At 44.2% G+C, this 131648-nt stretch overlaps 37 protein-coding genes and 1 non-coding gene across 38 annotated transcripts in view; 14 read left to right on the top strand and 24 right to left on the bottom strand.

Annotated features, from left to right (window-relative positions):
- F5B22DRAFT_624015 (amino acid transporter-like protein) overlaps positions 1-2156 on the bottom strand; it is a 2893-nt gene extending 737 nt beyond the window's left edge. Inside the window, exons 1-5 of the mRNA XM_047976097.1 lie at positions 1291-2156; positions 1209-1232; positions 752-1152; positions 513-688; positions 1-454 (exon numbers count right to left, since the gene is read on the bottom strand). The exon at positions 1-454 is cut by the window's left edge and continues 737 nt beyond it. Coding sequence (XP_047826616.1) covers positions 1-454; positions 513-688; positions 752-1152; positions 1209-1232; positions 1291-1490 — 1255 coding nt within the window. The 5' untranslated portion in view covers positions 1491-2156. The remainder of the gene's footprint in view (positions 455-512; positions 689-751; positions 1153-1208; positions 1233-1290) is intronic.
- A 583-nt stretch (positions 2157-2739) lies between these two features.
- On the bottom strand, positions 2740-4279 carry F5B22DRAFT_451557 (uncharacterized protein). Its single transcript, XM_047971968.1, has 5 exons — positions 3793-4279; positions 3633-3737; positions 3344-3571; positions 3147-3289; positions 2740-3092 (listed from the first exon to the last, which is right to left on the bottom strand). Exons 1-5 carry the CDS (start codon positions 3955-3957, stop codon positions 2792-2794), a joined length of 942 nt encoding a protein of 313 aa, XP_047826617.1. The 5' UTR covers positions 3958-4279; the 3' UTR covers positions 2740-2791.
- Positions 4280-5045: 766 nt separating this feature from the next.
- F5B22DRAFT_451630 (acyl-CoA N-acyltransferase) lies at positions 5046-6211 on the top strand. Its single transcript, XM_047971969.1, has 2 exons — positions 5046-5544; positions 5597-6211. The coding sequence occupies exons 1-2, from the start codon at positions 5139-5141 to the stop codon at positions 5893-5895; spliced, it is 705 nt and encodes a 234-aa protein (XP_047826618.1). The 5' UTR covers positions 5046-5138; the 3' UTR covers positions 5896-6211.
- F5B22DRAFT_660309 (uncharacterized protein) lies at positions 5774-6938 on the bottom strand (the record flags this gene model as incomplete). The annotated part of the gene is made up of 2 exons (XM_047980267.1): positions 5774-6428; positions 6537-6938. 2 exons carry the CDS (start codon positions 6936-6938, stop codon positions 6240-6242), a joined length of 591 nt encoding a protein of 196 aa, XP_047826619.1. The 3' UTR covers positions 5774-6239.
- A 385-nt stretch (positions 6939-7323) lies between these two features.
- Positions 7324-9017, top strand: F5B22DRAFT_451839 (uncharacterized protein). The gene is made up of 5 exons (XM_047971970.1): positions 7324-7621; positions 7694-8112; positions 8177-8358; positions 8429-8664; positions 8718-9017. Exons 2-5 carry the CDS (start codon positions 7780-7782, stop codon positions 8837-8839), a joined length of 873 nt encoding a protein of 290 aa, XP_047826620.1. The 5' UTR covers positions 7324-7621; positions 7694-7779; the 3' UTR covers positions 8840-9017.
- Positions 9018-9717: 700 nt separating this feature from the next.
- On the top strand, positions 9718-12339 carry F5B22DRAFT_452242 (MFS multidrug transporter). The gene is made up of 4 exons (XM_047971971.1): positions 9718-10489; positions 10567-10904; positions 11050-12176; positions 12323-12339. Exons 1-3 carry the CDS (start codon positions 10379-10381, stop codon positions 12101-12103), a joined length of 1503 nt encoding a protein of 500 aa, XP_047826621.1. The 5' UTR covers positions 9718-10378; the 3' UTR covers positions 12104-12176; positions 12323-12339.
- A 14-nt stretch (positions 12340-12353) lies between these two features.
- Positions 12354-13598, bottom strand: F5B22DRAFT_650774 (uncharacterized protein; the record flags this gene model as incomplete). Its single annotated transcript, XM_047979363.1, has 1 exon — positions 12354-13598. The coding sequence occupies one exon, from the start codon at positions 13596-13598 to the stop codon at positions 12354-12356; it is 1245 nt and encodes a 414-aa protein (XP_047826622.1).
- Positions 13599-15115: 1517 nt separating this feature from the next.
- F5B22DRAFT_650775 (cytochrome P450) lies at positions 15116-17458 on the top strand (the record flags this gene model as incomplete). The annotated part of the gene is made up of 11 exons (XM_047979364.1): positions 15116-15199; positions 15257-15398; positions 15457-15485; positions 15615-15968; positions 16020-16108; positions 16212-16324; positions 16382-16453; positions 16538-16568; positions 16671-16983; positions 17133-17208; positions 17280-17458. 11 exons carry the CDS (start codon positions 15116-15118, stop codon positions 17456-17458), a joined length of 1482 nt encoding a protein of 493 aa, XP_047826623.1.
- Positions 17459-17988: 530 nt separating this feature from the next.
- Positions 17989-20000, bottom strand: F5B22DRAFT_639255 (general substrate transporter; the record flags this gene model as incomplete). The annotated part of the gene is made up of 6 exons (XM_047977689.1): positions 17989-18035; positions 18116-18199; positions 18266-18422; positions 18492-19349; positions 19480-19649; positions 19694-20000. 6 exons carry the CDS (start codon positions 19998-20000, stop codon positions 17989-17991), a joined length of 1623 nt encoding a protein of 540 aa, XP_047826624.1.
- A 990-nt stretch (positions 20001-20990) lies between these two features.
- F5B22DRAFT_650777 (uncharacterized protein) lies at positions 20991-24332 on the top strand (the record flags this gene model as incomplete). The annotated part of the gene is made up of 11 exons (XM_047979365.1): positions 20991-21706; positions 21761-21782; positions 21893-22117; positions 22222-22389; positions 22445-22549; positions 22605-22686; positions 22754-23013; positions 23104-23250; positions 23415-23429; positions 23515-23710; positions 23827-24332. 11 exons carry the CDS (start codon positions 20991-20993, stop codon positions 24330-24332), a joined length of 2442 nt encoding a protein of 813 aa, XP_047826625.1.
- Positions 24333-25413: 1081 nt separating this feature from the next.
- Positions 25414-27362, top strand: F5B22DRAFT_452345 (uncharacterized protein). Its single transcript, XM_047971972.1, has 3 exons — positions 25414-25650; positions 25730-26217; positions 26310-27362. Exons 1-3 carry the CDS (start codon positions 25548-25550, stop codon positions 26970-26972), a joined length of 1254 nt encoding a protein of 417 aa, XP_047826626.1. The 5' UTR covers positions 25414-25547; the 3' UTR covers positions 26973-27362.
- Positions 27363-27454: 92 nt separating this feature from the next.
- On the bottom strand, positions 27455-29579 carry F5B22DRAFT_453009 (uncharacterized protein). The gene is made up of 4 exons (XM_047971976.1): positions 29298-29579; positions 28996-29150; positions 28460-28922; positions 27455-28405 (listed from the first exon to the last, which is right to left on the bottom strand). Exons 2-4 carry the CDS (start codon positions 29103-29105, stop codon positions 27716-27718), a joined length of 1263 nt encoding a protein of 420 aa, XP_047826627.1. The 5' UTR covers positions 29106-29150; positions 29298-29579; the 3' UTR covers positions 27455-27715.
- Positions 29580-31355: 1776 nt separating this feature from the next.
- F5B22DRAFT_453012 (uncharacterized protein) lies at positions 31356-36384 on the bottom strand. The gene is made up of 2 exons (XM_047971977.1): positions 33513-36384; positions 31356-33458 (listed from the first exon to the last, which is right to left on the bottom strand). The coding sequence occupies exons 1-2, from the start codon at positions 36049-36051 to the stop codon at positions 31477-31479; spliced, it is 4521 nt and encodes a 1506-aa protein (XP_047826628.1). The 5' UTR covers positions 36052-36384; the 3' UTR covers positions 31356-31476.
- A 3995-nt stretch (positions 36385-40379) lies between these two features.
- F5B22DRAFT_624133 (uncharacterized protein) lies at positions 40380-41477 on the bottom strand. The gene is made up of 3 exons (XM_047976098.1): positions 41347-41477; positions 41092-41273; positions 40380-40962 (listed from the first exon to the last, which is right to left on the bottom strand). Exons 1-3 carry the CDS (start codon positions 41366-41368, stop codon positions 40744-40746), a joined length of 423 nt encoding a protein of 140 aa, XP_047826629.1. The 5' UTR covers positions 41369-41477; the 3' UTR covers positions 40380-40743.
- A 332-nt stretch (positions 41478-41809) lies between these two features.
- On the bottom strand, positions 41810-42841 carry F5B22DRAFT_624135 (uncharacterized protein). Its single transcript, XM_047976099.1, has one exon. It carries the CDS (start codon positions 42774-42776, stop codon positions 42474-42476), a length of 303 nt encoding a protein of 100 aa, XP_047826630.1. The 5' UTR covers positions 42777-42841; the 3' UTR covers positions 41810-42473.
- Positions 42842-43302: 461 nt separating this feature from the next.
- On the top strand, positions 43303-45006 carry F5B22DRAFT_624137 (uncharacterized protein). Its single transcript, XM_047976100.1, has 2 exons — positions 43303-43944; positions 44033-45006. Exons 1-2 carry the CDS (start codon positions 43738-43740, stop codon positions 44831-44833), a joined length of 1008 nt encoding a protein of 335 aa, XP_047826631.1. The 5' UTR covers positions 43303-43737; the 3' UTR covers positions 44834-45006.
- Positions 45007-45459: 453 nt separating this feature from the next.
- Positions 45460-48063, top strand: F5B22DRAFT_453122 (serine carboxypeptidase S28-domain-containing protein). Its single transcript, XM_047971978.1, has 4 exons — positions 45460-46963; positions 47015-47114; positions 47183-47547; positions 47631-48063. The coding sequence occupies exons 1-4, from the start codon at positions 46131-46133 to the stop codon at positions 47944-47946; spliced, it is 1614 nt and encodes a 537-aa protein (XP_047826632.1). The 5' UTR covers positions 45460-46130; the 3' UTR covers positions 47947-48063.
- A 1-nt stretch (position 48064) lies between these two features.
- Positions 48065-50529, bottom strand: F5B22DRAFT_453132 (uncharacterized protein). Its single transcript, XM_047971980.1, has 2 exons — positions 49973-50529; positions 48065-49920 (listed from the first exon to the last, which is right to left on the bottom strand). The coding sequence occupies exons 1-2, from the start codon at positions 50430-50432 to the stop codon at positions 48323-48325; spliced, it is 2058 nt and encodes a 685-aa protein (XP_047826633.1). The 5' UTR covers positions 50433-50529; the 3' UTR covers positions 48065-48322.
- A 618-nt stretch (positions 50530-51147) lies between these two features.
- Positions 51148-53004, top strand: F5B22DRAFT_453125 (ClpP/crotonase). The gene is made up of 2 exons (XM_047971979.1): positions 51148-52062; positions 52149-53004. The coding sequence occupies exons 1-2, from the start codon at positions 51677-51679 to the stop codon at positions 52744-52746; spliced, it is 984 nt and encodes a 327-aa protein (XP_047826634.1). The 5' UTR covers positions 51148-51676; the 3' UTR covers positions 52747-53004.
- Positions 53005-53028: 24 nt separating this feature from the next.
- F5B22DRAFT_453154 (uncharacterized protein) lies at positions 53029-54166 on the bottom strand. The gene is made up of 2 exons (XM_047971981.1): positions 53943-54166; positions 53029-53849 (listed from the first exon to the last, which is right to left on the bottom strand). Exons 1-2 carry the CDS (start codon positions 53974-53976, stop codon positions 53107-53109), a joined length of 777 nt encoding a protein of 258 aa, XP_047826635.1. The 5' UTR covers positions 53977-54166; the 3' UTR covers positions 53029-53106.
- A 2546-nt stretch (positions 54167-56712) lies between these two features.
- F5B22DRAFT_453168 (uncharacterized protein) lies at positions 56713-58494 on the top strand. The gene is made up of 6 exons (XM_047971982.1): positions 56713-56998; positions 57062-57343; positions 57391-57466; positions 57567-57630; positions 57716-57879; positions 57991-58494. Exons 1-6 carry the CDS (start codon positions 56928-56930, stop codon positions 58435-58437), a joined length of 1104 nt encoding a protein of 367 aa, XP_047826636.1. The 5' UTR covers positions 56713-56927; the 3' UTR covers positions 58438-58494.
- Positions 58495-58650: 156 nt separating this feature from the next.
- On the bottom strand, positions 58651-60694 carry F5B22DRAFT_660321 (monocarboxylate permease-like protein). The gene is made up of 3 exons (XM_047980268.1): positions 60225-60694; positions 59353-60101; positions 58651-59294 (listed from the first exon to the last, which is right to left on the bottom strand). Exons 1-3 carry the CDS (start codon positions 60477-60479, stop codon positions 58868-58870), a joined length of 1431 nt encoding a protein of 476 aa, XP_047826637.1. The 5' UTR covers positions 60480-60694; the 3' UTR covers positions 58651-58867.
- Positions 60695-62859: 2165 nt separating this feature from the next.
- Positions 62860-64134, bottom strand: F5B22DRAFT_639263 (mitochondrial biogenesis AIM24-domain-containing protein; the record flags this gene model as incomplete). Its single annotated transcript, XM_047977690.1, has 3 exons — positions 62860-63687; positions 63762-63880; positions 63951-64134. 3 exons carry the CDS (start codon positions 64132-64134, stop codon positions 62860-62862), a joined length of 1131 nt encoding a protein of 376 aa, XP_047826638.1.
- Positions 64135-66247: 2113 nt separating this feature from the next.
- On the bottom strand, positions 66248-68305 carry F5B22DRAFT_624152 (uncharacterized protein; the record flags this gene model as incomplete). The annotated part of the gene is made up of 1 exon (XM_047976101.1): positions 66248-68305. A coding segment is annotated over exon 1 (1799 nt), but the record flags the coding sequence as incomplete, so codon positions are not given.
- Positions 68306-69142: 837 nt separating this feature from the next.
- Positions 69143-70133, bottom strand: F5B22DRAFT_650791 (uncharacterized protein; the record flags this gene model as incomplete). Its single annotated transcript, XM_047979366.1, has 3 exons — positions 69143-69754; positions 69806-69972; positions 70031-70133. 3 exons carry the CDS (start codon positions 70131-70133, stop codon positions 69143-69145), a joined length of 882 nt encoding a protein of 293 aa, XP_047826640.1.
- A 1375-nt stretch (positions 70134-71508) lies between these two features.
- On the top strand, positions 71509-78214 carry F5B22DRAFT_660324 (uncharacterized protein; the record flags this gene model as incomplete). Its single annotated transcript, XM_047980269.1, has 9 exons — positions 71509-71804; positions 71862-72138; positions 72189-72812; positions 72869-73266; positions 73317-73752; positions 73805-73915; positions 73967-74167; positions 74228-74317; positions 74351-78214. The coding sequence occupies 9 exons, from the start codon at positions 71509-71511 to the stop codon at positions 77939-77941; spliced, it is 6024 nt and encodes a 2007-aa protein (XP_047826641.1). The 3' UTR covers positions 77942-78214.
- Positions 78215-78245: 31 nt separating this feature from the next.
- F5B22DRAFT_624157 (pyruvate kinase-like protein) lies at positions 78246-80410 on the bottom strand. Its single transcript, XM_047976102.1, has one exon. The coding sequence runs from the start codon at positions 79995-79997 to the stop codon at positions 78312-78314; it is 1686 nt and encodes a 561-aa protein (XP_047826642.1). The 5' UTR covers positions 79998-80410; the 3' UTR covers positions 78246-78311.
- Positions 80411-80536: 126 nt separating this feature from the next.
- Positions 80537-83288, bottom strand: F5B22DRAFT_453241 (n-acetylglucosaminyl transferase component GPI1). Its single transcript, XM_047971983.1, has 4 exons — positions 83062-83288; positions 81389-82979; positions 81226-81329; positions 80537-81171 (listed from the first exon to the last, which is right to left on the bottom strand). Exons 1-4 carry the CDS (start codon positions 83194-83196, stop codon positions 80848-80850), a joined length of 2154 nt encoding a protein of 717 aa, XP_047826643.1. The 5' UTR covers positions 83197-83288; the 3' UTR covers positions 80537-80847.
- A 1574-nt stretch (positions 83289-84862) lies between these two features.
- Positions 84863-86057, bottom strand: F5B22DRAFT_624160 (mitochondrial distribution/morphology family 35/apoptosis). The gene is made up of 4 exons (XM_047976103.1): positions 85751-86057; positions 85650-85687; positions 85511-85587; positions 84863-85446 (listed from the first exon to the last, which is right to left on the bottom strand). Exons 1-4 carry the CDS (start codon positions 85789-85791, stop codon positions 85354-85356), a joined length of 249 nt encoding a protein of 82 aa, XP_047826644.1. The 5' UTR covers positions 85792-86057; the 3' UTR covers positions 84863-85353.
- Positions 86058-86155: 98 nt separating this feature from the next.
- On the top strand, positions 86156-89342 carry F5B22DRAFT_453275 (ribonuclease H-like domain-containing protein). The gene is made up of 4 exons (XM_047971984.1): positions 86156-86894; positions 87053-87386; positions 87437-87627; positions 87683-89342. The coding sequence occupies exons 1-4, from the start codon at positions 86323-86325 to the stop codon at positions 89058-89060; spliced, it is 2475 nt and encodes an 824-aa protein (XP_047826645.1). The 5' UTR covers positions 86156-86322; the 3' UTR covers positions 89061-89342.
- Positions 89343-89368: 26 nt separating this feature from the next.
- Positions 89369-91240, bottom strand: F5B22DRAFT_624166 (uncharacterized protein). Its single transcript, XM_047976104.1, has one exon. The coding sequence runs from the start codon at positions 91020-91022 to the stop codon at positions 89745-89747; it is 1278 nt and encodes a 425-aa protein (XP_047826646.1). The 5' UTR covers positions 91023-91240; the 3' UTR covers positions 89369-89744.
- A 1502-nt stretch (positions 91241-92742) lies between these two features.
- F5B22DRAFT_624170 (uncharacterized protein) lies at positions 92743-96612 on the bottom strand. Its single transcript, XM_047976105.1, has 3 exons — positions 96409-96612; positions 93357-96344; positions 92743-93293 (listed from the first exon to the last, which is right to left on the bottom strand). Exons 2-3 carry the CDS (start codon positions 96090-96092, stop codon positions 92928-92930), a joined length of 3102 nt encoding a protein of 1033 aa, XP_047826647.1. The 5' UTR covers positions 96093-96344; positions 96409-96612; the 3' UTR covers positions 92743-92927.
- Positions 96613-98342: 1730 nt separating this feature from the next.
- Positions 98343-98823, bottom strand: F5B22DRAFT_660329 (uncharacterized protein; the record flags this gene model as incomplete). Its single annotated transcript, XM_047980270.1, has 2 exons — positions 98444-98823; positions 98343-98359 (listed from the first exon to the last, which is right to left on the bottom strand). The coding sequence occupies exons 1-2, from the start codon at positions 98766-98768 to the stop codon at positions 98343-98345; spliced, it is 342 nt and encodes a 113-aa protein (XP_047826648.1). The 5' UTR covers positions 98769-98823.
- Positions 98824-100681: 1858 nt separating this feature from the next.
- On the top strand, positions 100682-103500 carry F5B22DRAFT_660332 (POT family protein; the record flags this gene model as incomplete). The annotated part of the gene is made up of 8 exons (XM_047980271.1): positions 100682-100688; positions 100994-101377; positions 101435-101633; positions 101689-101702; positions 101757-102037; positions 102137-102209; positions 102328-102838; positions 102900-103500. The coding sequence occupies 8 exons, from the start codon at positions 100682-100684 to the stop codon at positions 103327-103329; spliced, it is 1899 nt and encodes a 632-aa protein (XP_047826649.1). The 3' UTR covers positions 103330-103500.
- A 171-nt stretch (positions 103501-103671) lies between these two features.
- F5B22DRAFT_639273 (heterokaryon incompatibility protein-domain-containing protein) lies at positions 103672-105487 on the bottom strand (the record flags this gene model as incomplete). Its single annotated transcript, XM_047977691.1, has 3 exons — positions 103672-103811; positions 103842-104958; positions 105059-105487. The coding sequence occupies 3 exons, from the start codon at positions 105485-105487 to the stop codon at positions 103672-103674; spliced, it is 1686 nt and encodes a 561-aa protein (XP_047826650.1).
- Positions 105488-106006: 519 nt separating this feature from the next.
- F5B22DRAFT_650802 (uncharacterized protein) lies at positions 106007-106930 on the top strand (the record flags this gene model as incomplete). Its single annotated transcript, XM_047979367.1, has 1 exon — positions 106007-106930. The coding sequence occupies one exon, from the start codon at positions 106007-106009 to the stop codon at positions 106928-106930; it is 924 nt and encodes a 307-aa protein (XP_047826651.1).
- Positions 106931-107150: 220 nt separating this feature from the next.
- On the bottom strand, positions 107151-108719 carry F5B22DRAFT_453430 (uncharacterized protein). Its single transcript, XM_047971985.1, has 5 exons — positions 108372-108719; positions 108212-108314; positions 108075-108162; positions 107786-107991; positions 107151-107715 (listed from the first exon to the last, which is right to left on the bottom strand). The coding sequence occupies exons 1-5, from the start codon at positions 108560-108562 to the stop codon at positions 107371-107373; spliced, it is 933 nt and encodes a 310-aa protein (XP_047826652.1). The 5' UTR covers positions 108563-108719; the 3' UTR covers positions 107151-107370.
- Positions 108720-110501: 1782 nt separating this feature from the next.
- On the bottom strand, positions 110502-110575 carry F5B22DRAFT_t172. Its single transcript has one exon. It is a non-coding gene; the product is annotated as a tRNA-Asn (tRNA).
- Between the last annotated feature and the right edge of the window lie 21073 nt (positions 110576-131648).

Here is a 131648-nt window from a genome sequence, read left to right on the forward strand (position 1 = left end):
CAATAGAGATGGAAATCACCCCGTTGAACGCTGTCGAGTCACCAATGTTGACTAGCGACAGAAGAATCGCAATGACTGTCGTAACAAGAACAGCGTATTTGGGAATTCCAGTGCGAGAACTAACTTGCTTCAAGTATGTGTATCCAGGTAATGCCCGATCACGCGAGAAGGCCCAGTACAATCGCGAAGTCGACGCTATACAGTTAGTTGTAGCACTGAATGACATCACCACGATGATGGCAGCCATTACCGCCGCGCCGGCCGTAGATCCTACAGCGTGCTTGAAGATGGCCATATAAGGGTATTGAGGGTTCTCGGCCAGGGCTTGGTCGATATCGCCGATTGAGAACAAGGTAGCGATCAACATGGCAAAGCCTAATGTCCCGTTGATTGCGAGACCTGTGAGAAGGGAGCGAGGTATAACCACAGCAGCGTTACGAATCTCTTCTGACATCTGGCGATAATTAGTACACATCATCGGGCCTGAGAACCAACGACAAATGAGTACTTACATGGATAGCGCCATCACCTCCAAGGAATGCGAACACATTGCCCATAATGCCAATGCTGAAAGACAAGCCTTGTGTTTGCCAGCCACCAAGATTCAGAAATGTATCGAACACATCAGCAGGCGTATTATGCTGGCTCAGAAGGGCTAATGGGAAAATAACAGCAAAAAATCCAAGAACTAAGCACTCGTGTCAGTCGCATGCTATCCTTTCATTAAAGTTCGACCCGGAATATTACTTACTATGAAGAATCAATACAAAACCCTCGAACCTAGCGAGAAGAACACCGATAGCTGCATTGATTGCGTAACCAGCGAGCATGACACCCCAAAATAGGAGCGTCCCATGCCAATTCTGATAGTTCTCTGCGTATTCTGGATGAGTGAGTAGGATGAGGCCTTGGATCATGGTGCCCGTAACGAAGCCACCAGACGCCACTAGTGACTGCCAGCCTGTAAGTGTCAACCATCCCGTCAGGTACCCAAGGATCTTCCTATAGCTAGGTGGTGCAAGCATGGAGACCCAGTGGTACTGGGCGCCAGAGGTCGGTGCCATCGAAGCCAGTTCTGACAACGTGATGAAGGTGGAAAGCGTCCCGACCCAGACAACGAGAAAGCCGTATATGATTCCAGATGGCCCGCCACTGATATAACACGATTAGTAAATGATGCGTTGCGAGTAAGACCAGTGCGCGCATACTTCTGTAACCCTGCCAGGAACGTACTACTTGAAGTCAGCAATGTAATTGATTATTAGAGGTTGTGCTCGAATCCCAACTCACATCAACGAACCCTCCCAAGTGATGAGCACCGTGCAACTGAACCCCAGGATCGTCAAGAAGCCAAAGTTCCTCTTCAACACAGGTTTCTTCCCCAAACGCGCGAGAGCAGCATCATCTCTAGAGTCACGTGCCGAAGTGACGGAAGAAACGACTCCGGGCTGCGCGTGCATGGCCACCTTCGACTCGCTATCAGAATCCATGGTCGTAGAACAGAGGCTGTGCCAGATGTATTGAGTGTATAGTGTTATTACTAAGGAACGAATGAAGAGATGGGAGGTCGCACGAAGAGCGAGGAAACCACGTGGTAAAAATGCTTCGAAGAATCAGGGAGAATGAGGATGGAATAGGGGGGGCTGGCTCTCAGATGAAGCCACCTCTTGAAACTACCCCATGGATGGCCGACGAGTAGCAGAGCCGGAGAGCGAATCTGGATCTGAGGAGTGCGATGTTGAGAATATCGATCGAGCCACAATTGACAACCTTAACCTTGGCCCAGGATTCCTCTCTCCCCCCCCTGGCCAATTTTTGTGGGCGGTTAGTTCAGCTCGATTAACTCAATACCACCCACCCACTTCGTCGATACTTGTCATGCAGATTCGGACCATTTTTCTTCATACCTACTTATGCATGCTTTTGAGATGCATGGGCGCTGAAGACCTCGATGCTACCTTGTTTCTTACTCCTCGCGCCCCCCCCTCACCACCTTGGAAATCTCCGACTCTAACCTACCTACCTGTCCGCGATGCTGTGTTTGACCCGTCTACCCCCTAATAATACTACGCACACCGGAACGCAATATTGGACTTTTTTTTTCCCTTGTTACGGAGATCAACGTGTCCGGTGTCGCGTGTCTTGCTTGGTGTCTCGTGAGTACTCCTAGTCGCTTAGATTCGCAGTATCTTGTTACGTTACCTAGTTGGAAGGCCTTGGTGTCTTAGTGTACACTAAGGGTACGCAGCTACACCACACTAATCTCCAATTACCTGCATGAACAGCGCCGCGTGTCGGCAAAAAGAAAAGGTTGGAGCTGTGGGCTAATATTTGCCCTGAAGACGTTAGGTCTACTGCAATGCGTGTCGTGTGGTGCATACCTGCTGCACATGATTTGGTTTTTGACGTTGGGGGCCCTCTAAGATGCTGCTTTCGAGCCGACTCGTTGGGGTTATCAGTTGTAGGCTATGTGGCATAGGTACCTATATACGGTTGGTGTTGTTTATTTTGTCCTCTCAAATAGAGTAAATGGGGTATCTACAGCGCTAAATCATATGAATCTAAGTGGTATACTTATACATCTGCTCAGAAACGAAATCAACGTATTCATAGCCAGTTTATCATCGGAGTATGTTGCACAGCATATTCGTGTACAACCAACCAATATCTCAGCCATGCGAGTATGACATATACCCCTCTCCATCGGTGGTAATTGCTTTTGTCGTTTAGGAAATCCAGCTAGGTATCGTAAAAGTTCATTCGTAGTATCGTAAATAAGTATCGGCGGTATTCATCTACTCGCGCGATAAGAACAGGCCACCGAACTGACCGTATTCTCTAGTCCATATGTGCCAGCTTCGTTTCTGTCTCTCGACAGCTCCTCTTCGGATCCGTGTATGCTTTCAACCCGGTTGACGTTTGATTCAAGACTTTCCATGAAAGGCCTCAGATAAGGTGCGCATGCTGTGATGGTACTTATAACCAATGTTGTCTGATTCAGTATTATCGGTATCCATAGGCTACCAGTCGGGTCTGAATATGAGAATAGTTCCAAGAACACCGCGAGTTGTGCCGCGGAAATTCCGACAACTCTGTCATTTAGTTAGGAGATAGCTTTCAATTAGCTCCAATGAACAGGTACTTACAGAAGTCGTACAAAGAATATCGACAATACTATGATTTTCTTGGAGCGTGGTATTTGCAAGCGTCCGATGATGAAAGCATAGAGTGCGACAGTGAAAATGTCAGTCAAAATGTTCAAAATCGCGACATATGTCCACCAAGCTCGCTATTAGCGGTTAGCATTTCCATATAGGGTCGGTCCAACGACGTGAAAGCATACCCGATCAACACATCCAACCCCGTGGAAATAGTCCCATGGTGTTGGAAGTGCACATTGAAACAGAGAGACAAGCACAGATGTGAGTACCCAAAGACCAATGGTGCCTTGAAGCGCCCAGTCGAGGTTCCTATGTGTTGTGCTGCGACTGAGTTGCCGGATGAAAGCAGAGATTGAGCATTTGATCAGGGCCAAGCTAATAATGTAGAACACGATGCTCGCGTATTCTGCCTATTCGACGCCACGTATTAGTTTTCGTGTACCTGAGACTTGAATTGGAAAATCAAAATACCTTCAAGAAAGTGTCGATGGCCGCGTCACTTATCTCCCGCGCAGGCACACCCAAGTCATCGGCAACGCCTATAGATATCGAGATACATTGAGCAAGATATGCAACCTGTTTAGAGTTAGATGTTTATTCCCGGGTGTGTGTCATAAGCTTTTGGACTCACCTGTGCAGTGAGCATGATGTAATCATCCCATCCTAGTCTACGTGTTAGGGCATATTTCGTCCCAAGGCGCGCCGCCACAGTTAACACGGACACGACGAAGATGAACCATAGAAGAAGTTGTACCGTGCTGCTTTGGCTCATAGCGGCATGGTGTTCTTGATCCATCGTGAGCGTGTCCTTCACAGACGAGTGGTTTCGAGATCAATTCCTGAAAGCTTAGTTGACGCAAAGATAATAGATTGTTAATTGCGAAAATCCCTCGAATGAATTGTTATTACTAACATAGGCCTACAAGAGGCCTACCAAGCCGGCTCCAGGAACGCCGACTCCAATGTGATTTTCTACATTGGAATACGTAGTAGGTATAGCCCGCGGTGAGCGGCGCCGTCTAAGGCATGCTCTCTGCTTGTGCCTATAGTACCCGGAATCCGTGGGGCGTCTCGGCGCGCCAGGAAGTGTTACATCAATAACAGATGAGAGTAGGGTGGGACTATCTGTAGGTCGAATGCGACACAATGACAAAAATAAAGCAAATGCATCAATCGGTGCAGCTTAGAGTCTGGGCAGGGCAGACTGGGCCGTCATTGACGCCTCGCTATAGTTTACCTAATATGGACATGATGCTGCATGAGACTTATTGGTCCCTTGTAGGGCCAATCGTCACGCGGAGAGCGACTCCAAGTGACTCTGGGTTACTTGGTCGAGAAAAGGATATCAAGCAAATTCCTCAAAGAAGCTTGGTATGACCCCAATTGCCGAGATCTCGGTGTCCGAGATGGCCTCATCGTCCTCGATCTAGTAAGCTGTGAATGTGGCGTGATATATTGCCCGTTGTTAATGTAACCCGCATAGTACCATGCATGTGGGTGGCTTTTACACGATCCGGGTTAGATTGTGTGCGATGCTTCTGTGCTGCTTTCTGTGAGACTTTTCTGCTCAACAGACCAACAGTATTTTCAGGCGGCCCCCATTGTCTCATTCGATGGCGTCTGTCTTGTAACGTGACTACCCCGCCTCTCTTCTTCTTTCGCATCCAGGGTCCTTCCAGGGATTCCTGTTTGGATGATTCCCTGATAAGCTGTTGGCTAGGATCCGGCTCCTCTCATCTAAGCCAATCGCTCAGCTCGAACCGACCAGCCGTTAGTTACCCTGGTTCGTAGCGCCACTGTTATACAGGCCTAATTGGCCCATATAGCAAATTGTATGTGATTGTCAGTACAAGTTGCAGCGGCGACAGGCCAACATGCTTGAAACATTTTGTGTTTAATAAGGTCTCAATGCCTTAGCTATTTCGTCGCCAGGAATCTAGTCTCCCACATAATCCCTACCCGTCGTAATCCTCAGTCATGGCGTTGAAGCTTCAAGAAATTGACCCCGAAAAAGATTTCCCGGCACTAGCCAGATGCCTGTTTGAATCTTACGAGGATCCTCCACAAAAATTTTTCCATGTCTTTTTCCCGATCCATGGTACTGGATCCGAGGCCCGTGAGGAGGCCATCAAGGAGGCGGCCGATCGTTTGAAATTATGGCATACCCATGACCCTTCGAGTTATTGGCAGAAGGTTGTCGATGAAAGCACTGGGAAGATCGCAGGGGGCTCTCTTTGGAACATCCACGAGCAAAATCCATTCGCCAACCCCCCTGCCTCGGCACCAACTTGGTTTCCAGACGATGGATCCCGCAGATTCGTCGAGAAAGCGCTTGAGAATCATAGTCGGCCGCGGGCCACGGTAGCGCAGAAGCCCCATCTCTGTAGGTCAACCTCTCCCTGCTCGAGATTGGACAGTTACTAACCCAAGCCAAGACCTCTTCATCATCTTCACACATCCAGATTACCGCCGCAAGGGAGTTGGACAACAATTCATGGACTGGGGTATGAAGAAGGCTGATGAGAAAGGATTCGACTTCTACTTAGACTCTACCCCATATGGAAGGCCATTATATGAGGCAAATGGGTTCACCTACCTCGAAGAGAATGTAAACATCCCAAAAACTGAGAATCCGGATGAGAAATGGAAGGAAGTGGAAGACAAAGTCGGTCCTTTCACGTTCTGGCTCATGGTGCGGCCTTTTGGCGGCAGCAAATCTTCATCCGCCGATTAAGGATGATGTCGAGATAAAGTTCTGAAACGTTCCGATGAGTTGCGGACGACATTAGTCATCAATACGATGTTTTCCACGCGCTTGGGCCTTCCTAAAATGGCATGTGATAATGATCGTGGTATTGAAAAAGCAACGATTTTTCAGTCACTTTCGTTTATAGGTAGGACTTTATCTCAGGCCATTCACACTGTCAACGGTGAGTCAACTATTCAAGTTGAATTCTTTACATGCAAATAAAATCACCATAACGCTCCAGTTTGACATACTCCCACGCCGCATAACAGGTGGCTACAGTGGAACCTGATATCTTCAGATAAGCAAAGTTTACACAGTATAATTAGACTTCATACGCCAAAGAGATATAACATAGTGCTCAATCTTGATGTCCAGAAATTGTCATATTTAGAAGCTGCTATATCGGAAACGAATTTGCTACCCAAAAAGGGGTCCAGGGCCACATGCTGTGGCGTTATCTCCAGCGTAATCCCATACTGATCTACGTCCCTAGGCTTCGACGACTGACCCTTAAGCACCTGTTGTTGCCGTTAGCCACGTTCAAACAATAATGAAATCAAAACTAGCATGATGACTTACAAATTCTCGACCGGCATGGATAGAGGGTCTTGTGGAGATTAACCAACAGGGAGGATTCCGATGGGGAAAGCGTTGGTACGGACGTCAACACCCCCGACGGGAAGTATTCCAACAGGGAATGCGTTAGTTCGAACATCGACCCCTCCAACTGGGAGGATGCCAACCGGGAACGCGTTTGTGCGGACATCGACACCTCCAACTGGAAGAATGCCAACCGGGAACGCATTCGTGCGGACATCAACGCCTCCGACGGGGAGGACGCCCACCGGGAACAGGTTGGCGCGAGCGTCTACTGTAGACTCTGTCGCTCGTGTAGGGTTAACTTTGACCCATTCCTCAGAGGGAACGGCTGCTTGGATGTTGACGCTGAGCTTCCACGGCTGGATCCTTTTATCTTGGGTTGCTTCATCAAGCTTGGCTTGGACGAGAGCCTCATACTGGTTTGGCATATTGAATAGTATTGATAGTGATCGATGAAGGATGAGACTAGATCAAGGGCTTGTGAGATTAGACGGTTTCACCTGAGCGGATAGATCTTCCGATACCCTGTACTTATATATGTCTATCGTGCCTAGGCAGAGAATGATACAACTGTGAGTCTATCCAACCTCCATTCTCCACTCCGTCTCAATGTTCAAGGCATGCCTTGGACCTTTGCACTGCGACGTCACGGTCTCCGTGTGATGAGTGGCAGGATGGGCGATGTCACTCGAGGTATAATCCCTGTTCACTTGACATGAAGCCTCCCCCTATCATGAATGGAGGTCATGTGTGCCGCGATTTCATTCTGACGATCCTATCGAAACATCTCGATCGTATGATGACCCGATACCAAGGATAGGCTGATATGCATCGTGATAGGGGGTTAGTAGCTTTGTTCCGGGTAGTTGGATAATTCATACATCTAGTTTTTGTAAGTCGTGAGCTAGTTCAAAACCATAGGCTCTGGGTTACCCGGGCAATCTCACATCCGTCTAGACAGGTCTATTTTCTTTTTTGTGAAAAGATGATCCTTTGCAAGCCAAGAAAGTCGGAGTAATCAATGGATAGCATCGGCATGATTTAGGATCAGGCCTTCAAACAGGAATTCGGAATCAGCCAATCCGAATAAGCAAAACACCATAGTTCATTGGTACAGTAATCCTGGGTTGTACCATCTTCGATATCGCGTTGTTCTTTCTTTTTCCAACTGATGCTCTATTAGGTTCAATCTCAATAGTTTTGATTGAGCTCCACGAGTTATCTATTTTGACAAGATACCGGTTCAGATTCAAGCAGACCTTATGTGCCATGTCTGAGACTGCCTATGTTCGTTTTCTCCAGTGGAGCTCCCTGTATGAGAAGGAACGTCCCTTTCAAATATTCACGGAGCTTCTACCTGAGTCCAACGATCAAAGAAAGACGAATCTCGTCTGGGATGAGAGACAGATCGAGGTCAAAAATTTCAGGGCCAACGCCGAGCGATACCAGCTTGACACTCATGGCTTTTCTACACGTCATCTTCCAGGATTCCGCGACCTCATGGACAAGGAAACCATCATAGAGAAGTACTTGCCTGCAGTTCAGGAAATGCTTCAGTCCCAACTTCAAGATGTTGGCACTGTATTTGTTTACGATTGGCGAGTAAAGACAACCCAAACTAGCCTCACAATCTGGATTCTGTTGACCATTCTATTATTTCTCACAGATTCGAAACAGTCGTCCTGAGACAACTGACGAGATCATCAACTTCAGTGATCAGACTCAGCCGCTACTTCCGAGTAACTATGCGCATATTGATGCAGGTCCTGTTTCAATCTTTCAGCGTATTCAAAATAGCTTTCCAGCCAATACAGACAAGATCATACGCCAACGTATCAGAGCTGTCAAGTAGGTACCTCCCGCGTCTGATCTGTGTCAGCCGACTCTTGCTAACTCGGTATTACTTTTCTTTCTTCAGTGTGTGGAAACCACTCTGCAATCCCGTTGAAGAATGGGCATTAGCAGTTTGTGACGGAACCACTGTCAAGCCTGATGATCTGGTAGAGACAGACTCGGTCCGACAAGGGAGTGTCAGCACAAACTACTATGCTAAATATGCGCCAGATCAGCAATGGTACTACTTGAAACATCAATCGCCAGATGAGGCGTTAATTTTCAAGCATTTTGACTCTGAACCCGGTGTCCGGGCACCATGTACGAAGGCGCTCACAATTCTACACCAGGGGGATGCTAACCAGGTGGCTTAGATGCTTTGCATGCTAGTATCCGACAGGACGTGCCGATAGGCGTAAAGCCAAGGCAGAGTATCGAAGTCCGTACACTACTATTTTCTGAAAAGTTCGAGTCTGAGGGGGAGATCTGCGTGTAGATCCAAAAAGGGAAGATGCGTGTCGCTGGCCGTACATAGGCGTTAGCTTGGGACGCCTTCTGTATCCAAAAAGATTAACGTCTTAGATAGCAAGTGAAACTAGGCACCCGGATCGGGCCGTTATCCGATCATGATTAAGAGCCCCATCAGAGAAGCTTTAATCGAATGGAGAGACGTGAGGGATAAAAAGCAACAAACTGCAGACCGCTACAACTGTTCGGTCCATGTAGTCCTAGTTTATCGTAACCCTATAAGTCCTACCTGAAGATAGCCTCAAAACTTCTTGTCTTGTGATGTACAGGTAGCTGTGCCACATCCACATTCAGGGCTGTGAGGGGAAGCCCAAGCGGTGACGGTCATATTACCCTTTCCTCCATGTCGGTAGAGGTTCGATCCCGTCCGCCACATGAGCCACACCCGATGCTTAGACGCTTGGCAGGCTGCTTGCCAAGCGGCCGTATTGACCTACATATGTACCTACTTACTTGGGTTGGTAGGTAAATAGCATCAATACGACTCAGAGTGAAAGGACCTCTGCAGTACTTTACAGCTAACGCGCCGATGGATGCTGCCTACGTAATGTGCGGGTAGCATTGTTGCTACTATCTAAGCGATCACCCATAAGACGCTCTGAATATTCAGCCGGCGGCCACTGAGATATCGAGGTGTGATCATGCTGAAGGATGATACAACCAAGCTATACCAGCTATGTGTACAGACCTAACCCAGAGTCCAGACCCGACCACGCATCTGCGTTGCTGCGCCATCCGTGAGCCAACAGTGTAACGTTGAGACCCCGCGATGTTGCTAGAAGATTGCGGGTGCATGATAAGGGCTAACCCAGAAATCCAGCTCGATGACATTCAACAGGTCGTATTGCATAAAGCCTAAGTAGCATTTAATCAAAAATACCTACGGTGCCCTGATGACACCTACCCTACATGCCTGTGGCTTACGGCGACGAGCCGATACGATGTGGAATAGGTAGTAGAAATACCTTGCAGGAGACACACGGCACATTTGCGACATAGCTATTTGATTCGTAACTAGTTTGCCTAACAAACCTTCCACAGGAGGGTGTACGGCCAATCATCCCACCAAAGCCGCATAGTTATGTCTTAGCAGAGGACCATGCATACATGGTACCGTACCTTAGTGTGTGCGCCATCTTTTGGGCACATCAGGCATTCACAAATAGGCGCCAGCAGCAGGTGGTGTTACTTCGGAGGGCCTGTTCATGTTGCCGAAAAAGAAACGTAGGTTGGGAAGCCCATACTGTCGGAGTAACGTAATCTTCCATAGAAATTGCAGTGTTACAAGGGAGTGCGCTGTTTGGTATTCCAGACACTACGCTATGATCATGACCTTTGCTGAGCCAGGTTGGGTCCAAGCACTACTCTCTATCACTTACACCTTTATCCCGCCCACTGTATCCCCCACGTCGTTTTGTTTCCACTTCCTAGTGATTTTCGTACAGCATTTCATCGAGGGCTCGCGATAAGTTGTTGGCTTCCAGCTATTCTTCAACGCCAAGGCGCGATGACGGTGTCACAAGCCGAAAATGAGGTGCTGCCTCCTTCGAGTCTCGAGAAGGGCTCGATATCAGCAGGTGTAGAATGCACGGATTCAGATACAATACCGGCAGACAAAGTACGTAACTCTAGGCCTAGGAACAAACCCAGAACCGCAAACTGCTGAGCATCGTTGACACTGACCGACGTGTCCAGAGCGTCTGGACGGCGGTCGACGACCCCGAACGCCCTTTGTATTGGCCTCGGCTCAGAAAATGGACAGCGACAATGATCATGTCTGCCTTTTCGTTCCTGCAGCCGTTATCAGAAACGATGCTCGCGCCAGCTGAGAAAACGATCTCGGACGAGCTACACATCAAACAGGAGTACCAGTGGTATCTGGTGAACTCGTTGATTCTAGTCGGGGTCGGATTGTCACCGTTGCTGCTAGCACCACTATCCGAAGTGTACGGCCGTAAGCCTGTCCTTATTGTAGCTAGCACGATCTTCGTCATTTGGAACGTGGCATGCGGAGCGTCTTCTACTCTCGGCCAGTGAGTATTATCCCTTGTCACCTTCTCCCCTGGACTTGAAAGCGATGGAGTATCGGGTCTTTCTAGACTCAGTCATATACTAGAGGCACTTGTGAATGCTCGGATCACGTCGATAGTCGCTACTGCTGACCCCGACTGTTATTAGAATATTGGCTTTCCGACTTTTATCCGGGTTTGGCGCCAGCGTTGCAGACGCACTTGCTGGCGGACTTATGAGCGACCTTTGGAGTCCAGAGGAGAGAGGGAAGGCATTCGCGTTCTATATGGCCGCACCCCTTTTAGGGCCAGCTCTAGGTCCCATCTTAGGAGCATTTATCTCTGAGGGCACAAATTGGCGATGGATCTTCTATGTTACGTCTATCGCGTCAGGAGCAGTGATAATTCTTGCGATTACCTGCCTCCACGAGACCTACGAACCTAGACTGGAGCAACGACGAAGGCGGGCAGCTGATAAAAGCTCGTTGAAACCAACGATCTCATCCCAGAGCACGAAAGCCTTTCTTGAGCTTATGAGGGAGAACTTGCAACGACCCTTTCGTATGCTGGGTACGCAGATTATCATCCAGCTCCTCGCTACCTACATGGCCCTGCTATACGGAACTATGTTTCTGTTTCTGTTCGTGTACCCCCTTCTTTGGACCGAGCAGTACGGCGAGAGTGTCAGCATTGGGAGCTTGAACTACATATCATTTGCTTTAGGGCTGATCCTTGGTGTGAACATCGCCGGTCACCTTAACGATTACATATACCTTAAGCTCAAGGCGCGCAATAATGGAATCGGCCGTCCCGAGTTCCGTGTTCCTCCAATGATTATTGGAACTGCACTCGTACCAATAGGCCTGTTATGGTGGGGATGGACTGGGCAAGCAAAGTTGCACTGGATATTGCCAAATATTGGGAGTCTTATACTGGGTACGGGCGTATATTGTTGCTCCGGATGTGTGTCAGTCTATACCATCGACGCATACAGCCGGTATGCGGCATCGGCTGTTTCTACCAACCTGGTAGCACGAAGCCTAACAGCTGCCTTCTTCCCGCTGTTCGCGCCATACCTGTTCGATGCTTTGGGTTTTGGCCTCGGCAGTACGGTTCTCGCTGGAGCGTTCGCGGTCCTCGGATCCGTTGTTGTATTCATCTTATGGTTCTTTGGAGAAAACCTCCGCGCTCGCAGTCCTTATTGCGCGGCCACTGGTAATTGAGGCTGGCCGCAATTGGGGAGCCAACGTTCTATATTACATTGACCCTTTCGACAACGAAAAAGTGCTATTAGAGGTAGATTTCCTATCCTATTACTGGTCTGCTTGTACTTGAATTTTATGCAGCTGATATGCGCTCAAATACATTATGATCTCAAAATCTAGCCGCATTAGCTTAACAAACCACCTTTCGTGGCTCGATCTTAGGCTCATATACGATAGTAACTCGCTCGACCACCTATTCTATTGCTGATCAATAGTCATCAAACTTGTCGGTCGTTGGAAACGAGACCTTTGTGGTTATTCGATCTTTGAACCATTCTAACTCGTCAATCGTCAGCCAGTTCGGCGAATACTCTCGTCTCTTTTCGGTTGGTTCTCCCTTGTTAACGACATAATTAGAGTGTTGAAAAACTGGAGTGGGCGATTCACCATTCACGTCTACCTCGTAGATGTCGATCGTGATAAATATAGTCACATCTACCAAATTGATTTGGTCTATATCCAAGCTGACCCAAAGTTCGAGATTTCGGTACACAGACGGCTTTATGCGCCATACACACAGAAGCTGATTAAACTGGCGACTCCTAGCTTGGAACCCTCCCGTGTCTTTTCGCACAAACTTGTCTTTCAGCTGGCGTTTCGTCATACAAAAGCGAGCTAGCCCTGTGGCATGTTGCAAAACTTCATGAAAGTCTGTGTCTGCCTGGGCATCACGTAAAATAGGAACAAACACCATCCATGGGTATTTCGAGGTACCCAAGACAATTGCGAAGCAACGTATGGGGAATATACCATCAACAGACTGGCTCTTTTTGTCGAAAGCGGCGCTAAATGTGAAGAATAGTGCCGCATGTGTTCCCCTGTGCCCAGGTGGGATTGAAATTGAATGTTCAATAGGATGATAGGTGGCATGGGGTAGACAAAGCACATCATCTAGCACATATTGGTCTTCTATCCTTGTTCGCGACTTATTAGGCGCGCGTAAGATCTGGAAGCTTGCTGGAAGTGGTGGTACGGTTTCGATAGGGGGGTCTTTTACGACTAACGCCTTGGGGCCTGCCTTTGTCCAATGCTCTGGAAAGACGAGGACTAGCGGTCCGATGCGTGTATAATAGAAATAGTCTCCCTTTTCCACCGGGACACCTATATAAGCTCGAGCTGTATTGCGAGTGGTGCAAGCTAGGATGATGAAAGAACGAGACCCCCTTTCCACTACAGGATACTGAACTCGCACGCCGTTGCCGTGTATGACGGGGGGATGACTAACCACTTCGCTTATAGTCTGCATTATGTCGTGTTTGGTCATAAAGTCCATTGGGGAATCCGCGAAAAGCCCATGCCTGTTAGACACCTGGAACTCACGTAGAAAGACCTGGATGTCGGTGAAGACTTCTGGCGCACCCCACGCAAAAAGAGATTGGTCGTCAGACACCCTCAGGATCTCCTGCTGTAGTCGCAAAAAAGCTTTAGTGCCTTCGCCGTATATTAGAGGCATATTTCGTTTCCTTGAGACTCTTCCATATGCAATATTCAAGTTCGCCGGGGGTGCTGTCTTTCAGCCTTGGCAGGCTAGTCAAACATACACACGGTTAACACCTAGTCGATATCTACTTAGCCGATCTTTACGGTTGCATCCATTCCCTTAGAACTTATCTTGGTCCCTCAAGCCATGGTGGCAGGATTCAGTACAGTCCATTACAAATACTCAACTATTTCGCTATTTGATAGGTTACGACTGTTGTTATTGCGAAATGCGCTCGGAACTATATTTCCTGATAGGTAGCTAGCCCCAAATGAGAGCAAAGCTACCTAGGTGCTTACATGCTGCATGCGAGCACGGCATACTAGTAATCAAAGTCCCGCTTGATGATATGCTGTCTTGATTCCCTATCTTGATATTTGATTGAATCAAACGAGCAACAACCTGAGCTTAGCGCTGTTAATGGAGTCCAAGGGGCGTCTACCAACCGATTTCATTGTCATACACAATGATCCGCCGAGCAAGAGGTTACTAACAAATCTGATCAGTGGAAAAGTGTATGATATTGAATAAGACCTTACGCCGCAAATGATGACAACCGAAGAGCGGCGTCCAAGTAAAACACAAGATCGTGTACGCTAGAGCTAATCGGTCCCGAACCCGCCAGGCAACTCAACAAGGACATTCACATGATCGACATACGTACATGTAAGCAGTCGGCAGATGTAACAGGAAAGCGGGGAGATACCCATTATATCAGTTGATGCGATATCTACCTATCTTCTGCATTCTCTCAGTGGCTATGGCCCCTTATCCCATTATGCTTCAACTTGGGATCGTCCGGTACGTTCAACAAGGACTCCAAGGCAATTAGAACAGACTACTTGACCTGTTTGCAAGGAAGAGCTGTTTATAACGATATTTGCAGATTCTGAATTGAAGCCGGGCTCAAAGGGATGGTCCGTCCAGGGGCCATCTCGACAAGGGGTGCATCATCCTTGCTGACTTAGCGGAAGGGACTTGATAAGACCCCGCCTACGCAAACCCCTTCCCCGCAGGCCGCTATTTAGACTTCCGCCTTCTTCTTCATCGATATACTCAGTCTACCCTCTGCCCGCCCTTGGTCCACTTTACCACTAATATAGTGGCTCTTATTCGTGATTCAGTGAAGGTAAGATAGTATAGTTGGCCAACCTACTTTTGAATATTCCAGGGTAGCTCCATTACTCCCTTAAACAGTTAGTTGCCGAGTGCTGAAAGGTCGGGACGAGACTGCACACAATGGATGTCATGCTTGGGGTCTGTCCGACTTCCGCCTATGCTCCATCCATGCGTCCTAGCAATTACATATAGGTAGAGCTCAGTGGGTTTCGGAACGGCTACGACCCTGACATGCTAGCGTCTCCGGGGATAATCCTTCGGGAGGGATATAATAGATCAAGAGCTGGTATTTAATGGAACACTAAAGAAAATCCCGTAGTGTGACAATTTTCTATTCAATTGCAGAAACCTGAAAACAATCTGCAGCCACTATGAACATTCTACATGCCTTTAGCATCAACAATGTTGGACTGCTTCACTACGTTGGTACTGCCTTGATAGTGACAGTCCTCGTGGTAATGATCTTTCCTAGGCTTGCCTATTTGCTTCACATGTTGACTAGCTATTCATAGGTTACAATTCGACGCCTCTTCTTTGATCCCCTTGCCAAAATACCTGGACCATGGTACGCTAAATGGACGGACGTGGTGCTGAAGATCAAATCGCTCTCGGCCACTGGCCCCATATACGTAGACAAACTACATGAGAAGTATGGTAGGTACAAGCGGCAACAAGCGTTGAAGTTACAGTTATCACCGTTAACATACCATAGGTCCGATGGTGCGACTAGGGCCGAGCCAGGTTAGTTGCTCGGAGTCTTTACCCTCCCATTTAGGCAGGCTTTGGGGCCTCTTTGCTCCCGCGTGCTGTCAAACCATGAGCTAAATCCTTTCCATAAGTGATAATTACTGACTTCAACGTGTGTGGTAGGTCGGTGTGACCGATATTTCAGCCGCTAAGAAGATTCATACTGTCAAAGGCGACTACGTGAAGACCGACTACTACCTAGGACTCGGATATCGAAAGGAGAACGTAATCAACACCCAAGATCCGGAAACTCATCGTCGGCATCGAAAATTGCTGAGTCAGCCCATATCTGAGAGGAGCTTGAAGGCAATGGAGCCGCAGATTGAAGAGAAGATACGGCTAACCATCAAGAGAATGGGCGAAGAAATGAAAACACGAGGGGCTGCTGATGTTTATAAATGGTGGATGTTTATGGCCACGGACACCATTGGCCAGTTGACATTTGGGGAGTCGTTTCATATGCTTGAAAGAGGAGAGGTAGGAGAAACGTTCGACAATCACTGTTATATCATACTAAAGTAACAGTAGGTCAATACTGAAATCAAAGATATTCAGTTGATTGGGGCTGTCTCAAGTATTGGGACCCAGCTAAAGGCTGTGATGCCAATTCTGTACCAGTAAGTACTAGTCGAAGCCAGATTTCCTGACCAGAAGCGAAAGAGGGAAAAATGAATACATCAAGGTAATATCATCAATTAAATTATTAACGTTGTTTTCCAGTATCCGGCTTCCCGGCTTTACTGACTCGCTGAAAACAATGTCCGACAGGCAGTCAACAAGCGCGATCGCAAAGCTACAGAAGCTAGGCGAGGAGATGGAGAGCAAGGACCAGTGTCAGTTCATTAGAGAGATAAGACGACAGATCTAGTACCGCTAACATCTGGCTATAGTACTGTTTACCAAATTGGTGAAAGGACTTACAATGGAGGGTGAATCATTGACTGGAACTGAACTAGTCTATAGTAAGTCGCATATCTGTGCTTATCATATCCTTCATGACTGTAAGTGATTTTGAAAGAGAATATTCCTGACCAATATACTTGCAGATGCCGAAGGTTATATTGCTGCTGGCAGCGAGTAAGCACTACGAGTCTTCTTTTCTTCAAAGTCATTAACTGCCAAGCTCAATCCGACCGGCCTTCAACCTATAGTTCCCACGCTGACCTACGAACACTTCAGCACGACGTCAAACACGCTTACATACTCAACTTGGGCCCTATGTAGAAACCCGGAACTCAGAGATCAGCTTGTCAAAGAACTAGAAAATTTACCAGCAGACTTTACCGATGAGCACTTGAAGGCTCTGCCGTACCTGAATCACGTTATCCAAGAAGCGCTCCGCCGCTTCCCTGTTATCCCTAATGGCCTTCCACGATACGTTCCGAAAGAAGGCGCTGAGTTAGGTGGATATTGGCTCCCAGGTCGCACGACCGTCATGACGCAGGCGTGGAGTATGCACAGAAACCCAGAAGTGTTTCCCAACCCGGATGAGGTCAGTGTTGTGTCCCTTTCAAAATATCTCGAGAACATTGGCGATCGAATCAAGGATGTTTTACTATTTCGTGCTGCCTCTCACTGCCTCACAAGTTATTAGTAGCATTCACTATAGTCTGCAGTTACTAATACTATATGTCTACCTAGTTTAATCCTGCAAGATGGGAGAACCCGACAAAGGAGATGAAGGATTCCATGATGGCATTCGGTGGCGGCACAAGAAGTTCGTTTTTTTTTCATATTCGATTCATCTTGTCTTTCTTTTTTCCTGTTTACTAATACCAGCCTTTCTAGTATGCCTCGGTATGCATCTAGCATATATCGAGCTTCGTCTAGGGCTCGCACATTTCTTTCGAACTTTCCCCCGCGCACGCGTGTCTACTCTTGAGGGTATGAAAGACGATGACATGATACAAGCCTTGCATGTCGTTGCAAGCCCGCAAAGCCACCGTTGTCTTATCGAAGTTTTATAAACCTATGGGAATATGTTGCGTCAGAAGTGATGAGCGTTGCTATTGAGGACGGAAGTCTACTTTGGTGGCAACATCAGACGCGCCCGGTCCGTCGCCAACACCGACTATAGACTCGTTCCGAGCAGCTATGCAAGACGCTTCTCGATTTTAAGTATTGGGCTAGAAGATCTTCACTGTTCGAGTGGCAATAGAGTAGATATACATTTCACCTTCCAAGCAGATACTGTCACTTGCTGTTGTAAACCTGATATTGACGTGTTTGAGGCCGATCGCGCAATGATCTATAGACAATGATCTATAGGATACTAGGCGTAGTAGGCCCATAGTGGGAATCCCTATCCTCGGACGTTGATATAAGGTACTCGGCGTGCAATCTCTAACAGATACTACTAAGCACCATCGTTATATCAATTAACTGTAATTCATCAATGCCTTGGCATTAGATATGTGCCGATATACGACGGTTGTTAACCAAAATAGGCTTCGCTCTACCTACATACAGTATACACGAGGAAGCTATGTGAAGCTTTTCAATCATCTACCATGTCGTCGTCTGCCGCTGTCGTCTGAAGCAGTGCTGTAGAGGATTTGTTAGTAAAATAGTTTCATTTGAGTGTTTGATAGCAAAATTATCAACGTTACCTTGTCTCAATGTACCCCTCTCCTCTCCGTCTTTAATACCAACATCATCAATTCCGAACACCTCCGCCATTTCTTCCAGGGACCGGCCCTTCGTCTCAACTAGAATTCAGTCAGCATAAACTACGCCCTACCATATCGCAAGAACCTGAAAGGCTAGAATCTTACCCAAAGCGAAGTGAACGAATAAAAATGCAATAATGCAGATTATAATAAACAGTATATATAGGCCATACCCTGTTGCGCTTTCGATAGGTGGCGAAACTTGAGCAACAACAAAGTTGGATACCCAAAGAGAAGCAGTGCATAGAGCATTCCCTTTCGCCTGTACGAGGACCAAGACCAATTTTGATTAGTGCCGACAAGGAGATGTGAAGGGAGGGTACAAACTCACACGTAATGGAAGGGGGAAGATCTCTGCGGCATATGTCCATGAACCGGAACTCCAGCTCATATTGAAGAATGTATAGAACAGGTATGGAAATATTACGATACCATATCTAGCCGGGCTGTGCGGATAATCAGCAGCATGCTGCTGGAATATGCAAATTCCTGTCAGGGCAACAACCATGCCCACGAGGCCAACCTGTAACCAAGTCTTGCGGCCAAACCGATCAAAGTAGAAGACCGGAATCCATGAACTAAGAAAAACAGTCACGCCAATACCTCCAGTAGCTAAGTTCGCAAGCTTCGGGTCCGTAATGCCGCCCTTTTTAAAGAGTTCTGGTGCGTAGTAGAAGATGCCATTTGTCCCCGTGGTTTGCTGAAACATCTGAATTCCAGTGCCGAGCAGCGTAACGCGGAGAACAGGTCCGCGAAACATATCAACCCAAGAGGTGCCGGAACGGTCTTTGACACTGGCCTCTCCTTCGACGGTTTCGCGGATGGCGCAAATCTCCTCTTCCGCTACCTTGGAGCCGTGTAGGCGCGTCAGAACCTCAAGAGCACAGTCATAACGCTCCTGGGACACAAGCCAACGTGGAGATGGCGGAACCCATACCCAGCAGCCAATAGCGAGTATCAGCGCAGGCACCACTTGAATGGCAAGGGGGAGACGCCACCAGTCGTCAGAGTCGAGGAAAAAGAAGCCGTAGTCGACGAAGACAACGACCATCTCCGCAAAACACAATATCATCATCATGATGCCGCCAATTCGGCCACGCAACTGCGCTGGCGCAATCTCAGATGTGTATAATGGGACGCCAGCAGAATAAGCACCAACGCCAACACCCAACACGAAGCGACCAAAACTCTACCAAAAGACATTGTCAGCGAACCGTGTGAGGCAGGATAACTACTTCACTTGAACACCACTTTATACATCGAATGGAAACCGGGCCATGAATAATCCAGCACAAGCCCGAAAAGGCTACCACACCTACAATTTGAGCGATGGTATAAGACGCAGCCTGTAGCAACGCGCCAATGATAAAGACGGTACTAAACAGAGAGATAGTGCGCTCGCGACCGCATGCATCCGCGAAATAGCCGATGGCCAGCGCTCCGATTACACAACCTATGTTGTAGATACTAACAACGAAGCCCACGCTCCCTATGCATGAAGATAGATCGGTTAGTCAACCCGTCATACAACACCTTCAAAATGCAAGCCAGTTCTTGTGTCACATAAGAAGAGCAGCTCACAATCATTAGCGGGCTGCATCAACTCTAACCAGCGCTCATCGGCGATGATCATGGCCATAACGCCCTGATCCCAGCCGAACAAGAAGGCGCCTAGGGAGACGAAGCACGTCAGCCCATAGACATATTTCATATTCGGCGGGCGAGACGGCGTTGGCAGCGAAGCGTCGCCATCTCCATCACTCGTCGATACAGCACTGTAGCCAAGTGTAGCTGATATTGGGGGCCGTATAAGGGCCGTCTGCTTGATGAAGTTCTTCATGCTAGTGCAGCAGAAGATGGCAGCCAAAGAGCGCCGCTACAGGTGACGTCACGGAAAGAGGGAACGGAGGGCGAAGAACGAGACGCATAATATTCTGACTGAATAATAGCAGTACAGACTAGAAGGACCTTTCGATCTCATCCCGACTCGTTGACAAGGTGCAGAAGATGCTTTGAAGCTTCTGTTCACCCGCTTCACTTACTGAAGGGTGTCTTAGCACGTGACTACATCTAACATGTACTGTAAGTAACATGTACCTACCCCCTGTAAGTTCAGACTACAGTGCCTACCCACCTAGAACAGATACCTAAAACAGCACCTAAACAAGAGCCTACATGGGCGCTTGCCTTCTAAAACCGTGACGATTCTAGGGGACATCAGTCAACTCCTCCTGTCGCTTCCATAGGTCGTGTCCATCGTGTCCACATTCTCCGGCTCATAGAATGGTGAAGAAGTTGAAGACTTGAATTTCCGGGCGGTTATTTTATTTTGTTTTCTCTCTCGTTCTTCGTCCCAACTCACAAGATACGACCTTCTTAAGATACCTGACCTGTGAAGAATGGTACGCACTCATCAAGATAGGCTATGGCCAGACCACCTAGGCATACATACATACATATTCCGTGACGCTATTCAACCCATCCAAGGCGAATCAAATACTTTCGTAGCTGCATCCAATGTAACATACTCCTTTATTTAGGATACGATGAGTCTATTTTCTATGGCTTTGTTGCTGGCATTGTTCAGACCCTACAGCTTTAGTGGTTCTCGCTTTGTTCAAAGCCGTGCGATGAATGCGGTCGCGCTCCTGATTTACCTAATGTTTACACGAGGGCCTATCCAACCCCAAGCGGCGCCTCGTTCATGTGACGATGCATGCATGAGGTTGCTAGACCCTGCTGTTCCGTGCTTGTTTCTTCCATCGTCTCGACGTCATCGTTCTGCTTAATCAAATGACCATTCAGCAATAGCACTTGGGTCGATAACATCATGGCCGAGAACGAACCACTCCAGAATATGGGTGATGATCCAAAGGACTACTCACCATCTCCCCCGAAAGAGGCTTCACCAGAAGATCCGTCAGAGCCGGAGTCACAACAACCAGAGGAGACTGAAAGGCCGCTTGCATATTCTCCCTGGACGGCGCGCTGGGACGCCCAGAAAGGACCACGCTTCACGTGGAAGAACACCATCCATACTGGACTTGCACCTGAGGTCCCCCGGATTGATGATCCAGTCCACTATCTCGATACCGGCTTTACAGCAGACCCGTCCTATGCCAGCAAGCCCCTGCCAAACAGCGAGGATCTAGACATCCTTTTTCGCACAGAGAATTATCAGATATCGAAACTTTTCGGGCTGCGCACATGGCAAGCTGCAGGGTTATTTCGCTGGGTTAATTTCGATCCAGATCGGTTTGGACCCATGTCGGGGGGACATTTACCGTCCGACGTAGGCGCCAATGCCGACGCAATCGCCCAGGTATACGATCGGGCCAAAATTCGAGTCGATGAGTCGCAATGGTTTGGCTTTTTGCAAAAACGGAGATGGTACGACTGGGTTGAGACTATCCCCCCTGGGAAAGTTCAAGGTTCAAGAATTTGGAGCGTGAATGACCCAAAGGTATGGAAAGAATTAAGTATATGCTTTGAACTCGTAAACAGAATGTTCAATGCACTTATCGAAGATAGAAGTGAAGCTGGTATGTGAGTGTCTGCGCTCCAGAAAGCGAGATCAATTCTGTCTCAAACAATTCACAGGCTGGATTCTGACGTATCTGCAGTGAGTCGAAACTTAATACACTATCGGTCCCTGTTGTTAAGCCATGCTAGACGACTCCACGGCATCCCGGCATCCTCACTGTTTGCTGATGGGATGATGGAATATTTTAGCTTGAAACGATCCTATTTGGTCGAATAGACACCTGGGGAAACGCGATACCCCCGGAATATCCTCATCAATGCACATACGATGATGCCCGGGTCCTTTTAAGCTACCGAATGGAACAACACCTGGCGGCGGTCACCGGTAAACCTTGCCAGTACGACGACATGCGTCAGATGTCCAAGTCTCAATGGAGAAAAAGGCTGGAAGAAATTCTTGGTACACATCTGTGGGTATGTTTGCCTTTTTTTCCTATCTGTTCATTCAAGTTAGGCAGGTTCCTCTTTACGAGTTGAAACGTTATCAATCATTACACTCGGCGACTAATTCGGTGAAGAGTTTTATAATGGATACCAGAGATGATGCCGACGCTTGGGATCACTGTCTCAAAGGTTCAAATTTCACATCCATAACCTTAATTAACTGTGACACGCTAGATCATCTAATGAACACGCCATTAACCATTGCGGAACGATGCGCGATACAGGTCCATCTATCATCCACAGTAAGTGGCTAGGCTTCGTCATGATAGACATTGCTTCGTTACTTATCAACTTTAGATCGTGCATGAGCTTTGCCATGCGATCTTTGCCGGGAGGTTTCAAAACTATCTTCCTTTCCCCAAATACAAAGGCAAAAAAAACGTCCTATTGCCTCCAGAGCCGGTTAGTCTTGATATCAACAAAATCAAGTGTGCAGGCGCCAATAACGAGGTTATAGTATTTAGACTGTCAAGGCATAAGTGAACTCGGCCATACTATGGAACAGCAGTTCTTCGGTGGCACCTCAAACCTTGCCCGCCGTAAGTCTCACCTTTAACTCAAGTTCCATCGGGTCGTTCTAACCAGCTTATCTACCCCTTTATCCAGCACCTATGACGACCGTCTGTCTGGGCTCAGTTACCTTCCGCGTACCCAACTTAAGTCTCAAAGACTATAGGGGACTTCCTGGGGCTTGGTCGCGACCAAACGCTCCAATTATTGGACATCAGATACCGGCATCTTGGACGTCAAAATTGTTAGCTGAGGCCTTCTGGAGTGATAATAGCATACCGCAAAAGAGTGCATCTTTCTTCCACAGACCGTTTACATTCACAAATCAGACCTTCGTCTCAACGTCAGCTGTAGAGGTGAGTTAGTTTAGTGCTTGCACCGTACCCTTTCGCTTCTTAATGACTCTTCTATCAAGCTGAAGTGCTAACCCCGCGATCGATATACAGCTTGGAGAGGTAATTGTCGACGAAGAAAAACTTGAACCCCCTTCCACCACCTCTCGTACAGATATGATGATAGTGAAGACCTGGTGGGAGAGAGAAGAGATCTATTATAATATTCGAGGAGAATGGTGGCAAGATGAGCACTCCAAGGTGGGTTGAAACACTACGGCTTTACTATATCAGGACTACTAGGAGGATGAAAACCATCATGTTCAATCCTGCCGTCGCGCAGTAATTGCCTGCCTAAACACAATCACCATATGCCCTTTTCCCTTATTACACTGAGCATAAATCACTAATATGTCTTGTTATAGTGGAAACAATCCCCGGTATGTCATGATATCTCTGGACTGCGCTATCCTCGCTCTGTCGTATTCTACCGTGTTCTAGGACAGCTAATTCAACTCACCAAAGTGGGGGTGCGAGAAATACATGGTCGGACTGTATGACTTCGCTGATGCCTTCGCCAAGAAAGACGTCATTCGCTGTGGTCAAATATCCATACTATTGACTCATATCGCCAACTGGAGTGTCGACCAGGGAACATTCCAGGAATGCATGCCATCGGACAATCGTGATTTAAGCCCGGTGTGGGTATTTCACTGTATCGGTATGTAAAGCCCTAGTGATAGTCAGGCATTTACTCTTTATTTTGATCTTGGATCAGGGATACTTTAACTGCATGTCATACATGTAATCGTGAAGTTACTGAGTACATGGTGTTAGGGCTACTCATGATGGCAGCGATTCCTATACGATTTGCCCCCGTGCGCATTACGCGCAAGAAACGGGAGGATTTTGTGTATTCGACCTATCCTAGCCGAGAGGCAATGGCCGCTGGGCACGAGAATACCATTAAGATACCATTTAATTCAATAAATGAGGGTGACGATGTCCCCTCCAGTACGTTCTACAATCAGATTCGCGGTACAGGCGAGAAGCACGATTTTACACAGATGGATTATCTCGAATTAGCAGTCCAGACTCTATCTGACGTATTGAGCTATGCCCCTGCATACTGGAGTTGGGCGAATGCGCTGATGCAAGCATACCATAGCCTCAAAGCAGATCGAGAAGAAATGCAGGAACTACTTCGTGAAGCGCACCCGTTCAGCTGGGCACCAACGTGGCCTTTCAAGATCCCACCGTACGATAAACGTGTTGGCCGTTTTAAAGACGATGGATTCCATCGACTGACTTGGAACAGAGATGGGGATTTGGTATATATGTAAATGAAGAAGAAAAAAAATGAACGCTGAGTTGAGATGTGGTTATAAGCGCAAAAGGGGCTTCTGATAGAATACATACGGTGACCGGGTACAAGTTTCGGTACATACCCTACTTCACAGACTAAGACTCACCTATGGCAATGGGCTTATTCCTTTGTAACCTGAACCATATTGCATTTAGGAGAAAATAATTAGCATGTAGACAATTAAGGCAGTGAGTTTCAGTTGGAATTGGCATGCTGTATCGAAACTCTTTGTCCTCTCACTGTATTCCTTAGATTCCGGCGCTACATTTTGACACCTCGCTAGCTAGACGATGCACTCCGGTTTGTGCCTGGAACAGTAATTGATATATAAATCCATGGCTAGTAAGGATGTCAGGTGTGAATGTATCATAACAAACTTAATCCGCAGAGTTCTAGCAGCGCGGCGCGCCTGAACCTAGACACTGGAAACCTCAAATGCAAGTTTGCTTTCAATTGAACAAGGCAAACGACATACCGACTGTTTTCAGAATTAGTAGAACCGCCCGCCAAAAGATAGAGGGAAGCAAAAGAGCATTATGTGCCATTGAAATGGTGAACACAAGCCTTGACCCCTTTCCCTTTAGCAGGGCTGAGACGTCGATCCAGGCGTTACTAGCACGGGGCGCTATACCATTTTACCCCACGACGCGTTTTGAGACGTGCCTGGCATAAAGAAGTAGATTAAGATAAGTGTACTCCGTATAGCTTCGTCTCCATACAGACCCCTACGTATGACTACCTAGTGCGTTCCCTAGTGATCCCGCGACTCCATATTACTGTCCACAGATGTAGGAAGTGATTATTAGCAATGGGGAAGATCCGAGCTCTGATGTCATGTCTTTCACATGTTGAACTTCGTGGTGTGAGTATCCTGCTTTCCAACGGCTGGAATAAGACATTCTTCGTAGCAACTTCTCTAGGCATGGCGATTCGCTAATGAGCTTATTCTCGCTTCTATCATAAATCAACGGGTAAGAAATTTTCAGCTCTTCATCAATAGGCTATTCACTACCATGTATAGATCAGCGCACTATTTTGGTAGGAAGACCACCTAGGACTCTGAGGTATCTTGGCATCTTGGCATCATCTTGGCGTTCATCTTCCAAGACGGGGTATTTCCCAGGGTTCTATGTACAGCCGTTCCTTCTTACAATTTCAGCCATGAAAAATAAGCGTAATACTGCAACTGACCATGTTGGTGCAATCGCGATTAAGCGGCGCCGGCGCGCAATGGAGGCAGATGTCGAAGGTTGGGAAGACGACTGTTATATCACTGACCTTCTTCTTCATACTCGGTACGTGACGAGCCCCCTCCCCCTCTCCTATTTGGGCAGCAAAAGTGAAGCCTTACTCACACGTTATGCGGAACGGCAGCCTTGTTGTGGGGGACAGGGACGGTTGACGTCGACTACGTGCGCAACCAGTTCACGAGCATGGCTGAAAATCACGGAGATGAGCCGATACCGCACTCAAAGGTTGACACGCCCATCATCGATGGTGTACCAAACGACCAGAACGACCGAATCCCCGACGAGATCATAGAGGGTGCGGCGACAAAGTCGTCGACGTCGTCTGCGACCAAGATCGAGCACGAGAAAGAGAAAGATAAACCCACCCCGACAGTTGTTGCCACGCCTCATGCCGAAGTCAAACCGGCCAAGACTGAGTCGGTAGAGCCCGTCAAATCAGCGAACACCGAACCCGCGAAGGAGCAAGTGAAGCCCATCGCGGGCGGTATCCCCCTGCGAATCATGTTCATCGGCGCGTCGATGACACTCGGCACTCCACCACAAGCTGCCTATCGCAAGCAACTCCGCGAATGGCTCGTGGCGCTCGGGAATCCGGTGAACTGCGTCGGCACGGTATGTACAGTCGGCGAAAAGCCGCATGGAATCGAGACAATACAGTCCTACGTAGGCAGTAAGCAGCACTAACCCATCGCCCGCGTGCACAGAATCGCTTCGGCAAGTTCAAAGACAACGACGTACAAGCGTATCCCGCGACCCCCATCCAGGTCCTCCTCGAGAAAGCGCAGGACGCGATCCCCGCGATGCAGCCCAACCTCGTCATCATCAACGCCGGATCGAGCGACTGCTTCCAGGAAAAGCACTATGGCTCGGCGCACGGGTACGATTATACGAGGGACCTCGTGGACTTCATCTTCGACGCGTCGCCGAACGCGACCGTGATCCTGTCGACGCTCATCACGAGCCCGCGCGCGTCCTTCGAGCGCTGCATCAAGAGCATGAACGCGCAGATCCGCCAGGTCGCCCACGACGTCTCGCGCCAGGGCAAGAAGATCCTCCTGTCGGAGCAGCACTGGGACCAAGGCATCCCCGGCCGCGTCACGCCCGAGTTCGTCAGCAAGGACGAGATGCACCCGACGTTCGAGGGCTGGGCGATGATGGGCGAGATCTTCAAGCAGGATATCCTGGACGTAGACGCCAAGGGCTGGATCGTCGCGCCCGTCGAGAACGGCATCATGGACGACGGGGATGCCGAGCGGGATCTCGAGGAGGCGACTGCGACGAAGGCAAACGGCGGAAAGGCGTCGACGGATGATGGGAAGAGCGCGGCGAATCCGGCTCGGCGCTCATGGCGAAGTGGTATGGACTGAACGAATGAGTGTAGATGATGGAATGTGTATATAGTACTGTAATGCCTTTGGAATGTTTCGGATCACCGGCCACTTTGACCGCTTGACAGTGGGGAATCAGGTATTTTTTTCGCTCGTATTTATAATTACATCCCTTGTTGGGCTCCATGACCCAACGTTTTCGATGTTTTAGTTTCGTCCCACTTTACAATATAACGGCTCATCTATTGTTTTACCTCCTCTTCCATACCTGTCCGATGAACAGCGGTGGTCCTGGTTGAGATATTAGAGATTTATCTCGACGTGCAAAGATTAGCTTCCATTGCAACTTGACGCGCATGCCAGTCGAGGACTCAATGATGTTGAATACTAGCTTTGTAGACAAAAATGTCAACTAGACGCGAGCAATATATGCGCGAGCTCCCAACACGGCGTCCGGGCCCTGCACCGTCGCGGCGTGGCCCAACGACGCCGTTGGGGAGTCTATGCAGTCACATGCTGATATGACTACCGGTATCTAGGACTGCGAAACCCCGTGAAGGTAGTTATATGATCAATAGGCATTCTAAGCAATTCTAGTAATGAACATGATCATTCTAACCCATCCCAGCTAATCATCCGCCTTTCCCCAGATCTTAAATGCAAATGCCAAGATAAGTAGGAAAGAATCCGTGAAAAGAGTCAAGATGCATTACGTCGGACCTCGTAGGACTTATCCCTCGTAAGCCATTTCTCATACCAGCACCCCTTGAACCCGATCAATATCAACTTCTATACACGCCCGGCAACTCAGCCGGCATAACGAACAATTCAGCAGGCGAAACACACGCCGAGTCGCCCTGCATCTCAACCAATGTAAGAGGCGAGCAAGCAGACAGGGTACTGTGGGCATCAGGCGCAGGAACAGACTCGTTATGCTGAGTCTGCAGGACGAGCGAATTTTCGAGCTCGGGGCGTGATATCTTCGCAGTCTGGTGTGGAAGTTCAACGGGCGGCTTCCACTCGGGGGACGCGTTGATCTCGTGATTTGGCGCATCCTTGCCCGAGAGAGTCGACGCCCTGACCCGACGCGCCGTGCGCCGCTTCAGATAGCAGTAAGTTGCAATGCCTGCCAGCAGCAGCGCTATGAGCGTCGCGCCGACGGCTATCGCTGCCACGAGACCTACGCTCAGTCCTTCTGCCCCATTATTCGTTGGTGTGCTGATGCTTGTCGGCACGGATGGCGTGGTCTTCGTTGGCCGGAGTACTTTGGATGACGGCTTTGTTTTAGTTTCAGTCCCTGATTCGGATGAGACGGAGAGCAGCAATGATGGGTTTGATTCAAATGATTGGCCTTGTGACTTTGGGGTTAATTGTGATTGTAGAGAGTGTGGCAATGGCGATGACTTTGATTCGGTTGAAGACTGTCCCTGGCTCATCATCTGGCTGGGCACCTGGCCATGAGTTATCGAAGCCTTCACACCGACGCATCAGTTTCATGGTATTTAGGTCTTTGTAAAGGAACTTACATCGTTCGAGAACACATCTTGCGTTTTTGTCGGGTCCCCAACTGCAGACCCGTTCGTTGATCCTATATCGGGTTCTTCACTTGCCCCGTCAGAGCCATGGCTGACAGTCTGAGTTGGCGCTACTCCTTTGACAGAGTCGGTCTCCGGAACTTGATCCTGCGTCACCATCACAGCCGGCTCACTTTGCAAAGACGCCTTCTCTGCACCTGTTTTCGTGATCACCAACGGTACCGTATCCTGTGTGGTCTGTTGCGGCGTGGTGGTTCTCGTAATCGACTTTCCCACAGGACAGTTCGTGGCTGGGCAAGAACATGCCGATATATACCGTTCTTTTCCCGTTCCGCATGCATCTATGGCTCTCGTGGGATAGTTGGTTGCCGAATCAGCGGAGACTGTAGCGCAAAACCGAACTGCCTCCGTCACCACCGAGGGAGATGGGCATGGAAATAGAGCGCGATAACAGCTATGTAAAGCGTCAGTATGGATAAACAGCGCGTTACTGATGCTACCGCTGGCTTCTCGTTGTTCAGGCTTACTTGTCAGCATTACACCATGGTGCTCTCTTGGCGATAGACTTTGGTTTCTCTAGAGAGCAGACAAGGTCGTCCATCAATCCCATTGATCCTGTTGTAGCGGGTGACTCCATCTTGCTCTCACAACGACGCCAACTGAGTGTCAAGTCGAGAAGTGCCTACAGGAACCTCGCTAGTTTAACGGAAGACATTCTACACAATGCGGAGGAGTCGTCTTCGGCCCCCAGCTAGTAGTGCATTAATACGTTGAGTGTGTTCAACGCCTCGTCTTATGCTTCTTCTCCAATGCTGATGTGAATACTTACCCGGAGACGTGTCAACGCGCTTTTAAGGGCTCATAAAGTGCTCTGAACAGCCTGCGTACTGAGTCCAGGATGAACCCAAGAGAGCCCCCAATGAAGACTATATGCGTTCACAGACGAACGTTAAACCCACAGACAAATATCCAACCGGTAAACCCAGCAATCCTACAATAGGGCTGTGTATGCAGTGTACATTCAACTCATCCTCATTCTCACCGCCGAGCAGCAAATGCTGTCAGTATCACGAAACAGGCCAGTGGAAAGGCCAAAGTGCTGTTTTCCGTACTCGGTCTGGCGGTGAGTGTTGGGGGCTTGTCGGTCAATAAAAATGTGGATGAGGAGCAAGACTGCGACCTTAAATTCCTATTCACTTGGCATGATGTGCAACGATCGTCAGCTCAGGGTAGCACATACGGATCCGGATCCTCATGAACCAGGCCCACGACGTCTGAGATGTTATAATCTATACCCTTTTTGCAGATGAGGTGGCTTTATTCACCGTTTAAGCCTCTTGAGCCATGATGTTGAAGGACGCCTACGCATGACGTTGGGGTCATGTGCTGGGGTGGCATTCATGTAGCTCAGCTCAGCCCTAGGCACAAGAACCTATATAATGCACGGGCTGAGGCTCAGTAAAGCACGTAGCATCTCCTGGTCCCTTGCAGCTGTACACATATCATTAATAGGCCTTAGTGATTCTGTAGGATCATCAATCGGGATGGAGTGTAGTATCTTTGATCACCTCCCAAATTGCGCAAGTTACATAAAACCTTGTGCGATACGAAGGTGAGGCGCCTGCCACTGCCCAAGAATGCATAGTATGTGTCGGTGGTTTTATTATCATAGACTGTAACGTTTCTTCGTCCTAAACATAACAGACATATGACCACTCGGAGGGGCAGCGTCTGGGTTCATCCCGAAAGCAAGCCACCATGTTCACATAAGGAGCCTGGAGAACACATCTTATCGAACTTAACAGTATCAAACCTTATACAAGAACATCTTAGAAGACTATAGACAAAACTTAATGACCCTCAAACCTATCCAGCCCTTCCCCATATGACCTTAAAAGGCTCTTATCTTCCGCGCCTTCCTACACCTTGCGTACTCACTCCTCCCTTTATGCCCATCTATATATCCACCATCACCCATCCCAGCCCTCTCTCACCCCTTAAGCCCAACACTAAGATATAAATCCGCCGCATCCGGCTGAAACGGTTCCATCGCCCATCCAAGCACAACAAGGGCGCAATGCATAGGATACGCAAGGACAGCCCAGACATACAGCATCAGCAGGGAAGCAACATCTACCTCAGGGAGGAGAAAGGGGAATAAAAGGAGAGAGACGAGTAAAGTGGCAAGCATGATGATTTGAAAAAAAAGGGTATGATAGCGTTATCTATACCTTTGAAAATAAATCTTAAAAATAAGAAGTAAAGTATCAATGAGAAAAATCCGGATCCAAACTGCGGAATAGGAAAGATAATAATTCCCTAGATAATTCCCATCCTATTTACATGGAAGGGGTGGATTATACCGGGAGAAGAGCATACATAACTCACTACTACCTATATAAAAGCGCTCTCGATGAAAGGAGGTGGGTGACCAAGGGAAATTGTACATGATCAATAAAGAAACATATAAAGCCATTGTTAAAGTATTGTCATGGCATGCGCCTCTTTATCCTTCCCCCTATTCGAAAAGCGAACCTACTACCCTCAGAAAGAAATAGGCGCGATGCCCAATCCTGTATTGTTTACATCGAAACACCACATCACAGAAACCTGGTATCACACGAACCTAAACTTTCGGAATATTTCTCTCATTACTACACTATCCCCTCACATCTTTCACAAAAATAATACAATATCCATCTATTCAAATATTTATATTACGAAAGCATTAACCATGCCCTCGACCAACTTAAATCAATATACATGAAAAAAAAAAACATTATATATATGACAAAAGGCATTGTGTGCTAATGCAAAAAAGAAAAGAAAAGCTAATTCGATCTATCGGGTATCAATGGTAGTAGTCGTTATCGTCAACAGTCCCCCAAATGGGGTATTTAAAGTTTTTATCAAGGTACAATGATACGTTTCTTTGGCAGTCTCAGCATCAGCTTGATTAAGTAAGACTGAACAAAGCCTTTATTACTTCCAATGGGGCAGCAGCACTCTTACGGCTTGAGCGTCACATCGGGGTCATCGCTATGCGCGCTCGCCGAGTCGTCGATGTCCTCTCCTCTGGCTGCTCGCCTCGCATTCTCTCGTTCGGCGTAAATCTCATTACGCCGATCACTCGCGTGCTGGAGACTGTCGACGTAGGTTCTGAACTTGATGATTTCTCGAAGAAGGTAATTGCTCTTCCGTTCCCAGTTCGCCATGGCTTTGGCTGCGTTGTGACCACGAGGCGTAAATGCTAGAAGCATTGGCGACCTCAGCTGGTTATGTTGCTGTAGCTCAACCTCGACGGCCTTTACGTAGGCTACCAAAGTCTCGAGCTGCTCAGACTCGGAGCATTGGCTAGGCCGCAAAGATTGCGATGGCGGTGCCCACTCAGCGATATGGATCCGATCACCTGGTAGCTTAGTGCGGACGTTTCCACCTACGTCAAAGGACGAACGCAAGCTGCTTTGTCGACTTCCTTGACGGCTATGTGTACTTGTCCGGCCAGCCGCAGCGCTGCCGGGCCGTTGTGGTACAGCCGGTTCATCCATTGGCATGATCAAGGCATTGTTGATTACAGCATCACTCCAACCATACTCTATATTGCTGATGCCTCCAATCAGCGGGTGCGTGCTCAGTCGTGCACTCCAGTAGTTGACTGTAAGAACAAATTCCTTGCTAATTTCGGGCGTACCGACTTGGAAAAGGTGTACAGCACCAGACGGGAGACTTAAGGCCCATACGTTGGGGCGCGCCCTGGAATAACCAGGAGGAGGGAGCGCAGAAGCAAGCGTCTGCTTTAGGGAGAAGGAACCCAGGCTCGTAGCATTCTCTTGCCAATTACCACCACCTACTACGGCTCCAGCAGCAGGCTTTCGGCCAGTGCGGGCCTTTTGACGCATCGATTTGGTGGAGAATGAGAAGAGACTCAATGTTCCCTTCTGAACTACAGCAAACACCTCGACCCAATTGCGATCCTTAGCCTTCTTGTCAAAGCCATCGAGATGATGCTTGTGGGTGACGATGCCCTCTTTGACCCATGGGGGTCCGAGAAGCTCGAGTGATTCGTCTTCAAGGAGCTGAGTGCCCTGGAAATCATCGCTCATAATGGACTGAGCGCTATTACCAACAGGATAATCATCTCGAATGATGGCTTGGCTTAGAGCATTGGCAAATCCAATAGACTGCTGGTAATCGCCATTAGGATATCCTGAGCCGATGGAGTCTATAGACATCGATGTCTGTGTTCGACCAAGGGAGTGTCGACTCCAAGTAGCAGACGAAGTAGCGGGGCTCCAGAATGAACTCTCATCCTCGAAACTCGTCCGGCTTGAAGAGAACCCATTACCAAGCCTTGCGCGAGATCTACTCTTAGAACTCCATCGACCAGCTTGAATACGAGCGGTGTCATTAATCCGTCCACGGAGAGAGGCCTGGCTTTCCGAGGGCGCCTTGCTTAACACACTGGGACTCCGTTTAAGTCTGCTAATCACGGCTAGCCCACCCGTTGGCTGTGGTTGTTGGTAGCTTGAGTCAGCCCCAAACAGAGGCAACTTCTCGTCGCGAATAGACATGTAGATGTCTTTGAGCACAATCTCAACTTGGCCTTCCCAGGCCCTAATATTGCCATCAAAGGGAGCCTTCACCAAAGGACCACACGTATCCGAACTACCTGTTCCTGAGTCTGTGTGAATGCCAAGTGACGATTCGGAGCGGGGAAGTGGTTTAAATGACGCCCTCCAGCTTGGCTTTTCCTGATCACCATCAGCAGTTGTAGATGTGTCCAAATCAGCAGAGCCAAGCAAAGAGTTCTTCGGCGGCAGAATGCTAGCCCGGGGATTCAATGCTTCGGGAGCCGAGCCAACTACTGTTCGAGTAACAGTTGACATGGTATTCTTGACAAATTGGCTTCGAGTCATCTTTTGATCAATGTCTGCTATATGCAGATCGGTGTTCAGAAGCATGATCGAATAGCAAAGAGTATGGACAACATCTAGTACACTTGAGTTAGGAGAGCTTCTTTCATATGGTCATAGTGCTTGCTTACCTCTTGTTTTGAATCCATGATTCGGGTTGCATTGACACCAACGCTTTGAAAATGCAATCAAGATACGATCCACCTGCTGCGTCTCCGCCTTGAATACGAGGCGACAACAGACCTGCCTGAGGGCAGCCAGTATACTCTCATTCTCGAAATCATACAGATCCATGTATGCCCGTAGGGTTCGCTGTCGCACCGGACCCTCTTCTCCCATCCAAGCAGCTGCTTTTTCTTTCTGTATGAAGTCCTCATCACCATCATAGATACCCTGGGCTTTTTGACGCTCGTCTTCGGTCGGCTCTCCCAGCGCCACCTCAGGCTCATCCAGAGGACCACTAGGCACTTGAGGACTTGCTTGTGAGCTATCGATAGTGACACTTGGCACGTTGCTCGCCGATCTACTCAACATAGGGCGAGATGAAGAGTTACTCATGCTTGTAATGGGAGCCTCACGGCTACCTGGACTCTGGTCCTGTTGACTCGTGTGCTTTTGAAGAGGGAGATTTGCTGAAGGTTCGGGCTTTAATGAGTCAAGTCCTGCGGCGTCTTGCTGTTCTGGAGACAATGTCTTCAACTTGAGGGTCGCGCCTGTCGAGTCATGCTTTCCTGTCTGTGCTCGCTGTCTTTGCTTGCGCGCAGATTGTTTCCCTCTTTCGCCCTCATCGCTGCTATCGTGTAAGAAGGTTGTTGACTCCGGACTCTTTGGTAGCTTAGCGGGCACATCTGGCGGATTACGCAGAGGGCTCTCCAATTGACTCCGCCATCGTGAATCATGATTCTTCAACGCCGACGTTGATTTTACAGTTCGAATGGTGGCGTTTGGAGTGGGCTCATATTCAGGGGAGAAGCCTCTAACGTTTCGATTATCTTCTCCCCGAGCCTCTGTTTCAAAGGTGTGCATTATACTATCTCGTTGTGATGTCAACAAATCTCGAGGCGTGGCAGGGTTGCTGCCTCTCAGGTACGGACTCATCACTTGTCGCAGGCTACTAACAGGACTTGGTTCGGCCTTGGGAATTGAGGCGTCCATCGTTTTACTTATGTCAATTTGATGAGGGACAGGGAGCGGTGGCACCGGTGGCTCGGCGATTGACTTTTTCCTTCTCCTGAAGAATGAGGACTTCTTTTGAATCACATGTGGCATCTGGCGAGATGACTCCGAGTCACGCGTCGGCGGAGCGGATAAAGGTTTCATCTGAGATGCGACATGATCCATCCTACTTGTACCACTCTGAGACGATTCAGGAGCCACTGAAGCAGCCGGCATATTAAATGATTCGGCTGCAGGACTCGGGCTCGATCGAGACCCGAATAATCTGCTGAAAAAGCCCTGCTTCTCCTTAATTGGCGGAGCAGGACTTGGTGCGGCTTGTGGAGGATCTTTAGATTTTCCATAGCCAACAAGAGGTGCAGGAGCTGAGTCGACATCAGGTGGAGGCAAGGGAGGTTGTGCTGCGTCACGCGAAGTGGCAAACTTCGATTGTGTGGTCTTATTTGCACCGCTCCGAGATTTGGCATCCCTTTTCCGGTCGGGGGTCTTAGGTTCGTACTCCGACGGAGGGGCTGTTGGGCTTGGGGCCGAGAAAGACGGCAACAGCGGGCGACGAGGGCCGCCGGGGACGGTGGGATTAGGGGCTGCTTCGTAATCGTCAACCAGGAAACTATTTGAGAACTCGGTCTTTTCGGGACCCGGCGAGCTAAGAGACGGCCGTTCACCGTAATCGAAGCTGGATGACCTACCACCAACCTCATGACCCCACCGTTGCGAAGGCAAAGCCTGGGTATACCCACCACCACTTACTACGTCAAAGCTATTAAGGCTGCTACTTTTGCTCGCCTTGCCGCCTCTGGTGTGGAGCGTGCCTGGATGACTCCGTTCACGCATGCTGTTGATCCTTGGCAAGCCAGATTGAAAACCTGAGCTACTATCACTACGGCGCCCACGTGAAACTTGACTAGATATTCTGCTAGCAGCGTCATCAAACCCTTCAAAGTCTGAGCTGTAGCTGTAGCCATGCGCGTGGGGATTTCCAGCTGTGTAAGTGTTTGGTGGACGGGAGGTGCTGGCCATGGATCTCGTGAAGGTATCGCCTCTTGGTACACCGTACGGATCGCCGTCGTCTTCAGACGCGGAAGCAATTGATGGGTTGATCTGACTTAGAGAGAATTGGTCGAGAGAATTTAGCATATTTCCGAGAAGAGAATCCCGTGTAAATTTCTGGGAGGGTAAAGACAGATCATGGGAGTCCCTGGGCGGACGAAAGCGACGATAGTCGGGTTCGACTCTTTCACCATCAACTGGAGAATCATGGTCGAGGAAAGATTCCTCCGAGTTGCGCTTGGCATAGGTAGCAGAAGCAGACGATGGTAGCTTGAGACCACGGTTGGAGACCGGCGGCTTGCCCTTGGGAGGAACAAAGGACTTTCTTGAGGGGAGAGACTCGGGAGCTACATCGCGCGATCTGCTGGCGGCAGCAGCGGTGTTCAGATTCAGTTCGGGGCGTTGTTTCTGGGGCCTTCGGGCCTGCTCTGGGGAACGATGCATGATAGTAGCTGAGGCGGGTATGCGGTTGGGCGGATTGGTGGAAGGGCGGCTCGGCGTTGCACGGTCAGCGTGGGACGGCAGGGCACAGGAGGGTCAAGAGTGCCATGTGAGAGGTAGGGCGTAGGTAATAATAAGCAGGGTTCGGCAATGCGACTAACGAGTCCCCGGGAGGGAAAAAAAAAAAAAAGGATTCGGCTATGCTCTCGATATCGAAGTGTCGGATGAGTGGCTGCGTTCGTCTACTCCTATGTAGCTGGCTGGCCGGCTTCCTCCCAGACTTATCAAGGCGATTGAAACACCCAATTCTCGTGGTGTGAAGGGTCGAATTTCCCCAGACAGCGTAGGGAACTAGGTTGTGTAAGTAGGTGTACACTACGTGTAAGCCGCCGTGGTTGTGGTGGCTCCTGATATGCACACGATTCTCTCGCTACCAGGGGAGCGTGGAGCAGGCGTAAGCTGCAACCTGGGCAAGGATCATAAATGTTGGGAATGGGAAGACTGCGGATTCGAAGGCGGGCCAGGATTGGACGCAGAGCACATGCAGGCGGGTGATGGTGTGATGTAGGGAGCCAAAGTCCAAGAGATGGCGGCGGGTACAGTAACTAGAAGAGATGCGATGCGATGTGAAGGAAAGTAAAGTGAAGTGAACCGAAGTAAACGACGGGTATTATGAATTACAATATTGAAGATTATGTGAGTGGGCGTTTGCGTGATGGCGTAAGTTGGAGAGCAAGCCAGGCGAGCCGTTGAAGACGAATTCGACGAAGAAAGAAAGAAAGATAGATAGATAGATAGATACTATGTAGATACCTAGATAGGTATCTCGGACCGCCTGTTCCCTGTGACCGTAAGTAAGGAAAATGCCGAACAATGGGAGAGGGAAAATAAAAAAAATAAAAAGGGTTCCAATCCGACGACAAACAGCAAGTCCAGGCTCGGGTCAATAGTGTACTACTGTAAGTAAGTCACGATACTGCAGGTACCATAGGTAGGGTAGGTATGTATCCACCAGTGCCTGTACTGTAGCATACAGTGCGAATCAGTCAAGGCCCTGAGTGGACAACTACAGGACTCTCTCACTAGCGAGACTACACTACAGTACCTAGTACAGTTCCTAGTACAGGAGATGCCCCTGGGCCCAAGCTCCCATATCTGGTCCCATGAATCTGCCTCGATCTGTTGTTTCAATTGCGAATTGCTCATGTACCCGGATACCTCCGCCATGCGATGAACTAGACTAGTCAGCACTAAATATGGTGCGGCGTGGCGTTGTCTCCATCTCTAATAGGCGCTACGGGTACTGAAGGCATCAAGTATATGATACCTGATCCATTCACCTCCTACTCTAGGCTTAGTTGGTGAGGGTCGGAACCACCAGCGAATATGAGATTTCTTGGCTTCAACGACTATGTAAGTAAGTAAGTATCTAATTCAGATTGAAGGTAGGAATTCTAAAGAAAGCACCCGTATCCAAATAACCAATTAAGGCCATAAATCCCTACACTCACTATAAAGCGCCATTGCGTATCATACAGTACAAACCATTGCAGTGTCGGTAGCATGGCTTGAGGCACACACACACACATCCGCCATTTAGATTATTTCCCCATGAGGAACTCAGACGCGTCGAGCGCGTTACTGGGAAGGGGAGAAAGCCGTCCGAGATGGGAGGTATAGTAGATGGGGATAGTCGGGGATGTCTCATTCGCCAAACCCCACATGTTCAGACTTGGTCAATTAGCGCATAGATACTATCTTCTGCTATTACAATGGCGCTTACACGTAGATACGTGGATATTTTCGTAAAATATATATATATCTACTAACTATGATATAGAGAGCCAACTTGAATATATCAAACGCCCCTGCATTTCTGCTCGGCAAGTATTATCACTATCACAGCTTCTATGGACAATGATTTAGTAGGTGCCTTATGTAAGTAAGGAGGTTGCGTGTGCATGCCTTCAACCTGGAATCACCGGATGAGATAGATACCTACTCTACTAGCTACCTATATAAAGTTTGTTATAGTATTGGAACTCTTCCTTTTCCGACTTTAGGGCTTGAGTCCATCTTGCCCCGTTCACCGGAACAAGGACCTATCTTCAGGCCAATACTCCATACATATAATATAATTGGCATACGAAGTAAATGACTCAAGCCCGTCACAGAATATCCGGAGTGCATTTGCCGCCGCACATGGACAGACAGACAGCTTTGATGCCGCCGATCCTGCCAGCCAGAAACACTCGGCGTACAACGCATCGACGCACAAGTATAAAACGGGCTGAAGAGTATGCGCAAATCTCACCACTTGGTGTCTTCACCGCTTTTCGCTGTCATGGCCCATTGGTTCATCTAGCAAGGCATTGTTGTTTGTTGTTTCCTGCCCGGCAGGAAGGCTGGTTGTTTGGTGGCATACCTACACTGCCTATCTACGTGTGCATAGGGATACGATCCATGCCATAGCATTCCTGGTCTCTCTCTCTCTCTCTCTCTGTCTGTCTGCTTTGGATGCCTCATTCATGCCGAGTAGCCTGTCTACAAGAGCAGCATTGTACAAATATGAGCAATCACAGACCATCGCCTTCTCACACTACCTACCTACTCGCTACTGACAACTGTACATACTATGTAGTACATAGAAGAATCCCGCATCTTGATAAATGTGGGCAACCTGGTGTGGATAATGTGATGCAATATTCGGCACGATACCTATGACTAGTTAGCGTACACGTGTAATTCCTGGGAAGAGTACCCCTGGAAGCTTGGCCCGGTCCATCTGCTCGGACTCCTATTCAAAGCCCCCTGTTGTATCCTCCAGGCCAACATTCGTGCGAGTTCTGGAGCTGGAGATATACAGTGACACACTGTACACTATGTGAAGACAGGAGAGTGGACAGGTCTTTATCTTTCCATGTTCAACCACATCGTTTCATGAATTCCCTCTCCCACAGTAGCGCCTTGAGCCCGCATACTGATGATGCATCTGGAAGGGGTCAAGTGTTCATCCCTGCGACGACACACGGCAGCCCGGGCACCACAGTCAAAGAAGGGAATGCCCATCGCTCCAATCGAACCCTCCCTCGAGAAATTGATACAGAATGATGGGCATCTGATCACTTACATACATACATAAGTATAGGTATGCTGCACCACCACACACCACACAACCAGGAAACCTGATGACACCTTGTTGTTGTGCGCCGACGCCTCCCCCGCCTGTGGCAAGACGGCTTCCCCGTACCTACATGATGTGCCATCACATCAAACAGCTTGCAGCGCCAGTCAAACAACAAAGTAGTATATCCATTGGACAGATAAACACCAAGTTTTCGTTTTGTTTGGTCCGTGCTCGTCTGGGATTGTTTGTGATCATGTACGTGTATGGCAGTGTACATACAGTAGGAAGGAATATGTTTCTTCCAGCCAACCACTAGAAAAAGAGTAGGTAGGCCGTGATATTCATGGCAACGACCTACGAACTGCCGAAGCCACAAAGCTCAAGCCATGTCTTAGCACAACACAGTCCACCTCTCTCTTGCCTTCCTCTCCACCAATGAATAGCAAGGCACCCTTCTTCTTCACGGGCAAACGTACCAACCGAGACTTCAATTCCTGTTATTCTTGATTCATGCAAAGTCCAGCATGGAGCAGACGGGAAAAGGCAGGTAGGTAGCACAGAGCACCGAGATCGCAAATCTCCTGTATTCAGCATTTCCATTTCCCGACGCTTTTCATGAGTGGCGTACAACTGCCGATGTCGAACCGTCCGTGTCTTGGATTCTCGCCAATCAGCTACGACACATTTCACTGCCTTCAAGCTCCTGTGACTTTTGAACTCAACCTACTACTTAAGTAATGTATGTATGTAGGTACCCGTATGTTTCAGTGCGACGACAAGGGAGGGTAGATCCGTTCATGTTTCATCAGCTAGTGACACCGCAATAAGTCATCATCTATCCTATCATTGGCTGGTCCGATCGGCTTGTAGAGTTGCCGTCTATCGATATATCGACTCGGTAATTGCGCGTGTCCAGCCACAGCCCCGAAGGCACAATGTCTCAGCTCTTACGAAGAACGTCGGCGATGTGATGAGCCCGATTGAGAATATCTCGCATGGAAGTCTTAGTCAAGCTCATTATCACGGCTTAGATCATGTATGTGATATCAGTGACTGCACTTTGTAATAAGGAGAAAAGAAAGGTTTCGTGACTGCCTTCGCGTGAAATGAGCATCGCAACATCATCACACTAGCTACAGCTTCCAAGCTTCAACAAATGTGACCAACGCACGGCGTGTGATTATCAGATACTGCAAGTAGAAATCAAATAGTGAGCGTTTTGGATATTCAGTGATGATGCTACCGTACTCGGTCTATATGAGATATGCTGCCTACAAACCCGCAACATGATGTGACAGCAGATCCTAACGACCGCAAGTACTATGTGATGAGACCCTACGTAGTCTGCACGTTTATTATAGGAAGACATATATCTTGATTATCAAGTTCCGTCTTCCCGTTGCGGGATCGCGAATCATATGCTACGGCAACAGATGCCCCTTATTGAGCCACGTAGGTAGGTGGATTATCAACACATTAATCATCCATACTTCAGCAAAACCCTACACTTCTATCATCAAAAGACACTCACTACGCATCCACAACTAACGGGCATATTATACCCATGTTCACGAGCTAGTACTTCCCGTGCCCCCGTTTGTTCCATTCTGCCCGGGCCCCTGCACCGCGAACTGACGAAACGTATTCATGTCGACCATGCCCAGCGCCGTGTCCTCAGTAGCATCCAGATCGACGCGCGGGACCCCCAGATTGGTGACCTTGCCGCTGCGATAGGCCTGGTATGCTTCGAGCCAGCGGGCCGTGCAGAGACACCAACGACAACCTCCCTAGGATATAATTAGTAGTCCCCTAACACAAAATAGGAGGTCTCGCAGCAGTGATTTGGAGTAGGAGTTAGACTTCATGAGAAGACACGCCCCAGGCGTAGAGTATCTTGGTAGGATTGACTGACTGACCTTGAGACCAATGGTGCGCAAGTCGTTGCCGCGCGACGCCGAGAAGTCGAGGAACTCGTCCGTCACGATCCCTGCGACGGCGTGGTTGCCCGGGTCCGTGTCCCCGCCCGTGCGGCAGTATCCGTCCCGGAAATAGCCCGTCACAGGCTGCTGCGAGAACATTTTGAGAGGCTGCTTGAATACTGGCGAGGGGGCGGGAGGTTTTTTGTTAGCGTGTATTTTGATATTCTAGATTGTGCTACCTGCATGACTTACCGTTCAGACTTCCGGATGCCATTGTGAGATTTTATGAATATGAACAAGTTATTGTATCCCTGATGCTTCACGATGCGGCGCGGGTTACAGATATTGTTTTCATGGAATGGATGATGTCTCTTGCGTATATAGGTACTCACTCGTTATACTTCGGGTTACATCACAAAGGTTAATTTGGTGTTGTCTAAAACGCATGACGTCACATGACTGCTGGATTACACATCTCGAGCTCATCCATCGATGAAAGACGCTCAGCATTGCTTACGATTATTCATCTACATTGTATGCTGTCGTTTCATTCTATCACCTCGCCTTGTTAATGTACCTGTTTGGTCTTTCGAACCCGGTGTTATGTATCGCCCTGAGGTATTCCGCAGCCCCGTCTCACTCATTGCGACGAGACATTTGGACTAAGGTGCCTCGCATCTCTTACTGCAGGGCCTAGGTAGATGTCGAGCTCTATTATTCACTTGCGAATCGGTATTCTCATACGAAGTAACATCAGTTTCAATCAGCAGGCATCGATATTGCATTGTTGAATTATCAATTGCTTTTCACTCAAATACAGAACGACTCGTCTCCCCTCCATTCCCCCCTTACTGCTCAACAATCACAAATTTAGGACTTACGATTGAGTGCAACTCAAACGCTGGCTCTTCACACTAAAGCAATATGCTCACCTCTGAGGTGAATCTCACGTGAACGAGGACACAACCCATAAACTCAAATTGAGCGAGCTCACCTTACTAGCTAGATGTGGCAGCCAGTGTATCAAGGGCGCATTGAAGATTTCATTACGAGATCCCATGTCAATGCTGGGTATACAGCTCTCGCTCCGATACCTCCTGATATGTAACACTAGGCTCCGGTCTGCGAGAGCCGAGATCTCGCGGTCCATCAACCAACGATGACGGCTACGCGATCAATCGTATTCCGTGTAGACCCATCTGCGCTAATGACGTCCATGATGAAATGTTAATTTGCGGCAGTCAGAGTCAGAAAGTGACGGTTTGAAGTTCAGATCAATCCTAGATGAGTTATTCACTTAGGGCGCTATGTAGCCCATTAAGTACCAGACACTCCTAAGACACACGGTGTTTTAGCAGTGGCATTCCGAACATTTCTCTCTACCGGTTCAACTGGTTTAGACAAGTGGCGTATGGTTCCAATGTTTGTCTTCCGCAGGATAGTGAGCCGTCATCCTCATGTTTCAGCTCGACTGCTAATAGGTACCTATGGTTGTCAAAAGGGATCGAAAATGTACTGGGACTGCGCGTGTTCGTCTCATAAAAGTCTACATGCTGCAGCTTTGCGCAGGTCCTCGTAAGTTCTGGATATAGATGGGGTGCACGTTTCCGTAAGAATCGCAGATAATGCCCGAATGCGTATTGAGAGATTGAAATTAAGAGTACGGGTGCCGACACGTGCATATGAATATAATTTGAAAGTTACAGTGTGTATAGGTTCAAGACAAAGGGTAAAATCTTGCCGCCGGCTTGACTAGTGATTGTGAATCTATCTTTTTTGCTTTTCCTTTGAAACTTGGATTCAAAGCAGTCAGATAGACTATCTGCTCTTTTGACTCGACTAGGGTAGCAGCGTGTTCGTACTGAAAATTAATAAGTTAGTTATTAGATAATATAAAAGTGCAGTAGCTTGAATAGGGTACGCCTCGTATTGCCATAATGCCATGTGCTGTGGTGCGCATCTACAGTAGGTAGTTCATCTCGCATGGGCAGAGCATGGGCTGACAGTAATATATCATGAGTTATTCGCCTACGCGAACATGTCTGAGCTCAGCTCAGGTACCTTACCGCTTTAAGCCACTGCGCCTAGTCACCATTTACAATGGAAAGCTATCATGCTGTAGCGTAGCATCGTGAAATCTCGCTACACAGGATACATATATTAGCTGGCATACAAGATTTAATGCCGGTTGATTGTTACCGGCTCACCAATTATATGTATCTAGAAGTCCATTACATCTAGTTTAGTTCGAAATCCACAACAGAGTCTTAGTCCATTGTCAATAAACTAGAGAAGACCACCATTTTGGGTGTTCTATGGATCAGGCGGCATTGACTTAATTGGGTGACAACCAAATTTCGTACAATGTTGGAATAATTATGTTCTCGGAGCCCCCTATTGCTCGGACTGCGAAGTTGACCATAAATTTCCCAGATCAACTCAAGAAGTGGCGAGACGTCTTTCTTTAACATCAAATACTCTTTCATTCGGGCGTCAGTCAGTTGGTAATTTACCTGCACAAAGGTCCTCGCCGTATCTACGACTACATATAAAAAGTCATTTAGATTACGAAGTCCTCGGTAATCTACGCGTAGAGTCGCTCGTTTGCTCGCCTCGTCATTCGTTTATTTGACATTCATCAACATGCGCGTTCTTTACCTTGGTGGTGCATTTGCCCTTGTGGGTATGGCAAAAGCTGGAGTGAGACGATGGACATTCCCAGACTGCGAAGAAGACAACTGTTATCGCGCATTCATCAACCAGCAGTACACGGATCTCGCCGGGTCATTCTGCCTGGAATTTCTTGCTTCTACGACTACCGACCCTTCTGTTATCCCAACACCATTTAAAGTAAGTATCGACATTCTCTCAACTTACGCAATACCTTAAACGGTTGGGTCTTGAAGAAATACACTTGACGTACTGACCGAACCAACAGAACTGCGATGATGATGTTAACGCCGCCAGCTCAGCATGCTCATGCATCACTTATACACTTACACACACGTTGACGTCAAGTACTCCTGAGGCTACGCCTACATCATCTACCCCTGTGGTTACCACTCCCACACCCACTGAGGTCCCATCGTCAACCGAGACGCCATCAGAGACGCCATCGACAACACCTAGCCCCGAGGTCAGCTCCCCGGAACTTCCGTCTACCTCTCCTCCCGAGTCTACCCCGAGCATTAGCACTCCGAGCACCCCTCCGGCAAGCAGCTACCCAACAGTCAGTTACACACCAAGCAGCTATCCAGCGAGCAGCGCCGTGACAAGTGGCTATCCGGGCCCTAGTTATCCTGGAGTCAGTTCCAGCGCCGAAGTGTACCCAACAGGATCAGTTACCACCCCGGCTTCCTCAAGCTGTCCCGAAAGCAGCAGCATCTATGGGAGCTTGACCACATCAACCATCTACGCGACGACTGTGTACACTGTGACAACTTGCGCATCAAGCGTCGCGAACTGCCCGGCAACTTCAGCACCCTATGTCACTACGGAAACATACCCCGTAACCGTGACCGTGGTCCCCGTTAACCCTCCAGCATCATATCCTGTTTGGACTGGTCCTGGAGTGATCAATGCCACTAGCGTGCTGCCTACGTCGAAGGGTGTTGTAGGACCGACATCGACGTTCCCTGTCGGCGGCGGGTACAGCGCTATCCCAACGGCCGCTGGAGCTCGCGTTGGGCTGAACGAGGTTGTCATGGCGGCTGGCGTGCTCGCTATTGCTCTCATTTGAGCAGAATAGGTGTTTTCACAGACTTAATTGCCGTATGATTCGAGTGAAGGGGGGGTTTAATCACGAGTAATATTCGGGGACGAGTTTGATTGAAGACGATTTTTGAGATATGATTAATCAGCAATAAGCCTTAACGTACTAATATGATACTGTGCCACATCACTTTCAACTGCAGCTGTTTGTCTCTCCCTTTCTGTCTCGTTGTCTTAGACCTTGTGAATTCGACTACCGAATTGCCTGGCTTGGCGCATTAGTACTGGCAAGGGCTTGGCAGAAAAATCAAGCAATCCCCAAGCCGACATGCCGAGACTAGGCATTCTACTATTTCCACCTAGATCGCCTTGTCTGTCAACTGTGAAGTGGATTTTCGAAGACGTCACGCTCTGCATTTACTTACCAGTAATTTGGGTAGAGGTGATATGTGAGATACTAGGTATTGCAGAGCGCATACGACAAGTCTACCTAGGTCTAGCATTATGCACACTCCACAGCTTCTAGATAACCATTGTTACACGTACTTAGGGACATGATCGTCGCTGCGACAGGAAATTGCGGGCTTTACGGGCCCGTGTTAATGATCATTTTTCTACCTAAACGCTATCGTGTAGGTATTACACTACCTCTACCAGAAAGACACCGACAGCCGCTCCCTTACAAGTGGCTAAAACGCAAGACTCACCGTCTCTTTTGATATCCTATTACAAATAATATGCCTATCATGATCACTCGTTAAACAAACAGAGATTGTTATTTTCCGTCTTACACTAGGATGAGGAGCTGCCAAAGCGGCCCTAGGCGGAACGCCAGGACCCCAGATCTTGGCTCGCCACTCCGAGACTCCAATTTTTTCGGGTGGCTCGCAGTGAGATTCCAACCTCCATTGACCAATACGAACCCCTAAAGCTGTGAGACATGGGACGCAATCGTAGAGACCTGAGTGTCGGTTGCTGTGCACCTAACCCGATGCAGAAGGTCAGGTTCAGCCTACAAGCAACCCCAGCATATCCCAGCGGAATACGGAAGGTCAGGGTGTTAATCAGTGGGAATGGGCTGGGTGTCGTGAGCTGCGCGATCGCGTGCTCTCCTCATAGCTACCTACCTGAAGGAGAGATAAGCTACTATTGTAGACAGATAGCATACTGTGAGCAATCTTAGTCCTGGCGGGGACCGATATTTGCGAGATATGTATAAGAAGCCCACCCGGCCACTCGGTCGGCAGACCTCGAAGGGCTTCACCGTGTTTTCTGCGTAGGTGTTGGGAACTCTTGCCAACCCCCCGGTCACACCCCTTGACAAGATGAAGTCTTTCGCGTCGTTCAGCCAGCTTCTGCTGGCTGCTGGCGTTTCTGCCAGTTTCGAGAGAGCTCGCTATGGTGGCATGGAAGTTGGACCGATTGACGAGCAGATGCTCGCCAAAGTCGCAGCTGTCAGTACTAGCAATGCGCCTGTTGCTGGCTGGGGTTCTTTCGATCAGCTGCTCGACCACTCCAACCCTTCGCTCGGCACCTTCAAGCAGAGATACTGGTGGAACACACAATACTGGAAAGGACCTTCGTCACCCATCATATTTGTCAACCCTGGCGAGCAGGCCGGTGACAGATTCAATGTTTCGTACCCTACATCAGCTCGTTTAACCGGCAAGTTCGCGGAAGAGATGGGCGGTGCTGTTGTAATTATGGAACACCGTTATTGGGGTGATTCCTCACCCTATGAGGAGTTGACGGAGGAGCACCTCAAGTACCTGACCCTTGAGAACTCGATCAAGGACAACACCTACTTTGCCAACAACTGGGTGGCGCCTTTCGATGATACCAAAAAGAGTAGCGCCAAGGATGCCCCTTGGATCTTTACCGGCGGGTCTTACCCCGGAGCTCTTGCTGGTTGGATCGCCAATAAAGATCCAGGCACGTTCTGGGCTTACTACGGCACCAGCGGTGTGGTGCAAACCATTGGACATTACTGGCAGTACTTCACGCCCGTTCAGGAGGCGACGCCAAAGAACTGCTCTGCTGATGTGAACCGCGTCATTGAATATATTGATACCGTGCTATCATATGGCAGTCCCAAGGAGAAAACTAAGCTCAAGGCGAAGTTCGGGCTTGTGGGATTACAGGATGCCGACTTCGGCTCGTAAGTCTGGTCTTGGATGGTACAACAGTGATGCGACTAACGTGGTTTCAGTGCCCTCGAGAACGGCCCTTGGACATGGCAATCAGGACAGTTCTACACCGAGAGTGTCTTGGGCTACACGCCATTCTACCAATTCTGCGACTACGTCGAGGTCAGTATTTGAGATTAGACTCTACCTCCTGGTTTATACAGGACCTACTTATACTGACCCTGACATAGAACGTATGGCCGAACTCAACACACAAGGTGCCCGGTGCAAAGGGCGTTGGTCTAGTCAAGGCCCTCAATGGTTATGCCAAATGGTTTACTGAAATAACCCTTCCTGGCTACTGCGAGGGCTACGGCTATTTCGAAGGCGAGAACAACGTCGAGTGTCTCCAAGGACTAAATGCCTCCAACCCCATCTACAAGGACCTCACTCCCCGCAATGCGGGCAACCGACAGTGGAACTGGATGCTTTGCAACGAGGCCTTCGAGTACTGGCAAGACGGTGCCCCCAAAGGCATGCCTACTCTCGTCTCTCGCCACGTGAACAAGGCTTACTGGCGCGCCCAGTGCCCTCTCTGGTTCCCCGAAGCTACATTGTAAGTGGTTCCAGGAAACATTCATTTCCAACTCCATGAAGTTTAGATGATCAGTGACTAGATTACTAACTCGGGATTCACAGTGGCCTTGCCAAGGGCAAATCCGCCGAATCCGTCAACAAGTACACCGGTGGCTGGCTCGCGACCAACACCACCCGCCTGATGATGACCAACAGCGAATGGGACCCATGGCGCGACTCGACGTACAGCTCCATCTACCGCCCCGGCGGTCCCCTGCAGAGCACCGAGCAGCTCCCTGTTCGCTACCTCAAGCGAGGCACGCACTGCTCTGACCTGTACGGACAGAACTGGGCCGTCAACGCGGACGCCAAGGCCATCGCCGACGACGAGACCGCCCAGATGAAGAAATGGGTCGCTGAGTTCTACACTCAGAAGTAAATAGACTGGGAATCTAGACGTATCTAATTCTAGTAACTAAGTAAATTATTTAGCGGTACGATAAGAGAAACCTCTGCCAACTTAAAATAAAAAAAAGCTATCTTTGTTTGTCCATGTGCTTCGTGTGATGTAACGAGGATTATTTATATCCTTATCTGCCGAGCTTGTACGTAGCAGCACTACGAGGAAGTGTGTGTCAACGCAGCAATTAGCCAAAATAAGTCCTCTTGTCTGGGCATGTCTATGCATTGTTCATGTAAGATAGGCACTTTTTCCCCATGTCTAGAAAGCAGCCAAGTTCGATACATTGCATTATTATTACCATCATCATAAGTACATTGCTAAACATAGATCCTTCGAACCACAAGGGTATCCATTACCACCATGTGTTCTTGCTCACTTTGCAAGTAGCAGTCGTAGAAACCCCCGGATCAGACTCCGACGTAGCAGTTAGTGTCACGACGGCTTTGCTCGCTGCATTCTTCGCGGCGCCGACGGCGACGTTGACCGTCGTGGTCTCCCCGTACGCCGCGACGGCCAATGCATTAGGCAGCGCGACGCGCCATCCTTTGCCCTTGACCTCGGCGCTCAAGCGATAGACGTCGGACGTAAGATACTTCGATAAATCCTGCGGATGAGCCGCGTTACTATTCACGTACGCGCCTGAATTCGTCAGCGCAAAGGTGCACGTCACGCCCTTGGCGGTGGCTTTGGCTCTCCTGTCCTTCGCGACGGCGCCAGCCGCCAGCTTGACGCCTCGCGCACTTGGGCCGCTGCCGTCGAGCGAGCGCACGGCGACCGTGTAGTGCAGCACGCCGGTGTCGTCGCGCCGGATATCCAGCACGTAGAAGTGCAGCGAGTTGGGCTCGTCGACGAATTCGGACTGCGAGCCTGATCGCGTGCCCGCGTGGAACAGGGCGTCCGCGAGCTGCCGGTAGTCGCCGATGGTGAGCATGGCAGGGGTGCCGTCGGGACGGTAGAAGTCCACGATGTCGATGTCCTGTGGGTTCGCGTCGATGACCCATTGGAAGGGCGCGCTGTTGCTGCTGTTCTTCGTCTTGCTGATCAGGACGCCGTGGTCGGGCTGGAACGAGTCGGCGCCCATACGGTCGATGACCTCGACGTCGTAGTTGTGGTAGCCGCCGCCGTCGCAGAACGGGTTGGTCGATGTGTTGCAGGCGGGCGTGAGATCCCTACCGATTGTGATGTGCATGCCCATCATTTGTGTGCCGCTCGGGTTGACGACGCGCGCCGTGAGCTCGGCGGTGACGAGCCCGGAGTTGGCGAGCGCGGCTTTGGAGATCATGAGAACTCGGCTATCATCTACTAGATCTATGCGTAGCTTGTCGCCCATCGTGTGTGGCGAGCCTAGCGAGCTACCTTGTTGCGCTGGGATTTGCCAGCGAGTGTGAGGACCACCCGGTCCGTTGAATGTGCCTCGCGCCAACATCGAGAATGGTCCCGAGTAATCGCGTCGTGGCGGGTTGGAATAGGGGTTGTTATAATTGTCGCCGATTCCTAGCAAGTGGCTCAGCTCATGTGCATACGTGCTCATGCCGGAGCTCTCGGCCTGGGTGGAGGAGCCACCGCCGGCGTTTGGCCAAATCGTCGCTGCTGAAGCCCATGAGGTCCAGTTCACGTAACGAGTGTGCGCCCAGTTCGGAATGGAGTCATCCGGAGGGCCGAATTCAGCAGTCACGTCTTCGGGTGTCTGGAATAGCATTTCACCGAATTCCTGCCATGTCGAGGATTCATCTTGGCCAGCAGAAAGGATGAAGGCAAGTTCGAATGAGTCGGCCGTCTTGTTACCCACATCGGCACGCCAGGCTGCAAATGCATCCGTACGAAGGTCAACTGAGCAAGGACCCTCAGCTGGACAACCATCGGGGTTGAAACCACCGCGTTCATCGTCAATGCCATATTGATAAGCTAGACGGGGCATCTCATAAGCACCGAATACCGTCAGGTCGACGCCTACATCACGGTCAGTCGATTCATGGTCTGTTAGATTCAGGAGAGCACGCACCATATCGACCACCAGAATCCTCCATCCAGTACTCATGCAGAGTGTGGTTATGATTCAGCTCACTGGGCTTATTTAGGAAATCGCGGTAGAACGTAGGCACTTCATCGCGACTGAGACCGGACACGACAGGCCGCGGGTTCTTGAAAGGCGTCGACTCGGGTTCCAGAGTAATCACGAATGGCATGTCGGGATAATCGACGACGACGAGCGCGATGTTGAAGTTCCTCTCGGATCCCTTTCTGCTCGGATCCGACCAGGTAGTGCCTGGCGGCTTGATGTAGTCCGCCCAGGTCATATTATCTGGAAGGACTATCTTCTGGGGGTCGAGGACCGCGAACGGATCGCTCTGTGATGACCATGGCGCTGCAGTTACATATCGAGTCAACACTGAGCCCGCCAGAACGGCCGCGGTGGCCATTCGCTGGCGGATGTTACAGGCGACGGTCAAACCCATTTTCATCAATTGAGCTCTGGCGAGGCCGCTCACAGACTATACGCACGGGTTGTGGGAGCAAGCAGAGGGGGAGAGTCCCATTTCTAGTTGTGCTGGGGATAAGGAGGCTCTTATTACCATGCTAGGCATCATTGTCCACAGCGTGTGCTACGTGAATCCCAAGAGGTTGGTGAAGCTACCAATGCTGACTGATATCAGCGTCTATCTTATTACAGTAGATATCCATGACAATCTACCACGCATGGACTGTAGATATGCATCGTCCGACTCTGTCCGACCAATCCACACCAGAGCGGATAGCAAGGGGTATCTGCCGCCGCAATTATTGTGTTGAGAGCTGCCCAGTTTGTGCAAGGCGTCATGTTGGTCCATGCCAGGGTTCTGCCAGGGACAGGAATATACTGTGTAAGACATGGAGCCCAGCCATGCCAAGAGACTTATTATCACCACTTACCTGCCGCAATAGGCAACCAGATTGAGAGTTCAGCCTTTGCGGTTGGGGAATGTGCGGAGAAAGAAGCTTAAACCGGGATGAGATATCTACCTACCTACCAGGATGATATGTCATATTCCGTAGATGAGGGCAGAATGAGGGGTAGACAAAGATTCATACAGTAGACCAGGCAAGTTACTTCATATGTAGATGCTTGCGACGATGGTTGTAGCTGAGTCTATGCCCGCTCATTGATTGGTAGGCAGACGGCTTGGGCCAACCACCGTGGCTCAACTGAAGTGTTACTTCTATTGTTGTTTAAAGAAGAGAATTTACAAGTATACATGTGATATTTTCCTTTTCAAGGCAGTGTCACAAGATAGCCAATTGTCCGTTCGCGATATGATATGGTGGTGGTTTAAAACTGAAGTAGACAATCTTATCTTTTTTTTTTCATCTCTCACAGCACACCCGAAAGTCACCACAGCGATGACCACCATACACCACCCTTCACGACAAGATGAGCCACTTCGAGTAAATAGTTATCAATAGTGAAGTGTTCAATACTTACCTGTTCTTCTTCAACTATGCAGAATCTTTGACCAGAAAGCATAATTTCCATACTTACTATGTAGATACCTAGATACTTAGTAGATACCTCAATTCCGGGGCTAGCCGCTCTGAACCGTTGGCTGCCGAGGTAGAGGTAGAGAGCCGAGTCTCTACTGAACATGAACATAAGGTATGAGCATGAACAGGAACAGGAACACCGACATCAACATCGTCATTCGACTCTCATCCTAACAGAGTCCTGATCATGCCACTCCGACCAACACTCCGCCTGGTCGCGCCCGCATTCCGCCTGGTGCGGCCATATTCAAGCGACGCCGCCGGCCCTCTCATCAACGTCGTAAACCTCCCCGCGCCAAATACGGGCCATATCCGCATCCTCGAGCTCAACCGCCCAGCGGCACGCAACGCCATCTCCAAAGCTCTGCTCTCCGCGCTACGGGCCGAGATCGACGACGTCGATGCGCAGTACACACCCGAGGGCGACGAGAAGCCCTTGCCGATGCGCTTCGGCGGCGCCGCGGGAGTGGACCAGAAGGGTCCGACGAGGGCCCTCATCCTCGCGAGCGCCGTCGACGCGAGCTTCTGCGCCGGCGCGGATCTGAAAGAGAGACGGGGCTTTACACAAGAGGAGTGAGTGAACCAGTGCAGATGGACCCAGCCAATTGCGCCCCTGGATTAGGTGACTAGGTAAATAACTGATGTTCTTCAATTCCTAGAACCGCCCAATTCCTCGCCAATCTCCGCGGCACATTCTCCTCGCTCTCCGCCCTGCCCATTCCAACAATATCCGCCATATCGTCGTTAGCACTCGGGGGAGGCTTAGAACTCGCCTTGTGCACCCATTTCCGCGTGTTAGCGTCTACCGCCCAAGTCGGTCTACCAGAAACCCGGCTTGGAATCATCCCCGGCGCAGGAGGTACCTACCGACTCCCTGCTCTGATCGGACTCCCGCGCGCTAGGGACCTCGTTCTAACCGGTCGTCGTGTTTCTGCGCCCGAGGCATATTTCCTCGGTATCGCCGACCGGCTCGTCGAGGTACTCCCGGATGAGGAGGAGGGGCAAGGATCTGGATCAAAGGCGAGGGAGGAAATACTGACTAAGGCGCGGAGAGCAGCGTTGGCAGAGTCTGTTAGGCTTGCTGGCGAGATATGTGAGGGTGGTCCGATTGCTGTTAGAGCTGGCTTGCAAGCTGTCAGCTGGGCGCGAGAGGAGGTTGAAAACGCGATGTATGAGCGGGTTGTGAAGAGCGAGGATCGAGATGAAGCTCTCGAGGCGTTTAAGGAGAAGCGGAAACCTGCGTTCAAGGGGAGGTGAGATGGAGATCAAGGCAAATGATATATGAATTCTATATACCACTATCATGATGAATCTATACGACTTGTAACGGTTAAAATGCGCAAATAGGAGCGACCATTGGATAACGCTCCAAGTATAAAGGCTTTGGATCTAGTTGTGACTACATTGTATGATCACATTCCCGGCTCTGAAGCGATGTAGGATGATAGATAGGTCTATACATTTGAATATTACGACAGCAAGGTGACAGTTACGTTAGGTACAGGATAACACTCGCGAATTATTATCGCAGTAGCTAATGTGAATGTATAGATAGATATCTTGATACTGCTAAGAAGTGAAAGAGAGCCTAGCTACTTAATACGTTGACCAGCTAGCTCAGTCTACCTTCTGCTGGCTCCGAGTCCGCGCGCTCACCTGGTCCCCATCTTCTCGTGGCGCAGGGTCCTTATGCGTCTTCGTTTTAGACTGAGTAGATGTCTTTGCCGGTTTGCCGTCTCCTTTCTCCTTCGCCGCTCCATTCTTGGCATCGCCGCCGGTTCTTTTGGTGGTGTGTGTTCGCTTTTCATCGTTTTGTTCATCTCCGTCAGCGTCTCCGTCCTCGCTCATGTCCTCCTCTATCGTTTCAGCTGGCTCTTCTTCAGCCTCCTCCTCCTCCTCTTCTTCTTCAGAAGCATCCGGAGCATCGGACTTGCCCTTCACATCCTCGTCCTGACGAGTCTTCTGTTTCTTGTTGGCGGCTTTGCCACCTTTCTTCACCTCCTTCCCCTGATTATTTGTCGTATGTACATCGTCCGTACCGGCAGCCTCTTCAGACTCGTTTTCAGCTTCGTTGGCACCGTTTTCTAGATTATCATCATTGTTGACTTTGCGCTTGGTACCGCTATTCTCATCGTCGTCATCCTCTTTACCCCTATTCTTCGAGGACTTCAATTCTACCGTGAGTTCCGAGGCTCGCTTGACCACGTCGTTTCCAGATCGCTCGACATGAACGGCTGGGTTATCGGGCGACGCGTTCTTCTTGATTGTATTGCCACGCTTTGATTTGATCGCTATTTCGCCTTCGTCTTTCGTCTCGGTGACTGTGCCACCTGGGGCACCACCTCCCCAATTCCATGAGACTGTATTTGTGTTCACGGTGAGCTAACTTGTTTATAAGAGGAGGAAGACAGTACTCATAGCTTAGACAGTAGTTTTATGCTAAATCCACGTACCTTTGTCTCCTTCTTCGGGTTTATCAGCAGTCATTATTTCAAAAGCCCAGGATGGCCGTAATCTTGTCAATGCTGGCAATAATTTCTCTACACTTACATATAGGCTTAGTTGGACTTTGTCTATCAATTCACTGACGTAGATAGTATTTATCCGTAAACGCCATTTGTAAATTCTAGGTTTGACCTTTACCACCCCGATGCATCATAGCTATGAATCATCACTGATTTAGTGCGTATCTCCCCTTACAGTCTACATCGGTGCGATCGGGGACTGTGAATTGTCTAGAGATCTCACATGCGAAAACCCCTCTGAGCAGAAGTCTACTCAAAAGTGTAGAAGCTCAATTCCACGACTGACATTTTGCAAGTAGATAAAAAGGTAAAGAGCGTGGGTATGTGAAGCTACACCTCGTAGATGCAAATATGGGGATATCATTTTGGGCCGGAATTCTACCTATCTGAATATCTTCCGCCTTGCTTCCCCCACGTCTGCCCGCATTTCCCACTCGCTATCTCTTGTCAGTCGAGTCAGTGCTTATCAATACATAAGTATGTACTTACTCGTATGGACGGATGTATGGTCTCGAAGCTGGCTCGGCGGGCGTTCTCGCTGCATCACTCCCAATTTGCGAGTCCCAAATGACGCCATGTGTCTCGCTGGGTCTACACTAGGCTAAATCGGCCAAAAGTGCCCGGCGCTTTTGTTCAAGCCTTTCCTTCCGCAGCCACTTTGTCCGCCGTTAACTTAGTGTGACACTATATGTACAAGAGTTCTGTCTGTGTTCTTGGCGACGGATATTACGAAGAGAGGTCTGAGCGATCGAGAATAACGACACTAATGTAGGAACTGAACATGCACCTATGGTCACCATCGCCTGCTGAAGTAGTGTGGTGCGACAAGTTAGATAGTCAGCAGGGGCTTCGGGAACTCGGGATCAGTTAGTTCGGTAAATAGGGACTGGGGATAGCCTCATAGCGTGTATGTGTTGCCTTCATCATGAGATTTTTTCACGGGAAAATTGCGCTTTATTCACTGATAGCCAATTTCCCCAGCTATTGAAGCTATTCGAAGGCCTATTGAAGCATATAAATTATCTATCTCATCAGGTGTGGATGACTCCGGCTAGTGACAATTACTGTCACCCACTTCACTACTATAGTATTCGTGTCTATTATAACTTGTATCTATGTTTTGAAGTAACCCTTTGTTACGGATTTTTAAAACGACTTACGTTTGGGGGTTTCATCACCCTTAGATTTCATATTGAAGGCAGATCTCCGGAGAGCAACAATACAAGTACGCAAGACACTCATGAAAATCGTAGTACCTAGACCTTTGATAGGCGTGCTTCACCTATATCTGTTACGTCTTCTCAATTCCTGGTAAAGGGCCGGTAATAGAATATAGATAAATGCAAATGTAATGAAGTGGTATGGAAGATAACGAAGTTCTTTTGAGTCCTTTGAACCACTAAGTATGCGCCAAGGATGACGCGAGAACCTGGTGCCATGCTAGAACGATAGACTGACTTGCATAAACTTTAAATAACTCAAGGAACGACAACGGATGATAAGTGTATCCTCCACATGCACTCCTAGGGGTAAGTGGCACTTGCTAGGGGATCGTAAGATCAAGTAGATTGAGTTGCAGTGCCACGTGCGGAACCATTGGAGAGATTGAATAAGAAGAAGGCGCAAGACGCAAGCATCGCCAAGAAATGGCAGAGTGAGGAATATTTACATAGTAGATAGTATGAGCCTTTTTACAACAAGCTTGGCAACAAAATAGATCACCAACTAGCTGGGGCTTTCGCCACCAAAAGGACCGGATTCACGTATCAGGCCAAGCTCGTACAGGTACAGCGTGATCCAGATGCTGGCCGACGGTGGGCCAGGCACCAATCGGTTGGTCGTAACTGAGCAAGCTAGACTTTGGGGAATTCTGTTAACCAAATGTAGTTGCAGCGCAGAAACCTGGACCCGAATGTTTGGATACGATCCCAGCTTATCACTGGCTTAGACCATCCTTCTACTTTGCCAAGTGTAACATAACATGCGTACGTTATGCAAATCCACGTGCGTTAGAGTCGGCTTGAGTGCTCTTCGTGGTTACCTATAGCTCACAAGCACAGGCCATGATAGGGCCGTGATACTTGACATAGCTCACGATATAAACGAACACTTGAGGAGAGCCCAATATTGGCCGAGTCTCTCAACCTAACATAGAGCATAACCTAAAGTGCATGTAATGTCAATCACCCCTAAACTAGGTGAGAATTTCGGCGATGGAAAGAGCCCTAGAACACACCATCAGTCATTCGACATAGGTTCGAACGTACACTACGCGGACTCGAGCTTGTGCCAACACTCTTAGTTGAGCCTAACGGTCGCCGGTGCTAGATGCTAGCCTTCAGCCATATGGGCCATGGGCTGGGATCCAAGTAGCGTCTCCCTACCAATGGGCTGGCTTCTATGTCCCCATCAGATGCGAGTCAAGACCATGGCCCTAGAAAATCTGGCTATTTGTTCGTTCGCCACGGAGAGTGTTAGATAGCCAGTTCTCAGAAATATTGTCTTTCATACTAACCATCTTGGCGATCGGTATACACTACGCCACTTGTAGACCCCGGAGCTATCTGCTCTCAGCTAGCCATCTACATACTTATAACAAAGCTGGGAGAACCTTGTATTAGTTATTAACCCCCACGAACCCTTTCCCCGGAGGACATGACAGCTTCTCATCTGTCACTCACCTGGATCTTGAGTGGCTGAGAGTCATTCACTACTCCAGTACCAGTCGCACGCAGTTGAGTTGCTTATTCAGAAACATACACCCACATTCAACGCAAGACCATACGATTATTGGATCTACCGGACGGAGCAGGATATTATACTAGAAACGAATCACAGCGGAAAGTGTCGACATAATATTTGAGATCCGATATACGTTACTGCCATAATCTCGTGGCGGGAAGCACCTTCGCAATGGCCGTGAGTTTAGTCGTGGAGTCGGCAATATGGTTCGGCATTACAATTTTGGTGGTGATAGCCAGAATGTAAGTTCATGTTGATCCCTCTTCGCTCATTTGTCATATGAATACTCATTCAATTACCGACAGCGTTTGTCGCAAGATACTCTTGGGTTCCTTCAAGAAATTCCAAACCGATGATATCTTGATGCTTATAGCGGTGGTGACGGACACTATATTCCTCGTCACGATGAATATACTACACACTACAAACACGAATCTCATTGATCCCCAAAACCCTCCCATACTCACACCTCAGGAAATCGACTCGAGAGTGTATGGGTCCAAGCTGGTCCTGGTTGTGGAACAGATGCAGATTGCGACCACATGGCTAGTAAAGGGATGTCTTTTGATTATGTACAGCCGTTTAACGTAAGTTACCGCCGCCCTTCGCACAGGACCTTCGCTGACGCACGCAGTGGATTCAACAAAATCCAAGCGATGGGTGTGAAGATTGTTGCAGCTTATACGGTGCTCAGTTTCGTTGTGATGGAGGTGAGTGCTATTTGATTCTGTATCCACGTCTTCAGGGGCTGTTTTGCCAACTCCGTTTACCACCGACTCTCCTGAACCTTTGCTAACATATGGTTCGTAGATTTTATACCTTGGTGTTTGGTGCAGACCCTTCACTGAGTACTGGGCAGTGCCACCTAAGAGCAGTATGTGGATGCCTTCTTTATCAACCTTGCGTATTGACTTTTTAAAAAATGTTGGTAATGGGCCAATCCTAACTGACCTCCTCAGCCCAATGCTCAGCCGCGACAAACCATCTTATTACCAACGCAGTCTTGAACATCTCTTCTGATCTGTTCATCCTCATAATACCACTCCCTATTTTCGCCCAAATCAACATAGCCTTCAGGAAGAAGGTCGTACTTTGTGGCGTTTTCGCGCTCGGTAGTTTCACTGTAAGTCGAAACTTCTCAGCCTCTCATGATACCCAGTCAAGAACCCCGCGGAATCCAATTCTCACAAATCCGCTGGACCTTGAATGGTACAAACTAACATATGACTTTCAGATCGGCGCCGCTATCGCAAACAAATACTACAGTTTCACGTCGCCGTTTGCCAGTACCTGGGCATACTGGTACATCCGCGAGTCATCCACGGCGCTCATCGTCTCGAACATCCCTTTCCTGTGGACGTCGGTGCGCTTCGCCCTAAGACTGACATCATCCCGCGGAGCAACATCGGGGAAGACGGACGGGGCCGGCGGTCTCTCATACGGGCACAACGCGAAGAGCGTCAACCACAACACCATAATTTCCCGAGGGCCCCGAGGAGGAGGCGGCGATGACGTCAACGACTTCAGCCCACTGGGCAGCCAGGAGGACGTCAAGTACTACAACGACAGCGTGCCACTGAAGATATACAAGCACTCGGAAATCCACGTTACGACGGAAACCAACGATGCCGCGTCGATACACTCGCGGCCAAGCAAAGATCATGTTTACTTTGATATATAAACATAGATATTAGACGATAGAGAGTATACATCTTAATTTAATTTTCGTATTTTTTCTGCATAACGTTCCGGTCTTTTTTCTTCCCTTCTCCGCCGACCAAGGACGGCATGATATAAACTACCTCAAAGCTGTCCAAAAAAAAAGTCTATTGCCACGCCCATTAGAATTACGGCATATTTAACCCCACGTCGCTCCCTCCCCTGCCCATACAATGCATTATGAAATGAGGAAGATGCTATCGATGTTGTGTCTATGATGCTATGTTATATCATGGTATACCGCCGAATGCAATAACCCAAACGCCGTTCAATGACTGAATGCTGAACTCTAATTATGCTCTAGATCCTCGATTAAAAAACCCTTCTATGTGAGTTGGAGACACCCTTTCAAGGGTATCGTCTCGTACAACTTCGACTCCTTTTTCCGAGCCCTAGATCTTCACAATCTTCAGCCCGACCTGGACCGTTCGCGCCAACAAGACGAACACACCGGCCAGGAGGATGGCGATACCCGTGAAGAGCTTCAGACCGAGGTACTCGCCATGTTCGGCGGTAACAATGGCCCCGCCGATAGGAGAGCCGGTGAGAGCGCCGAGGGAGCTGATAAATAGTAACACGCCGCTCCGCGCGCCGATCTGGCGTATGTCGCTGATCTGCGCGATGACGGCGGGTGCTAGCGAGATGAAGGCACCGGAAGTGAACCCGTAGACAGCGCCGAATGCGAGTGTCGTGCCTGTCGTGTGACCTGGCACCCACAACGCAAGGGTGATGACTCCTGAGAGCGTGGCGATGATGATCATCATGTTGAAGCGACCCAAGCGATCGGCAAGGATGCCGGGGATGATACGTCCAGGAACACTGGCATATTCGTTAGCATACGTGGTGTAGGTTATATCATTTCAAGAGGTATTCTTACCTGACAGCATTCACAATGGGTAAGATGTATGGGATCAAGGATGGGCTGATGCCTTGCTGTTGGGCTTGAATATTCAGGTAGTTGAAGGGCAGGTATAAGCCCCAAAAGAAAAAGAAAGCGCCCACGACCACCAAGGCGAATCTGACTTCTTTAAACGGTGCAATAAGCTCGGCGAAATGGAAGGGTTTTGGTCGAGGCGGTAGGCGGGACTTGACAGTAAAGGAGGCGATGCCGCAGAATACGAGCACAATAAACCCGAGGATGCGCACCGTCCAGGGAAAGCCGATTTTAGGGATAAGGTGACTCATGAGAATAGGCAAAACAATGCCGCCGACTGACGATCCTGCTACGACAATACCCAGGGCCGCGGCGCGGTACCTAAAGAACCACGTGATGGTCGAGTTGCTGGCGCAGTTGAATACGCAAGCGGCTCCAATGCCGCTAACGATACCCTGAGTGAGAACGATCTGATAGTACTTTGTCGAAAGCGAGAGGAGCATCAGACCCAAGGAATAGATGACGGTGCCGATCGGTAAGAGCCAACGGGTTCCGTAGCTGTCGAATAGACGGCCCATGATCAGGTTGGATCCCGTGACGAGGAAAGCTTGCAGCGACGTGATCCACGTTATGTCTGAGGATGTGTAGTCAGACAGCGGGCCATTGACATAGTACTCGACGAAGACTCCTGAGCAGTTTACGAGGCCGAACGAACAGAACAAGATCAACGCCCCGCCAACAACTACTAACCACTATCGATATATCAAGTCAGTAACTTTGTGTTGAGATTACACGAAATTTTGTAATCAAACCACTAGGATCCAGTTCCCCAAAGGAATCTAAAAGCAACAATTGCGATTTTTAAAAACACTTACAGCCTCTAAACCACCATCTGGAAAGTCATCCGGGTTGAACCCGGGCACCGCGGCCGGCTGTGTTGATACCACCTCGGCGCCGCCCTTCTCTATGTCGATATTCGTGTTTTCCCGTGACGAAACCTGCTCTATCGAATTCTTTTCCATAATCGATGTCTCTTGTGACGCCTCGGCTGTACCGATCTCATTCTTTGCTGATATGTCGAAATTTTGGTCATAACGGGTCGTAGACGACCCTGAATCAGAGCCAGGCATTCTCGCTGCTTTGTAGCCGATATTTCTCTTGAAATCAGGTTCGCTTTGGGCGGATGAAACACAGAAGGGATGGTTCCTTGAGAGTAAATTCCGGGTAGGTATGTCGGCAGATATGTGTGTTTGTGTGTGTGGGCGTGTACTCCAATCAAGTGCTCAACTCTGTTACTCAAGCTTTAACTCGTGATTGACATATGTCGCTTCGTGCCTTGCAACACGTGGGAAAGGAATGCTTAAAGTTGTACGGATCTGCCCGTGTGTTGAACCAAGCAGGGGCCACGGAGTTTAGTTATATATACTAGAAAAAGTCTTCTCCACGGGTGGAATATTTAATTATAGCTAGTTAGCAAGGTTATCAACTACGTGTACGAGACACTTGCAAATCTACTCGGAGATCCTTGGCCCGACTCCGAGTTTATGTACGAGGCGAAGGTTAAGTGTTTTCTTCATTAGATACCACTACAAATACCAAGTCGCCCTTAACGCTTAAGCTGACGCGAGTGAGTCAACCAGGATTTAAAATGCACAGGCCTGGCAGCTCTGCCCATTCAATTACTGTATTCAGTAGATACAGGATTACCTATCGCACTATATCGCCATAATATGCGAACAATCCACCATCCCCCCATTGTGTGATAGGTTTGTCAATGGTCAATGGGGGTGTTATGCGAAGAAGCGAAAAGGCGAAAGGCCGAAATTTCTTGGCGTGCGCTAGGAACAACTAAATGTAGACGGAACAGAACGCGGGAAGAGAAAATAAGCTTCCTCGGCCGAGTTGACCCACTCAAAAGGCATCAAATCCGAGTTGGATCGCAAAATAAATCATTCAGAGTTGCCATATTTTATATTGACATCTGCTCGTCGATTTCTGAGCGTAGTGTATATTGTAGGACATATCGTACCTGATCAATTATTGATCAATGTAGTTCAAAATGCAGCGGAACCTCTGAAGTTGAATGTTTACAGACCGAATCATCAATGCAACAGGGATGGCACGTTCTGCTGGATGCATTTATAATCCTTGTGCGACCGGAGTTAAGTGGTGTGCTGCTTGAAGAAGCCGGCTGACGATTCATAAGCCTAAATTCTTCTGCGTGGCCTTACACAGTACAAGCTAAGCTTAGATAATCGTATTAAGATTAGTGATAGTGAGCCTGACTATAGTTTGCCTCTTTTTTTTTTTTTTTTTTTTTTTCTTTTTTTTTAACGAACGGGAAGGGAGATGGCAAGTGTGTTCTGGTATTCGATATCAGTGGTGACCATACTTGTGTATTCACGATGCCTAAACTTGGAATCATGGTCGTACTGAAAGATTTTGATTATATCGATATGTAAGGTTGGCAGACGACGGGATGCGACGCTGATGAGCCATAGCTTCGGGTCCACCCATGTCAGCAGTTGCATTATCTGATCCGTAGTCTGATCAAGGTGCAGGAGGTTAAGACCGAGATCGCCGGATAAGATCGGCCAACTTTTTGACGCATCACGGATTATTATTGAAGCATTACCCTAAATCTAACATAGCAGATGCCCGGGGTCAAGTCTAGGTTCCCCGTAAACCCATACGAAATTGCTGAGTTGGAGACGCCAAGTTGACGCTAACAATCTCGACAGTTGGGCTGAATCCCCTTTTAATACCTATCAAACTACTACCGAGAGTTACTTCAACTTAGCCACAAACAGGACTTAAATAGATGCATTTGCAAATCAGAAAATAGTGCGCAAGTATTGAAGACGCAGGTGTTAAGGGCGTAGGTGTTGAAGGTGAAGGCAGTTGGACATTGTTGTGAAGATGTTTCTTTTACAGCAGTATCCTGGTTTATGTGCGAGATACCCCCAACAAGCTAGTTTAGGCGCGCGTATCACCCCAGCATCTGCTATATGAGGTTTAGGGCGATACCTCAATAATGATCCGTGATGTGTCAAGAAGTCGGACAAGATCTTACAGCCGAGACTAGAGTACCGTAGGGCAGCCGCCACTCCCACAAAGCTCAAGGAAGCTCAGATGCCCCTGCATCAGGCGTTCCTCATCTGACATGAAAAGCATTGGTTCTAAATGATTACTATTGTCTCCAGTTCTTTTCTCGGCCTAAAACAGATATTCAACACCGAGCTTTATAATTCGAAGTGACTGTCAGCTGGCTGTACATCCAAGCTAGCTCTAGCCTCCCTCGCCACGGCGAGGTTAGTGCTGTGTCGTGGTGTGAGTATCGGTGCAGTGAAGCGCCCTCATAATTGAATGCATATGGAAGTAGAAAAACCGGGGTATGATTCCTCCAATTTGATACAAAAGGATGCTCCCATGGAACGCTTCTCTGTTATACACGTCTATAACTGATCTTTATTCATCGTACAAGTCGTGTTGCTGCGACAATTTTATCAACTAGGCTTTTAGGTTCTTCGTATCATCGAACTGAGCTTTTCCATCCTCTTTGCCACTGGAGATGCTAGTCTCTACATTCACAGCGTCTTTGATTTTGGTAGGTTCCTCGGTGACTTTTGCTTTCGTAGCCATATCTACGGCACCGGCGGGAGTGTCTGCGATCTCGTTGACCTCGGCATTTGTCAAGACATCGCTGACACGCGAAGCTCGACTGGACATGAGGATCGTCGTAGGACCACGGAATTGTAGAAACAGCCTATCGCCCCATATTGTGCGACGTGCAGTCGTCCGCATGCTGAAAAATACGCGGGCAAGGAATTTGTAGACTTCGGACTGTCGCATATTTTGGAAGAACTTTATTGTTTCAAACCATGCTGTGACTGCTGGAATCTGGAACCTGATGCTTGAGCTCTTAAATCGGAAAGGCAGGGGCGGTTGCTTGGTGATAGTATATGCTACGACATTGGCAGGGTGTGCCACAAACTCCTCGCCCTCGCCTAATGTGAGCTGATATATATGGCCCGATGCCGACAGCGCAGCGAGGCCGCGACCCGTCAACTCGGTAGAGCCCCAGTGGGCAAGAGGAAGCTGGCGTTGTATGCGGGGAGTTACGTAAAGGGAGTACCCAGTCCACGCAACCAAGGCTTTCCTCTGGGATATTATCCAGTCGGTAGTGCCGTCTAGTTGGAGCACTGAGAACGTAGAGGTCGGGGATTTCGAGGATATAAGAGCAGTGAGTGGTGAAGTGGAAGTTATTCGCTGGTATAGAAAAGGTACACCGGTGACAGCCCGTGTTAATGGGGAGAGTATCGATAGAGTTGATTGCGCCTGGCATCATAAGTTAGAAATGTGCAGCTGAAATGGTATGGATATGCTAGGCCACTGCTTTTCTGCGTTCTCACATTTTCTGCTTTTCCTGATACAGCAACCAGTGTACCGCGACGTGTGTAGAGTCTTTGGGAGGCGGAGAGCGTCACCGAGAGGAGTGAGTAGGGTGTACCTAGCACTTCGAAACGAGCGTCTGGATGTCGATTAGAATGTAGTTACAAGACAATTGGCGACCGCGAGGCAGCGTATATATGTAGAATTACCGGCAACATTGTTGGTAGCATCAGTGCGCAAGCCGAAGGCATCTCGATATGCGGCCGAGTTGGAATCAATTGTTGGAGCAGCGCTGATTTGAATGGCTCGACATTGGCGACAAACGTGGTTGCTTCTAGCGCCGAGTTGGCCCAGCTGGCCCTTTCTGGCCAGGGAAGAAGCAACACCGCGCATTGCAGTGGAAACTGGTCGCGATGCGGACGGACGGAAGCTTTCTTGTCAACGTGAAGCTTGTTGACGCAATCGCAGTTGATCCAAGCCCAAGCTTCGCTATCAACTCACTATCGGCAACTCGGATTATGTAAGCACAACCGACCAAGCTGTTTTAATTGCATATACTGCTCAATTAAATATTCTTGAACTAATGCTAGAGCCCTCTCATTCTAGGTATCACAACAAAGGTCACAATAAAGGTCGCCAGAGACACAGAATCTCTGTCCTTTGAGATGCCCGAAATAAAACAAGGTAAACAGAAAGTCATAAAAGCATGTATTTGACAAAGAATTCATATGAAATATCTTCCCCGAACTTTAATCATGTCGGAAAATGCTCCTAGGTGTTGCGTACCACTTATACACCTCACATCACCCGCAACCATACTACCACCACCATGAAAACCAATATCAAGCTAACTGTATATCTTACAACTGCCATCATGGGCGAAGCACTGGCTAAAAGACCGGGTACTATCAAACCGGCAGGCCTGGCTGGAATATATGATGCTACGTTCACCCGAGTCATTCTCGAGCGTAGCGAGATGCCCTCCGCGGATGCGGTTTATACAATGTGGCTCCAAGGCTAGAGAGCGATACACTAAATGCGTCGTACTGCGATTAACAAGAGACTGGATTTCAAGGCACGCCAATTCTCACGCTTGCTATGTTTTGTGTCTTTGGAACAGGCACCCACGTTCACGAGAGACGCTGTTGTGGTGTTGGAGTCTGGGAACGGATAGTTGCAATCAGTGTCTGGATTGGAAGTGATCTCAGTAGCACGGAGGGAGTTATATAACATGTTTATACTCCATTGATATATAATACTGCGACAATATTGCTGTGTGTTCTACTCAAGCTGCGAGTTTACCCGTGATTTCCCCCCTTCTCAGCTCGACAATTTTGATGCCTGGGTAGTTGCTTTGAATAAGAAACAGAACGATGACGAGGCAAACTACACACTGAATGACCTCTGTATTTATATTATATAATGTAAAATCCACTACGACGCTTATTATCTCGTATGCTATGGCGAACTCACGATACCTATTACCTATCCTTCATACTCAAAGACCTTGACCTCACCCAGCCCATCACCCACAGCACGAACTCGCGAACCAATCTCCAGGGGGCTTCCCTCGAACACGACAAACTCATCAACATCCTCAGCAGTTGCACTATCCTTCAGACCAAGTAACTTGTACACATTAGCGCCCGCAAGGTCCAAAGCCTGGCCCTCATCAAGCTTGCCCCCACCATTCTTATACACAATGCCAGCGAGCACGCCCAGATCCCGCACAATCCAGTCTTCCTCAAGGCCGATAGCAACAGTCACGCCAGCCTCGATGAGGTGATCCACGGCGGTGCCATTAGTCAGCGGTGCGCCCGTAAGCGCCCGACGCTGCTCCCACGAAGTCCGGTACGAGAACAACGGGCTGAGCACGACGCCGACATCCGCGGCGGCAAGTTCATCTGCAAGGATGAACGACTCCGCGCCGCCAATGATGACTAGTCTGATCGCGGTATCGCCGCCTGCAGAGGCGATGGCGTCGTCCACGGCGGCTTTGACTTTGAGCACGGCGGCAATGGTATCCGCGCTGTGCGCCGTCACGGCGAGCGGCAGCGCTCCCTCGACAACTTTCTTTAGGAACGCGCTCTCGGAGAACGCGTCCGCAGTTGCGTTGGCCGCGACGGCCTCGAGGAGCTTCCGCCGAAGCGAGCCGACAGCGTTAGAGATGGACGTGCTGCCGCTCTTGGCGCTGACAGAAAGCGTGTAGTGCACGGCGGCATCGTCGATGAAGACGGCGCCTTTCGCGAGAGCGTGTTTGGCGCCTGTGCGGAAGCCGACGGAGGTTCCTTGGTGCGTTGCGGCGCCGGAGTATGTGGGGGAGGAGATGGCGCGGGTGACGCCGTATTTGTGCGCGAAATGCAACTTCTTGGTGTCGAGCGCGAGCCCGTCGACGCCGCGGCTGAATACCTCGGGGCTGCCGCCGTTGTCGGTGACGGACTCCGCGTCGATTGCGTTTAAGCCGATTAGAGACCCGAATGCGGTGAATGGCTTCGTGATGTACCCGTTCTCAAGACTGATTGTCGCGGCACCGCGGTTTTGGGCAGTCTGGAGTTCACTGGTGCATGGTCCGAGGCAGGTAACCTTCCCATCGGAGACAATAGCTGTGAGGCTCTGTGTTCGATCTTTTTTGCCTGCAGATAATTGGGGTATGAATGATTTCGTAATACCAGTGATGATCAAGTTGGAGGTTGATTGTGGCTCATCTTTTGTGATTTGGATATCTTTGGGGATATCGAATTTTGTCTCGAATGGCTTGACGAGTTCAATTGGATTCTCATATTGTGCAGTTCCGTCAATCCAGACTTGGACAGGTGTCGCACCCGCACTGAGAGGATCGCTATCCCAGACGACAATGTCGGCATCAAACCCAGGCTTGACCTTACCCAGGCGCTTTCCAAGCCCCAATCTTTCCGCTGGGGCTGTTGTCACGGAAGCCAGAGCAGCGTGGTATGGCAACCCGTATCCGAAAGCCTTGGCGGCTTCGAATAAGACATGTTGGGCGTTGAGCACCGGATTGTCGCTTACATAGATGGGCGTTAATCCATTTTCGTACAGGATCTTCCCAGCATACTCAGAGCCAATGTATGCCTCGGCCTTATACCACATGTTATCAGCGAAGAGGGCAGATGCAGGCGGCGAATCACCCCAGGCACGCTTGAGAATCTCAGGCACGAGATATGTCTGGTGCGCATGGTGGAAAGCTCTGACAGCAAACTTGAACTCGTTCGTGTGATCCACGAAGGCTTCAAGATCGGGGATAGTATAGCAGTGGGTGTTAACGTGGACCTGCCCACGCAATACGGCACCCAGGGTTTCCCACTCGATCTCTTGAGGTAAGTAGCTGTCCACATTCTCGATGCCCACGGCCTCAGCGTACGCGCACCAGTCGTCTTGGGACCTAACATATTTGGCGGCTTGCTCAAATGCATGGCGGAATTCCCATGACTCTCCTAAGCGGCTAAAGGGACCAGCTTCGCCAGCTCTCCCATATACCCTCTTGGCATTCTCACCACAGGCCATCTTAATGTATCGCCAGTTGCGGTCAGGGTCTGCCAGCATGTCTGCGGCGGAGGTCTCATTTCGTCCATCCGGCTTACCAATGGCATGCTTGATAACAAAAGCTTCTCCGCCAATGTTATTGCCCGATCCAGGCAGCACCAGACTAGTTGTGACGCCGCCAGACTTGATAACCTCGAGCTGGTGGTCATTAGGACTCAAACCGTCGATGGAGCGCACATAGGGCGTAATATTATCGCTCAGTTCGTTCGTGTCGTCGTTTCCAGAAAGCTCCGGGAGACTATCTACGCCCGAGTGACTATGCATATCGATGATACCACTGGTTAAGCGCCTACCCTTGGCGTCCCAGACAAGAGTGTCCGATGACAACGTGCTAAGGTCGATGTGTTGTTCGACTTTCTTGATTAGACCGTGCTCGATGAACACATCCGAGCCATGGACCCAAGAATAGCCGATGCCGGCTCGGGATTGCTCATCGCTTGTGCCTTTTACAGGCTCTCCAACCCAAATAGTAGCATTTTTGATCAACGTGGCCTTGTGTCCGTTGATGTACCGAGCATTGCGATGACGGCCAGCACCAATCGGGTCTTTCGGCTTAGACTTGAGCTTCGCGCATACTTCTAAGTCATCCTGCAGCCTTTGAATAGATAGTTGAGAAGTATTTGATTTTGTAGCTGGCTGGATTTGCCTCCATTGCGCGTAGACGATGAAAGCGAGAAAGGCAAGGGCGACAACCCTCAAGCCTCTCGATCGCCGCATTGCGCGATGACGCCTTGGCCATCCGGCTGGGGCGACAGCACTATAAGGCGGCAATTCACTTTTCTCGCGCTCCATGGTGTCTTCTGCCCCGGTGTATACCTATGGTCTAGCTAGAGCAGAGGAGGGTTAAGGTGAGCAGCATGTCCTGTTATATGCGGCGGAGACGTGAGGCGTTACATAGGTAGCCGTACAACCGTGCCAGCCACTCACTACTTACACGCGTATACTGTGTTTATCATGGCCTAACTGCTTTTAGACGCTTCGAATCAGTCTATTGGACGACTGGGGACAACCGGAGACGACAGGGTGTGGCGATGCGACCGAGGTGAGCAAAGCCCCAGATTGCACCATCCCGACTCCGCATTGGTGGGGTAACAGTGTGGTGGGGGAGATTGGCTGGTGACGGCCTTGGTGGAACCATTACAGGGTAACATGAGCGCCCCTTTGCATGATCGACTTGCGCAACGAGTCACCAGGGCAGTTCAATACCACCTTGATCCCAAGGTGACCAGGCATAACTACATCACCTTGAGAGTCATAAGAACCCATGACGACTCCAAATCGCGTGGTCAAGACTTATAATGCTACCATTTCTAAGAACATATGATGACTATGCATAGGAAATATTAATGAATATCGGGCTGCCAGCCATCTAATTGTCTTGCTCATAGTAACAAGCGGCTGCGTGTATGCGAACTTCCACACAAATGAGTCATAAGAGCAATGAAGTTCTAGACCAGGCTACCATCCAGTTATCTGTTAGTACTCGGGTAGAGATTGTAGGCCTAGAAGCTCGGCTTGGAAGATTTGGTAACTAGGTACCTAGGTATGTAGGTCAGCAGTCGAAAGAATATCTAATAGGTGGTTTTGGATTGGATTGAAGGACACTCCACACACAACCTTGCATAATGCTCATATATATATCAGACACCATGAACAATCATTTGGCCAAATATTAGATCGTGACATTGCGTTGACCTGGCTTGCGCCTTCACACTATCATAGCTAATTATTAAGTACTTGAACTATCTCCCTCAGTTCCAAGGTCTTCCAGAATACAAGAACAAGAATGGCATCTCAAAACAACTTTTAAACAGACGCTGAGCCACCTTCACCTAATTAACTAGTCATCCAGGGTATATCCATTCAGTTTGGAAAAGTGTATCAACCGCATACAGAGAAGAATGGTTCCAAATAAAACAAGCCCGTACAATATCACGTTTCTCCAAAATTGTCTTAACATCGTGTATTGCAGTTGATTCACCCAGAAGTGGAAAGCCTCTGTATCATTGGCTCGTGGGAAAGGTAATTCAACCCACGCGTTCGAGGTTTGGTATCTCGGTACACAGACTCCGAGATGCTTGCAAAGAGGCGACCAACCATCTTGCACCTTGTAATCGATACAACGCCCCGGCGCTATTTTGGATCTGCAATCCGCATAGTACCTGTGGAAGTATTTCAGACACTCTTCCTTATCGTACGAGCCGAGCCCGACCCCTGACCGTGATAAGAGATTTCCCATGCGGATAATGGCAGACGCTTGCGTGGGCATGCATGGGCGAAGGGCCCATTCCAGAACTTCTAGAGACTCTCGGCGCTTTATCATTTCCTGTACAGTTTGAGCGAAGGAGTTGTACCACTTCTCGCTGTCTCGGCCGAGAATGACGACTTTTGCGTCGGGGTATGCTTCGGCGAGCTCGACAGAAAAGTAACAACCCGGTGCATCAACTACCGCCTTTTGACATCAGATTGATTGAAAATGCCAGAGAGTAGAACAACTACTGACCTGATAATCTCGAAACAAGCTGTCCCAAACTGAACGAGAAATGTGTTTACCAGAAATCTTTGCCCTGATGACATAGTCCCAATACCTGTAATCTTCCGTATGATTGATAAACGTGCTCATGTGGTAAACATTGCGGTAACCCAATCTCTCTAAAGCCAGCTTTATGGCTGAATTTCCGGAACATTGTTTAGTCTCGTTTCGTTCAAACATCGAGGGATCTCTTACAAGTTGTTCCGGTTCGAGGAAGGCTACACACAACCACCTGGAGTCCAGCCGAGTATTCAGCCGAGCGTGGCATCGAGACAACTGTCTCGATCTTGGAGGACATGGTGTAGATGATGAAACGTTCTGCTGACCTGTAAATTGGACAGGTGTAAGCGATGATATGTATACGTGCGCTTTAATCATGAAGTGGCAGTCGTACTGCGACCTCGGATATCCCTTTGTCGAGTGAATGCTTCATTCTGGTATTACAATGAAGAGGATAGCTGCGTTCTTGTCTAGGTGTATTACATATTCATACTGTACGAGTAGAGTGTCTCGGGACACTCTGGACGAAGTGACGGTAACTCTCGGTATGTGACGGAATAATAGCGGCAATGATATCTCATCAATCTCCTCTGCCGTGGAACAAACTACGACTGTACTACTCGGCTTTGTGCTATTACCCTCCAATCGACCTCGACGTTGCCTTGTATCACATAAGAATACTCGAACCAGATTTTGTAAACAAGTGCAAGGCAAACGATACCCGTAGAGAGACAGAATTATGTTGAATATGAGCGCGGTAGGGAAATGATTTCTGTTGTGGAACAGCCCGAGACAGAACAGACGGACTCATTGAGCGTATATTAGAGATGATGCTGAAACTTGGCTCAGTCTCCTAGCCTTTTGCCTCAATAATATAACACACTCGAGAATATGCATGCTAGATACAGTCAGAATTACAAAACCAATGGTTTATGTATTCCTATGCACCGTAGGTCTTTAATGCCAGCTAAGCAATTCCTAGTTTAACTAAATTTCTCCTGAGGTGTGAACCGTGCTTCAGATCTATAATGTACGAAGGGCTGACAACAGTGCTTAGACACGAAACTATTATCATTAAATACTCTGTTGGGGCTTCTATGCTTGTAGCCGTAGGCAATCCGCATATTCGGCCGCACGCGCGTGTAACATGTAAGCAAAAACGGGCTGCTCGCTGAATGTTTCTATTCATTAAGTCTATTTCTGTGTGCTTGCTGTATCGTCGGCATAGACGCCTTTTTTTTCTCGCGGGCGGTAGCATATACAACAAGTATACTAGTGCTTCTCTGAAGTTAAATCTGAGCCTATATTGCAATGAAAAGGCTACGCAAAAGTCCTTGAATAAGCATTGACGATACTATGCTACCTTCAGACGTGGACCCATCTTTGTTCATCTCATGCACCGTAGCCCGAGGGATGACAAACACAATACATATCCCACCTCCACCAGCCCGTGAGCGCGATTTCTGGACACAGCAGATCTCAGGAGCGTACCAGCCCGTAACTTTCCGAAAGTGCAAACAAAGTACACCAACCGATGGCTACACAGATGCTCTGCGCGTATCAGAATTTTCCTCGTTCGTGTCACAGTAAAAAAGGGGAGATAGAAGGGGGATTTATATGTGAAGCGATGTTGCCAGTGAATCTCAATCCTATGCTCTGTACTGTGATCTAAAATGCCTCCAAATCGACATCACGTTTTGCTTTTCGGCGACCAGACCGATGATGTGACGAGTAGCATCATCAGTCTATACACAGCCAGCAAACAATCTGGACTTCTGGCTAGATTCCTACAAGATGCATCCGATCTTTGCCAGATCGAGTTCGGCAACCTGCAGCCTGATTTTAGGAACGAGACGCCACCTTTCGAGTCTCTTCTTGAGATGGCAGAGAATCATGGGAAGACGGACGGCTCACCTGTACTTGCGTCTTGTGCCGTGTCGTACTTCGCTCGATTGGGACAGCTCGTCCTGTAAGTGGATAACATCAGTCATATGCTGACACGGGATAAATGTTGACCTCAACGTAGTCGAGCAGAGCAAGATCCTACGATCCTCTTAGGCCCGCGTGTCCTCATTGGGTTGTGTATCAATCTCTTTCCGGCAGCATTAGCGGCCGCGGCCAGGAGTGCGACGGAGCTCACAAGGCTCTCATTGGAAGGTTTCCCTTCCTACTTCAGCTTGGCCGTAGCCAATCATACCCGAACAAAACAGATCGAGCAGACACACGGTGAATGGTCGTGTATGGTCTCGACACCGTCAGATCTCAATTTGCAGTCACTGTTGGACAAGTTCCACGAAGAACATGTAGGTTCTACCCGAATTTGCCAGTTGTTGCTATAATAGTAACAATCTAGGATATCCCCAATCACAAGAGAACTTGGATCGGGGTAGTCGGTCGCGGCTGGGTGACGGTGAGCGGGCCGCCTTCGATCCTGAAGTTGCTCATGGTAGGATGCCCAGAGTTCAAAGCTCTATCCCCAATGACGCTTCCCGTTGCCAGTGCCGTCCATGCACCACATCTCCCTTCGTTCGACTTCGAGTCGACCGCCAAGCCTTCGTATATATGGGATTTGCCGCTACAAGAGGGGGCTTGCATCATGGCTACCGATGATTGTGTCCCGTACTCGACGAAAACTCTCGGCGAAGTCGCACGACAGATTATACCCGCCATACTAAAAGCCCCCTTGATGGTTAAAGGGGCATTCGCAGCTACAGCTGAGTACCTAAAGACAGCCGGTGCCACCGCTGCTGTTTCTGTTCTTGGACCTTCAGCCCAGGCTAACTCCCTAGTTCGCACTCTCAACCATGCTGGGATTCAAGCCGATATACTTCCAGCTCCAGGCAATGTGCCCAATATACCAGGGAGGGCCAGGTATGGTGCGGTGGCCATCATCGGTATGTCAGCAAGACTGCCCAAGGCGAATAATCTCGAGGAGTTCTGGCAACTCCTGATGGAGGGACGAATTACTCATGAAAAGGTAAGCCGATACCCCTCGCACACACCATCACATTCTTGTCTCACACACAGATCTAGATTCCGCCTGATCGCTTTGCATTGGACGATTTTTATGATCCTACAGGCACTAGGAAGAACACAATGATGAACACAGACGGCTGCTTCCTTTCCGATCCCGGCGACTTCGATGCTCGACTATTCAACATGTCTCCAAGAGAAGCTATGCATGTGGACCCCACGCACCGTTTACTGCTGATGGCGAGCCTCGAGGCGCTTGAAAGGGCCGGATACAATCCCGGGGCGAATCACTCGTCACGGAATGAGAAGACGGCCGTTTACTTCGGTCAAAACGCTGACGTCTGGCGTGAAGTCAACGCAGAGCAAGGTATTGACATTTTCACCGCTCCTGGTATACTCCGGGTGTTCTCCCCAGGAAGAGTTAGTCATTATTTTGGCTTTCATGCAGGATCGTACAGGTATGTTAATTACTGATGTACTCAAAGGCGGGTAACACTAACGCACCCAGTGTTGACTCAGCTTGCTCGTCAAGCGCTACGGCTATTCAGCTCGCCTGTGACTCGCTCATGAACAGGAGCTGCAACTTAGCTCTCGCGGGAGGTGCGCAGATTGCGAGCAGTCCCTTTGAGTTTTCTGCCCTGGGAAAGTCCGGGTTCTTATCGCCATCCGGTGGGTGCAAGACATTCCGCGCAGATGCTGATGGGTACTGCCGCGGGGAAGGGGTAGGCGTGCTCGTGTTAAAGAGACATGAAGATGCACTGGCGGACAATGACAATATCGAAGCTGTCATCACGGGATGGGGCCGCAACCACTCTGCTGGGGCGTCGTCTATGACACATCCTCACACCAAAGCTCAGGAGGAATTAATTCGACGAGTTCTTCGTCAGGCGAATACGAAGCCTAGCGGGATTGGATACGTAGAATGTCACGGAACGGGCACAGTGGTAAGCAAGCTGCTTCAACCCAGAGTTCACGTATCTTACAGCTTGAATCCAGCTTGGAGATCTGGCTGAGATGACATCAATCACTCGCGTATTTGCCAAGCATTTCAAGCCTGCACCTATCCATGTTGGATCCCTAAGAGCAAATGTTGGCCACTCAGAGAGTGTAAGTAAACAATCATATACAGTAACATAGTATGTTAACTCTCCAAGATAGGCAGCTGGTGTTTCGTCGGTCATAAAGGCGGTCATGTTACTCAAGACAGGCGCTGTCCCTCCACAGGCTGGGATCACACCCGACACACAGCTACACCCGGGTTTTGCTGATTTAGACATGTCTTCCGTTTGCATCGACTCTCAGCCAAACATATTGGACATCACTAAGCAGAAGATACTAGTGAATAGTTTTGACGCTGCAGTAAGCTACAATGGCCTGTCCCCCTTGTAATAATCATTATCCTGACTGAGTGATTCACAGGGAGGGAACACTTGCTTGCTGATTGAGAAAGCACGTAAGCTAGTTGATAAAACACTTGGACGCGATTCTCGAACCTGTCACCTAGTTACTGTGTCCGCTCAGGCAAGCGAGTCGCTTCATGAGAACAAGAAAAATCTTCTAGAATACCTTGTCAATCATCCGGAGAGTAGACTATCGGATGTGGCATATTCGACGACAAGGCGCAAGATGTACCACCCCCTGAGATCTGCCTACGCCGTAGGATCAACACATGATTTGATCGAGCAAATAAGAAGAGATGTCTCTCACCACGATCAAAACGATTCTTTTATCACTGGGAAACCAAAAGTTATATTCCTATTCGATGGCCAGGGAGCATCTCTATTTGGTGTTGCTCGAGAGTTATACGAGACCCATCCAGCTTTCCGAAAATATTTAACTGGCCTTCAGGACATGTGTGAGCAACTATGCCCGGATATGCGCCGCACGATACTTAGCATTCTTATTGCTCAACATGCAGACACCAATGGTTCCTTTGTTACTGAAGAGCACCTAGCCATTGTGTGTGTCCAGCTCGCTTTGGCAGACTTATGGCGATCGTGGGGTATGCAACCAGATTTGGTTCTAGGACATAGCATCGGCGAATACGCTGCGCTATCGGTAGCAGGCATACTGTCCGTAGCCGATACTCTGTGGTTGGTTTCGAAACGTGGAAGATTATTTGAAAAGACTTACACGGCTAGTGAATATGGTATGCTCAGCTTGTCTGCGACGGCCGACGATATTCTAGCACTATTGCAGGAGAAAGGACTACGCGATACCTGCGATATTGCATGCTTCAACAGTGATACCTCTCATGTCGTCGGAGGCCTGACTACAGAGTTATGCAAGCTCGAAGATGGCGCTAAATCAAAAGGCGTTGCTACAAAACTCCTAGAGATGCCTCACGCTTTTCACTGCAGTCACATGGAACGCATATGGGAACCACTTCAAAAAGTAGCAAGTAAGGTCTCTTTCTTTCCTCCCCGGATCCCGGTGGCCTCGACAGTGACGGGTAAGATCGTCACCCAAGAAAGCATCTTCAACGCCAACTATATTGCTCATCACGCCCGTCATCCTGTCAAATTCAGCCATGCCTTGAAGAGTATCGAGTTATTCCTGGAATCCGACAAGGCCTCGCCTGTATGGATTGATATTGGGCCAAGCTCGACCTGCCTGGCTTTGCTTCGCCAAACATTGGATGCCCACCCCTCCCATCTTTTATCTTCTTTGCGCAAGTCTGAAAGTAACTGGAAAACCCTCGCAACCTCCGTTGGAAAAGCGTATGCCTCCGGGTTGAAGGTGGACTGGGCAGAGTTTCACCGGCCATTTGTGCATTCGTTGAAGCTTCTTGATCTGCCAACTTACGCATTCAACCTTAAGACGTACTGGCAACCATATACAACGGCCACTGCATCTGCGGCTGGTATTGATATGAGTGGCCGAGGTCAACGGCCATACCAGTTCACACCCACGGCCACTATCCAGAAGATCCAACATCAAGAAATCAGCAGCGAGATGGTCGACGTGACATTCATCTCTTCTCTAAGCGATCCTCGACTGCGAGATGCTATTCGGAGTCACAGAATTGAAGGTAGCTGCATCTGCCCTACCAGCGTATACGTAGATATGGCTTTTACTGCCGCAGCTTACGTACACGAGATCGTTCGGACTGAGAAGAATAAATCCTTAGGCTCTCTCAAGGGGCTCAAGCTGCTAAAGCCGTTTGTTCTTAGTGAAGGCTCAGGAGAGCAAGTAATCGAAATACGAGTTGTTGCCGAGAAAGAGAATAATTGGGATGCCTCTGTCTCATTTAGTTCTGAGGATGGATCTCATGGCTCGTGTGACGTTCCTAGCAATACTAGCTGTATGGAACATGAATCTGAAGGGAATGAAGCAATAGCAAAGGCACTATCACGCAGCGCAAATCTCATCGATATGGAGGGCGACCTTCACACCCAAGTCGACCATCTACATCGCCGGATGTTCTACAAGCTATACGACACAGTTGTCACATATTCTGATCGCTACCAAGGGATCATGCAGGCCTGGAGCCCTGAAGTGCCTAAGGATTCTAAGATCCAGGAGATCGTGGCGGAGGTGAAGCTCACCGCAACACCTGATGGAGAGGTAGATGCGTTTACCTTGAGCCCGTATCACAACGACGCACTCGTACATGCTGCAGGTTTCATGTTGAATATCCAGGCATCAGATGATGGACCCGACACCCTCTATTTCTCAGTCGGCGCCAGCAGCATCACGATTCTCGCACAACTCAGCGACAACAAGACGTATCAGAGCTACTGCCGCACAGTCGAAGTCACGAAAGGAGAAATTCTAGCAAACGTCTACATCTTCGCTGAAAATAAACTTGTTGGGATTGTGACAGACCTCATGTTCCGCCGGATGAAAAGAGCTATTCTGAGAAATATGTTACATGCGGCACGTCGCGATGAATCACCACCTACGCCTGACCATGCACAAAAGCCAGCTCTACAACTCGATGTGGACGTACATGAGAGTCCAACACCGCGACCAACTAATGCGAAATGCAACATGGTAGATTCATTCATATCGACTCTCGTTGAAGAAGCTGGCGTCGACCCAGAAGACGTCAAGGATAACGTCTCGCTCTCGGAACTAGGCGTGGACTCTCTAATGGCGATGGCAATCATACAGAAATTGAAGATGAAGACGGGCTATGTACTGCCTATGACGACTTTCGCAGAGCTATATACTATACGAGACGTGCGCGAGAGACTGGGCACTCTTAATAACGAGTTAAACCCAACGAACAATACTACCGCTCAAACAACGACTGAAGAAAACCACAACGCGAGCTCCTCCCACAACCACACGCCACCCTCAAACCCAGAAACGCACACACCAGCCCTAAAAACCCTCTACAAAAGCAACGCAGTCCTCATCCAAGGCGAAGCAACCTCATCAGCGCACCCGCTCTTCCTAATCGCAGGCTCAACCGGCTCAGCCTCAATATACACGCATCTCCCCCCTCTCGCGTCTCACACGCCAATCTGGGCCCTCGAATCCCCCTTCTTGCACGACCCATCCCTCCACACCTTCACACCCTCCGATCTCGCGCCCATCTACATCGCCACAATGCAATCCATCCAGCCGCACGGGCCATATCTCGTAGGCGGATACTCCGCCGGCGCGGTGCACGCATACGAAGTCTCCCGCGCGCTCCTGGACGCAGGCGAGGACGTAGATAAATTGATCCTGGTGGATATGAAAGCGCATTGTCCAGGCGAGACCTGGTCGACGGCGCCGCGCACGGAGGACCTGGATGCCCTGCGTGACGCGCTCCTGAGAGATGGCGATACACGCGTCCATGCCCTCCTGCGTACCCCGCCCGATAAACTCGAGAACGAGAGATTGTTCGCGGGCCTGCGGTGCGTGTATGCCTGGCGGCCGGAGCCCATGGAGGCCGGCAGACGGCCGAGATACGGGACGGTTATGATCTGGGCAAGGCGCGGCGTGAGGCGGGAGCCGTGCGCGATGAATCCCCTGGCGGCGGAGAATAGGGATTACAAGGCGTGGTTTTGCGGAGACAGGGAGGCGTGGGGGGTGTACGGGGCGAATGGGTGGGATGTGCTCGTGGGGAATGTGCGCGCGAGCGTGGTTGAGGGGGATCATTGGAATATGCTGCGGATGCCTTGTGTAAGTGACCTGTGAATTGTGATATGAGTATCGCTTTGTGTATGAGAAATGGCTGACGAGAAGAGGAGTATAGGCTGCTGAAGTATCGGACGCGATTGATTGTGCTGTCACGGATTGTTTGGAGAATTAAATCGGATTGGATATCTCTTCAACTCTGATGAACTATCATGTTAACGGCATTTAAGGTAGATGAGGTCGTGAAAGAGGGTCTTGGTTGCTTTTTGAAACTTCGAAAGACATTGTGTTCCTCCCCGTAACGCGCGAGGGATAGTGAGATCTGCTATGAACGAGTACTAGGTATACAGTGAGCTTGTCACGCTGAGAATGGGAATAAATCTATTCATACGCATGAGAAAATTGCTAAATTGAGACTAACAACAGAAATCTAACACTTGACTGTGATTCTCCCCTTTCCGCGACTGACGCATGAAAGCATACTCGAGCTCTTCTGTTCATCATCTAAAGCAACACCCTGATGCACGACCTCGCCCTTACAATATTCAACCATGCACGCTCCGCAATTACCTGCTAGACAGGACGAGTCGATGTCGAAGCCAGCCTCGTTCAGAACTTGGAGAAGAGACTTCTCCTGAGGGACTTGTAGAACCTTCCCAGTTGCTTCGATTTCGACCTCGAATGGATCCCCGGTGCCTGTCGCGGCACCGCCGAATTCCTCGAAGTGGACGTGCGACCGGGGATACCCCAGCGCCGTAGTGATGCTGCGAGTTTCCTCAATCAGACCCGTCGGACCGCAGCAGTAGACCACAACATTGGGATCGGCGTTGTTTTCGAGAGAAGGAATTATGCTTGCAACTCGTAATCGCTGCCCTTCGGACTTTGCATAGACAGTTGTATGTGCGCTCGGTAGCTGGTCCAGGTACGCAGCATCCGCCAAGCTTCTCACGGCGTAATGGACCTCGAACTGAACGCATTGCTCGAGGAGTTTTCGAATCTCGCCGAGGAAAGCCGTAACGCCAATGCCGCCGAGCACAAAGACATGTTTCTTTGCATGGAGGGTGTGATCGGTGTCCCATTTGATGTTTGACGTGTGACCCTTGACTACTTTCACTTTATCGCCTACACTCAGAGTGTCGTGAAGATAAAGAGACCCGCCTCGTGAATTGTCGTCTCTTGCGATGCCTAGTTCAAAGCGATTCATATCGCCAGAGACAACAGAGTAAGCTCGCGTAAACTTGGATTCAGGCCCGAACTTGATGCGGACATGCGGGACGCGACCGAAATGAAGCTCCTCTGCGCCGACAGGTTCATCGTCGAGAGCGAATATGAATTTCTGAACGCGTGGGGTTAAGCGTGTTTTCTCGACGAGCGTGTAAGAGCTCCAAGGCATGGCCACGTCGCCTTGCAGACGGCCACTCATATCTTCGGCGCCTCGCTCTAGACGCTTCTCGAAGAGCCTGACGAATTCACTGCTGAGGCCTGGGAGAGTGGTAAGTTGCGTCAGCGCTTCGGTGTTGTTCCGATCTGTATAAAGGAAGTGCTGTAGGCGTGAGAGTGGCCATGTCGGGTTGATGCGCTCGATCAATTCTATCTCGTCGCCCTCTTCGACCCATCCTTCTTGAAGCACGCGGTATAACCACCCGGTGCGACCCGTGGCCTGCACCAAGCTGGACATCTTCTTGTGTTCAAAGCGATGGTTTAGCTTGAAGCACGGCTGGCGCGTCATAGTGACTTGGACAACGGCATCGCCGAGTCGAAACTTATCGCCGACGCAGACATTGTTCTCAGAGAGATGTCGGGTAGAGATGTTCTCGCCGAAGGCACCCACAACGAACTTTGTCTCGCGGTCAGGCAGATCTGACCTCCAACGCTCGTAGTGACTACTCGCATACTGGTGGACGGCGTTGTCGGGCGACTGATGCGGAACGAATTGACGCTCGTCGCCAGAGAAGCCGAGTTTAGTCAGGTACACTTTACCCTGTCGCGGCTGCTTGTTGATTGCCGAGGTGATCTTGTCACCGGTGAGAGGGCGGACTTTTCCTGTTCTCAAACTTAGCACCTTTTCTTTGGGAGGCCAAGGCACGAGATCTGACTCGGAAGCGTAGGGGTCCATGGCTGAGCCTGGACTGAGGGGTAGCAAAATGTTCTGTGGCGGCGGGTGCGAGACTAATATAGAAAAACAAATCGACTGCGAATTTCGTGGTTACACCTCCGGTACTTTGGTGTTTTTCAAACTGCAGAAGTATTCAGGCGCCACAATCAACTGTGCTTATATATTTTGACGCCTTGAAAGGGACCGGAGGATGATAAAGCAATTGTAATCCACTTCATTGAAGTTTGAATGGAGGTGTTAAGTCCACTGCCCTTTGGAAAAAGAACATCTACAATGGCGCCTATTCGTCCAGATCTAGTGGCCCCCACAATAGCTAGGTACAGTATGTTCCCTCATGTCAATGAAAGACCTCAAGAATTGCTGGTTGCCTAAGAGGGGACTCACCGAAATGTCTGTATAACCTTTTCTTTGACTGAATGAGTATTAAGTGGATAGAAGAAGACGAGGGAGGAGCGCATACTAAAGTATCCTATTTAAATTACCGGAACATTGTCTCCTGTCACAATCACCAACACGTGGCCCAGTGCGAAAAGCAGTGCAATGCTTCGAATAGGTATTGTATTTGCTTTTGTAGTGTTGAATGACTAGACATTTCCATTTCTATGCGCGCAAACAGTGAGGCTCATGCTGCCATATCAGCGAGTCTATCCTTTAGAATAAACGTAGCTCTAAGCAAAATGTGGAAGAATGGCGTCAACCCATACTCATGTTATGCATTCAAGCTGCTACGCCTCGCGTAGTCCCTTGCCGTGTACTTAAAGAACCATTGCTTTGACGCCACCCTGTTCCACGCCATCTAAATGCCTTTCTCCAAAACGCCAATAGTACCCGAGGGTTGACTCAATTATTCCTACCTCAATCCTCGTGTTGCCCGCCCGTTCATGTGTCGTCGCCCATTCAACATAGTAACGTTTCTGGCCAGGCCATAGGACTGTGATCCTATAGGTTTCTTGGCCGGTAATGAGTTCAGTGCTTCCCAAATCTCCGTAATGCCGGCCCGCCGAGCAGGAAGCATGCTGTACTGTAATGAATACAGGTTCTTCCTGTGAATAGGTGGGACGAAGCGGCCGGTGACGAGGCAAAACAACACGCGGGGTGATAGGTAATGCTTGCGTAGCCGATTACCCATCTGCGAATATTGCCGGAACATTGCGCTGAACTCGAGAGGAATCGGCTGTATGGTGTTAGTGGCTTTGCAAGCGGAGAACAAGTAACATTTTCAACATGCCTTCAAATGGATGAGCGAGGTGGGAGAGGTTGAGGATGTCGAGGCTGATGCTGAATTAAGGTTTGGTCTATTATGGGTATCACGAAGTTCAAAACGAATGCCTCCTGTTGTTGATCACTTTGTCAGTACATCGTGTTATGATTTGAGAGTTGACTGGGAATACCTGGAAGACGTCGAGGATCCTTAGCCCGCAGCATTAAGGCAAAAAGTGGGAAATGGTTTAGACAGGACAACAAGGTGTCAAACGCCGCCTTAAGTAGTATGATGATCATACGTGCAAAAGCGAAGTTGAGGTAGAATACAATTACGGTCGGAAGCAGGAAGAAAAGAAGCGTGAATAAGATGGTGCCGACGAGCAGCTGGTCTAGATCGTAATCGCACGAGTCAACACGGTTTCGCAAGACGTTATACTTCTTTCCGCGAAAGAGTTGAAATAGCGAAAGGAGGATGGTAAGTTGCCAATGGAATATCCGGGCCGAGGCAAGATAGAATGAGTAGATGTGAAGGGTGAGAGCTGACAATAAATCCGAAAATAAGGCAATGGGCATACTAGCACCAGCAAAGCTAGAGAATCCAATGAACCATATAATCTGTGGGAGTAGAGGCTTCAAAGTCTGAGCACAACTGGACCAGTAGTCAATGACCCATAAGAAAAGATCGCCAAGGAACAATGCTAATTCGCTGTTGAGCTTCAGTCCAGCTGGCCACCCCATAAGCCATGAGATGCTGGTCTGTAAGGCCGCAATGCTATATTTATCGATTATCATATTGATAGTATCGGCCACCCAGTCACCATTCTCAATGATGTAGGATCCCAGAGCGATGCCGATGATCACGTCGTTTGCCACGAGCCACAAGCTATTGTAGAAGCGTATATAATCGGGGTGACTCGTTGTGACGCTATCCCAGTCGTTCTTCCGCCGACGAAGCTTCACGTATTGCATAGGCCAATAACAGAATTGTAAGAGGCGAATTTCCACCTGTTGTGCCGTGGCTGAAATATCCTTGAGTGCGGGGGATGAGGGCCGAAGCCGCCATTCAAGGATCAGGAGAAGCACCTCAGCCGCAAACCGCTGTGCAAGGAGAGTGATTATGAATGCGCGCCGAATAACAGGGAAGATGTAGATAATAATCATATTCCAGATATACAACATCGCCGTATCTCTCATAGTTGTAGCCTGCTCCACAACACGTTCAGACACACTAAGCGTACGCTTGGGACGAGGACCGATGAGAGGGACATTCTTGTGCAACAACTGTTGGACTTCCCAAGCCCAATTGATCTGATTTACGATTCTTACCAGGGCTTTGTCTTTAGAGGAAGGAGGATGCCGGACAACTGAGTGTTGCTTTATCTTTTCCATCAGGTGGCTAGCTTTCTGCTTATTTTTCTGCTCTTGTTTCTCATCCTCTACTTCGGATTCATGAGACCCGGGATAAAGCGTCTGATTCTCGCCGCTCAAAGAGAGGGCAATTGGATTCAGCGATATGTATTGCATTCGGTGTGGATTAGGCCGGTCAAATACGATCGTCTGAATGGTCGAGGCTTTAGCGCAAGTGATTCGTAAAGAGGGCTCTGGAGAACAAGTGGTCGCTTGTACCCACGATGGGTCGGCTACAGTATCAAGCCCGACATTCATCAAACCAAGGACGTGCATGGATGCCTGGTCACATATTTCGAATAACCTAGCGACAGAGTGAGGAGCATTCCGCAATAGAATGCCCGTCTTCAGCGCATTCTCGACGTTTCTTGGCTATAGGCATGTCAGCTATGAAAGTATGCGAGGGACATGGGCTTAGAAGGAATCGCAGGGCAAAAGTGGTCTATATGCTTACATCTACATGATCCAGAACAGCCACAACAACGACATCCAAGTCTGAGTTTCTCCAGCCAACTAGAACGCCGGTGAGATCAGAAGTGGGGATGTCGCTAGGCCAAAACACTCGCATCAACCCATCGTGCTCTGGCATATCCAAATGGTGTCGAAGCACTGAGACTAGAAAGAGCCTCTGCGCCTGAGCTGTTCCCGAGCGGAGACCCCGCGACTCGGCGATCTTGGGTGCTTTTCACTCTATCAGCATAGGTAAATGGGATAATTGATGGCCGGCACCCAGCGGGATATAGAGACATACCAGGTCAGCTTCGCAGCGGGCAATATGTTGCACCGGTATGAATAACAACAGAAACGCAAAACTCAGGAAGACGAAGCCTAAAGCGATGCGAGACTAGATCACGCAAATGGTCAGGGACGGGCCAGGAGAAAGGACGCATTGCAAGCATGGGGTTGTTCTCACTATGACACCGTTATCCCAGGCAAAGGTAGAGAGTTCGTACAACCGAGTGACCAGATCCCATCGAGCAGTTATGTAGCCAGCTACAAAGATAGCTAGGGTCAAGATGGAAAATGGGTGCATAAAGGACGAGCGACGAGGTGAGGGAAGGAGCGGTTATTGTCGACCGAGGAGCATCCCTAGAGCAGAAACGTAACGAGGGCGGTCTGTTGACGAGGAACGGGCTAGGGAGGCGACTGTAGCAATCTTGGAGGTCTGAGAACAGACAGCAATTGTTTCGACCGACAACTTTTCACGAAGGCTCGGCGTTGCAGCACAGTTCTTTCCGCAAGGAATGTGGCGATCGATACTGGCGACAGGCAGCCTGACGGGTCAATTTCCTCTCTCTTGCTCGTCACCGAAGGGTAATGATAGGTACCCTGAGGTTGCGGGTCGTACACTAACGAGCGTCGGATACGGGTCACGATGGGCGGCGTGTTCGTAACCTATATCGGTCTTAGGGGTATTGCTACGGCGAGACTCGTTCGGGCGTCGTCAGTCGCGGCGTCGCATTGGCGCAATCTCGATGTTCGGTGCGTGCTGTCGCGGGAGAGGCGAGCAACCTGGATGCTGTAACTGTGCATGTGGATGGACTTGGCGGTCGATGTGCATGGCAGCGATAAAGAGCATGGCGGGATCGATTCGATTCAGATTAGGCTAGCAGGGAGACCCCACTGAAGAAAACCCCCTGCACAGACAGAGCCGCCGGAGACGCGAGACGGCACTGGACGCGCGGCTCTAGCCGAGTCGACACCATGCAACATCGCACGCAACGAAGTAACCAATTGTCATCCAATGAGAAGCGATTGCGAGTGACGGGTCAAGAATAAAGCAATACGGAGTAGGTAGAAGAGAGACAGGTATTTTGAGAATGAGAAGTTGGTTGCCATTAGTATAAAGTCGAGAACAAAATGGACCTGCAAGCACAATCCCAATTCCCGCTGGCAGTTCTATTCAGCGTCTAAGTTCAGCGGTAGACATGTACCTAAGCAGGATACCTGCATATCTGTAGGTACCTACCTACTGAGTCCCTCTAATTACCACTTCAAAAGGCTGGGTATGGCTTTAGGAGGGCTTGTACCGGGTGAAATACACCTGAGAAGGTAGGTAGATTCCAACTTATAAACTCATCATCGGATCCCGCGATTGAATCCAAACCACGTGGTTTAGTGTGGCCCGTAGATGGTTACACGTTAACTAGAAGTTAGTGATGGTGATGAGTGACGAAACAGGGCGAGCACATTGTACGTGAAAACGGAATGAAAGGCGGGGGAAAATGAAGAAAAAAGATAAAAGAAGAGGGAGAGAGAGAAGCGTGATGAGAGTAATATTTCAAACGGAGCTGAGATGGTAACACCCTCTACCTATAAGTATGTCTCTTCTCTTGTTGGTGATCTGCTGACCATTCATGTCGCGTATTACCACCCCAGTCTTCGGACGCCGCTACTTCGCCGAGACCTCGAGAGTACCTAGGTAGGTCGGTAAGGCTGCCAAGGACTACGAGGTATTCTTCTTTAACTAAATCCCGACTGACTAATGCTGTTTCAAGATAGCTTCGCTACTCCCGCAGGAAAGCTTTCCAATAAATAAATTACAGCCAATATAAATCAGCAAACCACCAATGCCAGCAAAGCAAAGCGTCCCAGAACCGCTGGGCCGGGGGTTCTTTGCTTGCTAGCCCCGACTCTGCCCCAACCTTTGTGTGGGGAATGGTCATCATCTCTCGCAGGCATCGGCTGCTCGGCATCTTTCTTTTCTCCCTGAAAGCTAAGGACTTTTATTATTATTATTTTTTTTTTACTTGCGTTTCATATGTATAGCGTCACTCTCTTTGTTGTCTTCGCGTGCCTCAGCTAAGAGCTTGTCTATACCTCGTTCCTCAAGAGCGATCTTGGCCACAAATCAGATACGTGTACCGGCAAAGAGAAGAGGGTCGGCGATAATGACGACATACCTTCAAGCATTTCTGGTAGTTTTCAAAGTGTTTCGAGCACTCGTTGCTATCGGCCTTGCCGTTACCTCTAAGGTATTCTGCGCTTGACTTTTAGTAGATAGATTCATCTACGGCATGGAGCCGGTGAGATAGGACATACTTTCACTGTACCACTTTAGAAAGCAGGTGTCATATCGTCTGATCAGAGCCACGTTAGCTTCCATGCTGGCAAAGGGTTATCTCGTCTCAGCGGTTTCCTACTCTTTGACCTCGTTACACTCGGGTGCTAGGGAAGCAGACATCTTGACCGAGTTGTATGAAGGAATCCTCAAGCAGTATGCGAGCGTGGTGTATTTCGATGTGACAAGGTTTAAAGTCCTAACATACAAGACTCACGAATCGGTTCAAAAGCCGATGCGAGCATGAGATATGGACCGTGGGATAGATGTAAGTAATGCTTGCCTATTGCCTGGCTGGATGTGGTGATGCAGGTTACGTAGTACTGGCAGTACGTAGTGCACCTAGGTAGGTAAGTTACAGTGGGTAGTACCCAGATGCAGGGGCCGATACACGCTAAATGCGCCGTGGACCGCCCGATAAGAGCTTAGCTAGGTACCTATTTAATTATCCTGTAGGGAAGCTTTGTTATCGCCGCTTTATCTTATCGGTCGGCGCAGCGATGTCTCTCTCTACCTAATTTTTTGTTGCTAGCCTTAGCCTCATTTACAACACGGGCATCTCCTTGCCTCTCATAAACTCAAGCAAAGTCCCTAAGAGTCTCAGGGTTGTTACGGAAGTGCGGCGAGCTAGCACGAGGATGAGATGAGATCGATATGACCATGGATTCCTCTCAAGATTTCAAGTCCCTACAGGAGTCCATCCAGAATGCGCTCGTATCTACAACGCGCCTCGCAAACCAGATTGCCGCCGAAGATCTGAGCTTCCAGCGCACCAGCAATCCCGCCGTTGCTGAAGAGCTCGACGATACCTCTTCCCGCCTCCTGGCCCTGACCACGTCTCTTCTGCAGTCCGCGACGAAGGGCACCGATGTTACCGGTCCGAATCTAGATGATGCCGATGATGTAGATGTCCATTGGTCGCGTATTGTCGATGTGCTCGACAATCTACTGGAAAAGGCCGACACGAGTCTAGACGAGTATACAGGTGCCATTAAGCGGAAGGCGCCCGCGGCAGAGCATCATACTGCCCCTGCCAAAAAGTCGCGATACGCACTCGACCAGTCTATTCGCCGAGCGAACGTCCTCAAGCCACAGAATACTTTTGAGCTCAAGCCGAATAATCTCGATACATCGCCGTGGAAACCGATTCTCACCAAAAAACCACACGCCACTCTCGCTCTAGATAAGAGTATAGAATCCTTCACAGACGAATCCCAATCTACCCAGTAGGTCTACCAAGCCCAAGTCTTGATACCCTCCTCCTTGTCGAGGCGCCGCAAGTGATACTCTTTTGTACCTTAAGAGCAATACCCATGAACTGTCTGGGGAAAGGGGAAAAGCCTTCAATTTTTTGTCGAGTTTGAGAGCTGATGGTGAGTTCCAGGTACAAGCATCCATACGAAACAGAAATCCGGGCTCTTGAGTATCCTGAGTCCATCTTCCAACCAAAAGAGCCGATTCGCTACCTTCCCTTCGAGTCCACCACAGCTACCTTCGTCGATACCTTTGATGGAGTCTTGGCGATGCTCGATGAGTTAAAAGGGGCTACCGAAATCGCCATCGATACGGAACATCACGACTTCAGGACGTATACTGGTCTCCTTTCCTTGATGCAAATAAGTACGCGCGAAAAGGATTGGATAGTAGACACCTTGCAGCCATGGCGCCACAAGCTAGAAGTGTTGAATGAAGTTTTTGCTGATCCCAGCATTATCAAGGTAATTATTCGCACGGCACCCTGTCACTATTTTATTCTAACAAGTCCCAGGTATTACATGGTGCATATATGGATATTGTCTGGCTTCAACGTGATTGTGGTCTCTATATCGTTGGGCTATTTGATACATTCGAGGCCGCTTGCGCCCTTCAGTACCCAGGGCGTAGTCTTGCGTATCTTCTCAAACGATTTGTAGATTTCGACGCAGATAAGAAATATCAGCTCGCGGACTGGCGGATTCGGTAGGTTACTCTGAAATTCTCATTTGCTTTCCTACTTGACTAACTCGGATTATAGACCAATCCCGGAGGAAATGTTTTATTACGCCCGATCAGATACTCATTATCTTCTTTACATCTATGACAATCTTCGTAATGAATTATTATCATCAACCCAGTCGGATATGTCGGGCCATGACCTCATGCGCCTCGTCCTAGACAAATCGAAAGAGACATCTCTCCGTAGGCATGAATCATTCATCTATGACACCGAGACGGGCCAAGGTCCTTTTGGTTGGTTCAACATGCTCATTCGACAATCGGCTGGTAAATTCTCCAAAGAACAATTTGCAGTCTTTCGGGCCATTCACCAGTGGCGAGACAAGCTGGCGCGCAAAGAAGATGAAAGTCCTCTATTTATTATGAACAACGCGACGGTGTTCGACATCGCGAGGCGGTTACCACCTGACCCTAAAGCTCTCCACGGCCTACTCGACTCGGGCTCATTCTTGGCCAAGCGTGAAGTGTCGACACTATTCGAAATCATTACCAAGGCGAAAGAACAGGGCGCAGATGGCCCTAGTGTAGCAGAAGTCATTCGCGGCAATGCACCTGCTACCATGGGTATAGGTGAAGTTGCTCGCTCAGTGCTCCCCCAGCTGAAGGATCGTGCTAAGGATGCGCTTGATGCAAAAGACCTTGTCTCTCATTCATCGCGACTGTGGGGTGGCATCCCCATTAGCAGTCGATGGGATTCGCAACATCAGTTGACTTTCCCGAAGCAAAGTCAATTTGAACTTCCTTGGGCTCAATTTGTCCAGTCTGCCAAGCTAGCGGACGATGTCACTCAAGAGCCAAGTCAAGACGTTGATAAGTCTGAGAACATGGCTATTGAAGCGGCCCCTAATGAAGCAACAAATGGTGATTCTGTACCCGAGGATGGAGAGTTCACTCTCAAAGCTGTTTCAAAACGCAAAGCTCCTGAATCTGATGATAGCTCAGAGTCAGATGACGAAGCGCAACCTAGCGATAATTTTACTGAATTAGCTGGATCCAAAACCAAGACAGCACCTGGAAGTAGCGAGGAAGAGATTGCTGTTCCTGACGAGGACGACAGTGAGCAAGAAAAGAAGGCAAGAAAAGCCAACAAGAAGGCGCTCAGACTTGCCCGTAAAGCAGAGAAACGACAGCAGAAAGATCGGCAACGGGCCGAGAAACGGGCTATGCATAACCAGAATTCAGCTTCCGCCGGTAAGGATGGGGCTGAAGAAAACGATGAGCCTTTCGACTATAGTAAAGCGAAGTCTATTCTCAAAGCAGACAACGCTAAAGCGAACAATACGAGTGGGACACGGAAAGCGAAGTTCAATCCCTACGCTCTCACCGCCGAGGGTCCAAAGCCCGCACGCAGGATGCATGGAGAGAGAGCCGGGAAGAGCGCTACGTGGAAGAGTTAAATGGAACGCTGTGGATCATATATTGCATTTCATACGGAGTTCGGATGCCGCCTGTATTTGCATTAACCGGGAGTTGGGGAGCGGCGGAAAAGACACCTGGAGCATTAACCTAAGTGTCCATGGGTCAAATTGGGAAATACCATTTGAGGATCGATCCTCGCACAAGTATGCTATGCTATGCGTTATATGAGATAGATAGAAATCCTACGAAGTCGCCGTGCTATAGGTGATTACTAATTGTTACATTATGCAATGGCTTTCGTGGAGCTTTGAAAATGTCCCTTGATGCCTTTTATAAAAGCTGTGGTATTTGATCTATCACGAGTTACTTAATCGGTGAATATGCCAATGTAGATTATGAGGTTAGATAGAGCGATTCTGTGAGTTTTCATTCGTAGTGCTTGGAATGTGGCTATAGTATGTATCTTTTCGAATGGATGAGATCTATGAGATTAGTAATACCTAAAACCCCAAACTTTACGTTTATATTTTCTCTCGCTTCGCAAAACGTCGCCGTTAGAACATGTAAGGTCTAACAATTATGATGTTCTCCGCCCGAGTGACATATTTCCTGCTAGATAATGCCTTCTAGAAGATGAGATCATCATCATCACTAAACGGTTCGTCCCGAATTTTATCAAGAATGGCGTTGATTAGTAGCTCCCCGTCTACTATCGCCGTCTCCTAGGCATCTCTGGGCTTCTCAACCGTGCCCGCGCAATGCCGCCCGGACCCGGGGCCCAGCCACGTGGAATCCATGAATGCGAATTTGAAGTATCCCCAGACGCGATTTATGGTCACGTCGGACAGCATCTCCGCCGCAGTGCGTCCCCGCCGCACTTTCTCGTCCTCCATCCACTCGCTGATCTCGGACGCCGAATCTTGCGCCGCACACGCGCGTCCGGCGTTCAGCAGGTCGATGACGCCTTCCGTCTCCCACAACGCGGCGTACGAGTTCCGTATCGCGAGCGCTGCTTCCTGCCAGGAGCCGTGGGAATACGCCTCGGGCTGGGCGGTAAGGGCCTCGTCCGGCTCGAAGAGGAGGAACATCAAGCTATCGTTGGCGTTCATGATAGCTACGCCGATTTCGCGGATGTGGTCCGAGAGCTTCTTCGCGGACTGGATGAAGGATTCGTGGGACTGCTTCTGCAGTTCGATGGACAGGGGGCTCCGGATCACATTCCGCTCAATCTGATCACGGAGCTCGGTGGGGAGGTTCTTTTTTTGCGACAGGACACTGCGCGTGACTTTGAGGTTGCGCACGTCAACGAGGATTTTCAGCTTCAAGATCAGAAGACCGACTAGATAGTTCAAGTCTCCAACGAACTTGTGCCCGGTGATCCATGTGGGATCTTCAAGGACGTCGGCCCCGCGGAGGTCGAGATAGGGCAGGCTGGTGTCGCCCCAATCGTAGTGTTCGTCCGGGTATGTCTCCCACCACTTTATGAAGTCGTAGCACTCCTGGTCGAGATCCAATCGCAGCAGGATAGCCGGCAAGACCGAGCGTAGCCCCATGTTGTCGCTCCGACAAAGCCTTAGCATATCCTGCAGATGCTCTCGGCTTTCGTCGACGCCGTCTAGCGTGCCAAGTAAAATCAGTTGACTCACCAGCGCGTACCTAGCTCTCATGTAGTCACGCGTGCTGAGAATGCCCCAGAAGTGGCCGACGCTCGTCTCAAAGGCGTTGGCAGGAGTCATGAAGTCCGGCGTAGCATTGCGGACCTCGTGTTCTTCCCGGGCGAGCTTGGCGCGGGCATTCTTGACCTTGTTGCAGATGGATTTGTGCACCGGTCTGTGAGCGGCCTGGTGCTCGCGGCTGCAATACCGAACCCCACGACACGCACTGCATCGGAGGAGCTGGGAGCTGTCTGTTGGGCGTGAGCATAATGGGCAGCGATGGCGGAGGGGCCCGACGGGACCCTTATACGCATCCGTGCCTCTGGCGGAAGCGAAAGGAGGCATGGCGGCCTAGGTCACGACAGGATTAAATGAGAGTTAGTGTGAAGGAGAGAGCTGTCAACGAGGGGAAGATTTATCTTGAAAAGCTATTGGTAATTGCAAAGGGAAGAATATCAATCACATATCATGTGGGATGGGGTGTGACACATGGATTCGCTAGCTAGGGGCTGCTGCTGTTATACGCACATACAGCTATCCAAAGATTTCACTGACATGCCACCAATAGCGGAAGCCTGCAATCATTCGCCCTTGACGCATCCCTGCATGGCCCACATAATATGGCGACGCGGTTGATGTAAAAGACGGTCAAGAATAAGTGAGGAAGAAGTTTGAAGTCGAACAGATGCCTCAGCTAAAGTTATCGAATTCAGTAACCCTCTATCTGACCACAACTCATCCTTTCTCTATTTAATAGGAATGTTCATTCTTCATTAGATCTGTTGCGTTGTAGAAATAAGTGACATCATACATGACATGGTATATATTACCTGTCACATCTGTTGTTCAAGCTACATAGCGGGGAAACTCAGCATATGATCCGCCCTCAACACAATTTGTGTCAGACGTGTGACCCAGGGAAAAAAGGCTTGGTATGTCCTCATTGAATGTGCCCTATAACGGTACATAATAGGTAGCCTTTGGCTAGTCATAACATAAAGACAGAGGGAGCAAAGAAGGGAACAATCACTAGAAGAAAATACAAACGTTCTTATGTGAACTTACTTCACACTGCAATTATCCCACTACACGGGGAGACTGTTGCAATGGGGCTCAACACATATAAGGATAAGGTGGTGATTATTCATTCTTTAAGGATACGGGCATGAAGCTGTTGCAAATACGTACGAGTGTAAATAGCTCTCACAAGTACCACTCAGATAATTCAAGATGCTAAGAGATAGAAACAATCCACGCACTAGAAGCTAATACTAAGACTAAGGGCTGCGGAGAGTGTTGTGCCACCTGTACAGCAGTTCATTGATTACTACATGGAGGTACGCGAGACAATGCAAATGGAAAGGGCAACTCACCAGCAGGGAGGATGAATATCGCTTCCGCCCAGATTCCGCTGTTCTTCAGAGCTTCATCCTCAGGGCCAATGAAACCCCCCCTACGATGGAATAGAAATCATGTATTGCATCGATGGGCTCATTCATATGTGCGCGGACAATGGCACAGACCGCACCACCAAATGCCAGATAATTCTTCCTGTTGAGCCTGCTGAGTAAAGACCGGAGCCGATAGCTAAGCAGCCAGGACACTATTATATGTTCAGCTTGCTGGTTAAGACGAGCATCGCAAGTGGAGAAAGAAGTGAAGGGAAAGTGAGGAGTGTTGGTACAACATGATAAACGCAAAATGGCCAACACCGGTGCAGGCGTCTCTGCTGACTAACTCTCCGGCCCGGCGGCGCTACGCGGGTTCTGGCCGTTAGCCGCCTGCTCCTCCGTTTAGAACTGTTTTGAGAGAAGACGGAGCGGTCGACCGGAGAGCTCCAACTCCGAGTGATGCCGCGCTACTCGGCGTTCCCCCCTTTTTTTTTCAGCCACCTCTCAACCCCTATCCCTTGGTGTTGGCTCGGCTGTCGCTCGAAGCGCCCGGTCGAAGAAAGGACCCAGCCGACGGAGAAGGGCGATGTTTAAGGAAATCTTAGATCTAATGCCGGAGTTTACCCATTTATTATCCCATTACCATTCTAAATGCTGCGCTGACAGGCGATCTCGTGCAATAAACTCAATATAGTATCAAAGCGCAACATGAACATTAGACCAGGCTAATCACGCTAGACATTTTAAGCTTTAAATTTCACTTTTCTATGTACAACATCAGCTATATCCCCACAAGAAACTACTGAGATTTTGTCGCGACTGTGGTTTCTTGACTGGTTTTCGTGCTTTCATGTAGCCCCTAGCTTCCCAAAAGCCTAGCTTGTCTCTCCAGGAACCTTATAATTGGCCTATCCGCATCAAAAGTCAACTTTGCTGATGTTGGTACGATCATACGGTCAAGAGATGCTTCGCGCAAGTCTTCCTTTGAAGTCACCCCGGCCCTAGGGCTTATGGTACCTGTTTTCTTGCTTGGTACGCTCTCATACCACAAATGGTACCCATACGACTGCTTCAGAATTTGCGCAAGCAAAGCCTCGGCACAGCACCAGGCGCGCTCATCGTAGTCTTGCTCCCAGAGACTTATGATAGCGTTGCACTGGGTCAGCACTAACGGCAGAGTGTTCATCCCGCGAAACGAGTCATCTTGGTCAACGCAAGCATAATCCTGAAAGGGTATCAGTACTCTGGCCTTTCATAAGGATATCAAGCAGTATAAAGGTACACATACCACCCAAATGCCTATAGACTCGCGATGTATTGAGGGATGTAATAGAAGGAACTGGTCAATGGCGCTAAGCATTCGCTTGTATTGCCTGTTCTCGTCGTTGTCTGGCCGCGTTACTGGTCGCTCTACTTGGTGGTCACCTGCCTCTTGGTCCCGCCGCCCTACCCAACGATATGAGAAAAAGATTAAGAACTTGTCCAACTCCCCGTTAGTACCTGTTTGAAGTCGTTCAAGCGGAGCTTGGTCTGATCGCGGCAAATGGCCAAGCTCGATGAATTTTGAGTATGGGATGAATTTGAGTTCATCGAGAAGACTACGCTTCTCGGTATCAGCGTCTAGTAGTTCCAAATATCGTAGGCGCAAAGATGCAGCGACTTTTCCCACATCCACGCGTAGCAGAATCGGCCGCAACTGCTCTTGGAAAATCTCTCGGTAAGCTTTGCGCACTCTCGCCCCGACCAGCTTGGCGTCTATCTCTGCTGGGTCGAGCAGTGCTTTCAAGCTACCGATAATCACTGCCTGTGTTTCCTGGTCTCCGTTAAAAACCGCGTAGTCCAGAGCACAGTACCCATGTTCATCGACTAAATCCAGGTTGGCGCCGGCATTGATTAGCTCGCGGAGGTATCCACGATGTTCCTCGGACGGCTCTTTGCAGAAAGCGATGGCGGGCGTGCAGGAATCGACGGTATTGAAAACCTCGGATGCTTCGTCAGCTCGTCCACTTTGAAGCAAGGCCCGGCCGTGGTAAAATCGAGACATTGCAATCACTGTAGGGTCGCTTATATCCTTGGCTACGTCAAGGGACTCTGAAGCTTTACTAATCGCCTCTGACATATTTCCAACAGCAGCGAGGCATAATGACAACCGTGCGAGACCAATTACTTCCCAATGCCGAAGGTTGGCATCCCAATGCGCGCCTTTGCCGACGTCAAGCGGCTGGGCCCGCAGATGCCGAGCACTCTCAACACGTTCTGTAAGCTGCTCAATGGCCACCTCGAAATGAGTTGGGTCTTGATTTACTAGCCCAATCTGATAGTTTGCCATTCCCAGATTTCCGATAGCTCGGCACATCTGCAACGAGTCGCCAATCTGTTTGGCGAGTTGATATTGCATCTGGAACGCGTCTCTTGCGTCTTCAATCTGGTCCATATGACGATAGACAACCCCAAGCTCCCCGCTGAGCTCAAGCCGGAGTTCGGGGATGATCGACTCTATAACAGCCTTCTCTAGGACGCTCTTTGCCGTCTCATATCGGCCAAAACGCCTATTCGTAGACCCTATCCTACCGAGTATGAGGCTCCGGTAGTAACTAGTACCGAGGATGTCTGCTTGCTTCTCGGACACATGCAATGCGCTATTAAATGACTGGAGCGCATGCTCCCACTCCGCCCTCTCCGCAAATTGCTGGCCTAGTGACATGTGTGCCTCTAATTGCCGGACTACCTCAACCTTGCGTGCCAGCACGCCAGGTGTAACCCCTGGCACCTCACGTATCTGTGTGTAGGACTCGACATCCTTGGGACCAAGAACGCCAGCATCATCGACGTAGCCCCTGGAAGCATCGAAGAAGAACAAAGTCGCATGCACCTTTTGGGGTGGAACCTCAACGTGGTGGAACTCCGCTGCTGCGATCGAATAGCAATCGCCAACCGCATGTGTTACAGACTGCTTTGGCACACACCGCATCAGATGCCCTGTATTTCGAATGGTTGACGATATTTGGTTCAGCTTGTAGCTACTATCTGAATTGTTGCCGTCGCTCCAGGAAAGCGAGTACGTGGCATGTGTGGCATCGGCATCGTTATCGACCGGGCCACCTTCGTAAGAATGCTCGGTGCCCTCCCCAGCTAATATCCAGCTTTGGGCAAAAACCTGATGGGAATGAACCGCGAACCTAGGGTCGCCCCTATGACCTAGCGGCTCCCAGACGTGAAGCCGGAAAAGCTCATCTATAGCCCCGTTATTCACGATGCTGCACAGGGCGATAGCGAGAAAGCCTTGAGCACTACGGGTTGCCTTGCACTGGAGCTCTCCATCCACGTCGGAATCGAGAGCATCGCGCACCAAATTCCACGCCAGGCCTAACTCGGTTGCCGTGGCCGCCACACCACGCCGCCCCTGTTGGCGAAGGAACCCAATAGCGAGCGCTAACTTGGCTAGACGTCGCGACACAGACGCTTTCGCGCGCATGTCGCCATCCAGAGTGTCTTGGCATTGGTGGAATTTGATTCCTTGTGTCTTGGATGAAGCCCATTCCGATGCTTCTCTGACATACTCACCGGCCGCCGAGGTTGCTGCTTGAACCCCGCCTAGAACTCGCAGGAAGTCTCCCAATGGTATCGTATCACAGCTACCATTCTCTTCACTCTGGACCTCGATATTCATGCTACGCTGCGAGGGAAGTCGCGTAGACATTGTGAACGCAGCCCGTTGCTGTAAAGTAGCAGCAGGGTACAGGCTGCCTCCCAGACAGCGTCGTTCGACATTGCCTTTGCGACAGGAGTGGGCCAATGGCCCCATGGACAGCCAAGACACTGGCTGCCTCCAGATCCCTGAGTTCAAATCTACGAAGCATAGCGCCGGGCTGAAGCGCGCCATTGGGCGCGGTGGTCTCATACTGGCCACGCCACGCAATACATTGCACCCACGCCGCAGTGTTATTGTGGATGTTGTAACAGAAACTGAAAATTCCCAAGGCGTCACTCCATCCTCAACGGCGGGGTAAGTATAGCCCCTCATTCGCAATATGTTCAAGCCTTAGTGCGCGGATCGTGGGCCACGCAGCCTGGGCAACTGCCCATAGGTGTGGGGGCATTGTATTGTATCGTTAGTATACCTAGGACTATACCATCCCTTACATCTGACACTTTCCATCTTCGTCGAAAGGATATAGCAACAGCCGCTATTTCATATTGTTATAACTTAGCTACGGTGCTAGTTCCTATGCTGCTGGTTTGAAAGAGAAGCCGGCCAGCATACAAGTCTCCACGCCTATGCCAGCTTAGTTATCAGCAAAGTCCTTTATAATGCAGATAGGAATTCAATAGTGTCCTACGAATGTATATATAGCCTGTGTAGTATATCATTAGAGCGCTTGTGCTATGTGTAAGAGAAGAAGAAAGCGGGGAGGCGGTTCTAACATGCTAGACGGGGCGAATGCATAGTATACTAAATCAACGTGTGAACCCGCGCAGAAGGGCTTCCAATAATAGCATAATCACACTGGTACTTTGAGTCTTGAAGCAAACCTGAATTCGGCCTACATCTTATGTAACAAATTTGCGGTGATCTGGGGTATTGCGCCAAGACAACCTACCTAGGTTTAATGGTACCGGTATACCTATTGTTCTCTTATCGTATGAGATAGCGTATTAACCATTTGTAGACCCTGTCTTGAATGGGCTAATATCTTACTGTTTTAGCAGCTATGCGGCACAGCATTTAAGCGACAGCTAGTACCGATGAGCCATGCATGTGCTTACTGTATCTCCAGAACTGTGCTATGCTAGGGTAAATCGACGTTAATATCAATACAACGGTAGCCACCGTCCCTCTATAGCCTAGATGAAGGTCTCGCTTTTCCGAGTAGCATATTGATTTTGAGCTACCCTAACCCGATGTTGGCAATGCGAGATTTGTGCGGCGTAGACACCCACGCGTTATTCAGCTCATAGCGCTTATGTGCGGTTGCGACCTGGTGCCTAGGGATCTGTTGACCACAGATCTTCAACACGGTTTTGACGTGATGACTGGACTCTGATGGGTCTTGACCTGAGGGGCCTCGGCTCTGTTGCTGAATAGTAGACTTTCAAGTCTCTGTTTGTTTCCTACTGTGCCTGAATTTCTAAGTGTCAGGGTTCATGTGACGATCTACGTTTGGCCCTGTCTATTCAAGCTGGCGCTGACCACCTGCTGAACCTACCATATTTGGCTGGTGAATGGGATAGCCAGTGGCGTGATTCGTGTTCACCACAACTGGCCTTAGTGGTATCTTGGAAGTAAATGACGAGGGGTACCTCTTCTATACCGCCCTTGATGATCATTATTTCGTGGCCTTTCAGCGTGAGTTATTAGATGCGATAGTTGTGGCTGATGGCACTGTGTGGCACACCTGCTGTGATGGAATGCTGCGGGCGGCAGAGTGAACGCGGTTGCCACCGAGTGATGAAAGATTCGAGATAACGGATTCACACGAACTGCTATTGGGCTACGGGAGCAGCATAGCATCGAACGAATATATCTGCTCTCGTGGCTCGGAAAATTGTGTCTACAAAACTCATGTCAGGCATGAAAAACGCCGCCGTTAAACTGCGTGTAGTTTAACGGTTATTATATAGCCCTACCTTCGCCCCAAAATTCAGATAGGCCAAAATGAAATTACTAGAAGAATCCATCCTAACTATGTAGCTAGGGTCGAACAGCCCGTTAAGAATCTTTCAGTTTTGCCCTCGTCTAATGTGAACTATAGACAGCCAGATCACTTCGACTCTTCTACCAGCATGCTCTAGACGAACGACTAAAACCTGTCGATTTATGTTACTAACATTAATTCTCAAGTGGTGCTCGGCTACCGACGACGTTGCGTCTACCAATTCTCAAGAGTCACCCCTATCAAGGGCAGCAATTGCTCTTATGATAATCAATATGATGTTTATCGTCGAGACGTCTACTGGGAGTCTAGAGCACTCTCAGTTCTATCATAACAATGGCACTTTTAGAAGGCGTGCTCCTGGAGAAGGTTGCTATAAAATCATAGTACTAGCAACTTTGAGCGATTAATGTTATTACGGCTAGAAGGGTCGATAGAGAGGACCTGCATTTCATAACACTCTGCGACGTCAAATTTCTCACATCGTGTTGATAATTACTGTAACAGATTTCAGCATCATGTTTCAATATTACTAAGGTAAAAACTAGAGATTGAGGTAAAATTAAAAGGATTCATCAGGAGAATTTTTGCTTGGTAAAAGACTCAATTTATTAGTTAATTCAGTGACTAGCACTAGCTATGTGAAAGTGAGTGTACACCTACGAATGCAGACCAGTTTGATTGAATAACTGATCTACGTCTATATTCTAGGATTACTTACCGCGATAGTAGTACTCATCACCAAGCCGCTCATAGAACTGGAATTCTCTTGGCTTGATGAACATTGGTTCTGTAACTGCAAGGTACTCTTTGTAGTAATCCTTTGTGATCTGTTCCTTGAGAAACCAGTATGGGGATTTGCTCCAATCTTCAACCCATGAGATTTTCCCAGGCGTATTCGGGATCTGATATACCTCAAAGAAAAGACACTCCGGTTCAGCGATTACCTTGTCGAAAACTGGCTTGAAAGCAGCGAAGAAGCTGTCAACATTTTCAGGGGCAACGTACACTGTAACGTGCAAGCTCATACCATGAGGAAAAGCCATTCTGTCTAACAGGGAGAATGTGATATGATTTCTTTGGCTTCGTGACTAATAAGGCTCTTGAGTATGAGGCTAATGAAATGTGAGTGTATGCGTGTAAGTTGAGGTGAGCTGAAGTGGGTTGGCCAAAGAGGGGCCGATGAAGGTGAAGTGAATGGGTTTAAATATATCTTTGAGGTTAATAACAAGTTCTTTGTGGTAGGTAAAGCATTGTGGCAATTATCAATTCAAGGAAACTGTTCTATAAGCTTGACCTTTGTACTTCCAAGTTTTTGGTTGAGAAGAGCTGTAGACACACAAGACTAATTACCTGTCATACGGCCAAGACTGTCATGTCTGAGTCTATACATAAGCTGATGGTAACCCCTCCTAGTTAACCTAATAATGCCCTAATCTTTTATAGGTAGAATCTTCTTTTTGGGTACTTTGCACTATAGAAATATTAGAACGCGGCTTTAACCTACGCCCCGGCGCAAATAGGTTTGCTAAGGGCTAAGTTAAAGGTTTAATTAGGTACCTGTTTTCTCAAGTGGCGTAACGCGTATGGCGTAATGCGAAGGTTATAGGTGAGGGCTGTATGTGAAAGTAGTATGTGAAGGTCTTCGCCGTCAGGGTCAAAGGTAGCTAAAAGGTCGTTTGCAACAAGCCTAATAAAAGTAGCTAGCAAAGGCAGCAAATGTTGCAAAAACCATAAAGGTAAAGGGGTTATACGGTTAATTAGTTATTTTTATAACATAAAATACCCTTTTTAAAAATTCTACTTGCGAAAGCTTGGGGCACTATCAGGTTAATCAGGGGGGATTACCATCAGTTTATCCCATCATTCGTGAGGTCTGACAAGGCCCTCTAAGGCCACCTCCAGCCAACCTCGCCTTGGCGAAAGTGAAGCATAAGCCATTGGATATATGAAGTCATGGGGTTAGATTGTTATATACACACAGAACCAACATTTAGGCAAAGAATCCCAAAAGGCGGGGGAGGCCCTAGATTGTAGGAAGCCCAAAAGCATAAATAGCACCGTTTTCTCCCCTACTTCGAAAGAGGGGAGAAACTAAGGCCCCAGAGATCCTTGGTGAATTCATTATTAGCTGTATACAGTATGACTAAGCTCCAAGCCCTCTACTAGAGCCCTTGTCATATTACCTGATACGGGCAGCCTGTCTTTACGTAGTATAGAAGTTCTAGAAACAGCCCTCGCTGGTTTAGGAATCGCCCGGCCACCTGACCCCATGTACCCATGGGCCAAGGGCGCCCCAGCCGCACCGATCGAGCTTGGCCACGCCTAATGAGCAGAACAATGGCTTGTGAAAACCCACAACATAAAGCTTATCTTTTCTTCGCTGCTCGGCGGCCGACTTCACCTTATCTTGGCCGACCCAAAGCGGTGGCACCGCATGATGATATAGGATCCTAATAGTCCAACAGTTCTGTGCGAGCATGCGAGCATGCGAACGAGCCAATAGCCTACACGGTGTAACTCGGCGCGACATGTCTTATTCCAGACGCTTATCCCTGCAGTGAACCAGGTGTCAGATTATGTCCAGGGCGGCACCGCCGGGGTGCAGTTGACTTAGTCCCAATAGAGCATGCTTGATGTAGGTATGATACCCCAACCCGGATAATCAATACGACACCATTTTCGTGTAGAACAGAGAGATATCCCTTGCTTTCGATAACGGCCAATATTACGGGTGGCGTTCCTGCCGACGTTCTCGTGGCTATCATAGCGTAATACGGATAGGAACGTGCCATCTATGGTTACAATCATGCAAGGGTTGGTCAAGCTGTCGCCATATTAGCGCTGCTGAGCTACAGGTTCGCTTCCATGTACCACCTTCCCACCGCGTGTCTCCATGCTGATTAACGGCCTTCCTATAGGACGATTCGGTGCTTCCAATCCGTCGGCAAATTCGAAAATGGTCGGTCTAACGATAATATCATCACGCTAGAGGCTGGGCGCATCTGATGGACATGTACAATAAGTATTTGAGAATGCCTATGGCATGATAACATGTCGGCCATATAAACGAATGCATTCCACGTGGGTGTGGGCTTCCCTTTCCTCTCGTCTTTGGCACTCTAGGCTGTTAGAAGTCTGTCGTGAGTCCCTCGCGCTGCTGCAATAATACCCGTGTCACTATAGCCTGTAGACACATTGGCCAATATGTGTAAGCTGTGCTTCATTGAAACAAGTTGCTTGTCGTGCCCTAACGTATGAACACTAATAGCTACGAATCCCACTGGCGCTGAGAATGTCGTCGGCCTCAACATTCACCATGATGTCGTAGAGCCAGCTGCGGTTTCTATCGACAAGCCTGTCCATGTCGAGAAGGGACCTGCTACCGTTGACGCTATACCAACGCACTCAGCCGCAGAGTCTCAGGTCGACTCGCTTGAAGGATCTAACGAAGTCGTAGACCTTGAAAGATACCCACCGCCTACCGACGAAGAACGCAAAACCTTGCGAAAGGTTTGGGACACAATCCCTTGGACTGCGTGGACCTTATGCTTGGTCGAGGCTTCCGAACGTGCCTCTTATTATGGTGTCAAGGCCGTGTTCAATAATTTCCTCCAGTTTCCACTGCCAGAGGGTGGCGATGGTACTGGCGCTGGTACGTTCACTCTTGCCCACATCCATAGTATCGTTTACCCTCCCTGACAATACCTAGTTGGTCCCAATAACCCTAATGGTCACGCCGGGGCCCTCGATCTCGGTCTTCAAACCGCGTCTGCATTGGGTCTACTGTTCACTTTCCTGGCCTATGTTATCCCTATCCTGGGTGCATGGTGGGCCGACACGAAGGTCGGTCGGTACCCCGCCATTGTATACGGCGTATTGATCGGTGGCGTAGCACACGTTATCATGAGGTGAGTGATTTTCTTGACGCTGAACTACACGGGTACAACAAGCATAAGCTGACAGTCTTGATTCCTACAGTACGATGATCGACCTGCAAAGATAATATGTTAAGATACTAACGTAATGTCTAGTCGCCGGTGCAGCACCGGCTCTACTCAAAGCTGGAAAAGGCGTCGCTCCGTTCCTAGTTTCGTTTTTTCTTCTCGCCTTTGGCGCTGGTATCTTCAAGCCCAACATCGCGCCCACTCTTATTGACCAGTACAAATATCAAAAGGAGTACACGAAAGTTCTCAAGTCTGGTGAAAAAGTTTTGGTCGATCCTGAGACGACGATTAGCCACATCCTGCTCATCTTTTATGCCTTCGTGAACGTTGGGGCTTTCTTCGCGATCGCTGTTGTCTACATCGAGAAGGTACATAACCCTTTTCTCTTCCCTTCTATGTTGTCTTCACAGCTTTCAGTCTCTGCTTATGACTCTTGCAATGGCTATGACTAACTTCAGAATCCCCAGTATCATGGCTTTTGGGAGGCCTTTCTTGCACCAGGTATCATTTACTTCCTGCTGCCACTATTACTAGCTGCTCGTAAGTATATTCCACTCTTTCCTTGCTTATTCCTTCCTTGCTTTACTCTATGCAACCATCTTATCCGCCCTAATGGATTGGTTACCGGAGTCGTGTTGTCTGACCTTGGAGATCTTAGTCTATAAGCGATTGATTAGAAAACCACCTCAGGGTTCGGACTTAACGCGTTTCGCCAAGATCACTATCGCGGCTCTTAAAAAGAGCAAAGGCAACATTTTCTCTAAAAACCTCTGGCATAACGTCAAGCCTTCTACACTGGCTGAGCAAGGCATCGTCGTTAGTTATTCTGAGAAGGATGTCAGCGATGTGGATCGTACATGGGAAGCTGTCCAGATCTTCCTTTATATTCCTATATGGGTTATTAATGATGGTGGTGTCGGTAACACTCAGAGCAATCAGGCAGCTGCCATGACCTCCAACGGCGCACCCAACGATCTGTTGAATAACTTTAACCCGCTAACGATCATTGTCGCATCACCACTCATAGCCCAATTCCTCTATCCATTCCTGGAGAAAAAGGGTATCAAATTCAAGCGTATCGATCGCATGATATTTGGGTTCCTTCTCGCTACTGCCTCGGGTGTTATCGGCGCTATCATTCAGTACCGTGTATATGAAACTAGTCCTTGGTACGTATTCCATCTTGAAAAGCTTCTCGATAGATCGGCTAGATTGCTAACTCTTTACAAGTGGGTATGCAGCCAGTACGTGCGACAACGTCTCGCCGATCAGTATCTGGTGGCAGATTCCGAATGCCTCGCTGGGTGCCCTATCTGAGATCTTCGTCAACGTCACGGCGTACGAACTTGCCTACGCTCGAGCACCCGAAAACATGAGGGCCACTGTTATTGCTCTGTTCCTCTTCATGACGGCCTTGTCTAGTGCTCTAGGAGAGATCTTGATCCCAGCCATTAACGATCCGACTCTTGTGTGGGCGTGGGCCGCTCCCGCCATTGCTCTGTTTGTGCAGACAGTCATCTTCTGGTGGAGGCACCGACATATCAATGAGGATGCATTCATGACTAAAGAGGAGGACTTCCAGTCTGTGACCATAAAGGAAGAGAAGCCGGATCAACCGGAGGTAGACGCCAACAAGGCTGATGAGAAGAAGGAAGGCTAAAACGACTACCAGTGAAGAGCTTTACTGCTAGGACGATTAAGTGCCCGAGTGTGAGACCAATACAATATGAGATGATACCGAGAACCGCACGCTGGAGAAATACATAGGAGTCAACTCAAAATCGCCTCTGCTATCGTCTGTTTGTCTCATGCCCCATGACAGGGCTACCTTCTTTCATTCAATGACCATGTTTAATGCATCGCGCTAGCTTGGTTGGACTAACAATCAAAATGAGAGGACACATGTCGAATCAAGATCCAAAACGACCTCAAATAAGCTGAAAGCTCCTAACAGTTTTTCTATAACGATCCCCTCTAACTGATTGAGCTTCAAAACCGAAACCTAGTTAGTTGGCCATGAGGTAACTCTCCGTGTTGATATTGTGACTGCTCTACCCTGATGCCCAAGCTGGTGATGTGGCAGTGCATTAATCTGCCAGATGAAGCGCAATTCGCCCTCGTTAGAAGTACACTCTTTCAGTTCTGCTGAGATAGATATAACCCTGTTCGTACCCTGTACTTCAAAATTCTTGACCGCTTTTGACGAAAGTTCCTGATAGGGGAAATGAGCCCTCAAATAGTCCGCGGCAACGAAATCTGTTCTCTCATTGCTTATATTCAGAAAGGCGTCAAGCTCAGCCCACCAACGGTCGTGAGAATCCCAGATAGCACATATGGGAGTGTCCATAGTTGAACATGCGAGAATGATGGGTTCGAGGTTCGCTTCAGATAGACCGACTTTGCCTCGAATATATGCATTTATTCCTCGGCCTTGGTGCAGGAAAGCGGCTTCGTTCTCGACCCAAAGTGCCTCTGGCACAAAAGCCTCCAACGTGATGAATTGTGGCCACGAGAGGGCTTGGTGCAATATAACCTTTATGGCCCGCTCGAACCTTCTGTCTATCTCAAGTGATTCAGAAACGTCCACCGTCTTTCGTATGTGCATCAGCCTCATTGGGCACCTGATACGTGTCTGCGAGCCAGCTTGGAATAGCTCACTAGGTCTGGCACGAACAAACCCATCTTGAGTTTTAGCCAGGTAGATTCCTAGCCAACCCAGGGACGTATTTATAGGCCAATCATCACGGTACGAAAAACCTAGGTTCCATATAAAGTCGTGACTAGCAGTTGGGACGCTCACCATTGCTGCGGTTTCGATACGAAGACCCCTATTTGTGAGAGTGAACTCAGTGGGGAAGATGGCACCTTTTATGCGGTGTTTCATTTCTCCACAATGGTAGAACTCTTCTGGAGACCTTGCCAATATTCCTCTGTAGTTTTGGGAATAATCTAGTTGCTGCCAAGCGAATAGAGATAAGTCGTATGACTCCTTCGCGATTTCTTCTTGTAACCTGATGAATGCCCTTCGACCTTCCCCATAGATCAAAGGCATGTTGACATTGAAGATACCTAGAAGGCAATATGCCATATCCTCTATCCTGGTGGTCTGCCGCTTTGAAGCCCATGAGAATCGCTGTGCTACCGGAACAAATCGTAGTTCCATTTGGTTATCCAATACAGCCTCGCCTACACCAGTCGCTTTCGATAGGAGCCCCTTCCAGTCATGTTTGGATCCCCTGAATGTCCAGGTTGAGTCGAAGAAGAAAACTTGAGGGGGTGCGATCATCTCCTATTAGATACGCTGTTGTCAGTCATTGCCAACTGGGAAGGGGTTCAGCTCACGTTCATGCAGGAGCAATAAGGCCCAAAACAGGCCAAAGGAAACTAACCTGAAGGGTCCAACCCCGTGTCAGCCACCGGCAATGGGGAAACTGATTCCCAAAATCGGGACCTTGAGTCGCGGGGTCAGATGGGCCGGAGAGATCAGATATGAAAGCTATACAGAAAGCAGCATCCTGGTAGTATCTGAACATGGAGTTGATAGCTTCCGAGAGCTCTGCACTGGATGACTTGTCAATGCAGCAGGTGTCAATCCAAGCATATGATAAGCCATGCTGGGCTGCGAGCTCACACGTCTTGGTGATCTTGACAAAGCGAGTCTGTTGGCACGCGTCGTCTAGGGACCTTGGGTCGAAGCTGCGAAACTGCTCGAAGGTAACCTCATTTTCTCCCCAAGTATGAGATAATACAGCATAAGAGCCCTTCTCAGCCTCCGTCACGAAGTTCAACTTCAATGTAGACGTGTCTATTAGCCACATAGCGAGGTATTCGGCTTTAGCAGGATGGCGATGGTTCAGGCAGGCTGCCTATCAGCGCTATGAATCAAGCTGGCTGGGGAGGACCCAAGACCTGGGCTGACTGGTACAAAATGACATCGGGAAATTTGGAGATAACACAGCTGTGTCAGATCTAAGCGCAGGAGCGTGTGCTACTTGATCAAGAGCGAAAACGAAAATGAAATAAGGGATTTAAACCCCATTTTCATGCCCTTCATTCTGGCTTCCAAGGTTGAGTGAAAGTGGGGGATACCTACCTTAGGTACCCAGGTACCTGGGAAAGCAGCCCTGGGATCGATTGGTCAGCCACCAACAAGCCACACCTCGGGTGGCTGTGCGCGTTCCTTTCTGATTTTCAGCGCCGCTTAGATCGTCGTTCATGATAGCCTATCGAACTTCCCGAAGAGCGCATACCAGGCATGAGATTGACATTTTGCTCTTGCCAGTGCCCGAGTTAGGATGATATCCTCATTTGGACCCCATTATGGGAGGTCCATCCGCATGGTGAGACATGTTTCGACGCGTCTCCAAGTCCGACATGTTAGCATTGCGCCGTCCAGCTTCCGATATCACGTCCCCAAGGTTGTGAAGGAAGCTCAGCCATCCATGAATAACCTGAGACGTACATCACTCCAGGAGGTGGACAGTATCACAGCGAATTCGAAACTAACTAAGATACTGCGCATCTGTAAACAGGATGCTGAGAACTGCCTGCGAGAGCTCAATGATCGTGACTCATTCGATGTGGAACATATCAATAAATGGATCTGGAAGTTTGAGGGCCAGGCACACAAGCTCAAGTCCACCCGTCGCCGATACATGGCACTTTGCACAATGCAAATTCTCTTGAACATTGTTTGGAGCCATTCTTATCCCTCGAATCCCAACCGTATGTCGATGCGGATCTTGGGCTTCATGCAGGAATTCGAAAGGCGGGAGATACAATGGTTTGGCTTACGAGATGCTTTAATACAATGTATCGAATCTACACAACGTTCATACACCATCTCAGAAGCATCCATCTTCCAATCTAAAGAGGCAGAAGAAGGACAACAGCTGGAGGACCAAGAGAGTTGGCTGAAAATACAGGCTGCACAAGATCAACTTCGACGAGCCCGAGCCATCATGCAAGCCTCCGATGCCCTCCTTTTGGAGTCCCTATATGCGTTAAATTCCCGAGTCCTGAGAAGAGTTATCGACGATGCAATGCTGGTCACCGAGACCCTTGAAATGATCAACAACCGAACATGGCTGGAGGAACACCTGGCAACCGCGCAGGAGTATTTGTCTAGCTTGCAAACCGAAATATCCCTGATAACTGGATCATCCACTCCGTCGCTCAATGATGACGACAGATACGAACTAGAGTCTATTATGAAGCTCTATGATCTGTATCTTACTATTGACAAGATGCATTTAAACTAAAATCAGTCGGCCCCTCTCCGTCATACATATGGGAATTGGAAGCCGCGGTTAACCAACGCAGTCTAACCCTACAGATGTCCCACCAGCAAAAAAGGGTCTCATGGAACGATGAGACCTCCATAAATCAACGTTCTCTAGGGACTGAAATATGGATACAGTCACAGCATATCATGTTCAACCAGAACGGCCAAATACTGCAAAGGCGACTGACATATGTCCCGTCTGACTAGGCAAGGACACCAATCTGTCGTATCATGTACTTGTATCCGCACATTAGCAATGCGTTCATATATGAGTTCCATATACCCCTCACAGTGGGTTCCCTTAGTGACAGATTCTTCTACTCTACAACATCAATACAGTCCTATGACCATACAATCGATACCATCCCCAGACGTTATACAACAGCTCGTACTTGTGCAGTTCCGAAAGCTCGAACCTCATCGCAACGGGCCGAACTCCCTGAAATAGGTGATAAGCCGGATAGCAACCCAAACACCGGCACATAGCAGCACCCAGTAGCACAAGCCCCGCAATGATAAGATGATCTTGATCTTCTTCATGCTTTGTGTGTCATTGCAACGCGGGAACGGTACGGAGGCGGGAGGCACGGGCTTGCCTAGGAACTCGCAGATTGGCGCCCAGCCATCCTGTGGTTGCCACTCTAGCACGTCCCGTCCTCGTTTCCGCGCTTCATCACGTACGAATTGATTGTACTCGTCGTACATTCTTCTATACATTTCGGGACTTTCGGGTTGGCCGATCCCAATGTGACGCTGTGAGAGCTTCTGGAAGTCAGTATATGTACTTGAGGTCTTGGGCGTTTTCAGCAATGGCTGGTGTTGGACAACTTACGTTAAAAGCGGCGAGATGCATCTGCACATGCAGGCGATCGGCCTTGCTGAGGAGGGTTATGATGCGATAGAACCACGAGACGAAGAACATGAGAGAGTCATCAACTGACTTCCCCCATACCAAGCCGTTAGCGCGCTGGTTGAGGATGATTTTCGCGTCGGGGTACATGTCCATGAGGTCAGCGGTGAAGGCAACCCCTGGGACGTCTTCGCTCGGTTAGCTACTGTGTTGTAATATCTGCTGATCACATTCCACCTCCCAAATGCCATTAGAATGAAAAATATCGTACCGCAAGTAGCCGCATAGCCATCGAACAGCTTATGCAAGATTTTCTGGCGCATCTGCTTATCTTCTTCACCCAGTGCATCAATGACCAGCTATTCATCCACATCAGCAGTGAGTCTTCTTCCGGCACGACAACCTCACCTGGGTTCTTTCTGGCCTCAGCGCTACTCTCTTCATGTGCATCGTAGGATCGCAGTCGAGCCATTCTGACTGAAGAGCTCTCTGCAATGAAGTGGTTGCGCATCTTTGGTGCAGTGTTAGATTTGCAATTTCCAAGCTCGCAACATCTCTCCGCGCTCACCTAGGCAACCCAGCGGCTATAACCTTCATCTGGTGATGTGGCTTCGCAACTAGCGTCTCGCGATCGTCGTCCAGGTGTCCCATCTTGACAGTCGGCCAGTTGATTATGAAGTGTACTGCGTAATAAGCTGCTGCTGCGAAGAAGCTAGCGGCCAGGAAGGACTTTGGCAGAGGGAGGAAGGACATCGCCATTTTAGTTAGAAAGGGATTCCAGCTATCATATATGGCCCAACTGATGAACAAGTGGCAAGGCGTGCCAAGAGAGGGATGAAAGCCCGAGTCAGCCAGGAAGCCATCTGCGCCATCTGCTATAGGGTGATTCCTCCGGACTAGATCCCTCGGACAGTTAGTTGTACACTATTTACAGGCAAATTTCACTCCGTATTGATGATCCGGCGTGTCGCACACAAACAATACTAGTTGCGTGCAGGACAAGGCGGTCTGACGTGTTTCCAGCCATCCGGTAGTACCAATTACGGATGAACCGTTCCTGAGTACAAGTCCTACTTATGCCTTCTGTCCAAGAGAGTGCTCTAAGGCTGGTGGGAAAGGAACTTGGTGTCTTTCATGAGCTGGCAAGAGCCATTTGCGAGGCCAGGAGGCCTGTCCGGAGCCGTTGGCGTTGTGCCACTGCTCAGAGGTGTACATATAGAGCTTTAGTTTTTTAAGCTGCATCTAAAATGGATGGTTGCCTTGTATTACGGGCCTCGAGACTGTCTTAAAAATAGTGCCTGGTGTTACCAAAGACTGTGATTTCGCTGTGTACTCATATGTTCTCATCTGCAACCCGGATGGCGTAAGTCTGTTTGAAACTTTTCGGAGGTGGCTGCAGGACATTCATAAGCAATCTCAAATGATATGATAGAGTATCACAGTGGTACAGAGTTGTCAGCTGACGGATCACATGCGGATATTATGACATTCATTATTATTGTTAGCGTTGTGCCCTTCTGTACCTACCCTGCAGACCTTCCCTTCCGTAGTTATCTAGGTACTTGAAGGTATTAAAATATGACTTGTGATCACAGCTAGGGAGACAGGCAGACACATATCGGAATACCGAGAGCCTAATATTTTTAGGAGTATGACTGGTTTATTGCTTCAAAGGTATGGAGTAGTAATATAGCCACTCTTCATCGCATTGGTGCCTCTAACTGTGACTTGCATGCGTCAAACAAGTGCTACATCCACTGAATCAATACTGCGTGACTCAACAAGCACTTCACACAGTTACTTGGGTTGATGTACACCCTTGGACCTTCAAGTCTTCGTATTCACTTCCTTCACGACACCGTTCTATGAGGACGCCGATGATTTGCCAGAGAGACTTGTGTCTAGAACCACAACGAGACCGCTGCTGGCAATCTGCCTAACGCCTTCAATCCTCGCCCCTCCGACACGATATCTTCGCGATATTCTCCTTCGCGGAGAAGGGATTTCATCCAAGTCCTGCCACGTGAGGCATAGACCGTCAAGTATTGATAAGTCTTGCCGCCACAGAAATCAGGGTCTATGAAGTTGCACGCCGCTGATGGAACAGGCGCTGCTGGCCACGTTCAAACAAAACGCCGGGCCCACTCTTGGATGCGGCTGCACCGCTTTTTAAGAGAGGCCACCTAGACTGGCCAAAGGTATCGCTCACCTAAAATGCAAGTACTTTCTTATACCTCATTACATACATACCACTACCTATCATCTATACTATAATATACATACTTGTCACGACGGGCGCAATGCGCAGTGTCGTCGGTGAATACTGGAAACACACTGTTAATTGTATGGTGACGAAGTAAAGGATGACTTAACAGGTCATGGGCTTCGTTACTTAGGCTAGGTATACCTATATACTACGGAGGGCTGAATAAGTTTTCGGAGGTCCGGAGGGGTTAAGGCTTAAGCTATTTGTTGGAACATTGGCAATTGGTTGCAATCCCGTTGACTACTTCGTACATCGGTTCCCTTCTTTGCCGTAGTGTACTCTTCAGTGACTATACCGTATTGCCTACATTGTTGATTACCTACGAGTTCGATCATTGTGACAAATGTTGCGACACGCATGCACGTCTGGCAACTCTGAGAAAAAGGGATGAAGATAAAACACAAGAGCCAAAAAAAAAGTTGACAAAATAAACTCCCCCGGAAAGGCTCGAACTTTCAACCTCCTGATTAACAGTCAGACGCGCTAGCCAATTGCGCCACGGAGGACGGATGATGACTGTGTGTTTTCATCAGTGATTTGACGGGATATTAACCTTAATTATAAAGAGCTACATTGTTGAACTGCCTAGGTAAGTTAATCAAAAACACAACCGGCCCTAGACAAAGACTGAACTTTTAATTTCCCTTCCGCTTCCCAACGTGCGCTTGACTGTACTAGACAATTGACAGGCGACCGAGATGTGTGCTGGTGAGTACCGAGCTCAAGTCAGTCCTATTAGGCTGCCGATTACTCGGTTGTTGGTGTATCTTATCAATCTGAGTGCAAATTTCTGTCTGTTACTGGGGTAATTGGTATGCTCACTTATACTTGTGTAGAGAAGTGATGCGGCAGGATGGCCTGGCACCCCAACCGATGGGCTTAGCAGCACCACGGGAGGCTCACATGTGAGATTACGGCTTAACAGCTCCAGGTGAGGCTTATAGGCGCATCAAGAGAGTCCCACCACTCATTGATAGTTCTCGTTTAAGGTCACATGTTGCTCATAAATCTCACAACCCTACCTCTGCTCATTACTGCTTAGGATAATCTCTGCAATCTAACTCGCTACCTTAGCATGCCAACTCTATCATCCTCATTCGACATTCCAATTTTCATAAGAGAAACAGGAAGCAAGAGACCGAGAGTTTCCCGTTAGGAAGATCCTGTCAGACCGGGTCTAACTAAAGATGGTCATGAGAAGGTGACTACATACACACTGAGTTGCCAGGCTGTATTGAGCCCCGTTCAATCGTTTTCATAAAATTGTCCGGGGCTCATAACTGTCCCGTAATTTGCCCCTTGCAGTAGTGGGTTCAAAAAATAACCACACACCTCCCAGACTAATCACCACCCACACCACCTACCCCTTTTCAGCCCTCATAGACCTCCAAATATCTAGATTTTTTTAACAAAATATAATTATATATAAATCTAATAGGCAATCATTTCGCCTCCGGAATTAATTATATTTTACTAACGTTATAATATATTTTTTATGTTTATATTTAAATATTCTTAACTTAATTTAGTTTACCCCTTTATTATTAACTTTTTAAAAGCTTTAAAAAACTAATAATAAAGTGTTTTTAATGTTAAATTCATTTATTTAATTAACAATTTAATAAAATTAATATTTAAACTATTGTAAAGTATATAAAATGCTTTATAACTATTATTTTATAACTATTTTATAATATATTTTAACTAATATACTTTAGCTTTATTTATTTATAAAATAAAATCCTTTCCCTTAAATTATACTTTAACCTTTATTAAAATTAGCTATAAGCTTTATATAAAAATAAAGGAATTAATTAAGCTTATTAATGTTATACGGAGGCTTCACTTCTGAAGGTAAGGCTTTGTATGACAGCTGGAATTGTATACTAATTCAAGTATGAAGAAGAAAAGAGAACTATTGTACAGCGGCCCATCTTGGCCAGGTCCTTTATAGGTTAAGGGCAATTGCGGTTTGTGGGTCAGGTGGCAACAGCTGTCCAGACTGGCAGGCGCACACAAGTGTGGTGGGCCGTACGGTAGCCCTGTACGCGTGAGGTACATGGGTACCTACTGCCACTGGCTACAATCCGTAACTATTAAGTTATTTAACGGGGTTTTATAAAAAACTAAAGATAATTTAAAATTGTAGCCTATAATATTAATATAATTAATAAATATATTACCTTTTTTTTAATAATATTTCTTCTTTTTTTAACGCTGTTTTTTTATTTCTTTTATATTATTAAAATTATTTATAAGTATAACTATTTATTAAGCTTCTTTTTTAATAGCGCTATAGATAACTTTTTTATATTAAATATTATATTTAAAGCTAAAATAAAGTTTATTTAATAAAATAACTTTACGCTATTACTTTTTATTTAAAAATAGCTTTAATTTAACTTTATATTTAACTTAAAGGACTTTTACTATTTTTATTAATTTTAAATAGCTTCCTTTATTATATATAAAATATATATATTATTTTATAAGGTTTAAATAGTTATATATTATATAGGCTTATTTTAAAATTATAACGTTAATAGTGTAATAGGGTTAAGAATAGGGGTATAGACATTATGGAAGAAAAAGTATAGCGGATGCTTCACTTTGATTTCTCTTGTTGCTTTCACATATATAAGATATAGGTTGCCCTAGTACGAACTAAATAAACGAAACCTAATAGATAAACTATAATATACTTTAAAGAATATATATTGCCTTACCTTTTATACTTATTAATTAAAGCTTTTTATATATTATTTTATAATTTTTAATAAAAGGTTATAGGTTTATTGGTTTATTATTATTACCTATTAGCTATCCCCCCCTTTAGCTCCCTTTATATTAATATCCTTAATAAGGTAAATAAAACTAAAACGCTTAATATTCCCTAAAGTATAACTTATAATTAAAAGATTAATACTTTAACTAACGGAGCTTATAAAAATAAAACATTAAATATTTACTTTTAAAAAGCTTACCGCTTTCTTTTTTATTCTTTAAATCTTACTATTTAAATATAGCACCTTATTAATTATTTTAATTTTTACTATATAAAATTACTTAAAATATAAAAACTAAAGAAATAATATAAAGTATTAAGTTAATATAGGCTTATTAAAATAGCTTATAAATTAAAAATAACTTAAAGAGAAATTATTAATTAAACCATTAATAAATATTAATTTAAAAATAATAAATTATAACCTATATTTCCTTTCCTTATTTTATTAAATTCTTTTAACTAGCTTAACTATTTATAAAATATTATATAAACTTTTATAAATAAAGCTAAGTAAACTCTTACCTTACTATATAAATAAATAAAAGAATAAAAAGTAAATAATAAAAAATAAAATAGCTAAACCCTTATATTTAATTTTAAAAGTCTTTATTACCTTTATTTCTTTAAATTATTATAAAAGATATTTTTATAATATTATAAACTTATAATTAAAACTATTTTATTTATTTAATTTCCCTATATTATTAAATAAAAATCCTTAAATTTAAATAATACTACTTATATTAATACCTATTAATAATTATTTAATTAATAAACTTAATAATATTACTTTAAATAACTTAGGAATTAAAGGATCTACTTTTTTAAATTTACTATCCTATAAAATAATAACTTTATAAAAGCTTATTCCTATAGTTATTTATATTATTAGCTTTTCTATCTTTAACCTTACTTTATACCTTTAAAACCTCTTTAATAATAATAAGGTTATAAAATAGCTTAAAGGATTAAAGTAGCTTTTTAAATTTTACTAACTTTTTTTTTAAAAAATGGGTTAATTAACTTCCCTATTAAATAAAAATAACAATTAAAAAGTATATAATTTAATATTTAATTAGTTTTATAATAAATTAAAATAAAGTAAAAAGGATCCTTAAAAGTAAATATAAAGCTAATAATTTAAAATAAACTTAATTTAAATAAAAATAACTTATATAATTATTTATTTAGGAATATATAACCCTATAGGACTATATCTGTTTCTTCCTTTAATATATTATTATAATTATTAAATTAAAGGAAGAAATCTCCTTTATTTTAAAGGTTTCTTATATATATAATTTAATTAAAGCTATCCCTATTAATTAATTATAATAAATCTTAATCCGTAATATAATTATTAAGAATAAACTATAAAGTAAAGGTTATAAGGAAGTCCTAATAATATTAAAGGGATAACGCATCTCCCACTTGACCTGGCCACCCAATTGACCTGGCCACCCCCCTAGCCCATATAAAAAACGTCGGTGCATTAATCACGTGATAATTTAATAACTCTACGAATATTGGTCGTATAAAATGATAAAATATACCGTTAGATTTGTAATAAAAAGGGCTATTCAACGGTACCCTTTACTAATTTTTACGATTTTTATTCGCGGAGTTATTAAGCAATACGCTAAAGTAAGCGCTAAATTAATCCTTGCTTAGCGCCCCTTTAGCGTATTGCTTAATATCTCGCTTAATAAATTTTATAAAAAATCGTAAAAAATATCGTTGGATTCCCCTTTAAATAACGGATTTAAAGGTACTAATTATCAAATCGTACAATCAATATTCGTAAAGTTATTATAGATTGAAATAATGGGGTTTTATATAGGTTATTGGGGTGGCCAGCTCAATTGGGTGGCCAGGTCAAGTGGGAGATACGTTAGGCTAATATTAAAGCATCTTTTTAACCTTAAAATAGCTTTATTATATTAATAATTATCCTAAATATTAATTATTAATTATTAAATGCCTTTATATACCCTTTTATATTTTAAATTATTAAAAGCTATTAAGCCCCCCCCCTTATAGTAGCATTATTATTAAACCTTATAAATAATAATATTATAATATTAACCTTAACAATTTAAAAAAACCTATATATTAATTAATTAATTATATAAATTTAAAGCCTATCTATTAACTTTATATAAATAATAAAGTTTATTAATAAATTATTATAATTATTAATAAATTAAACTTAATATTATATACCTTTTAACTAATTATTATAATAGGAAATAAATTAATAATAAAGTTAAAACATTAATAATTAATAAATATAACGCATCTCCCACTTGACCTGGCCACCCAATTAAGCTGGCCACCCCCCTAACCTATATAAAAACCCAATGTTTCAATCTGGGATAACTTAACCAATATTGGTCCTACCATTTAATACTTAGCACCATTAGATCCGTTATTTAATAAGGAATCCAGCGGTATTTTTTACTATTTTTTATAAAATTTATTGAGCGAGATATTAAGCAATACGCTAAAAGGGCGCTAGGCAAGGTTTATTTTAGCGCTTACTTTAGCGTATTGCTTAATAGCTCCACGAATATAAGTTGTATAAACTAGTGAGGGGTACCGTTGAATAGCTCTTTTTATTACGAATCTAATGGTATATTTTATTATTTTATACGACCAATATTCGTAAAGTTATTAAATTATCACGTAATTAGTGCACCGACGTTTTTTGTATGGGCTGGGGGGGTGGTCAGGTCAATTGGGTGGCCAGGTCAAGTGGGAGATGCGTTATATATATACTATTTAAATCTATTAACTTAAGCCTTATAGAAGAAATAATATTTAAAGTAATAATAGGTATATTAGCTTTATTAATCTTAATAGGTATAATATTAAATATAATTCTATTAATAATAATAAGCTTAATAACTTTAACTATTATAAATATAAAGATATTAATTATTAAATATAAAATTATTTAATTATATATAACGTTTATTTATATAAAACCTTTTATATTATAAATGGAAAAAGGGCTTTATATATTAAATCCCTTAATATATTATTATATATTTAATGCTTTATAGTTAATTAAAATAAAATAATAAAAGGAATTAATAGAAAAGGTTATATTATACCTATATTATTTTAAATCTTTTATAACTTTATTAATAATTACTTTCCTATTATTAAAGGTGCCTATTAAATCTTATATAGGTATAAATTCTTTATAGAAAACCTTACCTTCGAATAAAAAATAGTATAAGTAAACTTTAAACCTATTAAAAATATAGGGTTATTAAGGATAACCTAGCTATAAGGACCAATATTAATTTTTAAACAATTAATATAAAAAGAATAATTGCTTAAATTAACTATAGCTTTTTAAATAAATTCTATCTATATAGGATAAAAAGGTATAGAAATCCTAAAATATAAGGATTATTTTAAATTTAAATATATTAAGCAAATAAAATTTTAGGATAAAAAAAGGTATATTATATTAAAAGCAATAAATAAACAATTTATTAAAGATAACTTAAGGCTATTTATATTAATACCTATAAAGATTTTTAATATTAACCTAATTATTAATATTATAGTTATTAAATAATAATAAGTTAATAAAATGAAAGATATTTATAAAGAAGATATTAAGAAGGACATTTAATAATTAATATTTAAAGGAAAGAGCAACCTATAAAGTATAATAATAAAAATACCTAAACCTATTTGAAAAATTAAACAATAATAAGTATTTTTAAATTAAATTTAAAATTTAATAAAGGTTAAAGTAGGATTAACTTAAGGAGAACTTTTAAATTTATTCCCTAATATATCCTAACTTATAGCTTTTTAAGCTTTTAAAATAGGAAAGATATCCGGAAAAAAGAATATTTAAATATAACTAAATATATAAACCTTTTAAATTAATAATTAAAATAAGCTAAATAAGCTTAATAATTAAGCAATATTAAAATTTATATCTTTATTAATCTTTATTAATAATATATATATAGGAATTTAAAAATTAATATAAAAAATCTATAAAACTTTAAATATAGGAATTAGTTTACTTTAAATGGAAGATTATATAAAAGGAACCTTTAAAATAGCTATATAAATTAAAGAAACCCTATATAATGCTATAATCATTAAGCTATTTAATATTGGAACTTAAATATTCTTTATTATTAAAAGCTATATTAAAAAGAATAGTATATTAATAATTAATATAGTAATAATATAAAACGGATACTTTAATAAAAAGATAGTTCTTTTTAATAATTATTATAAATTAATTATTTAATTAATATAACTAATAGGGAAGTATATACTTTAAATATTTATATATATTATATTAAATAAATTTATTATAACCCCCTTACTTTTAAAAATAAACTTTTTAAAAACTATAAATTATATTTTATACTTTAAAAAAGAAGTATTAATAGTAATTATTATAATTAATAATATATATATTATTATATTAACTATTACCCTTATTTTAAATAAGCTATATAATAAGAATGCTTTATAAATTATAGAAAATTAATAGCTATTTATTTTTAAGGAGGTATAATAAATAGTTATAAAAAGCCTTTATTAAATAATTAAATATTATTATTATTATATATTGTTAAAGTTACCTTTAATATAATAATTAACCTTAATAACTAAGTAAACATTAATTAATAAAGAATTGTATTACTATAAGGATAAGCTATTAATTAATATAATTATTTAAAATTTAATAACGGAAATAAAGTAATTAGTTTATTTTTAAATAATAAATTTCTATAAATATTTGGAAAGATTTTTAATAAAGCTATATATAATATAAGGGAAAGAAAACTTATAATAATAAAGAAAATAACTTTATAAACATTAAATATTTCTATAAATATAATATATAAGTTAAAAGCTTAAAAAGTATACCTTGTTAATAATATTAAATATAATGGAAGTACCTTATTAGGAATAATATATTAAAAAGAAAAAGCTTTAAAAGAAATAAAGAATTAAAAAAAGGAAACCGAAATAAAAAATAGTAAAGTATTTAATAATATTTACCTATAATTTATATAGTAATTAAAAGGAACTAGGTTAATAATTATATAGTTAAAAAAGATATAGGAATAATTAAGCAATATAAAATTAAATAATTAAAAGAAGGATTTATTTATTAAAGTATTATATTAATAAAAAATAGCCTTATTATAAAATTTTAATAAAATAAAAAGGGTAAAGGAGGAAATAGCCCCTTTTTATAAAATTAAAACTATAAAATATAATATATAATAAATAAAGGGAATATTAATTTTAATACTACTATAGTTAAAAGTTTTAAAGGTTTTAAAGATTTAAATAATAAATAAGGTCCTTAAGGAAAGTTATAAACCTTATTAAAATGCTTAATTTATAATAAAAAAGAAGAATAGTAACTTATAGCTAATTAATTTAACAATTAAACTTAATACTATTACTATTTAAAATACCTTTTTATTATAAAGCTATAATAAATTTATTAAAAAATTTATAATATATTAAGTTTTATTAATAATAAATCTTTTTTTAAGATATAATTAACTACCTTTAATATTAAAATATAAAGTAATAATTGCTTTTTAAACCCTATTAAAAGTCCTTTAAATAATAAGTATCCTATAAGGAGCTATTAACTTTATTACCCATTTTTTAAAAGTAATAGGCTAAATTTTATATAATATAGTATTATAATATTATAAACCCTTCTTTAATAATATTAATATAAAAGGATTAATTTTCCGCTATAATAATTAAAAGATTAGCTTAAGTATTTAGAAATTTATATATAAATATATTAAAAACATTAATATTATATTATTAAATCTTAAACTTTTAAAAGCAATAGCTAATAAAAAAAAGAGCAAATAGTATAAGTTATTAATAATATTAATATAATATATATATAGTATTTATAAGTGGTAACTTATAGGTATTAAAGTAATTAAAATTATAAAATAATAATTATATAAGGATAAAATTAAAATCTAAATATTTTTAAGAATTATTAACTATTATAAAGTATAGGTTTAAAATTATACTATTATTATACTATCCTTTATATAACTACTATATTAAAATATAAAGTTTATTTAAAAAATTAATTAATGGATAGTTATAAAAAACTTATAAATAGTAATTATAAATATATTATACTTAATTACCTTAAACTATAAGGAAGGTAAAATATAGCTTAAGGTAAATATTTTAAAAAAAGGTTAAAAATGTATCCTTTATTAAAAAGTATATAAAAAATAAAAATTTATAAAATATAAATTAGGAATATAGTAAAAAGGAAAACTAACTTATAATACTATTAAAAAAGAATATTTAAAGGTTATTAAATCGCTTTAACACCTTTAAAATTATTTATATAGCATTAAATTCTACCTTAAAATAGATATAAAAGTTTTAATTGCTTAATTTAATAATAGGTTCTTAATATTAATAAAAGCTTTTTTTATTAAATAGGTTATATATATTAAAATGTTTAACTTTAAACTATACTATATTTTAAGGAAGAAATATATAACTATTAATAGACTTTTTAAAAAGCTTAAAGAACTATTAAATAAGTTAAATAATTAATAGAAGGGTAATATAAAGGACTTTATTAATTTCTAACTCTTTATAATAATAATTAACCTATTATTAACCTAAAAAATAAAACTATTAAAGCTTAAAAATAAATAGTTATTAAACTTTTAAAACCTTATAAAATAGTTTACTATAAGGGTACTGTTAAAGCATTTATAAATTATAGAGTAAAGAATGTCCTATTAAAACTATATATTTAATTTCTTTATTTATAAAAAAAGCTTATAAAAAAAAGCTATTAAATTATTTTAAATTTAATAATATATTAATAACCTAATTAATTAAAAGCGCTTATTATAAAATTGCTATAAATGCTTTAAATATTATAAAAGAAATATAATATATTATTAAATTTCCGTTTAATATTATTGGAAAAATATATATAAATATATTTATAATGCCTTAAAAAGCTATATATCCTATTAAAAAGTATAATTTAATTAATTTAAAAAAGAATATAAATATAATAAAATAAAAGATATCTTTATAAGCTAAATATTAAATATTTAATATATATTTAATAATAAAGAATATAAGGCTATTATTAAAGTATATTATAAAATAAATATATATTTAAAGGCTATACCTTTTAAAATTATTAATTTATAGTAAATTAAAGCTTTTATTAGGAAATAAATTATTTTTTAATATAAATAGCTATTAAGAATTAAATATAATAATAGTTTTAAAAATAAAAAAGAGGTAGTAAAAGTAATAAAAAATTTAGGCTATTATATTTAATTTAATCTAATATATTACTTTTAAAGCTAAGGATTAATAAAAGGTAATTATTAATTAATTATTAATAATCTTTTAAAAGCTATTAATAAAATAAGGAAGGGTTAAATAAAAATACTAAATAAAATAGTATAGGCTAATAAAATAGTAATTAAATATTATAGTTATAGCTTATATAAAATAATATATAGATAATTATTAATATTTTTAATTAAAAATATAATATTAACCTAATAAATAATTAATTAAATTAAATCTATTAACTATATTAACCTACTTTTTAATAAAATATATTAATATATTTAAAAAGAAGAAAATATTATAAAAATATAATAGATTATTATTAAAAAAAGATAATATATAACAAAGAAAGCTAATTAATGCTATATGTATAAGATATAGCTAAAAGCTTTAAAGGTTAACAATTTAGTTTTAATATTTAATACCTTATTAAACAATAATAAGTTAAAAAGCGTAAAGCTTTTCTATAAATAAAAAAGTTTATACTTAATTATAATATAAGTAAAAAATAAAAAGTATAAGGTAAAGGAATTAAATAGGTATATAAAGAATAATATATATATATTAAATAGTTTATAACTATTTATAAAAGATAAAGTTAGATTTTAAAAGCCTTTAAACCCTTTAAAGGATAAATGGACTATTGGATAATTAAAAGTAAAACTTTTTAATTAATTAACTAATAGTTAAAAAAACCAAAATGCTATTAATAAAATAGAAAATAAATAATAAAAAATAATTAAAGAAAAAATAGTATTATAAAGGATTAAAATCCTAATTATAATATAAAAAAAAGAAGGTTTTATAAAAGTTAATAATAATTAATTAATAATGCTAATAAATAAATTACTAAAGTAATAAAATAAATATATTATATTTCTCCCCTTCTTTTTCTTTAAAAAGATTTAATTATTTATAAATAATATTTATACCTTTATTATACTTAATAATTAATCCTCCATTATCCCCTACCCTATAAAAAAAGGAAAAGATTTTAAAAAAAAACTTAATAAAATTAAAAAAGTATTAGAAGCGTAAGAAGTTTAACTATTAAGTTCCTAACTATAAATATAAAATAACCGCACTTTAAAGTATACTTTTTTAAAAAATTTCCTAAATTTATATCTTTAATTCTTTTATAATAACTATATAAATATTAAAAATAATAATATTTAACGTTAATATTAAAGTATTTATATTTAAATTATTCTACTATATAAATATAAAAGTTATAGGTACCCCTATAGGTAAAAGATAATTAATAATTAAAAAATAGCTATATTTTATATTAATTTGTATTATTGGATTTAAAGAATTAACGTTTATATGTTTAGTAAAGAATTAGATTTAAGCAACCTAGCTATTAAATAATAAAAGCTTAAGCTTAAAAAGGATAAAACAAAATGGATAAAAGGTATTTACCTATAGGACCGCTATTTTAAAATTTAATATAAAATAGTATTAATTACCCTTTATTATAAATAATAATATATTTTTAAAAGTAATTAGAATATAAAGACTATAAGGCATTAAAAAAGCTAAAATAAATAATTTACTATATATATTAACCTTTAGCTATACTATTTAAAATCTAAATAGCTATATATTTAAAAACCTATATAAAAGATTAAACCGTTAAATATTAATAAAGCTATTAAAATTAAAGGGATAAAAAGAAATAGATTACCTATTTATATTAATTATTAAAAATTTAAATAAAGTAATAAAATAATTTTTAAAAAACGTTTTCCTAATAAAAGGTTATTGCTTTTTAACTTTTAAATGTAATTAGAGGCCTTATTAATCGATTTATTTATAGATTTACTAAATATAAAGAATTAAAATTAAGTACCTATACCTTTTTAGATTTAGGATAAATAAGGTAAGGATAAGCTAGAATAATGCTATATAAGTTAAAGGAATAAGATGTATAAAATAACTAGTAATTTAAAAAAGCGGCCTTATTGCTTAATATAAAAAAAGAACAGTTAATACTTTTAATAAATTAACCTAAATTGGATTAAATAAATTTAATTAATTAAGGTATATTATAATTTGCTTTAAAATTAAAATCTTTTTTAATTAATTAAAGCGGAATATTAAAAGATTATAACTTAATTAAACATTAAGCTTTAAATAAATAGTAATAGTTTAAAGGGATTAAAGGATAAATTAAGGGAAGTTATATAAATATATACCTTAAATAAATATAATATAAAGCAATATTAAATTAATAAATCTTATTTAACGGTAAAGGTACTTTAAAAGTATTATACTTAATAATAACTATTGTTTACTTTATCTTTATAATCTAACTATTTATACTATAAGTAAAAATAGCTTAAATTTATAAATATATATTTATTATTATATTAAATATATTTACTTTAAACTAATATAAAGAAAAACTAATATAAAACGTATAGCTATATAAAGAAGAAATTAGTATAGCTATAATAAATAATAATAAAAGATAATTAATAAAATATAAAAAAAGTAATAAATTGTTAAATTTATAAACTATTATATAAAGTATAATAAAGGAAAAAGGTATTAATAAGTAAAGTTAATAAAAAAATATAAAAATAAGAAAAAAGGAAGGGAAATATTAATAAAAACAACTTAACCTACTTAAAGGAGAATTAGTAACTTATTAATATAAACACCTTCTTTAGTAAAATGAAAGGAGCTAACCTATTAAAAAAAATACTGCCCCTCCCCTCTTTAAAGCTAATACATCTAATACCTATTACACTTTTATTCCGTTAATTACCTTAATTAAAGGGCCTTATACCTATTAATATAAGGCTAAAAATTAAATATTTAAATTATTATTACTGCTATATTAATTATCCTTTATTACTTAAACATTAATAACGAAATAAAAGAAGTAATATATAAATAAATTAAATAATAACTTTATATATAATAAATTAAAAAAGCTATTAATGCATCTTCTATTTAACTGACACAGGGTGCCAGGGGGGCTTGCCACCTGGCTGTACAGCCACCCTGGCCCTAGCCACCCTGTAGGGCCACCCTGTAGGGCCACCCTGTACATAAGTACATAGTTGAAGGTCTAGGCTACGCCAGACCTTCCACCTACCTTATCGCAATATTCACCACCATAACCAGCTATTCAGACCTAGCCCCCTAAGTCTCTGTAGCATTAACCTGGCTACCCAATTAACCTGGCCATATTTTTAACCTTCGTACGTATATAAAAAAAATCCCTCATTTTTCTACTAATAATTATAGAAACCCTTTATAAAGAAAGCAACCTATAGCTTATATTTTAAGCTATTAAATAAAACTTAAAATTATTTATCTAATATGTTATTACTATTTATAATATTCCTTATATAATATTTGCTCTTTAAACGAAAGGTTTTAAACTAATAAATGAAATATTACTTCTAAAAGCCCAATTAATTCCGGACGAAAAATAATCAATTGTATAATATATCTTTAATTTTATAGTAAAATTATTTCCGCCTTTATATAATTATATAAAAGATATAGCTAATTAATTAATAATATTATAGGGTTAAAAGCTAATTAAAAAGAACTAAACGTTAAACTTTATATAATAAACTTTAAATATTTAAATATATTTTAATTAAAAAATTAATTATTAATAGGTATTAAATAAAAATCCAATTAAATATTATATTTAATTTATCCTTATATAAAAGATAATAGATAAAAATAATATTTAAAAAAAAATATTTATAACTTTAATAAAACTAGGTTTATAATAAGTAAAATTATATTTAAAATAGTTATAACTTTAATTAAATATAAATAAAAAGTATAAGCTATTTAATTAAATAATTTAAAATAGTTTATAATTATTTAAACAATTTTATTATATAGTTAAATTATTTTATTATATATTATTTTAATAAAGAAAAACTACTTTATACTTTAATATAAAAATAATAATATATTAAATAATTAAAAGATTATAATTATAAAAAATAGTTAAATAATAAATAAATAAGTTATAAATTAAATTAAGCATTTTAATAAATATATAAAGCTTTATATAAAAGGATATTATTACCTTTTTTTCCTTAATAGTTATAAAAGTTATTATTTATATAAATTTAAATTATATTATAAAAAAAATAATATTATTATCCTTTATATACTTTTTTATTCTTTTTATTACTTTTAACTATTTAATGTTAAGGTATTTAACCCTTTAAAACAATTATATAAAAAGTAAATCGAAGGTTTTATATAGGTATATATTACCTATATTTAAAAGGAAAATTTTATAATTGCATTTTTCTATGTATTTAATAAAGCAATTATTTTAAATAACGTATAAAGGGGATTTAAAGGAGCAGATTTAATGCTATATAATTTAAATTATATTATTAATTAATTAGATTATTTAGTTATACTTTAAGTTAACCTTTTATTTCCGGTACTATTTAATCCTTATATAATTATAACTTTAAATAACTTAACTAAAACTAATTCCCTTTTTAAATATATTAAATAAAGGATTATATAATATTAAAATAGCTTTTTTATATTTATTATTGAAAGGTTAGGTTAAATTATATATAATATAATTAATGTTATATATTATTTTATATTATTAAAAGGGAAGGTTAAAAGCTTTTATAAAGTAAATTATAAGCTTAATAAATATTATTATATAAAAAGAACTAAATTATAAAGTAAAGGATCTTTTATTATTAAAGATATTAAGGATTAAATAAAGGTATAGGGTATTTTTAAAGTAAAAAATTATATTATATGTTAAGGTAATTATTATATAAAAAGGAAGGAGATTTATATCCGGTATTATAGGGCTTATAGTAAACCTAGCTATAATATATAAACTTATAAAAATGTTATAAAAACATTTAGCAATTTAGATTTAAATTAGTTTAAATTAATTATACGAATAGTTATTGAGATATTTTTAAATGCGTGTACGAAGGTTAAAAATGTAGCTAGGTTAATTGGGTGGCTAGGTTAAGTGGGAGATGCATTACCTATAACTATATTCCCCTATATTAATTACCTTACCTTTCCCTCCCCTACTATAAGTTAATATCTTATTATTAATAAGCGTTATACCTTATAAACATTTTATAATAATAAAAAGTTATACCTTTATATTTACCTTTATAATAGCTATTAGCTTTTATTTATTTTAATAACCTAATTATTAAGGAAGTAATAAGTAATAATTAATATATTATTTATAAAGGAGATATAATGGATTGTTAATTCCTATAAGGATTTAAATACCCTTTTATTAAATATATATAATAACTTAAGTTAAAGCTTTTATTCCCTTTTTAAAAGTCCTTTAAAACTATATAACTTAAAAAGTATTAATAAAAATATTAGCTATAATAACGTAGAAGGAATTAAAAAAACTTTAAAAGATTAATAAATTCCTTTAGGTATATCTAATTATTAGTTTTTTAATAAAGTAGCCCTAATAATAATTATTATTATATATAAACTATAAAAGCTTAATATAAATAATTAAATATTAGCTACTTTTAAACTTAATAGGATTATTTATATTATTATTTATTAATTTAGCCTTAAAGTTATATTTAAAATATTATATACTTTAATTATTAAAACTTTTATATTAAGCTTAAATGTAATCCTTATAATATAGATAGGAAGGGGGACCCCTTTATATATAGCTATAATGGTGTTACTATTAGGTGGCTATATAGATAGCTTAAATGGTTATATATAATAATCCCCCTATAATTGCTACAATATAGCCTCTCTTTTTAATCTATATTACAATTATTTAAACTATACCTATAGTATACTTTATTAAATGGTATAGTAAATAGTTTACTATAATCTTTATATTTTAATCTTTTATTTTTATCCTTTATATTTAATTTCTTTTTTTTACCAATAGCTTATATATATAGAATCCTAATTGTATACTTTTATTAATCCTATTTAGATTTTATAATTAAATATTACTACTATTTTTATTTTATTAAAAGTATTTTATAAGAGGGATTAAGTTAAGCCCCCTTATATAAGGTATTACTTTTATTTCTTTAAAAAAATTATATAAAAGGAATTAAGTTAAGCCCCTTTATATAAAAAGATCTTTTTTTATTAATTTAAATATTCTTATAGCCTTTTTTATTAAATTAATTGTTAAATGATTTATATTAAAATAAGCCGTTAATATAACTATAGATCTTTAATTATAAATTTAATTAAATATTCTTTATTCTATAAACTATATTTATTTTAAATAGCTATATTACCTATATACTATTATATTTAATTTTTAATTAATGTTTATAGTTACCTTTAGTTTACATTGTATTTAGCTATTTTCCGTTTATATAGGTTCTTTAATAAGTTGTAATACCTTACCTTTTTTTTTACCTTTATATTATATTACATTTAATAGCTTAATTTTATATAGTTAATTATTATTTTCCGGAAAGTATATTATAGATTATAGGGCAGTTAATAAATAGGTGGCTTTAATATAAATATAAATATAGCAAAAATTTATATATATAAGTTTAATTTTACTAAGTTTCGTATCCTATTAAATATTTATCACCTATATATTACTTATTTATTTATAATGTATAAACTTTACAATATATAATTATTAATATAACCTTATATTTAATTAATAATAAGTAATAATAGTTATAGTTGAAAACCTTTACTTAATCGTTTTAAGTTACCTTAGGATAATTTTATATTTAATATAAGTTTTAATTTATTATTTATAAGCTTACTTAATAGTTATAAAGGGTTTAATATTATCTTATCTATTAATAATTTAATATTTAAAATAGTTAAACTTAAAGTAGTAAAATGTAAAATAGTGGTGGAAGCTAATTAATTAAAACTTTTACCGCTTCCTTTAAGTTTACCTTAAAAATTGCTATAACCTTTACCTAAAAAACCTAAGTTATATATAAGGCCTATTAGAAACGTTATTATCCTTAAGAACCTTTTATTAATATTTATTAAAATGCTATTATAAATTTCGGGAAGTTTTTTAATAGAATTTGTTCCTACATTTTTTAAAGGTAAAGAAAAGGTAGTTTAACCTTTATTAAATTAAGGTAACCTTAAAATATTATAGGTATTAAACAAAATTTCTTATTTAATACTTTTTTAAGTTATTTTTAATACTTTCTAATTATTATTTTTAAATAAGTAAAATAGGAACTTTTATATTATAAGTATTAATTTTAAGCTTTAAAAACTTATTTTATATAAATTTTTAAATAATAAATATTTTAAATAGAAAAATAATATTTATATTTAAAACTATATTAATTTAAAATTTAAAAAATAAAAAAAATTTAATTAGCTATAGGAAAATAATTATAATTATATAGTAGCTAAAATAGCTATTTATATAAAGTTAGCTATATTATTTAAACGTATTGGAATATTAAAAGAAAAGTTTAATTATATTGTTAAATTTATTAATTTTATTAAGTAAAGCATTAATGGAAATAAGGTTATATTAAAGGAGTTATTTAATTATACTTTTTAATATTAATATAATTAATTATAGTTGCCTTTTACCTTATTATAAATTTATTTTATTAACTTTAATAGGGTAAAATAAAGGTTTAATAATATTTATAACGTTTTACCTTTTAGGATTCCTTTTTAGCTAATTAAACCTTGCCTTAAGTAGTTAATTAGCGATTTCTATTATAATATTAAAAATTATGTTATTAATATTAATATGTAGAGTTATATAATCCCTTTAATTTAATTTAATAAAAATGAATTTATAAAGCTTAATTATTAAGGTTAGCTTTAATTTAATAATATATTTATTTTTTATATACCTTAAGCATTTAATATATTTTAACTACTTTATATAATTTAAGCATTTAATGTAATATTAATGCTTTATAGGTTATAATTAAATGTTCCTCCATTAGTTTTAGATATACGTTTTATAATTGTAAATGTATATTTATTTTAAATTATTACTTTAGCATTTATCCTATATTAAGTTTTTAGAAATAGGTGTATAGATAATAATATAACTATATTATAAGATATATTTAATTTATATTTGGAAGGATTATCCTATATATTAACATTTTATTAGTGGTTTAATTAAAGTTGAAGTCTGGAGCCCCTAAGTAGTAAAAAACTACCCTTATTACCTTTAGTAAGACCTGTTATTGCTAATCCTAATTTAGGTAATAATCCTGATAATTTATTATTGTTGTTTTCGTTTAATGATGATGGTTTATTTTATTCTTTATTAAAATATAATAGGAATAAAAATGGGCTTTTAGGGAATTAAAAATTACGTAGTAATATATTTAGTAATTTTATATTAAATACCTTTAGATTAAGTAAGTTAAAAAAAACCGATATTAGTTCTTTTAATTTAAATAAATACGATGTAGATAATATAGGTATAGTAATTAATGGAGATAAGATTATTTTTATTAATATTTTCTATTTTATTAAACGTATTATATCCTTTTTAAAAGATAAGCTTATTTATAAATTTAATTAATAATAGATTTTGGAATTATAGGTTAATCTTTTTAGTAGGTTAACTATTATATAATGGACTATTAAGTTAATGGAGGAAATTTATTAAAAGTTATAAACTGAGGGCCTTTAAGCTATATTTAATAATTTGATTAAGCGTTTTGTTATACTTATAATATAGGCTACCGAACGCTTTAATATTAATAAGCTTAGGTTGAACGATTTAATAAGAAATAATATAGCTATAATTTACTTTATTTAAAAAAAGCTACGTTATATTAAGGCTATAAAAATATTAATTAAAAAGAATAAAAATTAATATAATGTTATAACTTTTATTTAAATAAGCATGGATATTAAAATTAAGCAATACTTTTTAATATTTAATAAAGAGAAATCTTTGGTAGAATATATAGTATAGGTAGTTAAAGCTAAACCTATCCTTTGGTCCATAGCTAAAGAAAAGTATAGGTATTTAGAAAAGTATAACCGTTTGTATTTATTACCTAAGCATTAAAATTGGTAAGATTAATAAAACGGTTATAGTAATAGAAATAATAGAAAACTGTTCTGGAAAAAGAGGGGCAAGGTTTATAAGGATAATTGTAATTTACGTTAAAACTTATTTAATAAATACGAAAAAGATCGTAAATGTTGTAAAAGAGAGAATAAGTGTAAAAAAACTAATAAGGTATACTTTGTTAAACTGGAATTAGATTTTATAAATCCTAAAACTTCCAACTATAATAATATTAACGAAGGAATATTTAATATGGAAAATAAGATCTATTATACTATTATTAATTATAATAATATTTATAAATTTTATAGCGCAGGATTTAACTTATCATTTTTTAAAAGAAGGTATATTTATAAATGTAATAAATACTTAGCTAAATAAATATAGGATCCTTCCCTTATTAATATAATTAAACGTATATATATATATTATTATATAGTGTTTCCCTTTTAAAATAAATTATTTTAATATATAAATATATATATTATAAATAAATCCTTTTAATTATAAAATATTAATTTAGTATTTAATTATAATAAATCTTTTATTAAAGCTGGAATTAAAGATGTAAAAGTTATTTAAGCTTATTTATATAAAGTACTTACCCCTATATATAACTTTAATAATTTAATTAAGCATTTAGGTATATAATACATTTACCTTAAGGTTATAATATATATATATTTAAATAGTAAGCTTATTAATATTTATTTTAACATTAATATAAATTAAAGCCTTATATCCTAAAACCTCTTTAATTAAGTTAAATATACCTTTATTAAAAAGAAAAAGAAAATTAAAGGAATAGAAGGCAATATATTAAAGGTTAAATATAAGGTTAAATTTAAAATCTACCTTTAGGAATAAAATATATAGAATTATTCAATATTGTTAAAAGTTAATAAAATAGTATATATTAATAAGAACAATTCTACTTTACCTTTATTATTAAGAATTAAATTCCTTAACCTATATAGTATAACTATAAATTATAAGTATAGCCTAATTATTATAGCTAATATAGAAAATTTTAAAATTCCTTTTAAAGTTTATCTATATACTTATTTATATATTTAAAAAGTGATACTACCTTAAACGGTTATAATTTTAATTAGCATTACTATATAAATTCCAATTTAATATAAGCTATTACCTTTTAATTATAACTTTCTACTTAAATTAAGCTATAAAAATTATATAAATACCTTAGTTAAGTTATTTATACTATAGATAGTAGTTATATTAAATCTTTCTATATACCTTATAATAGTATTTAAGGGTATTTATATTAATATTATTTATAAGTAAATATATTTAAGTAAAGTTAAAAAAGGATCTTTAAAAAGTATTATTAAAGTAACTATAATAGTTAATATATTAATTATAGCTATATTAATAAATATTACTTTTATAAGTATTTTAAATATTTTAACTATTAATGCTATTAACGTTTTAAATATTAATATATTATTTAATAATTTTAACATTCCTAATATATTTAACATTAATTAAACAATTAATATAATACCTATAATAAAAAGTATTATTATTAATACTTATATTTATAATATACCTTTTAAAGTATTTTAAAAGGTATTATATCCTTATATATATAATATTAATAATATAATTAATATATTATAGGATTATAGTTTTCCTTTTAATAGAAAATTAATAATTAAAGTAATATATAATATAATAGATCAGGCTAATATATAGGATATTTTTAATCCTTTCGAAGGAAAAATCCTAAATATCTTTAATATATAAACTAGGTTTAAGATCCGTAAAGTTATTACTATATTAAGTATTAAAAAGCTTAATATTAATAATAAGGTTATATCCTTTTATAGCTATTTTATTTATATTAGAAATAATATAAAGTTTAATAAGTTTATTAATTTTATTAAAAGTTATTTCAAGCTATAAATAGATTAAGGTTTTATTAATTTACTTAAAAAAGATATAATAAAGATTCTATTAATTAATAATTAATAAAAAAAGAAATTAAATAATAAACCTTATCCTTTTAATCCTTATAATTATAAAGCATTAAATATTATTTTCAATTGTCTTTATAATTAAGGTTATATAGTTTAAATAAATAAACCTTCCCCCTTTATTTATCCTACTTTTATTATTTAATTAAAAAAGAAGGGTAAGCTTTATATTTAACCAGTTATTAACTTTAAAACTTTTAATAAGGTTATAGTCCTTAATAATTATCCTTTACTGCTTTAAATAGATATTATTTTTATTATTTAAAAATATAGTTATTTTACTTATATTAATACTATAGCGTTTTTTTACCAATTTAAAGTATATTTTAATTATTAAAATAAATTTATTATAGTTAATCTATATAAAGTAGAAA

This window comes from Xylaria bambusicola (assembly GCF_022495145.1).
Source record: "Xylaria bambusicola strain CBS 139988 unplaced genomic scaffold F5B22scaffold_58, whole genome shotgun sequence".
Lineage (NCBI taxonomy): Eukaryota > Fungi > Ascomycota > Sordariomycetes > Xylariales > Xylariaceae > Xylaria > Xylaria bambusicola.

What these genes read in the sequence shown, in the direction of transcription:
- F5B22DRAFT_453132 (XM_047971980.1), bottom strand. Translation starts at nt 50,432, where the DNA reads ATGAAAATGGGTTTGACCGTCGCCTGTAACATCCGCCAGCGAATGGCC. An exon ending in GGATTCTGGTGGTCGATATG is followed by an intron (nt 49,921 to 49,972) that starts GTGCGTGCTCTC and finishes ACCGTGATGTAG; the next exon opens with GCGTCGACCTGACGGTATTC.
- F5B22DRAFT_451557 (XM_047971968.1), bottom strand. Translation starts at nt 3,957, where the DNA reads ATGGATCAAGAACACCATGCCGCTATGAGCCAAAGCAGCACGGTACAA. An exon ending in CCATCGACACTTTCTTGAAG is followed by an intron (nt 3,572 to 3,632) that starts GTATTTTGATTT and finishes GGCGTCGAATAG; the next exon opens with GCAGAATACGCGAGCATCGT. An exon ending in ATATTCTTTGTACGACTTCT is followed by an intron (nt 3,093 to 3,146) that starts GTAAGTACCTGT and finishes ACTAAATGACAG; the next exon opens with AGTTGTCGGAATTTCCGCGG.
- F5B22DRAFT_451839 (XM_047971970.1), top strand. Translation starts at nt 7,780, where the DNA reads ATGTCTGAGACTGCCTATGTTCGTTTTCTCCAGTGGAGCTCCCTGTAT. An exon ending in TATTTGTTTACGATTGGCGA is followed by an intron (nt 8,113 to 8,176) that starts GTAAAGACAACC and finishes TATTTCTCACAG; the next exon opens with ATTCGAAACAGTCGTCCTGA. An exon ending in ACCCGGTGTCCGGGCACCAT is followed by an intron (nt 8,665 to 8,717) that starts GTACGAAGGCGC and finishes CAGGTGGCTTAG; the next exon opens with ATGCTTTGCATGCTAGTATC.
- F5B22DRAFT_624133 (XM_047976098.1), bottom strand. Translation starts at nt 41,368, where the DNA reads ATGGCATCCGGAAGTCTGAACG. An exon ending in GGCATCCGGAAGTCTGAACG is followed by an intron (nt 41,274 to 41,346) that starts GTAAGTCATGCA and finishes CCCCCTCGCCAG; the next exon opens with TATTCAAGCAGCCTCTCAAA. An exon ending in TGCGCACCATTGGTCTCAAG is followed by an intron (nt 40,963 to 41,091) that starts GTCAGTCAGTCA and finishes ATTATATCCTAG; the next exon opens with GGAGGTTGTCGTTGGTGTCT.
- F5B22DRAFT_624160 (XM_047976103.1), bottom strand. Translation starts at nt 85,791, where the DNA reads ATGTCTGCTTCCCTAGCACCCGAGTGTAACGAGGTCAAAGA. An exon ending in TCTAAAGTGGTACAGTGAAA is followed by an intron (nt 85,588 to 85,649) that starts GTATGTCCTATC and finishes AGTCAAGCGCAG; the next exon opens with AATACCTTAGAGGTAACGGC. An exon ending in ACTACCAGAAATGCTTGAAG is followed by an intron (nt 85,447 to 85,510) that starts GTATGTCGTCAT and finishes TTTGTGGCCAAG; the next exon opens with ATCGCTCTTGAGGAACGAGG.
- F5B22DRAFT_451630 (XM_047971969.1), top strand. Translation starts at nt 5,139, where the DNA reads ATGGCGTTGAAGCTTCAAGAAATTGACCCCGAAAAAGATTTCCCGGCA. An exon ending in AGCGCAGAAGCCCCATCTCT is followed by an intron (nt 5,545 to 5,596) that starts GTAGGTCAACCT and finishes ACCCAAGCCAAG; the next exon opens with ACCTCTTCATCATCTTCACA.
- F5B22DRAFT_453275 (XM_047971984.1), top strand. Translation starts at nt 86,323, where the DNA reads ATGACCATGGATTCCTCTCAAGATTTCAAGTCCCTACAGGAGTCCATC. An exon ending in CTGATCCCAGCATTATCAAG is followed by an intron (nt 87,387 to 87,436) that starts GTAATTATTCGC and finishes AACAAGTCCCAG; the next exon opens with GTATTACATGGTGCATATAT. An exon ending in CTCGCGGACTGGCGGATTCG is followed by an intron (nt 87,628 to 87,682) that starts GTAGGTTACTCT and finishes CTCGGATTATAG; the next exon opens with ACCAATCCCGGAGGAAATGT.
- F5B22DRAFT_453009 (XM_047971976.1), bottom strand. Translation starts at nt 29,105, where the DNA reads ATGGAGTCACCCGCTACAACAGGATCAATGGGATTGATGGACGACCTT. An exon ending in CCATGGTGTAATGCTGACAA is followed by an intron (nt 28,923 to 28,995) that starts GTAAGCCTGAAC and finishes CGCTTTACATAG; the next exon opens with CTGTTATCGCGCTCTATTTC. An exon ending in AAGATGTGTTCTCGAACGAT is followed by an intron (nt 28,406 to 28,459) that starts GTAAGTTCCTTT and finishes GTCGGTGTGAAG; the next exon opens with GCTTCGATAACTCATGGCCA.
- F5B22DRAFT_452345 (XM_047971972.1), top strand. Translation starts at nt 25,548, where the DNA reads ATGTTGGTGCAATCGCGATTAAGCGGCGCCGGCGCGCAATGGAGGCAG. An exon ending in GACCTTCTTCTTCATACTCG is followed by an intron (nt 25,651 to 25,729) that starts GTACGTGACGAG and finishes GCGGAACGGCAG; the next exon opens with CCTTGTTGTGGGGGACAGGG. An exon ending in CGGTGAACTGCGTCGGCACG is followed by an intron (nt 26,218 to 26,309) that starts GTATGTACAGTC and finishes CCGCGTGCACAG; the next exon opens with AATCGCTTCGGCAAGTTCAA.
- F5B22DRAFT_453241 (XM_047971983.1), bottom strand. Translation starts at nt 83,196, where the DNA reads ATGCCAGAGCACGATGGGTTGATGCGAGTGTTTTGGCCTAGCGACATC. An exon ending in CTGTTCTGGATCATGTAGAT is followed by an intron (nt 82,980 to 83,061) that starts GTAAGCATATAG and finishes ACATGCCTATAG; the next exon opens with CCAAGAAACGTCGAGAATGC. An exon ending in CCTCGCTCATCCATTTGAAG is followed by an intron (nt 81,172 to 81,225) that starts GCATGTTGAAAA and finishes AACACCATACAG; the next exon opens with CCGATTCCTCTCGAGTTCAG.
- F5B22DRAFT_453154 (XM_047971981.1), bottom strand. Translation starts at nt 53,976, where the DNA reads ATGACTGCTGATAAACCCGAAGAAGGAGACAAAG. An exon ending in ACCCGAAGAAGGAGACAAAG is followed by an intron (nt 53,850 to 53,942) that starts GTACGTGGATTT and finishes ACACAAATACAG; the next exon opens with TCTCATGGAATTGGGGAGGT.
- F5B22DRAFT_624137 (XM_047976100.1), top strand. Translation starts at nt 43,738, where the DNA reads ATGCGCGTTCTTTACCTTGGTGGTGCATTTGCCCTTGTGGGTATGGCA. An exon ending in TTATCCCAACACCATTTAAA is followed by an intron (nt 43,945 to 44,032) that starts GTAAGTATCGAC and finishes CCGAACCAACAG; the next exon opens with AACTGCGATGATGATGTTAA.
- F5B22DRAFT_453430 (XM_047971985.1), bottom strand. Translation starts at nt 108,562, where the DNA reads ATGGCGATGTCCTTCCTCCCTCTGCCAAAGTCCTTCCTGGCCGCTAGC. An exon ending in ATAGCCGCTGGGTTGCCTAG is followed by an intron (nt 108,315 to 108,371) that starts GTGAGCGCGGAG and finishes ACTGCACCAAAG; the next exon opens with ATGCGCAACCACTTCATTGC. An exon ending in TGGCTATGCGGCTACTTGCG is followed by an intron (nt 107,992 to 108,074) that starts GTACGATATTTT and finishes AACCGAGCGAAG; the next exon opens with ACGTCCCAGGGGTTGCCTTC.
- F5B22DRAFT_453122 (XM_047971978.1), top strand. Translation starts at nt 46,131, where the DNA reads ATGAAGTCTTTCGCGTCGTTCAGCCAGCTTCTGCTGGCTGCTGGCGTT. An exon ending in AATTCTGCGACTACGTCGAG is followed by an intron (nt 47,115 to 47,182) that starts GTCAGTATTTGA and finishes ACCCTGACATAG; the next exon opens with AACGTATGGCCGAACTCAAC. An exon ending in TGGTTCCCCGAAGCTACATT is followed by an intron (nt 47,548 to 47,630) that starts GTAAGTGGTTCC and finishes CGGGATTCACAG; the next exon opens with TGGCCTTGCCAAGGGCAAAT.
- F5B22DRAFT_452242 (XM_047971971.1), top strand. Translation starts at nt 10,379, where the DNA reads ATGACGGTGTCACAAGCCGAAAATGAGGTGCTGCCTCCTTCGAGTCTC. An exon ending in ATACAATACCGGCAGACAAA is followed by an intron (nt 10,490 to 10,566) that starts GTACGTAACTCT and finishes CGACGTGTCCAG; the next exon opens with AGCGTCTGGACGGCGGTCGA. An exon ending in GCGTCTTCTACTCTCGGCCA is followed by an intron (nt 10,905 to 11,049) that starts GTGAGTATTATC and finishes GACTGTTATTAG; the next exon opens with AATATTGGCTTTCCGACTTT.
- F5B22DRAFT_624157 (XM_047976102.1), bottom strand. Translation starts at nt 79,997, where the DNA reads ATGGACCCCTACGCTTCCGAGTCAGATCTCGTGCCTTGGCCTCCCAAA.
- F5B22DRAFT_453168 (XM_047971982.1), top strand. Translation starts at nt 56,928, where the DNA reads ATGGCCGTGAGTTTAGTCGTGGAGTCGGCAATATGGTTCGGCATTACA. An exon ending in TTGGTGGTGATAGCCAGAAT is followed by an intron (nt 56,999 to 57,061) that starts GTAAGTTCATGT and finishes AATTACCGACAG; the next exon opens with CGTTTGTCGCAAGATACTCT. An exon ending in ATTATGTACAGCCGTTTAAC is followed by an intron (nt 57,344 to 57,390) that starts GTAAGTTACCGC and finishes TGACGCACGCAG; the next exon opens with TGGATTCAACAAAATCCAAG.
- F5B22DRAFT_453125 (XM_047971979.1), top strand. Translation starts at nt 51,677, where the DNA reads ATGCCACTCCGACCAACACTCCGCCTGGTCGCGCCCGCATTCCGCCTG. An exon ending in CGGGGCTTTACACAAGAGGA is followed by an intron (nt 52,063 to 52,148) that starts GTGAGTGAACCA and finishes TTCAATTCCTAG; the next exon opens with AACCGCCCAATTCCTCGCCA.
- F5B22DRAFT_624166 (XM_047976104.1), bottom strand. Translation starts at nt 91,022, where the DNA reads ATGCCTCCTTTCGCTTCCGCCAGAGGCACGGATGCGTATAAGGGTCCC.
- F5B22DRAFT_624170 (XM_047976105.1), bottom strand. Translation starts at nt 96,092, where the DNA reads ATGAGGGGCTATACTTACCCCGCCGTTGAGGATGGAGTGACGCCTTGG. An exon ending in AGTCTATAGGCATTTGGGTG is followed by an intron (nt 93,294 to 93,356) that starts GTATGTGTACCT and finishes ATACCCTTTCAG; the next exon opens with GATTATGCTTGCGTTGACCA.
- F5B22DRAFT_624135 (XM_047976099.1), bottom strand. Translation starts at nt 42,776, where the DNA reads ATGCACGTGTCGGCACCCGTACTCTTAATTTCAATCTCTCAATACGCA.
- F5B22DRAFT_453012 (XM_047971977.1), bottom strand. Translation starts at nt 36,051, where the DNA reads ATGCATCGTTCCCCAGAGCAGGCCCGAAGGCCCCAGAAACAACGCCCC. An exon ending in TCATGGATTCAAAACAAGAG is followed by an intron (nt 33,459 to 33,512) that starts GTAAGCAAGCAC and finishes CAAGTGTACTAG; the next exon opens with ATGTTGTCCATACTCTTTGC.
- F5B22DRAFT_660321 (XM_047980268.1), bottom strand. Translation starts at nt 60,479, where the DNA reads ATGCCTGGCTCTGATTCAGGGTCGTCTACGACCCGTTATGACCAAAAT. An exon ending in CAGATGGTGGTTTAGAGGCT is followed by an intron (nt 60,102 to 60,224) that starts GTAAGTGTTTTT and finishes ATATATCGATAG; the next exon opens with TGGTTAGTAGTTGTTGGCGG. An exon ending in CCCATTGTGAATGCTGTCAG is followed by an intron (nt 59,295 to 59,352) that starts GTAAGAATACCT and finishes CGAATATGCCAG; the next exon opens with TGTTCCTGGACGTATCATCC.